Genomic DNA, 144,179 nt, shown 5'->3' with positions numbered 1-144,179 from the left:
TTCAGATCGTTGAGAGATTCATTGACAACCGGGGTTCATCATCTGTAGGAACAATGGGCAGAGAAAGCCGTCATCACAAAATCACAAGCATGTGTGCAAACACATATTTGGGGAGCTGGCTCTTTGCAAAATAATCATTGTCTCTGGGTTTCTAATGCCTAATTTATAATTTCTGTATGGCCATAGCCAGGAGCCGGAGTCACTGTCAGCAGGTCACTGGTAACAGGACTAACAAATAACTGCCACAGGATACCTTGAGGCAAACCAACCCCTGACAGGCTCATCCCTTCTGTTGAAGGTGGCAGGAGACAGACTTGGCCAACAGCTGTGTCCTTGCCTTCCCTGCCTAGACCTGACAAAGTCCTGTTCAAAGCTAATGATAAGCCTAAAATAAAATTAAAAAAAAAAAAAAAAAAAGACAGTTCAGCTCAGGTAAGCACTCTGAAACGCAGATGGCTACGTGGGCTGTCCAAGTGGCTTTGGCTGGCCTGTAACAACAGGGACTGCAAAATTAATCTGAAAGTGTCTACTTTTTCTGCTTTTTATCCTGTCAGAAGCCCTGTAAGAACAGTCACTTCTCAGGTGATTTTCCAGCACTGAGACTCACTTGGTTTACAACTCTTCCCCTCCAGTCCTGGTCAGGATCAGGAGAGACATTCAGGAAACAATAATTAAAAGACAAGTACAGAATGCTAGGCAAGGGGTGGCAATGCCCTCAGAGACAGACAAAGCAGGTGGCAGAAGACAGGTCAGGAAGGAAAGTGCAAAAAGTTTCAGTGCTGCATTGGTATATTTGCTTGGATTTTAGGGGTCTTTTTTAGCCAGTGGTTCGTGTTGCTATTTGCCAGAACATTTAGAGCTTCACAACTTTTTGATATCTACTTCATAGCTTGTGTCTGTGTCCAGCAATATAAAAAGACAGCACAGAGAAGGTGCCTGAAGTTAGCCTCTGAAGAGGTCAGAAGGCTTGTACTGCCTTTGTATCAACCAGAAACATCTCTGGGGAAATCAATAATGCAACTTCTTTCCTTTGGATTTAATTAAAGAAACATTTCAGGCTGCAATTTGAAAGCAAACACAAACAAAAAAACTCCTACCAACATTGACTTTCTCTTACAGCTACTATCTCCCCAGTGCACTGGAAAGTGAGGGGGAGGAATCATTCTCACATAACACGTAGAGAACAATTTTTTAATGTCTTAATTATTTCCCATGTGCCTAAAGCATTTCAGTCCTATTGTTTCTTTTCACAATCTGTTTGAGGTCATTGGTAAGCAGATCACTTTGCCCACCCAGAGGACTGTGCAACTCCAGGCAAAGCTAGAGAACTGCACGTATGTTTGCTGGTCCAAGGTTACCACTCCTGATGTTTACAGTGTCCCCCATGTCCTTTGACAAATCAATTAGCAATATACAGCTTGAGTCTAGTTAAAAGCCCAGTCAAGACAACGCAGTTGGTATGAAACTCTACAGCAATGCACATATTATCAAAAATACATCAAGTCTTCCATGATCTTTGGCTTGCTACTGGACAAACATCAAGGGAATTTTCAAGCCTCAGACATTTTCTCAAATTACTGCTCCCCAAAAAATCCAGATTATTGTTTCAACCTCCTAGATAAAGACTGGCAACTCTGAGCCTTGGGCTCCCTGGTTTGTGCTGTTGCAAGACCGAAACTAGACGAAGGAGGGGCTGAGCTCTTGCTCAGCCATGGAAGATAGAGCCAGAACCATCAAAAGCAAGATGGTCCTCTGCTGCCGGGGCACCACGCATCTTGTTGCTGTCCTCTTACCAGCATTACAAAGGAAGAGATCCTTGAGTTTAAAAGCGTACAGCAGACTCAGTTTATTCTAGAACAAACTGCCCATGAGAGATGTTAGTCAGAACCTTAATGCACTCCTGCTTACTTCCATGGAAAGTAAGAGTGGGTAATGCCTGAATTTCTCTGAATTTCAAAGATAAGAATTAAATTTGACTCAACACACTTCTAACGCCAACGCTGCACCATGTAGGTTCAAGCCAATTCTAGTCAAATACTTTGTGCTTGGGAATGTGGAATTCCTTTCCACCTTCCACGGCATTTAACATACTAATTGAGCTGTAGTCATCAAACTCAAATTATTACAATTAACATTCAGTCTGTCTCTGCTGGACAACCTTATATATAAGCTATGTTTGAAGATATTCCAAAGATACATTCTTTCCAAATGGAGGTAAATAAGTGAGTGACACTATGGTGTAGGTGGGATTTGTGAAAAGAGACATCAACTGTGGAATATCTTCTGGAAAAAGAAACGCATATTAATCTTTGAGGTGTTTATTTATAGTATACACACAGAGATATATATATCACCCGGGGTTATTCAATCACATGTAAGTTAACCTCTCTTTCAGTAAAAGACTTTCTCAAGGAACAGAATAAGCAATTGAATACTTCAAAAAATTTCCTGCTGCACTATGCAATGTCTCTTCATTTTCCAGTTTTACTACTTTGACAATTCTGAATTAGCATTTATTCATAGCAATTCCTAAAGTTCACCAAATGAATTCTGCACTGAAAGTCTATGCAAATGAAACTCTGTCCGTGTTACCTCCCACCCCTATTTGCAAACACATTGGGGCAAAGAACTTTCTCCTGATGAAACGTCTGTCAGTCTGGAGCTAGGACAGAGAGCTTGTGCAATGGAGTAGCTTTGTCACATTTCTCACTCCTGCTCCTCAATGACAGGACCCTGAGCACCCAAAGCACTGTGAACACTGAAGCTCAGGATGAACAGTTTGCAGATAGATGTGACAGTGACTCTATTGTGCTTAGGAAGCAGCTGCCTCTGGGGTGGATTGAAGACCAACCATCTTCCATTCTTAGTAGAGAAAGTAGAAATTTCTTTTTTTTTTTTTTTTCCCCTGAGTGAACCACAATAGGAGTTTGGTAGGAAGGCACAATGGATGAACTTAAGAGCTATTTAAATTTTGTTTTCTTCACTGGGGGAAGGAATTTGTCCAGGTATCAGAATTACTCTTGGAGATGAGAACAAGGAAAGCAAAGCTGGGACTTGTAATTGTTAGACATGACACTGCACTCTCTCAGGCAGCATCTGCTTCTGACCTGGCCCAGCTGAGACCTGTGGCCACCCTGGACTTCTGGGTCTCTGGGTCACACGGACTTGTATGACTACACTCAACAGATGTGCCAAGCTTGGTCACTGGTGAACACTGTAAGCTTGGAAGCTCAAACATGAGCTTGTACAGCTATTGCTTAGTCTTACAGGCCAAAGTTTGCACATCTACAAACAAGGGCTGTAAATCACTAGAAGGTCTTACCGGATTTCTTGAGGAAGGCTCAATATATTAATGCAATGGGCATGAGTCAAAACATCTTGCAGTGAACACTCATGGGACCAGGAAAAAAACACCTACTTTTAACGTACTTTGCTTCTAAAATCTTGGTTTCTTTTCTTTCACAGTCAATAAATGCAGGAGGTATCAAGAAAGGCAAATTTCTTGGGCAAGCAGAGACAAAATTTCAAGGGGGTCCTAGGGAATCTAAGCTTTCCTTGTCAATCAAGAAGGCACTTTCTGAAGCTGTGGAGATGACTGCAGCTGTGCATGTTCCTAGGCAGAACGACAAAAAGTTGGATCTTCAGTTTAAGGGTACAAGATGGGGGAGGGGAACAGCATATGGAAAAACTGTCATTCCCTAGCAGTATCATCTAATAAAACAAAATTCCCCTCAAGGATTCTTGGAGTTAGGATTTATAACATGGCAAAACCACGTTTCCTAACCAAAGATAACACAGAAACCTGCTAAGGTATTTGGAAGGTCTTTCCAAACAGCAAAGCTGCACAGAAAAGCTGCAGGCATCACTGGGACAAGAGGGTACAGCTGTTTCAGGCAGAACCGCCAGTAGTTTAAGACAGGGCGAAGAAGGTACTATATTGTTTTGGAACATGTAGAAAGAATGTGAATTTATAAAATCTATACCCATCTGGGAATTTAGCCAGGGCTAAGGAGAGAGTATTATTGACAGCCGCATGCGGTCAGTATTTCAGCCTTATATCTCCTGAAGGCCCAAGCCAATGATCTCTCTGAACAGTTAAATGGACTTTCAGCCTGGCCCTGGGGAGCTCTTCTCTCCCTCATCAGGTGCTTCTGAGATGAGATGCCTCCGCATCGTTTAACCACGTACTGAGTGCATACATCTAACATCCCAACAGCTCCTAGCACACCTGTGCAGCCCGAGGTGACTACATAAAAGAAGCTAATAAAGCAGTGCTTACATTTCATTCATTTTATTCACCGGCTCGAGATTTCAGGGATGGAACGGAGCACAGCTGGCCTTTGGATGTTAAATACGCTTCATAAGCCAACATCGGTTCAGCACACAGGCAGAAGCCTTCTCGTCTTGTGGCTCTCCACAGGCAACAGAAAGGAAGTATGTTGGCACTCTCACAGCTGGCAGTGGGACTGGCACAGGAGAGATGTAAATACTGTGTAGGCATGATGGTGCAAGCTGCCAGGGTGAGAGCGGGTCACCATGCCTCGAGGGGCTCCTGGCCACCCGCAGGAAGGCATGATAAAGAGTGCTTTGCTCTTTTTTAACTGAAGTGAAGGGCAAAAGGTAGGGTGGGTAACTGAGATGTTGAATCACGTCTGGCCTGACAGGGACAGACGTTGCTGGGAGTGGAGATGCATCTCAGGAGACTTTAGGTCTTTGCTATGTCACTGGAGCAAGGAGCTGCCTGTGGTTGTGACCATGAAAAGCTCCACATTCAGAGGCACAGTCTGGCCTGGAGTTTCTCCCTGCTCTGACAGAAGTACCCCTGAGTACCTGCTGTCCTGTACCTGCTCTTGTGCCTGGTCTACCTACCTATTCACATGGCAAAGAGAATCTTCCATTTCCACCCTATGTCACTTGGGAATATGCACCAGGGTGCATGAGAGTCCCACTGAAAGCCGCATCATCTCTCTATGATTTGGGCAGCTTCTGGAGAGGAAAGGACCACAAGGAAAAGAGCTATGTTCCATCCTTTGACTCTTTCTAATCGGTTTGCAGATCAGAACATACTTTGTTAATTTGTTCTTCTTCCTCAGAGCCAAAGAAATTGAAAAGTGCAGAGGTACGTCTCCTGGGGAAGTAGAGGAAGATGATGTGTGTATCCATGATTCTTGACATGTAATTTGCTCGTTATGACTATGTGCACAGTCCCAGTGAATGTCTGGGTTTATTAAATTATCCAAATTTGGATAAATGTTGAGCTCCAGGGAACTTCCTTTAAACAGCTGTTTCCCAAAGGAGGATGACCACTTGCAGGACACACTCACCTGGGCTGGGTGCCTTCACTGGCGAGGTGTGATAGCATGGGCTACCTGGCTTCCATCAGGTGCGAAAATCAGTGTCAAGATACCCAGACCTATGGCCTGAGTGCAGAGACCTCCCCAAAATCAGCTGTAAACATTGAGAATGGCTGGTGCTGAGCACAACTGAGAGGTGGCAGCCAAAAACTACCAATCCTACTATTGGACCTAAAGTTTCTTTCTCAAAACCTTTTTTCTCCCCAGGCATACCCTCACAATCTCTTCCTGAAGCATGTGAATAGCCGGTCTTCAGACTCAGCATAGAGCCTTTCTTCAGGCAATCCTTACTAAGTGGGGTCCACATGGCAATCCTAAACCAGTTAATATGCCAGGCGGCAGCCACAGTTCACTTAAAGTAACCCCTAGTGTCTTTATTTCTCACCAATAACTATTAAACTTAACGGAACCCTGAATTTCCCTGATGATAGGTGACAGACTGATAGATAAATGAGTAAGATTATATATCCAGCCTCTATAAGCAAACACTGCATCAAGAAAACCCCTAAACGACAACAACAAAAAAGGCACTGCTATTCAAAAGGGCTCCAACTACAGAATTCGTCTCTTTATTTCAAATGCCCCCGAGGCTGTGGATGCTCAGAACTGAGATTTCAGCCTGGCCTCTTGTAAAGCTGGGGACTCACATGAAAAATGTGAAACTGAATTGCTTAAATTCAAGGCTTTTCTCAGCCAAACGTTTCATTTCCTCCTTTTTTTTTCAAAAGGGTAAGGTATGAGCCTTCCCTTAGAGCTTGCATTATCAAATGGCATCCTAATCTCAGTATCACTTCCAGCTCATTAAGTCATGTGTTCACTCCATTTACACACGGACATTGCCCAGTGGTTTAGTACAGTTGTCCATATGGCTGTAGAGGAGCAAATTAGGGTCTAACTTTATGATAAGGAACATTTTTCAGGCAATTATGAAAGTGTTCTCACCTGCTTCTCTTCAGGGTAACCTACTAATATATCTATACCTCAATTTTAGTCTGTCTTCATATACCTGTAAAAGACACCTTAAGAACTTCATCATCTTTAAAAATTATTTTAAAAGCCCTTGATGCCTCCAAGTTCTAACACTACAAGTATTTTCCCCAGGGCACTTGATTACAGTAGAAAATTGTCTTTTTAATTTGCAGAACTCAGAAAAGTCAGAAGATGGCAGCAGTTCATTCATGCATTAAACAATCCCTAAATCTCATGAACAGAACAGCTCTTCCTTAAAGTTATTTGTGTTATGCAACCACCTAAGAATAAAGATTTATAATTTACTAAGCAAAATAATTTTGCTTACCCAGGTTCTACAGTCATCAAAGCTATTATTTCTCATATTCTTTTGCTTCTTTTTTGTTGTCATCAGCGCAGTGGAGAAATTTGCAGGGGGCAGGGGACATTGTCATCGGAAGAGCTTTTAGATGAATACTTTTATTTCCAGACATGTGTTTTCAGGATCCCTCAACTTCCTTGTTTTTTGTTCTACATTACGAATACTAGATAAGGAAAATAAGAAAGATGGGTTTTATATTTACAAATTACATTAATGCTAAAAGGAATTGGTTTTTTTTTCCTGCTTTTACAGTTGAATGTTTTTATCCTACTTTATGTTAATCTACATTTTATCCTACTTTATGTTGATCTACCTCATGATTTTCACACCATCAGCAGTGGGCTCTCTTCTCTCCAAAGATTTAATAGTGTTAATGTTGCAGTAATGACCTATATTACTAAATTTTCTCTACCTTGAGAAAATATATCGTAGTACATTTAAAGTATGACATAAAGGGTTAGCATAAATAATTAAACTAAATTACAGCCATCAAAAAACAAGGCAGGCCAGATCCAAGCTGCCTCAGAAGAAATCTAGTGTAACTCCATTGCTGTCAGTAGAGTTACTCCCAACTGCCAGTGGCTTAAGGGATGCAGAATCTGGCATCCTAGCTTTTGTAACACAACCTCCTTGTCATTGTGTGTTCACTTATTCACTTAATTCATAAAATTCAATCAATCGCAATGGGCCACCCAGCCACTAGAGTGAAGAAAAGAAAATCTATTGTATATGATATTTCTTTGATCAGCTACGTCTGAAAGTGCATTCCCCCCCTCCTGCCCCCCAGCAAAAGAATGAATGCATCAGAGACCAGGGCTGACATTGTGGTGCCGGGAGCTGATATTTCCCTCCAGCCTCATTTGTATTGCTTTATTGACATGTTAATGATAAAGTGCTTCCCAGGTCCTATGAAGTACAGAACAAGTCAGAGAAATTAGAATAATACCTAGTCCTAATTAGAAGCCAGGTATTTGCCTGACATGCTCTCTTGTTGTATTTAGCAGCTTCAGATACTTGTACCTTGATTGATTGCCTGCTTGCTTGATTGATTGATAGAGATGCTCCTCCGAGCTCATAGACACACACATGAAGGGAAGCTTTTGATGTCAATATGAACAAAGATAATGATAGTCTTACAAACAATGCCAAATGCTGAGTCTGTGTATTAAGCACAACGCCAACAGAAAATGCGCTCGGCACTGTTCTAAGAGCAAAGAGACTAGAAGGAAGATGTGTTGTGTACGACTGAACCTCATAGCTACAGGCAAAACCGTACTGCCAGGAAGATTTGCAGGTGATGTTTCTGATTGCCTGAAGATCTCTGCACATAACCAGGGCAACAGAAACGAATCCAAATCCTTCCTTTGCAACATCACAAACACTGTTTTGGAGATGGGCTTCTAGAGCTGGCCTGCTCTGGAACACAAAGGTTTACCGGAAGACAAAGGTTTACCGAGAAAGGAATCAGATTGATTTTCTGTATGTGAAGATCATGAATGTACTTCTACACGGGCACCAGGGCATTAAGAAGGCTCGGTGTGCAAAGGACAGAAATGATCAGCAAAACAGAACTAAAGGGCTACAGATTTCTCTCAGCATTTCTCCCCTCTCCCCATCCACTCCTGAATGAAAATATTTAACAACAAATAGAAAAACGCAAAAACTTTAAGGGGCACCTTGATCCTGGGATGCTGCTGAGCCCATCTTTCTCTGCCGCCTTTGATCTGTACTCCCCTCCTCTGTTCTGCACAGTGACAAATACACTGCGCACAGGGCACAGAGTGCAGCACAGCAGGACAGATCCTTTTAGCTAGAGCTCTGCAAAATGTTCATAGCAGAGCCCCAAATCACAAGAAACTTGCCTGGCTTCAGGTTTCATCGCGAGCTTGGAACTCAGACCACGTTTGTCAAAAGGTTACTGAGATTTGCTAGCCCTTTGAAAAATTTCTCTCTTTCTTTCCCTTGCGCCCTCCTTTTCTCCTCTTCTCTCTCTAATCTGCCTGAATTTCTAAAACTATTTCCACAGTCTTTAGGAGCTAGGAGGACTCACAGGTTTGGATTAAAAAACCTGCCAAAAGTACTTTCTCATGGTGTCGATTCAAAACCAGGTGGAAGTAGGTGATTCATTCCAAGAAAAAGAAAAAACAAAACCAAAAACCAACCAACTAACATTCTCTTAGTTCTCACAAATGTGTGAGCCATAGACTCAGTTCATCAAGGACTTGAACATCTTCTTTGAAAATGTCTCAGTAATCCCACCGATTGTCACAGGGTAAGGTCTAAGTTGGATTCTTTGAACCCCAAAAGTCAAAACGAAACATGAGTGTGTAATTCCTTTGCAGACCAAAGTCAAATGAATCCCTGTGAAATGAAATAATAATTTCACACAGCTTTTTTTTTCAGTACTGTGTTCAGAGACACCATGAATCAGCAAAAATTTGTATCACCTTGCTCTTACACCATCCCTCACTCTAAGATCTCACATCACTTAGCAAAAATTATCTGAATAATTAATTGACATGTGGTCAAACAGAAAGTCAGTGCTAAGGTTTGAACCCGGTTCTTCTCAGAGCTTTAAACTCAAGTTCATCTGCCTTGCTGGCAGAAACACTGTCGAGTTCTGTTTGCGTCGATGACATTTCATGATTCAGTTTGCATATTTAAAGAATAGGTGAGTGATCTCTCTCTGGACATACCTTATGTGCTCTGGTGCACATAATATCAAGTGGCATATGAATTCAGCACAGTGATATGCTCTTTTTCAGAGCTTTTTGCGCAGTATCTGAAGTATCTACCCTTTCAGTACCTAACAAAGAGGCTGGAACTTATGCACAGACTTAATTAGCATCTTCAGTTCAAACCAGACTTTTAAGCAATGTGTGAAGTTACCACACAGTGATAGGGGATGCTTTTGGTTTTGACTGACCAGACTCATGAATTTCAGAGAACCTAACGCTTTCACAGATGCTCCATGAACAAGATCACTATTAAGCTAACACCTCCTGTGTCCTGATACAGATGTCAAGCTTGCTTTACACGCTTGGAGGGACATTTAAAACAAAAGAAGAGAAAATAGTGCCTTAAGCTACTGCAGGTTCAGTTGAGTCATTATGTTTTAATGCCCAACCCTTGTTTGTTTTCTATTTCTCTTTGGAGATCTTTTGCCATGGAAGGTTAAAGATTACTGAGATAACTAACAATAAATGTGTCTAGTGTTGTGACTTTTGACCAATAATTATAACTTGAGTTGACTGAAGTGAATCTGTATCCAATTTTATTGTACATCCTACTGCAACAAAATCGACAAGGGTGTGAATTAAAACCTTAGCCCTGTTGATTTATATCAAAATGGGGATAGCCATTTCTTTGAGCTTTGACAACAACCTGACCCCTTCTCTTTTATCAGCAGTGTGGACTGCAGTGCTGCAGTAATTGCTTAACTGCTCCTTTGCCCGTTAGGACTCAAATGACTTGGCTTTGGAGTGGACTTGAGAAACGACTCAGAGTTTCAACAGACACACCCAGTCACTGGCTTTGTAGTACACTAAATGCTTTCCAATATAACATATTTTTAAACTAAAGGCTGTGTATTGCACTCCGTAGATGTAAGGGCATATATGCAGTCACAACATAGGTACAGGTTGAATGATAACCGTGCAAACTGCTGTCTCACACCCTGCCGGCCTGCTTGAGTCTTATTCTGAAAGGATGCCTGGTGGGAGCTCCTGGTGGGAGCTCCTCTCTGTAAGCCCCAGCCTGACTGCTGCAGCTATTAGGGTTAGCAACAGAGATGCTTACGCAGGAGGTAGCACCTTTGTGTCCTGTGTACATTTAGAGGTTGCAGCTGCAGGTGGCCATCAGCACACTTCCTGGTGCAGAGACCAAGATTGAGGTGAGATTTGCATAAGTGGTCAGTCATTAACAGTAGTCATAGCTTTACTGGTCTACACTGGTAATAAGCACCTTACAGCCATACTAGTTTGTGGAGCTTTATCTAAGCCAATTCTAGAGTTGGTAGTGTCTGAGGTAGATAGCAATCAGTTTATTAAGAGCAGTCATTAGAGGTGGGCAGTTACAAACCAGGGCTCTGTTGGAACCCATAACTGAGGCAAAAAGCATCAGTAACGCTCATTGCTGAAGCATCCTGTCACCCAAGCTACATAATCTTCACTATCCGGCCCACGAGCTAACACCCTGGTCCACCCTGGTCAAAGGCATAATGCAAAAATAAACATAAATTCTTGAATTTATGCTTTCTGCCATTCACAAATCATCAAACAATAGAGTCTGACAAAAATAAATTAACTTCATTTCCAAAAGTTCTTAGACATCCCCTGTTGTTCTTTGTTTTTAATACAGATTAGGTGATTCTTCGACGAGAAAAGCTTTAGAAGCACTGTCTTCCACAATCAAACATGTTTATTAAACAGATTATTATCTTTCCTGCTTTAAGTAGTTTCTAGCATTTTGGTGCCACAGAGGAAGAACAGCAGCAGGTTTAGTTATTAATAATATGTTGTCATGACAATTTTTTTTGCAATGTTGGAAAAATGCTCTCAGTAGCATTCTAGGTACAGCCAACTTTCAAGGTAGTTACAATGGCTGATTTCTTTGGGGAAGGCTGATAAGGGGTTAGGACTTGTCCTCTGTTGAAGTTCGAAAGATTTTCTAGGGGATAAACTGTGGTCTCCTTGCTTGCATTCGTAATTGTCCACTCATGTAAGCGATCCCATGAGACTTTCTAAGATTATTGGGTATGAAGGAGAGCACAGCATTCATGATACAGTTGAGATTTTCAAGTCCACAAATGCAGAGCAATTTCGGAAAGGTCTTTGAGAACTTCTTTTTGTGCCAACCTTGGATTCAAAATTCAGCGGCAGAAATTCTCAGACAAAACCCCTGCAATTCCCTGGAAAAAGATCTGTGTCAGTACCTAAAAAGTGCTAGAAATTTCTCTGTTTTGAAGAGAGGCTTTATCTAAGACAAGAGAGATAAAGAGGTGGTTGTAGGTTTGGGTTTTCATCATCCCTAAGCTCCATGTCATTTTAAGGAAAAAGATTGGATAGTAGCCAATGTGACTTCAGTCCCATCAGAGGATTAAACTTTACATTAGAGGAAGTCCTTTCAGAGGAGCAAAGTTACATTTGAAGCTACTTAGATGCCCACTGTATTTGTGCCTAAGGAGACTGCGAAGACATACAGGTATCCCATTTTACCCCATGGCAACCACACCATTTAAAATGGAAAGTGGAGACCAGCTTTTAAAATCTTTACCTGCTCACTGCTCGTCACCTCAGCATCATGCTCTGCCCCCAGGTAATCAGATACTCTGGTCTTCCATTTAGCCTACTTTATATGAAAAACAAATATCCATTGACCAGGAGGAGGAGAGCACTTGTGCAGGTGTGAGAGGGAGAGAGACTTGCTCTGATGGCGGAGATCAGCGCACCAATGTGAAATAAGGAAGACAGAGGTCCAAGTCTCTGGGCAAATAAATATCTTATTATCTACAACAAGTGGAAGGGCTTCCGCAAGAGATGTCTTGCTGCTGAAAACAGTGTACAGTGGATTGGGCCTCTTCTCCGGGAAACCTGGCCTTGAGCTCAGGCAGGATGGTAAAGGGAAAGTAAGCCTCCTCTTCTGTGTTGGGTCTCTATCCAGGGGTTACGGGAGGAGATTTTTTCTTCCCTCCACACGGTTTTTATGAGAAAAGGCTGACCTGCTCCCAGTTTCAAACAGAGATGGGTCCTTATCTGCTTTTGTGGGGCAGGAGTTAGATCCGTTTTCTTTTCTCAGCAGAAATAATTGTTTTCAGAAAAAATAACCCACCATATCACAAATCACTCCCAGCAGCCAAGAGCTGGGCATGGATGTGGCAATAAGCAGTGAGTGAACCCTCCCTAAGCAAAACTGACCCCAATGGGCATCTCATGTTCCCACCACCCAGAGCAGGAGAGGCAGGAACAGGAGCAGGATCAAGAGGCACTTTTACCTCCGAAACACTTGTGCCAACCGCCATCCAACCCTGCTAAGGGTTTGACAGCAGCAAGGTGCCACAACAGAGCACCCTGGGCACACTGCATTGTTTTTGTTATTGTCCAGATCAATATTTCATTTATTTTTAAGCCAGTCTGGCAGTTTTTATCTGATCTAAGTGAACAGCTGGTATTCCATGTACATTTTGGTGTAAAGTGGTGTGCCACCTCCCTACTTCTGAAGACCTGGGGAGGTTGCTTTGGTTTCTAAACTTTTTTTTTCTAAACTTTGGTTTTCTTTGTTTGCATGGGTGAATACCCCCAGGAAGGACAGTACTGGGCTACAGCCTCACTTGAGCCTGGGGAGACACAGAATCTCTACATAGGGGAGAGATATGGGGGCAAATAGCAGCAAAGAGGTGCTGGTAACCTGCCCAGGAAGATTTGGTGCTTAGGACCACTGTGTAGGTCTGACTCATGGCTTTTGCTGAAAAGGGCTCTTATCCCTCTGGTTATCTCATAGATGAAGGAGGAAAACTTCTTAGCATGGGACTTGGGAAAAATGTTTCTTTGGGAGCGACAAAAATATTTTTCTAAATCTTCAGGATGTTTGTGGGTGAAGAGGACAGGCTTTTGTACTTTTATGTGAGGAATGGTATTTATATTTTATAGTAGGGCCCTGTAGGATTGTGCTTTCTGGGTATATGGGAAGGGGAGACAGAGGTCTTGCTTATATCCTTCCTATCTGGAGGAGAACAATGCTCTACTGTCTTGGGAGAAGAGAGCACTACTGTTAGATATGAGGGTAGGGTTTATGAGTACTGATAAGGTAGCTCAGTTCAACCTGACTAGACGAAGCTGTTGTATGTTAAGACTATTTTGGTTTTAGCTCTGAGTAGTATGTGTGCAGATGGCCATGCACATTTCTTGCCACCCTAGGAAACAGCTGCCTGTGGCAGTACTGCCCAGATACGCAGAGATGGATATGGACTGGCTTAGAAGCTCCTCAGACTAGCCCTGAAACATCTCTCTCACAGGAGTTTGGAGACCTCAGCATCCAGCCATAGCCACACAAACTATGGCAGCAGCAATATTCACCATACCCCTACACTGTGATGGCTGGTATCCCCTTGGGAAGGGAAGAGCTTCTCCCACCAGAAACCAAATCCTGAGTTGTGAAGAAATTGTAGATCACAGCTGTGATCTTGGCCCATGTCAGAAGGAAGAGATGATGGAAAGTTCTCTGGCAAACATGGTCTGAAATGGCTCCAGAAGGGCTAGGTCTCTACACCTAGGAAAAACTTGACATGGGAATTGCATCCCATGTTTTTGCCTCTCCAATCTTGGGAAGAGGAGTGGCAGCAAGGAGGATGTTTTCACATGTGAGTGGTGGATACCTGAGTAATGGATGGCTGAGAGCATGCGTGGCGGATGGGCGCGATACATACAATGAAGTCAGGTGGCGTGTAGGGTGCACGACGTGTAAGGCGTGCTGAAGAGTTCCAGTCTGTGTAGCACAAAGAGCTGTGGGACAGGCGTTACAACAAAGGGTACTCCACCTGCGATGTGGTTGCGGGTTCTGGTAGCATCTGAAAACCCGGAATGCCCATGGTGAATGCAGCCCAGGGAGTCTCTAATCTGATTTTTCTGCCACAATCATTTCAGGATGGCGGAGGTCCTGGCAGCAGTGCCGACAGGCGTTTCTGTCGGGAAGATCAGGTTGCAGCCACTGTAGCAGCTGACGCACAGAGAAGATGGCTGAGATCAGCCTGTGTTCCCATAACATATGGTTGGGCCATGAAGGATTGCAAACACAATCTCTACTGCACAGAGCAACTGTAGACATTTAAACCACTATTGAACTTTTATTGCAGGGTGTTTTTACTGTTTTCCCAAGCCATACTAGCATATGTATATGTATATTGGGGGATTAAAGCATACCTTGGGTACTTGAACGCTACGTGTCATCTTGTGGCTACGGTGTGAAGAAATAACCAGGACATACGATTTTTACAAGGGCGTGTAGTGATAGGACAAGGGGCAATTGCTTTAAACTGAAATAAGGTAGATTTTGATTAGATCTAAGGAAGAAATTTTTCACAATGAGAGTGGTGAAATACTGGAACAGGTTGCCAAAAGAAGTGTGGATGCCCCATCCCTGTAGGTGTTCAAGGCCAGGTTGGATGAGGCTTTGAGCTACCTGATCTAGTGGAAGGCGTCCCTGCCTGTTGCGGAATGGAACTGGGTTGGAACTAGATGATCTTTAAGGTCCCTTCCAACCCAAAACATTCTATGATTCTATGATTAACTCTATTCATGAATAACACTTAAGGCTCTTACACCTACCTGTGCTGTGGCTAACCATGCATCAGATGACATGAGATTTGTAAGGATGAGTCATATTTTTATTAGAAAGTTGATAGACTTGGAAAGAAATGGACAACCACCCAGGCACACAACTCCTTCCTCCAGGCAGAAGCAAGAGTAACAAACAATAAGCCTATCCCTTAAATCACACCATTTCCTTCAATGAAAGATTTTAGCTCTCCCTGCACAGCTTTCCTTTCTTGTATTTTTTTTTTTCAGGGATGCAAAACTACACAATCCAGTTTGCTACTGCTGTGATGTAATGGGATGGCCTTTGCAAGCACAGCAGGAACCCCAAACAGGAGGTGTCTCTATGTCCCCAGATGCACTGTTCCTGGCATCCTTACGGGCAGAGCTGCCTCAGAAAGGCTGCCCATCGCTGAAAGAGTTAAGAACATCTTGTCAAGGATATGCAGTTATCTGGAACTTTTGTTTATACAGAGAGGCAATAAAACATTCAGCGCCTTAGACCAGTGTAAGAAGGGTCAATACAAGCTCCAGCAGTTGTATATAAATTAACCTTTTAAGTATGGCCTAATCCATAATGATTCATTGACAGGAATTATTCCAGGAGGCTGAGCTGCAACAAATTGTAGCAGTTGTAGCTAACTACAGTACCTCACAGCTGCTGAAAGCTCGACTGCCTCTTAAGATGAAGTATCTAAGGGAACATTTTAAAAGGCTTTGACAATGTATTTCCACAATACTTGTTAGAACTAGGACGTTTCCAATGATCTTATGTTCCTAAAGTGGAATAAAAGTATGAGGAATCTGAATATATACATGAAGAATGTTTTGAAAGATTTTTGCTTTTACTGTAGTGCTGACAGAATATGAAAAGGGTGCTTCACTCCTACAAACTGGAGTGGTCACCCGAGAGAGCTCATTTCTTCTCCTCACCAGGGTTTAGCCAGGATAAAGCAACGAGCGTTCGAGCTGAGAAGCCTGCAGCGTATTTGCAATTGTCAGAATTAAAAGTGAAGGAAGACAAAACAACCTCTCCACTCCCACCCTCTGTCAAACATGCCTAATGAATAGCTCTACATGCACTGTATCAGAAACCCCAAACGTTGACGGCGATGCGAGGCACTAATTTGTTAGTTATCATATCTGACAAATTGTCATCATGGTTCCACTCCTTCAGAGGGTGTTGTGCGTGTGACCCGGGGAAGGGCTCTCAGGCTTGAGCTAATGGGTGTATGGCTTGGAACAGAAGATGATGTGCCAAGATGGGAACCACAGAGTGGGCTGCCAAAAAAGCACAGTATAATTATCTGTGCATAATTCACGGCCGGAGAATAAGCTTTCCTCCAAAGTTGTCTGCTGTAGAGCTGTACCAGATTCATGGCTTTTTCAGTGAGTATTCACAAAGTAGTGACAATCTGTGCAGAAATGTTCACTTCTCCAAACTTTTTTTTTCTATTGGACTAAAATAGACATTCCCATAGCACTCTTTGCTCTCAGGACTGGTCTGTTAAGACAAGTGATGACTCACAGATATATATTCTTACTTTCTTGGATAGTTATCTCTCTCCTCACCCCACCTAATCCCTTCACCGATGGGATTTGAAAAAAAATCTCTGCAAGGGAAAGCACTAAAAATGCAAACTATTGCAAGAGTATTGGCTCCCTGAATCTTCAGAGTTGCTGCTATGCTGTGACAACAGTGGTCCTAGTTCTCCAATTCTCAGGACAAACAGACAGCATAAGCCAAAGGAAAATTTCCTTTGATTCTCAAGCACTTTTATGCAATGTAACTTGCCAGTTCAGATTCTGTTCAGCAGATGGCAAGGTAGGAATGTACCTGCAAGAGTGCATATATTTAACCCACTACTCTTTCAGTTCTAATTGGACTGTATAGGGCTTATTTGGTTCTTTTACTCTCATCAGAGATACCACCTTTTCATTACTGTTATGAAAAGATACTGTTATGAGACAGATATTTTGTCTCAGCAAATGAGTAAAAACTAGTTTTCTAAACTGTGTTCATTTTCTTGAAGGAGATTCAGCTTCCAAAAGGAAAAGCTCAGGAAATTTCATAGCTAGTAAGTCCTTCTCGAGGAGATCAGGGTGAATGTCCTATAAAGGCTATTCCAAACGGGAGGGAGAAGGCTTCTACAGAAAGGCAAAGGAGATGGAAAATGTTCTCATAATTGCTGGCAAAGAAGATGCAGATTTTGCTTGGGCACATTTCTCTTTGAAAGCTGATCCTGTTTTGTAAGGGTAGACAAGGAAGAGTTGCCAAATTCGTAGGACAGCAAAGTTTGGAAAGCGCTGGCAAAATATGTGGAATTGGATTAAATTTGACAAAATGTCATATTGCTTTAAGGCTCCTCAGGGTCTCCTGAACCATTTTTGCTTCATGTGGTGCAGATTTCCTGTAAAGCTTTGGCACCGCCGCCTCCATCCCGAGCTGCTTGAAAATGTTGCTGTGGCCATGCCGAAGCCGTAGGGATCTCGTCTCACGGGAATCTTCCAAAGAATTGGTGCTCATCTCCCTCTGGTCTATATGTAGGAACCTCCCAGCAAGGAAAGACCTGTTTTTGTAAGGAGCTTGTGGGCACATGGCAGGGGTCTGTGCCATCCAGGGGTGCTTTGACGAAGCTCACTGAGTCCAGCTGGAGGCTGGATGGGGCAGTGCTAAGTGAAAACAAGAGTTTGGATCTGAAAGTGATGTAAAGCGCAAATGTGCTTTCCAGACCCCGACTAGTTGCTTCTGGGGTTGGTTGTGTGGGATGATGCTTGTGCACTTGGGGCGGAAGCCTACCCTGTGTCACTGCCTTGTCTTCCATTACTCTGATAATCTATAATCACAAAATGAAAAATCAAGGCTGAAGAAAGATGTCCTGGTTCTAGCAGAGTGCTTCTGTCAGTGGGATGGTTTATAATTTTAAGCACGTTTAACTGCTTTGCTGGATCGGGGTGCAACTTTCTTGGTAGATACTGCAAGACTTTCACTTTCTGGGAACGCTCTTGGAGGGAGGAAATAAAAACATTTCCTCTGTAAATGTTTGTGGAAAATGAATAAAAATGTGTGACTATACAATGAAAATGAATTTCCACTTCTTTATCATGTTCACCAAACAAGTCTACATAGCAATAAGGACCTAAGCTTACATGAACAGTGAGGAATGAGCTCTGCAGCCTATTAACCTGAGCAAGGAAACTGTGGGGTACGGACATGTCCTGCGGTTTGCACTCATGTAAGTGTCTTTATCAGACTGACCAATAGCCCGGAGGGCATCAAAATGGAGCTGCCTGGGAGGTGTCTCCTGGAAACACCCCAGAGACAGGCTGGTGCCACACCTGAGGCTGCTCTGCTGATAACCAGATGACTTCAGTTTCCAAAGATCTCAACCCGGAGCTTTCATCAGCATTGCACTCACTGAGAGGAAATTACAAAAAAAAAAAAAAAAAAAAAAAAAGTACTGTAAAATCAGGTGCATACATGTAACCAGCCCCAGCATTGATCTAACGTAAATGGAGCACTTATGAGGCAGATAATCCAGCTTCTCATTGATCTTGGCAGTACTAGTAGGGGGCAATATTTACATTTGGTTGAATTGCTCTTGGACAAATTTTCTCCACAGTATTAAATACAAAGAAGCCTTCCATTAACACCAGGAGAGCAGGGCTTTTCATTCATCTATCTTTTTTTCATCTATTTTTAAAAAAATACATGGCCTGGTTCTCTATTCTTTTGCTGGTCTTATACTGGGATAGCTGCACTGAGTAAAGGAAAGTAGCAACTACATCAAAGGCTGCAGCAGAGAAGAGTTGAACCCTGAATATTTGCAGCAAACAGCAGAAAGAGTTTTCTTCTTTTTTAAGTACAAAAGAACAAGGAATTATTATCCTTCTTCTTCCAGCAAAACAGAGTAAAATCAATATTCTTCCCTGAGTCATTTCTCTAACCTTCCTTCTTTCCCAAATACTCTCACCTTATGCTGTCTCCATTCTGGAGATATTCTGCTCCTTTGACGAAGGAAGGAGGGAAACAAGCATTTTTGGGGAAGTAGTTCTTTGGATGCGTTTTAGGCTGAGATGAATTACACCGTAAAGTGCTTGTTTCTCTCCAGGTATGATAGAGTACAAACCCTGCAAATGTGTGTGACTGTACAAGTCCTGCCCAATGCATCCAGACAGTCCCGTCATGTCTGGCCAGTTTCATCCTGCTGTCTGGTAAAGATCTTGACCCGTTATTGTGTTCAAGTAGAGAATGAAAAAGCAAAGGAGTCCCTGTTCCTGCATGTCCCACCCCACCACTCTGGCAGCAGTTCAGGGTGCTGTGACTGACAATACCTTGCTGGACGCTTCCAGTTGCCTCCTGGGAACATGACCAGGAGACACAAGCTGCAGGACAGAAGAGTTTATTGGCACCAGGAAGCCAGTGTCTATGACATATCAGCATAAACAAAGAAATTGTCCTAATAGAGAGCCACACCTGGAAGTATTACAGTCCTCTCATGGGATCACACAGCATGTGGTACATGAACCCAGGTAGTGAACTCATAGCAAGCAAGAAAGAGCAAGTTTATAGAGCAGCAGCTAGAAAGAAAGCAAATTAATAAGATGAAGGGAGATTAAAAAACCCATATAGTAGGAGGGAAGCCAGAACCAAGTCTGTATGCAGAGCTGACCATGAGAGATAAAGATGAGAAAACGAAGGTAAAGATTTTTACTGTCTCACTGGGAATTAAAGGACAAGAAGCAAGTGAGATGCTGTTGCCAGGAATAATGCCTGAAACACTGGAATAGCTGATAAAGGTGTTTGATTAGAATCAGGACCCTGCAGACAGAATGAGACTCTGGAGAAATATTGTGTCTTTTACCCCACCCCAAGAAGCAGGAGCTGAGACAGACGCCCGCCTTGCAGAGCTGCAAAATCTATAGCTCTGGAGATGTTAAACACTCCTGAAATGGAGCCAAGATCATCTGTAGGACACATGAGTCCCTCTTACAGAAAAGTATAAAAAGAGGAGATCTAGCCCTGGAGAAACACATCCAGATAGCAAGGGAACAGCTGGCTAGCCCAGGAAAAGCTCAAACCAATACAGTCAAGGGAGGCAGCGAGCGGGAGGGAACAGCCTACCAATAACGTGGGCAGCAGAGGCCAGTGTAGGAGCTCTGTACTGAAACAGCAAGAAAGGCTTTGGCAAGGGCAAAGATGCAAGAGAGGCGGAGAAAAAAAACATTTGCCTCAACCCTGCAACTCCCTGGGGAATTAAAAAGCAGAATGCCTTTTGGATACCCGTAGCGTGGCTTCAACAGGAGGGACGTTGAGGGTCCGCACAGCCGGCGGAGCATAGCCACCAGCCTTCAGGACTCGTGTCTGCCCGTACATCAACAGGCAGGTCAGAGCCAGCTGTGTCATGAAGCTGTGATGCCATTGGAAGAAGTGATAAGCAGCAATTCTAACCTGGAGAAATGTGACCACATCATGGTGATGTACAATAAAACCACCTTGAGGTCAATGGGCAATGCAGGCTGTTGATAATAAATCCATGAAACAAGAGATGTTATCGCTCAGAGTTTATAACAGTTGACATTCAAGATCACCACCCAGGGCAGAGCACCGAGGTAGTTCACGGCCTTCCTCCGGTCACAGTACAAACCCTTGGTACCCTCCACTTGTACAAGAAGACAGACAGTCTCTGTGGGCCACGTCCAGGATTTGAACAGGACTAAAGGGCATAGCTCTGCTGCCTGTGCTGTGTCAGAAAAGATAACATCTCCCAGAGAAGCTGGCCAAGACACTGTCTGCATTGTGATCAGAGACCTCCTGACTGTATGTCCCTGTGCATTGTGTGGAAAGGATAAAGGAGGGATAAAATAGTCTATCCTGACCTGGTAGCTTTGGGCACTCATTTTTGGGCATGTCTGAATGCCTACACAAGCTACCAGACAGAGATGAGTAATGTCCAGAGCTTATGTGTTCCTGTTTCAGAAAGTGCGTAATATACTTTACAATAGATCTTATACTGCTGATTTATATAATCATCAAAAACTATTTCTTCATCTTGTATTTTTAAGAGATCGTGGAATTTGTGGTTTGCCTACTGTGCCAAGAGCCTGGCATGTGGCCACGTGCTTTCACACATCTCCTTGCAGACTATGGGGTTGAACTCTAAAACCAGTGGTGCCATCCTACAGCTGAAGCAATTCCGTCTACATGAGCCCAAGTGCAATCACAGTGGGACCAACTGTCTCTTTGTTTGGCATCAGGTTGTATAAATATCTGACACTTCCTTTGCAGGTATCTATATATTTCAAAGTAACTGACATGCTAGAATTATCAATTAAAAAAGATAACTTACACAATAATCATCACATCCTGACAGTTGAAATTTCAGAGGTATCAGCTCTGCCTTTCTTTTAATGAAAATGAGTAAGAAAACCATACCTATGTGAAGTTTGCCTCTCACTATCAAAATAGCTCAGCTGACCCACGTTAAAGACTGGGTAAGAATCTTTGAGAAATACCAGAAGAGGAACAGGCAAAGATTTTAAGCTGGACATTCTCTCCCATAGATATAAGACAGCTCAGATGACCTAGCTTTAAAATACAGCCTTGTTGAACATCTGCTTTTTTATTCCAACACATACGAGGTAAAGCATAAAACATATATTTAAACGTGTCTTTCTTTTGTAAATACAATTTTTGAAGCACAACTTGAGAGAAGACATCTGTGCAACAACTGTAGATAAAAATACAGCATTTAATTCTCTTTGAAAAATTATGCTTCACAATATTCTTCAATGGGGAATTGTGGATTTTTTGTGCTGGCAAGGTACAAGCAAGATCCAAGAAGATAATCCCTTGCAGAAAGTGCTTACACAGCATAAACCAGTTTCTTGTGTACTGAGGACAGTCACTTCATTCTTTTCTAAGTAATATTTAAGCTAGAATCTAAGGAGAAAAAAATGAAGTTTATTAAGCTGGATGCTGATGCTGATAGTAGTTGTTACTAAGTGCACCTTGCCTCTCGTAAGTCCAAGCCTCATGATCCGGCTGGCAGGATTTTGAAAGGTATATGTGTCCCTTAAAAATGTAATGAATACCTCAGTGAAGTCTTCAAAGGACAGAAGTTCCTGGTTGATACCTGTTTCAACAGAAACAGAAAAATACTGGGCATCCTCTGGTTTGAAGCGAAGTGGAGATAATAACCAAAGGAGAGGCAGGACAAGGGTAAATACAGCAAAACCACCAGGATGGGAGACAGCAGTGATAAGGATATGGGGGTTCTGCAGTGATGTGGCAATTCCCTTAGCCTGTGGAAGAGAGGAATAACTCTCACTGATTAGAGCTAATTAGGGAGGCTGCGACTTGAGCTTTTTTATCCTTCTCAGTAAATCTGGCTTTGATGCAGACTGGTTATAGCACAGCTCTGGTTCTAAAATGGGTGTTGAATGTCCTTCCTTCACTGGTCCATTTAAATAAATACAACAAGCTCTCCAGGTCTGTTATGCACAATAAATCTATTTCAGTTCCTGATGACTGATTTCTTTGGCTCTGCGAACGAGGTGAGAACACCAGTTTTGTTTCTTTTTAGCACTGTAAAGGAAGTCTTGTGTAATTTCGTGAGTGCTGGAAAAAGTTTAGAAAAGAAGTAAGGAGGTGATTTGGATTCTGGATTCTGCACCTTTTATTGAGGGATAACTGATTTATTGGTGAGAAAGTTCGGAAATTTTGTGACCAGAAATTGGAAACAACTGGTATCAGGAAAAGGATTCAGTTCTCTGTCGTAGCACAAACCAGTTAGTGAGATCAGTTGGTTGTCAGCTGAAGCTGGACAAATTCAGGTTGGCAATAAGATGCACTGGCTTTTTAAGAGGGGAAGCAATACGTTACTGAAACAATTCACTTAGGGTTGTTGCGGACTCATCCTGAAGTCAAGGCTGGGAGGCTTTCTACAATTCAAATAGGAGCTGTGGGTTTGGTTGCTCCAAAGCTTGGGTGAGGTTCTGCTGCCTGCATTATGCAAGTGGCCTCTAGCCTTCAAACCAACTAATCCAAGCATTCCAGAGCAATGGGCAGCCCTCAAAAGTTGAAAGGGTTGACTTGCACCTGCCCCAGAGACATGCGATTTGAATACTAAATGTCCCAAATGGCCACAAAATGAGCTTCCTTGGGGAATCCAAACGTTTCACTATATTCATCAGAAAAATTAAGACCTCAAGCATAGAGGAATATGCCTGTGGTGACATACAGTTAAATCTGAGCACTACCCCAGCAACATATAAGCACACGTATGCTGCGTCAGGGAGCAGCAGACACTTGTGCAATGCAAGCGGCTGGAGAAGCCAAAGCCAGGTCAGCCTTGGGCCTCCCGTCTGCTTTCCCGCACCGAAGCTCACCCACTGAACTCTGCGAGGTGAGAGGGGCACAGCTGAAATCTGACCTCTCACACAACCCATCAGGCTTTTACCGCAGCTTCGTTACTGTGCTCTTAATTGCTGTGCCCCAGAAGATGGTTTCTGGTCCGGCAAAGCCTCCAAAATCTGCAGGTTTCTGTCTTGGTGGCTGCTGGCCAGCTGGGGAATGGCTGCAGGGTTCATGCTCTTGAAAGCACATGAAGCCTGAGCAGGTAAAGAGCAAGATGATAACCACCAGCACTCGGAATCCATGAGGTAAGCCTGAGCTCTGCAACCGTGACTGTTTTAGTTCCTTTTATTGTGTTTAGTAAAGTGTCCTTTTTTTCTCTGGAATGCTAAGCCTTTTGGTTGGCACAGTTTGGGCTTTTGGCACTTTCAATGTTTTTTGATTTTTTTTTTCCCTCTGCAGTTAGGAAAAGCTCTTTTTTTAACTGTGAACTTTTTTTTTTGTGAAAAAAATGCCCAAATCTTAATAAAATCTGAAGGTGGCAGCAACAAAACAGTAGCGAGGCTATGGCTACAGCTTCTAGGGCAGGTTTGCCTCATGCAATGGAGAGATCCTCAACCCACTGCCAAGCTGAGTTTGTAAGGTCTCATGACTCGGCAGTTTGGGTCTGGAAGAGTCCGTGGCTGAGTTGGTAAGCCCAGTGTCCAGCCCTTCACTGGGAAAAGCGGTGCTTGCCCACCACCACAGCTGCCTGCAGGCAGCAACCGCCCTCAGCAGCACGTCTCGACGCCCTTCTGCAAACATGAGGACGGTGTGTACAGGGGTGAGAGCATTTGCGGGTTTTGTCTGTGGAAAGTTGATGTGCACAGAAGTTCTTAGGCATGATGGTTTTACTGTGTTCATATTTTATATCCTTTATAACATCAGCAGGATGTATCACGCTGAAACTGTAAATTGATTTGCATGGGTTGGTCATCTCAGAACAATGTCCAGCCTACAGCAAACAGATATGCTGTACTGAGGTTCAGAGATAAGCCGTCTCTTGCTTTGTCAGAGTGGTAAAAGTACTATTAAGGGTGTTGCTGGCCCATAGCTGTGGTCTGGAGCACCCCACCTCCCCTCCTGCTCGTCCTACAGTTCCTCCTTCGACTTTGCCCACAGCAGAAGGGAAGGGTGGAGTTCGACAAGCTTCACCCACCACCACCAAGAACTGCCCGAGCAGCATGGCCGTGATAGAGGGTGATAAAGCAACAGCTATGACCATGAGTGACCAGCATGGGGTTAACCACAGTGAAATCCACCCTGAAGAACATGTCTGTGAGCTTTCATCCTGAAAAAGGGCACAGAACAGTTAAATACCAGAGGGAGCAGTGGCAGAGGAGAGCGGATAGTAGGTCCAAGTGCCTTGTGGAGGCTGTTTGAGATTCCCTTCCAGGTTTCCTGATAAATCGCAGGCATGGCAGCAACGGCAGCCTTGGTGGGGTCTTTGGGAGGGGGACTGAATATCTGTCAACTACCTAACGCTTGCGTCCTCATCCGCAGCGAGTCCAGAAGGCACCCCAGCGCCCCGGCTGCCGTGCTAGCGCCTGACTTCCCCCAATTAGTTGTGTGATGGTCGGTGGGACAGGAGGCTGAGGGGGTGAGCAGGTCTTCCTGGATGGCACAGTGGGGGATGATTAGGCAGGGACTGGCAGTGTGCTCCTGCTGCTGCTACTGCTACCGTACGGTGCTTCACGGAGGGGATGCAGAGGCGTAGCAGGCAAGCAGCAGGAGAGTAGGATGCCACATGGCGAGGAGGAGGAAAAGAAAGAGGTGGAGGAGTAGGCAGAAGGGAGATTCAGTTTAACATGGCATGCCAGGCCTCCACTGCTGCTTCCCTCCCTCAGGCCTGCTCATCATGAATCTAATTTGCGCATGGGGTGAGGGGGATTTTGTTGGCATTGTTTTATCCTTATTCGATGTGCTCCTTTGCATGGCAAACGCTGGTAGCGCGTAGTGCGCTCATCGCTGTGCATACAGGCAAATACTTCAGTCTAAGGCCCTGATTCTGCAAAACATGAATAGTCTAAAAAGCAATAGGACTTAGCAATATACTTAAAACAATGCCTGCTTTTGTCTTCATCACTCTTTCCTTCCCCCTCCCAATATACTTTTGCTTCTGGATAGCTAATTTGAGCTCAGTGTCTCAATTAAAATTTAGTACAGGAAAGATAGTGATTTCTTTTTTTTTAAATCTCAGTTTAGAGGCTGACCTCATCTACATATGTTCAGTAAAACAGATAAAATCCACTTGTGCCCTGTCCCAATTAAGCTTCAATGTAAGACACCTTCTCTAGCAGGAAAGGCTCAGGAAGGGTCAGGCTTCGAACGATGATTGATATGCAAGGCATTGCCATTTGGAAAGATTCGTCTTAATCTGACTCAGAGGAATTTAGGTATGTGCTTCAACACATGTTTGCTTTGCTTATGGGTATTAACTTGATCTCTTAAAAAATATATTTGGGAAAACATCTATTGGTTTTTTGAGCAATTTAGTGGAAGGCAGTGCAATTACCTGTAATTCTGAAGGAGGATCAGAAAATTCCCAATAGTTAGAATGAGCATGTATGTTTTTATATATATATATATATACACACACATACACACACACACATATATGTTTAAAAAGAGATTTCAGAAAACATTCCTGGGCTTTGGTGTGAAGAGTCCGGGCAGCAGCAGACAGCTCCCTCTTCTCAGTAGCTGCAACATCATTACACAAAAATACAGAGACACAGGAGCCACTATTCAAATGTAGCCCCTCAACTTCGTGACCACAAGTGGGTTCTATTTTGGTCCTTGCTTTTGAGGCTGCTTTTGATGAAGGGATCAGAGTTTTTCAGCTCCCTGCCATTACATGTTGCTGTTGACCTCTACCTGCTTCTAGCTTTTAGAACTTTGTTTCCATTTCCATTTCTTTAATGTGAAGGTTGGGGACAGGAATCTGTATTTTTAAAACCGTGGTGCCAACTGCTGTGTTTTGTTGTACTGTGGCTGGCTTCCACCTCCCTTATGCTTCCTCTTGCGTTATTAGATTTGAATTGTCCAAAGAATCTGCTGGAGTACGGCCTCTGGACCAACGTATCCTGGTGACTTGGGACATAAACTGTTGTATGGCAAATCCTGACTTGATGAAATTGGCAACAGAGCTTCAAGAATTAGTTAGGCACCTAATGACCACTCATTTTGGTAGCAGGTAAGTCCCAAACTGAGGCTGTGAATTAGTTTTTCTGTGGCTTTATGTGTCCCCTGCAAAATCAGAGTCTTTCCTAGACCTGCTTTTCCTTCCCTTCCCTTTGAGCAGACCGTGGCTTTTGGATATCGCTGCACTGTTGTTGCATGATCCCTGGACAACATTTCCTATGGTCTGTCATAAATTCTCAGTCCTCTTGTATTTCATGATCTCTTCAGGCAGCCTGGCTTACAGCACGGGCCGTGGTGAAGCCAGCAAGGGAGTGAGACCCTGCAGTCACCGGGCAGCTGCAAATTCACGGGCGTGCAGGGACAGGCGCAAGCCTTGAGTTCAATCGATGTATGACGTTGGGGGAACTTACTCAAACTGACCCTCTTCTTGTACAGCTCAGTAGCCTCATATTGAGTAATAACATGACATTTTAATATTGCTATTGTTGAAAAAGAGAGGTAGTGATGCTATCAGGAGATGGATTTTTAGTAGTTAAGAGAACTGGCCTTTAGCCTTTGTAATCTTGCATTTTTGCTTCTGTCCCACAGCGTGGCTGGGTAACCTTTCAAGGTTATAGGAATACCTTTTATGCCTCCTTTTGCTCATTACTAGAAGTATCTAAATTTTTACCGACCTTTATGAATCACCTCAAGATGTAAGTGAGACATAAATGTAAAAATAATATTATTGGCATTGTATTATTATTTTTCCCAAGGAAATCACTATTTTCCACAAAGCAGAGCACATGATATCTTGGTTATTGTGTAATAATAGCCTGCGTTTTGATGGTAAGTAGGACACAGATACAGCTTTCAGTGATGTATAGTACTCTTTCTTACCTTTAATTAAACACTGTTCCCTTATATTGGAACATATTCTGTGATTACACATGTTTACAGGCTCTTAAGTAACTTTCCATCAAATATACTAATGAAAATCAGTGCCCAAAGTGACGTCTGTCTTTTGTCCTGTACTATCCCACACTTCTCTCATTTTTTATTTTTTTTTATTATTACTTCCAGTTTCCATTTTAAAAAATAAAGGGTTAAATTAAACACTTTTGTATGAATTTCTTCCAACCATCTCTGCTTTTGATCTAGGGACATGTACCTATCCAGCTCTCTGCCCTTCCCCAGAACAGCAACCCCTGGGGATACCATAGAGCATAGAGATGATACAATTTAATAAAGTCACAATAAAACATCCAAGGCCTTTCATACTTTTTCACTTTCTTTAACTCAATTTATTTTTCATTTCATGGACAGAGATTTAGTCCTGGTATTAGTTTATCATTTTGCTGAAAGAATTACCGAACACATACAAAAAGGAAATACTCTTTTTATTATTTATTTTGTGCCATGTATACCATAGGAAAAAAAAAAGAGTTGAAATCACTTCAGTACCGCTGTGTTTTTCATTACAAAGTTATTACATATAGAAATTACTCCAAATTATCTGAAATGAATGGAAATTATGAGGTTTAAATTCCCCAGGTTACTGCAAGCACAGCACTGGAAATTTATTTTGTCATCTTGCTGAACATAATTGCTACAACAAAATTTCTTCCGTTTTACAACCGCAGCATAACTTATTTATACCAGTGTTGTTGTAATTTTACATCAATAAGTTGCATGGGAAGGAGTACACAGGTGGTAATTGAAAACAATAATTTGTAGTGGGGTCCAGGTGGAACAGTTGGCTCAGGAAAGACTTCATTTGCTGCTCCATAAATGCTTCGCATCTCTGTGGCCTTTGGCTAGGGTGCTGTCAAACCTCTGGTCCACTCAGTGCCGAGGTGGCCTGATCATCCTAAATTACCTTTCCAAGTGTCAGCGGAGGTGAGAGGAACAACTGATCTATCATCGTGGCACCGACCTGCAGCTCACAAGCAGAAGTAAAAGAGAGGTGTCCGGGGAGAAGGCGAAGTCAAAACTGGGAAAGCGACAAGCATGATCCCGGAGTCGGGAGCAGCATCCTTGAAAGAACTGAGATAGAAGGAAACGCGAGCCAGGTCTGGAGCGTGCGCGTGTCTGCGCACACGCGTGTGCTCTCAGGGTGTTGGGACCAATACCTGCTGTTGCCCTGGCTTTTCAGCTCCGCTGTCTACAAGGAGCGTGGCGATACATTGTCATTTGTTTGTCACAGGGAATGCTGTTATTTGATCATTTTCAATTAAGATGTGAGTAGTTGCCTGAGACACAAGCAATGACGTTCACAGTCATACTTTGCTCCTCTCTTTATGAACGGGAATGTGTAATTTGGGTGCAATACACAAGCACTCCCAGGCCAGGCATCCGCACTTCTCCGGTCTGTAATTGTCAACAGGAATAATGAAACTGCAGAGGCTGGTACTGAATCCAGAAACTGATGAATTTCCCTGTTTGAGTTCTGCTGCCCAAGTTAAAATAATAAAAATAACAATAATAACAATGCTAATAGGTTACTATGGATATACCCGATTTAAATAAAATAAAGTAGGAAGAACATAGATGAATAAAGACCAAGATCGAATGAGGTGCCGTTCTCTTCTAACGTTCAGATTTGGATTTTCATGTTTCACAAGAGACAGGCTGGGACGTTTCTGTCAGGAGTTCAAGCTGAAGATTTCATTGTCATGTTCAGAGTTTAGAGGCCTTTGTTATTTTAAACAATCCAAAGATTTCAAATCCTCTTAAAATCATCTGAGAAGGGAAAGGGAAGAAATTGCTTGAAACTTGCACTTGAAAGCAGCAGAGAGCTGTATGGATCCCAAATTTCAGGTTGTATGAGTTCTAAGGAGTACCTATGGAGGAGGGATTCGTTGCCCCCTCCACATGCAAACTGAGTTGCACATGAATCTCTAGAGAGAGACAATATTATGCATTTCCATAATGGAGCAAGTTTTAAAAGTACCTCTTCAGAGGAAAGATTTCTAGGAGTTTTTCAGGGATTTTTTTTTTCGCAGCAAAACTAGCGCTGGTTTACAAAACTCGGCTTATTGCACGAAGGAATGATGGCATTTGTTTTCCAAAGACACAAACAATCCTTGGATTGAATTCATTAGGGAATATGTGCCAGATTTCTTTTAAAAAGTCTCCCCAGCAACAGTGGATTTTGCCCATCTTCCTTAATATTTTTTTTTTTTTTTTTTTTTTTTTTTTTTTATAAATAATAGTCCTAACCCAGGTGTTATGTGGAAGCCTGAATGGCATTCCTAGTAGGATGGAGCATATATAGCAGATGGGATGCTTGACTCTTATTTACCTTGGATGCTTCTAAAGCGTGTTCCCCTCTACCTTTGCCTGTCGGCGTGGGCGCGCAGATGTAGGTGGTCCTTTGCAGGATGAGAAAGGGTGCTGGAGAAAATTTTTATCTGACTTTTAGAGAGACCCTCAAGTTACAAATGCAGGGGCAGGTCTCACTCTCACTGCAGTCCCTGAGGGTCCTGGAAGTGATTTCAGTGGGGACACAACTGAATCTCTACTGTTGGAAAGTCTGAAGCTTAAACAGACCAAGTTCTGCCTTTAGGAATGCACCTTTTAAACTGAAGAAGGAAAACAGAGCCCAATCTTGCTTTTTATCTCATTTTTTAAAAAACACAAACCAATCAGTGTTTTTCTTCTGCTCTTGCTTGCTGGTTCCATGATTATTTTTTTGAGGGTGAGGGGAGAGGTACTGTTTTGGTTTTGTTTATTTTAAAATTTATTTTTATTGAAAAAGGTGTGGGAGGAAACTGGGCCCCAGCATTTGGACTGTTATCGAGTAGGTTTTAACACTTGGAAAGAGTTGGAAAAATGAGGGACTCTGCAAGAAAAAATAAACCTACTAAAACCCATAAAGGACCCCACAGACCATTGACTAAGCAGGGGACTTCAGGGAAGGTTTGGAATATAAATGTTGCGGAAATCTTATTCTCTGAATTCACTCCTGGAAACATCAGCAAGTGACGGCCACCAAAAGTTAGGGGACACCAAATGTCTTGTAAGCACAGAAAAATCTGCATCACTTTTGCCTCTCTCCAAAAAGTCTTGGGAATGGGGCAGGGGATAATACATTATCCTCTTAAGCCTTCATTTCACTGCATCCTCAAATATACCAGTGTTATGGAAAAGAAAATCAAGTGAATAAATGTTGCAATTTATATATATTTGAATAGATAACAAGAACAATTTTACTATTTGCCATAAATGAAAAACTCCACCAAATCATTCCTCTGATTGAGGTTCTGAAGCTCTGTTTATGGCTGCAAAGTGATTTGATACAAAAAAATTTACACATTTTGAGTTATTATATCACCCAGAAATTTGATGCCACTTAACTATGTAATTTTCAGAAATGATATAAAACCACTGCAGAAAATATTCAGGGAAGCCCCAAAGACCTCTTTTTATCTTTTTTATGGGTCTAAAATGGGAACTCACAGAGATCCTTGCACTGTATGTGAAGGCTGAACTGCCACCTCGGGAGCTTTATTAATATGTATGTAAATATGATCTGGTTAGATCCTGTGTTTCTGTGTCTTTTCACAAGGTGGAGCGGCTAACGAAGCTGATCAGATCAACGCCCTCTGTTTATTCTTTTTTTTTCCTTCCCAAGCAGCAACATTTAAAGATTCAAAGAGAATGAGGACAGCAGCCTCATTTATGACAAGATTGTTTCAAACCTCCCTTCCTTCCTTCCTTCCTTTCCTTCCTTTCTTCCTTCTTTCCTTTCCTTCCTTCCATTTCTTCCCTCTCCTTTCACCCCCCGCCCCCAACTCCCAGATCTGTATCAAAAACAATTTACTTCTAACTTAGCACAAGCTTTCTCAGTAAAGACTGAGAAGAAACTAAAATCACATCACAAAAAATCTGCAGCTCCAATTTTTCTTCCACTGAAAAGTTATTTGAACAAATGGGCAGAAAGTGGAAATGCATTCGAAATGTGTTCAAGTGACACATCAAGCTTATCCTCTGCGAGGATATTGGGACTTCCTCTTCACACTGAAGCCACTGTTATTTATGTATCTATATCCGTGCCAAATTTTAGCTAAAGACGTTGCACGATTTGAAAAAGAAAAGAAAGAGAAACCCAGAAGCTGAACATGTGTGTGCGGAGAGTTCTTGACTCAGCATGCCTTGTTGTATATAGGACAAAATGGAATATTTAACATCGTATTAGTTTCTTTTCCCTTACGATAAGGACAGTGTTTCTAGATGAGAACTCCTCAAATCCCTGGTTTATTATGAAGACAGAAAAGACGATTACCTTAATACAAGATATTTAGTGCATAAGAGTGCTTTCTCCCCCTAATTTAAAACAAGGGACTATAGCAACTTTAGAGCTAGCAAAATGCCTGTTCTTTTCTTGCAGGTTATGCTCCCGTTTTGCCTGTTTTTTTTCTTCTTTCTTTGAGGGATTTCGCTTTTGGGTTCTTGTGGTGGTTTTCCCTTGTTATGGGGAGCTGCGGGTTTGCGGGACGGCGGCGGGCAGCCGGCGCTGTGCCGCACCCCAAGACGGCGGAGCGAGGGGCCGGGGGACACAGGCCCCTTCCCCGCTTTCCCGGGCCGCGCAGCTCGGGACGAAGCGGGGCGATGTCGGGGCCGCAGCCGCCGCCCGGGGCAGCCCCCCGGGACCCCCGGCCCCTCTCGCGGGGCTGCTGCCACCGGCTGCGGCGGGAGGGGCGGGGGGGGTGGGGGCAGACACAAGCGCGGGGCCAGCTGCAGATGGAGGCGGGTCGAGGGGTAGGTCAAGGTTAGAAAGAGGCTGCTATTGATCTGGCTTTGAACGCGAGACAGGGAGAGCAGAGAGACTAAAGGGGGAGCTGTGAGACAAGACATTAACAGCTTTCAGTGCTAATGATCACAAGTGCCAGACAGGGGAGGAAAGAGGAGACTGAGAAATCACTTTGGAATTTTTTTTTTTTTTCCCCCTATTGGGAAGTATTTTCGGAAGAGGAGGAGGAGGAGGAGGCAGGCTGGGGGCTCACCCCCCGCAGCCCTGCCCGGCGAAGCGGTGCGGGCGGGAGGGGCGGAGAGGGGGGCTCCGGCGGCTCCGCCGCCCCAGGCGACCGGGGCACCCGCCTGGTCAATCATTGCCGGCCCTTATCTCCTGCTCTCAGTGCCCACTGGAAGACACTGGTTAATCAACAGATGATGCCCAGTAACTTCCCGATAAGCTGCGCTCCGAAGGGGTGCAGCTTCCTGCAGCTCGCCGAGAAGCGGCCGCAGCCGCTGCGAGCCGGACTTTGCACCCCCGAGGGTGGAAAGTGGCACCCCCCCTCTACACCCCCCACCCCCACTCCCCCCCCCGTGTTCGCGGCCACAGCCCCGCCGAGCGGCCCCCGGGCCGGGCTGCGCTGTGCGCGGCAGGCACAGCCACACAAAGCCTCTCGGCCTCGCCAGCCGGGCGGAGAGGAAGATCAAAGGGGGGAGAGGAGTGAGGGCAGCCCCCAGCCCCGCTGACCTGCCCGTGTACCCCTTCCCCGCGGATGCGGAGGCCAGCGCGGGGGAGCCCCTTCCCTCCGCACCCCCGGAGAGTGCCGCATCCCGGCCCCCGCAGGCTCGGACAAGGCTGCCCCGCAGGGCCGGCCCCGGCGGCACCTCCACGGGCCCGGAGGCCGCGGCTCCTGTCCCTCCCCTGCCCGGCGGCGCGGAGCCACTGCTACCGCCACGCTCGTTTTTTCTTTGCAGGACCCTGCAAAACAAACCAAAGCACACACGGCGAAGAATATAACAGCTTCAGGGCCGTTAAATGTGTTTTACGTGTTCGCCGTGCGTTAAGAGAGGCGGAGGGCTGAGCCGGGCACTTGCGAGGCTGGCCCGGTGCCCACCGCCCGGCCTGAGAGCTGCGGGGACCCGGCTGCCCTCGGCGTGCCGTCGGGCCGGGCTCCGGGGGACCGGGGGCTGGAAGCGGCGAAATGCGAGCTGTGAGCGGGCGGGCGGGTGTGGGGAGGAAAAGGCAGATTTGCTGGAGGAGGCGAGAGCGATGCTGTTTAGCCAAATTCTACTCAAAGCTGATTAAGGGCACCGAGATGAATTCTGGTCCCCTCAAGGCTCTCATGCGATTTAGTACAAAAAAATTATATTCATTTAACGCGGAAAGTAATTGACACGAGTGCAGAGTGGCTCTCCTGGCGTGCTCCGGGTGGAGGCTGGCTTTCTTGGGTTTCTGCTCCATCTGCCTTCAAGCCCCCAGCCCTCCTCCTCTCCCCGTTCCCTTCGCCCTGTCCAGACCTGGTGCTGAAAAGCTGTTTGCACCGAACAATTTCCTTGTCTGAGGGGAGAGAGAGAGAGGGGGGAAAAAATAACGGCAGGAGATGAGCTGGGAGAGCGGAGGCAGAGGGGAAAAAGTTGGTTGCCAAGAATCTCCCAAGTTAGAAGCGCACGCAGTTGTGGGCATTTACCTGCGTGTGAGAAAGGAGGAAAAGTGCACTGAGATGCGGTCCCTGGGAACTCGGCGTCTCTTGATTCGTGGCTGAGACTTAATTCTTCCAAGGAAAAATAATCTCTGCCAGGATTCTAAGTGAAGGGGGGGTGGGAGAAGAAGGTCGGAGCGTGTGTGCGGATCGGGAGTGTGCGCGCGCGTGTCCCGCTACCATCACACTTCGAATAGGGAGAAGGAAAAAAAAAAAGAAAACACCAACCCTCTCCCCAACCCACACAGATATTTGTGTTGTTGTAAAACTGTTCGAAAGAAAGGCAGGGGGAACGTGCTCGCCGCCGAGGAGCTACGGCGGCGCCTGGAGGGAAGAGCAGCCCGAGACCCCCCGGGATCCGCCGCTCCTGGGCGCGAACGGCAACGGCGGGGAGCGCGACCCAGCGCCGAGCCCGGCCGGCGGAGACCGGCCGCCGCGATGAGTAACGGCGAGGCGGCGGCACCGGCGGGCAGCGCGCCCCGCTCTGCCGCCCGCGCCTCCCAGTGCCGCCGGCCGCGGAGCCCGGCGCGGCGCAGCGGCCCCCGGGAGCCGCCCCCACCCCGAGCGCGGCCGGGCCGCCCCGCCACCCCCGCACCAGCCGCCCCCGCCGCGGCCGGCGCCGGGCTCGGGGAAGTTTGGCCGTGCGTGAGGATGCGGATTTATTCCTCCCCCCCCCCCTTTTTCCTTCGCTGCCGGCACTCCGCGTACCCGAGAAAGCAGCGCTGCACAAAGCCCGGAGCGGCTCCCGATCCCGGCATGTGCTTTAGTTTGTGTGCGAGTGTGTGTGTGTGTGTGTGTGTGTGTGTGTGTGCGTGTGCGTGTGTGTGTGCGTGTGTGCGAGTGGCGTTTCTTGTTCTCTTGGAGGGTACAATGTTAAAAAGCCACCACTAGTCGCCCCCAGTGCTCCTACTCTCTGGGTCTTTTTGTCTCTAGTGCAGATTAAACGTCACGTCCGCACTTGAACTTGAATTTTATCCCATTGTACAGAGGCAGCCCCAGCCATAGAGAGACAGAGCGCTCCCAGAGAACCAGGACTCCGCCATCTTCACATTGCAATATATAATAGTAATAGCCAGCACCAGCCCAGCTGCACTGGGGGCTTCCTTCCTTCCAGTCCCGGTGCCAGGCGAGGGGAAAAGAGTGCAAAGTGGTGCAGGAGCACTGGCAATCCAAAAGCACCCGGGCAGAGCAGTGCCACTTGAACTGGGAAAGAGGAGACACAGTTTTGGCTACCCCTTTTCAAAAAAATTCTCTCTGTATAGCTACCCAGCAAGGGTCAATCTCTGAAAAACATTTTTTTTTTTTGGCAATTTTTTTTTTTTGTGTGGGCAATCCCAATTCTAGTACTTTTTTTTTTTTTTAATATATTCCTGCGCTTTTTTGCTTTTTGAAAAAATTTTAATTTTTTTTTTCTTCTTTTTTTTACCCTCCTGGTGGAAAAGCGCACTTGCCAATTTGCCAAGCACTCTGGAAAGAGGGAAAGAGAAAAGTGTCACTGGCGGTGCATATCCTCCTAAGTTCAAGAAGAGATCTGGAAGTCCAAGTGGCAGAAGCAGTGGAGAAAAGACAGAGTGTGTGAAAGAGAGAGAAAAAAAAAAGAGCGAGAAAGAGCTTTTCCTGATGATGATGATGATTTTTAATTGAGAGGGGATCCCATCCAGTGCACCACAGCAGCGACAAAAAGGAGCCTTTTTCTTTCTTTTTTTTTTTTTTGAAAGAAGAACTCGATAAAGAAGAAGAAGAGGAAAAAAAAAAGAGGAGGAGAATCGCCCCCCCAACACATCCCCCCAGACCAGTGCAGCTCTCCAGGCGATGCCAGTGTAAATGCCAGGGCAATGTCCCGTCGCAAGCAGGGAAACCCGCAGCACTTGTCACAAAGAGAGATTATCACACGTAAGTTTGAACTTGGAACCAGATCGAGCCGAAATCGAGGAGCAAAATTAGGGAAGGAGAGGAAGCGGTTGGGGGGGGGGGGGGGGGGGGGGGGGAGAGACTCCAGGAGCAACCAAAGCTGGTAAATGACTTCAGAGAGAGGGAGAGGAGCAGGGAATTAAAGAGGGGAGGGGGGCGTGCGGCTGGGGGGGATGGGCTGGGGGTGGAGGGGGGGAGAAGCCCGAAGTTTGCTGTGCGTTTTTGCAGCGGTGCGGAGGTGAGGCGGGCAGGCAGGCGGCGTGGAGCGGGGAAGGCGCTGCCGGCGGGGCGAGCGCGGCGCGGGGCGGCGCGGGGCTCCCCCGGGGAGCGGCTGCGTGTGCGGGGGGCGGCGGAGCGGGGCGCGCCGCGCCGGGCCGGGCCGCCTCGCCGGGGCTCCGCCGCTCGCCCGCGGCCCGGCTCCTCGTTCCTCGCTTCGGGGGCAGCGCGGAGCGGTGGGAAAAGTTGGCCGAGCGCTTTGCCTCGGCGTGACAGCCGGGCCGGGGCGGGGGAGGGAAGGGGGGGGATCAAGGTGGGCAGCGAGGGGGGAAGAAGCAGAGCGGGGGGGGGGGGGGGACGACGACTTAACGAGAAGCACATGGAGGCGATGGGCCGGCCCGGGCAGCGCGGGCCGGCGGCAGCGGGCGCCGAGAACTCCCGGCGCGGGGACGCGGAGCAGGTAGATGGGCAGGCTGCACCCTGCCCGCCCCAGGTGCATCGCCGGCGGGGGGAGATAACTCTCCTCCAGATGCGGAGAGGGGAAGGCTGGCTCAGCTCGGCTCGGGCTAGAGGCAGGGCAGGGGCTGCAGAGGGGCCGGGGGCGGGCGGAGGTGTCTGGCGGTAGCGGGGGGCGCGGGGAGAGCCGAGGCGGGGGACGGGGACTGCAGGACACGAAATGCAGGCCGGGCAGTGGCACTGGCTCCGGCTCGGGTGCCGGGGCAGGAGTGAAGGCTGCACTTTGCCGAAGCTCCCATTGTGAAATGAAAACACACACATACCCCCCCCCCAAAAAAAAAAAAAAAAGAGAGAAGGAAAAGATAAGGCGGGGGGAGGGAAGGAGGCGCACTCCCCCCTCCTCCGGCTCCAGCATCCCCCCTCCTCCCCGTTCCCACCCCTGGAGCCCCGGGAGAGGGGCGAGCGCCTGCAAGCAGAGCCGGGGGCAGGTCCCCGCGCCGGGCGCCTCGCTCCGCTGCTCCGCCGCTCCCGTCCCCGCGGGGCTTGTGCCACGGAGGGGTATAGGGGGGGCACCTCCCGGGGCGCGGGGCCCCCAGCACTCCCCGCTGCTCCTCTGCTACCGGGGCACGGAGGGAGAGGCTGGAGGGTCCCTATTTCCCTCCTAAAGCATCGGACCCGTTCGGGGGGGCTAGGACAAAATGCCCGGCGCGCCGTGGGGAGGTTTGGGGGAGGCGGAGGCCGGGATGGGGTCCCGTACCCCGCCGGCAAGGCCGGCCGGACACCCCCCCCCCCACCCCGCCGACGAGTCTGCAAGTTGCTGTGCTGCGGGGGGCGGCGGCGCGCACGGAGCCAGCCCGGGGCTGAGCCTGAGCCGCGGCGGATCCGAATATTTATGTTGAGATTTTAAAGAATTTAAATAAATAAATAAAATATTCCCCCGGCTTCTCTCCCCTCCCCTGAAAGCCAAGAATAGGAGCCATCTGCCAGGAGCATTTGGTGCTTGCGAGCTCCTCTCTTTCTTTGTTACCGGTGATAAATTTCTGTTTGTAAGATTTCCTTGGGAATCGAGATATATATGTGTATATATTTTTTCCACCTCCTGTGAGTTCTTTTTTTCTTTTTGTAGCGGAGGGTTAGGGGGCGACGGTTTGGGTTCCGAAATTTCAATTTCTTTCGCCCTGTCTTTTTTTTTTTCTTCGTGTGCGCCTTTATTTTTTAACCCGTTCCTCCTCCCCCCCCTTCCCCCCCCAGCCCATCAGCTGGTGGAACACAAATGAAGATGCATCTGGTATTCAGCTCTTTCTGGGGGGTTTGTTTTTAATTCATTGTTATTTTGGAGCCAGATTTGCATCACCATAAAAGGTGGATTCCCCCCCCACACACCCCCCGCAACTCCCTCCCCTTCGTTAATTGCATTTTTGTTTTTAACCATCCGGTTTGGAAAATGCGTTTCCCTTTTTGTTGGTGGCTTCTTAATTTTTTTCCTTTTTTTTTTTTTTTTTTTAAGAAAAACCATCAGCAACCTGACCCCTCTAAATCGCCCTGTGCAATTTCTCCCACTTCTTTTCTGTCTCAGTTGCGAGGAGATGTGGGGTGTTGAAAGGGGATGTGCGGAAAATCTGGTTCGTTGCGCACGTCTGAATTTGTTTAAAGGGGTGAAACATTTCTTTTTTCGCTGCTGTTGCTGCTGGGGGGGGGGAGGTGGGGTGGAGAAGACAGCCAGGTAGGTTTGTTCTTCCAATTTGATCTCCTTTTCTGATCGCTTTACTTGAAAGTAAATAATGAGGCCGGAGAGCATTAAAAGGTGCCGAGGAGCTGCGTGTACAATGGGTTTAGCGGGGAGGCTGGGGAGGAATGGAGAGCAGAGCGGTACGCAGCTTCCCTCCCTCCCCTCTTTATTTATCTATCTCTCCATCCTGAGGAGCTGGCGGAGAAATCAGGCTGCATACTGAACAGTGGCAGAAAAACCCGAAGGTATCCAGGGGAGGAGGGGGTGGGAGCCGGGGGGAAGCTGGGGTTGGGGCTGGGGGGAGCAGGAAGCGCAGGCATTTGAGCGCTCAGGCGCTGAGCCTCAGCTGCAGGCTTGCAGGAGGGGGGTGGGGGGGAGTTCACAATCCCCGCACTCCGCGGGAAGGTGTCATTCGTGGGGGAAAAGCAGCCAGGGAGACTGTGCTCTGCGAGGGGGAGTTTGGAAAGTAGCGGGCGATGGAATGGGAAACCAAAACACTCAAACCAAAATAAAGCCAACCTCAAGCCAAGCCCCCAAAACCGGGATGAATTGATACTGTTTTCCGAAATCTTGCATTTCTGTCATGTTTAGCTTGAGCTTCCCCCCCCCCCCCCCCCCCCGCCTCCCTTTTTGGCATCTGTCAGGAGAGTTGCATTTCAGGATGGATTGGAGGTCTCTGCCAGGCAAGGAAAGAGAGATTGGGAGAGAGATGGAGAGGGAGAGAGAGAGAGAAGGGTTTTCTGACACAGCTCAGCTGGAGTTTATTGGGTTTCATGCTCTTGGTGTTCAGAGAAATGTTTAGATCTTGAGCGTAAGACAAACAAACAAACAAACACAAAAAGCAGAGAGGCTGCAATGTAGTTGTGCTCCAGAGTTGCAGCGTCTCATTAACACAGTGGTCTTCAAGACTGCAAAGCAGAGTGGCCTGTTTGTCCTTGGCAGGCTCACCCAGGCAGCCTTGTAGTGGATGCATGTGCGGGACAAAAAGAGGGGAAACAAACACATGGAGAGACAAGAGCAGCTCTGGACCTTTCTTCAGCGGTGGTGGATGGAACAAACTTGGTAGTTGAGTTCACTTAAATGGGTGGACAAAGCACAAGAGGCAATTATGTAGAGAAGAGGAGTCTGAGCTGTTGAGATGCTCTGTTCGAAGAGAAAATGTTATTTTGGTTTGATTCAAATTGCTGATTTTCCAGCTTAAGATCTTTTTTTTTTTTAACTTGAGAAATCTGTTTTCAAACTAGCCCTGCATTTTGCATTTGAAGGAAATGCGAAAGGCAAGAGCATGTGAAAAGCTCGCTGAGAGCAGTTTTGCAAAAGGCGGCAAAGCAAGAATATTTCTGTAGAGCAGCAGCAAAGATTGAGAGAGAAAGGCACAGTAAAATCATACAGTTCCAGGTAGAGAGCCAGGTTTCCCAAGGAGGCTCTTCAGTACCTGGTCAACAGGTTCCCTAGGAAGAGTAATAATTTCCTTTATTGCTTTGTATTTGTACGTAGTCATTAAAAATAATAATATCCCCCCCAATTTTTTGCATGTCAAAGTTTTGCAAATTGCTTCAAGAAGCCTGTCTTAAAATGCGTTCACATTTAGTGCAATTAATGCACACAGAAAAAGCCCCACACCAATGTAATCAATCTACTGTAAAGAGAATGTGAGCTGTGACTGAAGAATTAGAGGGGAAATTATTATTAGTTTGGAGGTGGCTGACTTTGTCATAATACCTGCGTAGTTGTGCACAGAAAAGCTTAATGTGCTTTCAAAGATGTTACATGTTTTGGCTTTAAATAGGACAGGAAAAAAAAAAAAAAAAGATTTTATGCTGTTGACTTCCAGGTTACCTTCTATCTGAATATATTTGTAGTGGACCTACAAGGTTAAAAAAAAAAATAGTGGCACATTTTCACAGTTTCTGGTCTTTTAAAATATTTTTCTAAAAACTGGTGCAGAATAACTAGATTGTGGATCTTGGTTGTTCCGTCCTTTTTGGTTGATGTGCTCAGTGGCTTCAACAGATATACAGCGGGTGAGAAACCATTTTGCATTTTTTTGCTGGTCGGCAGATGCAGAGCGTATTTTGTCAGGCACATTTAAATATTGAGAAATAAAAGCGTTCAAGATTTTACAACCCGGCTGCCTTTAACAGGGATGGTAGGAGCCCTTGTCTTGCGCAAAACGTATGTTTCTCTGCAGAACAAAGAGTTGTCTTGTGGCATATTTGCCAATAATTATGACTTAGAGGAGTGCGCACTCGGAGAAGTAGTACAAATAATTATTGATACCGGTTACCGACTTCCGTTGACACCTCTTCGGCGGCTCTCTCCAGGGCTGAGCTCGCTGCCAGCCAACCTCTGCGCTTAAAAATCGCCTCGCACAAGACTTTCCCTTCTCTTCCACGTTTCCTACCTGGATCGCTCCGCGCTCCGTTGTTGGTTGTTGACGGAAAATACACGCCAAAATAAACTTTTGCTGGCTTTTTCACTTGCCTCGCCAGGCTTCTCGGTACCCCGGGCTGCAAGTGACGGGTGCTGACGACTAGGGGGAGCTCATAGCCTGCGTCATGGCCGCGCCGGCTCCGGCCCCGCCGGCGCCGCTGCCGCTGCCGCTGCCGCGCGGGATGCGCTGCCCGGGGAAATAACAGCCCCGGCTCCGGCAGCTGACGTTGCTGCAAAATGTTTTCACTGTCAAGTTGTAGTATTGATTTTCATGCGAAGATCTACGTAGCGCTGGCTGAGAGGGGCTGCGAGCGAGACAAATCTATTTTTAGCTAAATCGCGGCTGATTAATTGACTCGGGCGGGCAGGAGTTTTTAATTAAAATTAGTTTGTAACAATGCCTTTTATTGTCAACGTGCGATGGTTAAATTCTCAATTTGTTGTCAGCTAGCGATCGGGGTAATGATACCTGCACATGAGCCAGTCTCTGTGCGTGGGGGGAAAAAAAACCCGCGTAGATCCGTTTGTTTGTTCCAGTGGATGTAAAAACAGGGAGAGAGGAAGCCGGAGTTCTAGGAGAAGGTGTGTACAGCGATAAAGCAGACATACATGTACATAATTTGGCGTTGATTACATGTCAGAAAGCCACACGTACTCTTGCTGAGAGGGTTTGATATTAGATAGTTTACCGTACTTTGATCCTCAGGTCCTTATAGCAAAAAATCTGCAATTGAAAATAAGCATTTTCTTTCTAGAGAAATAAATACAAAATCACATCTGTCATGTAGAAGTTGCTGCTGAGCAGCTCACAGGCTGCTCTGCTAGGCTTGTGCTGTTCTCTGCTGCAGCCGGCTTGCGTGTCGTCGATGGACTTTAGCGGGACGCTTTCTTGCCCAAACGTATAATTTCGTGGCGTACACACGGGAAGCTTTGATCAGTGGATGTTTATTTTACCCAACCTGAGAAATTCATCAAGTTATGGTATTGTTAACATCGCATGAGAGTCGTCTTATTTTTAGGGCGAAATATGTGGATGGAGGCTATCCCGTGACAGGAAAGCATGCTTTATTCTAACCTGAAAGAGAAGTAAATTAGGTCAGACAAAAGATCAGGGCTGTCATCAGCTGTACAAAAACCCTTCACTCTTGGGTAGAGAGGGCCAGCAATTTATCTGATGATTTCTCTACTTCATTTAATGTTTGAATTGGGCTAGTTGGAAGCATATAGACAGCAGCCAGCTCATTTGACAGACCGGTAAGCTGAAGAGCGCAGTGCTCGGGCCGCTGCAGACGCTAGTGTTCCCCAGCCATGGGGAAAACCTTCTCTTCTCCCCTCCCTAAACCTCAGACTGCGCCGACTGTGGCTTTCCTTCCATTCCACAACTGTTAACTTTTACCAAGAGAAACAACGATCCCCCTCCCCATCGCCTCTGCCCACCCAGCGCACGCACACCCATGCTCACCTTCCTCCCGCTTCCTCCTCTGCCTCCCACCCGTCCCACTCCCTCAGGTCAAAGCGTGGTGGAGAAGTCTCCCTGCAGAGACCTGGTATCCCAAAATGGCTCTCCGCCTCCTTGCCGAAGCATTTCCTTCTGTTCGGTTGCAGTTTGGTTTCTCCAGGGTTGTGTTGCAGTTGTCGGTTGAATTTGGTCTCCCCTCAGTAACCTCCGGAGAAAGCACACGGAAAAATAAATGGAGGTTGGGGCTTACTGCTTGCTCTAAAGTTAGCGATACCGTAAAAGTGCTTCATGAAGCACCAGCATTGGCTGTAGAAGGATTTATATATATATATATATATATATGTATGTATCTTTTTAATGAGGGAGGGAAAAGGCATCAATAACTGCGTGCACTGATAAACGCATGATTCATTCAGCTGCTCTTACTACAGCACCTTCCTCTTTCATGTTTATTTACTTTCTTAAAATGTATCTGGGCAGGCTGCACACCGTTCCACGGCACCCACGGTTACAGCCTCAGAGGCAGTTGTGTGTTCAGCTCCTGAACATCAGTTAAATTTGCTCGCTCTCTGCCCTCCCTCCCAAAAAGCTGTTGCTTGCTCGGTGCTGGAGGCCCTTGCTGAAGCTTTAAGCAGCAGCTTTTTTTTTTTTCTTTTTTCCAAAGGATATATAAAAAATGCCTAAAGCAGGCTATTCGAAAACAAATTAAAGGAGAGGGACACACTTCATGCGTTGCAGGCACGCGCCAGTAGAAGGGGGGGTAGGAGAATATCATCATTTTACTGGCAAAAGTGACACCAGATCGGGGATTTGATTAATGGTGTTGCATTCACAGGGACTTAGTTCTGTATTTTTGACATATGCAAGTCTTTTGTGTAGTTGCCTCAGTGCAAGAAATTCCGTTGTGTGTTTTTTGTTTTTTTTTTTTTTTTTCCTGGAGCAGCTGATAATTTGTGTGTGTGCTGGATATGCCCAAGGTACTTTCCAAAGACTAAGCACTAGACAGCACAGTATAAAAAAGGAATCCAAAGTTAAGGGAGAGGAAAAAAACACACTGGTTTACTTAACTTTTTTATGACCCCTTTTACTAAGCCACTGGAAGAAGCCATAAATTCGCTGAATGTTATAATGAATATGTTCAATGAAAGAAAAAAGAAAGGCTTAAGAAAATTGTATATGAGCAACAGTGTGCCATACACAATTGAGAAACACAGTGTCTTTTGAGCCTGATATTTAAGAAAAGAACAGAGCTGTTGTGCGTTTAATACATGTTCAAAACTAATTACTTAATTTTGATCATGCCTTTTAAATCCTTGGGTAAGAATCTGTGCTTCCAGTATCCTTTTCTATGCCAGTTAAAAGCCTGTACTCAAATACCGCTCCTTCCCCCTTTGTGGCACCGAGCGCTCCTTTCTCGCTTTGGTTGCCGTTTAGTTTTAAATAAAACAAATGTATTCACTGGGGAACAAAGAATGCTTTTATATCACATCATCACAACCCATTCTATCTGCGGAGATTTACAGCTTCTTCAGTCTATAGAGGAGCCTATGCATTTTACGCTTTCAAAAGCAGTAAATATTTTTTTATGAACGTCTAGCTTGCTTAAGAGGAGCCACGCCACTCCCTTCTTCAACACCGTACATAGTTTCTGATGAAATAACATCTGACAAGTGTTGGAGATTCGTGCGGATCCTTGGCTATCCTTGGCTTTTGTGCCGTTTGGCTCCGGTGCCCTTAGCGTCTCGTTTTCCTCCGTCTTCTCCCTAAGCCCTGACGCGTGTCCCGGCTCTGCGGGGCAGTGCTCGGGCTCGCTCCGTCTCAGGTGCGTGCAGAGGGTTAAACTCCTCTCCGAGACATTCGGGATACTTCTGCTGCTAGAGGTGTCTGGCATACCAGCGGCGCAGGAGGATCCTCCAACTCGCAGCTGTTCGCGGGGCTGGTTAAGGCGTCGGAGCAAAACGGCTTCTTCCACCTCCCCCCGCTCCCCCCCCCGGCCTCCTCCCGTTCCGGGTCCTGCTCCCCTCGCTGCCGGTACCCAGCGGGGGCGGCTCGGCGGGCTGTGCCGTGGCGGTGGGCTCCATCCCGCCGCTGCGGGCAGGTGTTGGCGGCCGGGACCGTCCGTCCGTCCGTCCCTCCGTCCGTGCCGTGCTGCCGTCCGGCACGCGGGGACGCGGCGGGCTGGCGCGCGGCGGCGGCTGACCGGCCGGGGCCGGCGGCGGCTCGCGCAGCTGCGGCGGGGCCACGCGCGGCGCGGCGGAGGTTCGCCGCCGCTCCCGCCGCCTTTGTGCGCTTCGCACATGCCCGAGAGTCGCTCGGGAAGTGAGGCAGGAGGGCTGCGGGACGCTGCCGTGCTGGGGCTGCCCCGTCAAGTTGCCTCTTTTTTGGTCAACTCAGCCTCAGACTTTTATTTATTTATTTATTTATTTATTTATTTATTTATTTATTTTTAAACCCACGAAAAATCCTAGGAACAACTGTTTTTCAGTTCTCAGGAAAAAAAAAAAATTGATGGCAGATAAGCGGTGCCTCGTACCGCTGAAGGTGATGCTGATGCAGTGTGCAGGCATAAGGTCGGCTCTGCACCTCGCGGCTGCAGGGAGCGGTGGGGAGGCTCTGGAAACAGGTTATTGATAAACTTCGACGGCGAGGAGCCGTGTTGCCCGCTTTGAGCAGCGTTAGTCTTTGTGCAGCGAGGACCCTGACACCGATCTCGGCGATAACCCAGCCAGAGAGCGTGTGAGCTGAGCTATTTCCGTTATGCACGTTGATGTTACAGTAAATGTGACATGTGGGTGTTGATTGAAGGGACATCATTTTCAGGCCTGCTTTGGGCCAACACCCTGAAGAGCTAGTCACTTCTTTGTGCTCGTTCCCCAACGAGGCTGAGCTCCTGCTGGATGTGCCTTCAAGACAGCAGTGACTGCTGTGGCACACTTGCGGGCAGCTTCCCGTGCCTGGGCACCAGGAGCCGTGACCCACGGTGGACCCCGGGCAGCCCCAGCTCTTCCCAGAGATGAGTGACCCCTGAGGTAGCCCATGCTTCACCTCCCAGGTGGGCATGAGGACAGGCGGTGGCTGTGGTGGGGTCCTGGGGCAGGCAGGGCACCCACTCACCATCTGTGGCGAAGGCACTGGCAGCGCTCGCCTTAACCCTCCTGTTATCGTTTTGTGCAGAAGCCGACCGCGGAGGGGAGGTTTGACACGCAATGCTGTGTCCCGGCACCAAACTGTTCCCCTTTCTCTGCTCCTTTTGATACTGTGGGACAGAAAAAATACGGATGAGAATGGGTTGGCAGCTTTCAGATCCCTTCTCACCTTGATTCTGCAGTGCAATAAAAATGGGAGAAAAGAGATTGCCGCTGCCTGGACCCAGCCTCACCCAAACCCCGTGAGCAAGCATCCACGGTTTCGTCCTTTGAGGCTTTAGAACTGAATTTCAGTAACGCAGTCTTTTTCATGATTAGTGGGGATGATTTTGAGACATCTGACAGGCAGAAAGTAGTTAGCATGTGCATTCGCTTTAATACTGGGCATGAGAGTATTGTTTGCATGGGGCACATATGCTCTAGTGATGTCACCACGCTGAAGTAGGAGCGCTGGTGGTTTTGCAACAGTGACTTTATGGCATTAAGGAGATTGTCCACTGTATTTTGGTGTGGTAGGCAGCCAGAGAGCTTGGAGATGCTGCTCAGAGTCCAGCCGGCGAGTGTAATGCTTTTCAAAGTAAAGCAAATGATTTAGATTGTCCAGCTGCATTTATTTCAGGAAGCCAGGAAGCCATCAGATAACAGCAGTGTCACTCCTGTCCCCATAGATTGCCCATTGCTGTGCTCCCTTGGCAGGCAATGCCGAGCTCTTCGGAGGAATCTTTGGGTGCAGGGAAAATGCTGGGCACACCTTAACACACCTGGAAGAACCAGGGCACGAGTCCTGGCTGGAAATAGCTCGTTTGCATTTTTTTTTTTTCCTTTTCCCACGTAAGGGAGAGGAGATATTTTTCATTCTCCTTTTTGTGTGGCTTGATTTTTCCTTCTTGAAAAAATAAATAAGTTAATTTTAAATAAATACTCGTGAGGAAACACCCTCCTTCTCCCAAACCAAGCTACCAACAAACAGAAATAAACCCACAGAGTTAAATTCAAATAATGTGAAGCGACTCATTTGAAACCCACAGACACAAGTGGAGTCAGAACTTTAGATTGAGACTAGCCTAAATTGCCCCATCGGTATTAAAGGACTCCTTAAACAGCCTAAGATCTTGGCTGCTGTATTAAGCAGGCATGACCCGATGTGTTATGGGCTGGACTTGCAGGCTTTTTTCTCTTTTCCTTTGTGGGTTTTAAATCTCTCCTGTAATGTTACTTGAATGTAGGTTTTTAATGGCTTAATTGAGTTGTCAATAGGAAGCCTTTTTTTTTTTTTTTTTTACTCCGAGTAAAAAAAAATAAATGTAAATTGACATGGATAAAATGCATTTGAAGATCTATTCAGTATTTTGTTTTTCATTCTTTTTTGTGTGTTTTCCACGTCCCGAACAAGGGGATGTAATATAGCTTCTGCATTGTCAGGTGTAGGGCTAGTCTCATGCTTGATAATTTACTAAGCTCAAATGAGAAATAGAGTTGAGTAAAAAAAATCTTTTGATAGTTTGAAACCCAATTACTACTGATCACGAGGGCTCGGCGTACCAAGAAAACGAAAAGCTGATTTTCGGTAATGTGACGACTGCCAAAATATGAAGGAATACCAGATGTTATTTTAAAAAAGTGCCATTGCAGAGTCCTTGGAAAGAGAGAGTGAGCGAGTGTAAGTGAATAGGCATATGTGGATTTAACTAATATTCAAATGAAGCGTAGAACTGAAAAGAAAGAATTCGCAACAGTTTAGCTGTTTAAACCTCCTTCATGCTTCCACAGACGCCTGGTCAGGACCCTTATCAAATGCAGCAGTTTTGCTACATTTTCCGAAGAGCGCAATTTAAATTGCAGGCAAAAAAATAAATCCTCACATCAAAAGATAATAAAGTTGAGACCTGTGCTTTTATTTTTATTTGTTATATATATATATACATAAATGCCAAAATTCGGCCTTTGTAATTTGAGAGACAGACTTTAATCTCAAGGCTTTGCAGGAACATTAGGTGAAAACAAGCAGCATTTTTGCCCTCTGCCACCTTTTTTCCTTACGACCCTCGGTTCAGTCCCTGTTTTTGTGTTGTCTTTTCCAGCTCTTTGTCCCATCTCCTGCGTGTGTATCTGCGTGCCTGTGTGTGGGTTGGTTTTTTTTTTAATATTTTGACACTCTGCTCCCCCTTGATAGGAATTCTTCATAGAAATAGGGGGCACACATTTCTAAAGGACCCTTTTCACAGTCCTTTTCTTTTGGCTCTAAAATGATGTATATATAATTGGTAATTAAAGGTGCAAGCTCTCTTCAATATAAACAATATTGCTCAATGTTAGATCATTAAAGGGAACCGCAGCACTAAATAATTACCTTTTGCATCGTGACACGCTGTTCGCAGGCATCCACTCCCTTCCCACCAATCCCTGTTCAGCGCAGGGTTATGGTTGCGTTTTCACTAAGGCAAGGAGGCATCATTTCATGATATAAATTGGTGAATTAATTATGTAGCATTGTCTTCAAACACTTTTTAAACTTAGATTAAGGGGAAAAAGGTAATTAATGGTTTTCAGAATGAGCATTGTGCTATGTAGTTGATAAGCTTGGTGTGAGTTAGGGAAATGGAAGCCTTCCCGTGCCCATCGTCTGCTCCAGCACGATGGTCCGTGCTTGGGCACTTCTCTGGGGTCCCAGTTCTTTTCCTGCTGCCACTGCTGCTGCTGCCGCTTCTCTCCGCTTTGCTGTTAGCCAGCTCCGATGCAACTTGTAATACAGCTGGTAGATACACCGATCAATTATTTATTCTGGAAGGTGAAAATGGGGGCGATTCTTTTTCTAAACTGCCTTTTTCAAGGCTCACCAATTTTTGTTGCCAGGTAATGTGTTTCACCTTCTACCTCTTGTCCCTTTCCTGTGTGGTTTTTTTTTTTTGCAATTTGGTGAAGAGTGGGACAAAACTCCTTTTGTTTTCAGCCAGGAGGAGAATCCAGATCTGGATTATAACGTCTGTTTATCTCAGTCTCACTTCTTTGAGATACTTGTGTGATTTGCTTTCCCTTGGAAATCCATAAGCAAAAGGCTCGGGCTAATAGAGAATATTTTCCTCTTATTCCTTCAATTGTGGTTCAATTAGAGGTCTCATTCGCTGATTTACATACTGTTAGTTCCTCTGTTTTGTTCAGCCCAAATCCTATAGTCCTTGCAGAGGCAAAACAGCCTTAGGCAAAAGTCAGCGGAAATTTTGCCCGAGTAAGGACCAAGGTTTGTATGATTTGGCAGTTACACGGCAGAACAAGAGAAAACAAACCAAAACCCACATTTTGCACCAGAAATGGATTGTGATCTGTAATTATTTTATAATGTAAGAATTATCTTCTAAATAGCCATTAAAAACCCACTGTGTTTTATTAATTGTGAAATAAGAAGTTACTTATTTCTTAGAAACTGATGCAGGTTACTCAGAAATGCATTCCCAGGCTTTGGGAGTAAGGGTACGAAATCCATCACATCCGTGGGCAACATTTAAACAAAAAACTTTTATTAACCTATATAGCAACTGCAGGGTTATTTGACATCAGGAAAACATAGTGGAAGATTTCAGGCTCAGCCAATATTCCAGTATGTTAAATAAGTGCCTCATTCTCTTTCCCACTGTACACACTTTTGAAACCCCTTAACTTCTCGTGAGACCGTATCCTGCTTACCTTACTCTTGCAAATAGTTTGCTGGAATTCGTGCTAATGGGTGGTCATTTAACCTTGCCAGTATCTTTTTAATGGGACAAGGTGATACTAATTTTGTATGGCACAGGGAGCCTGATCCTGCTTGTTCGGAGCACCCAAGCACTTCCCTCCCTGCTTTCCCTCTCTCTCTGAAATAGGAGGAGAGGTTCCAGTGTGTAAGATTTGCTGGATGGGGCCTTGGCCATATGGCTGGGAAACGCGGTGGGAATGAGAAGGTGGGATAAAAAGAGAGGAACTATTTCAGAAAGAGGCTTGGGGCTCGAATGTTTGCAAAATGGCTCTTTGCTGATATCCTTGCAGTGCTGGCAGCAGTGGGAAGGAGCTGTCAGGAAAGCTATGCCAGGTCAGCCTTTCCATTTTGTTTCAGGCAGGCTTGGTTGCAAAATATATTGAAATCATTCTGGGAGAGCAGAAAAGCTGAAAAATAAAAGAAAGATCTAATCAGGCTTGGCTTCTTTGGGAGGGTGGGGGAGGCTGGGCCTCTTGTGATGCATCCTTCAGAGTCTGTGAACATTCAAAGCAATCTCTTTCTCTTTCTCCCTCGTCCCTTTCCTCCCTCTTTCTCCTTGTCCATGTAAAGCAGAGGCTGACCATGTGGAACCGGCACTCGCCGACGAGGATGAAAGCCTGGCAATAGCAGAGCCGGGTGGCATCAGCATCGCCGCAGGCGGGACAGACCCCGACTTGCTAACCTGTGGACAGTGTCAGATGAACTTCCCGCTGGGAGACATCTTGGTTTTTATAGAGCACAAGAGAAAACAGTGCAATGGCACTGGTGGTGCCTGCTATGAAAAGAGCATGGATAAGAGCAGTCCTCCCCCCTCCTCACGCGCCGAGCTCAGGAAAGTGTCAGAGCCAGTGGAAATCGGGATCCAAGTCACACCCGATGAAGAAGACCGTCTTCTCACGCCTACAAAAGGAATTTGCCCCAAGCAGGAGAACATTGCAGGTACAGCATGTTTTACACTCAATCAACTGCCTAGGTAATCTTTTAACGAGAGCCCTCTAGAAAGTGCCATGGAACAGAGGCTTCAGTAACAGGTCTTTATAGGAGCCATCCGTCTGGAGGATCCTCATGGCTAGGCAGGGCTCGGCAGGGCTGTCCTCCCACGTTTAATTCACTGTAGCTATCTGTGCAGGGCCAGCTCCCGGAGAGAGAGACCTCTCGGTCCTCTGGGAGAGCCGAGGGGCAGCCTGTACATGTAGGAAAAAGCAGAAAGTTGGGGTCAGAAACCATTTCAGGAGCATCCTTAAGCACGGAGCAGTGGTGAAGGGATAGGGGACTTTGGTGAGATGCTCAGTTCAGTCTAGTTCAGATACCCTTTGTCACATGCAGACCCACTGGGAAGGATCAAACCCTGACCCCACTGAAATCAGTGGAAAAATCCCCTTCCCACTGACTGCAGTGCGAAGAAGATTTGGTAGTGAGGGCTAAAGCTGGGATTCATTAAGTCCTTGCTTGTTCCTTCCACTGGGGTAGATGTCGGCGTCCTGGTCTGCACTGCTGCTGGAGCTGCCTGTCCTGGGTCTCCAGCGGATGGATGGAGTTGGGTAGCCTGACCTGGGCGAGCGAATTTCAGGCGTTTCTTTTTCTAGAACTCTTGATTGTGGTGCAGTTAACATTTACTCAGCAGACCTCCCCGGCTCCGAGGTGGGCAGGCGGGTGATGCTGGGCGAGCTGCCGTGCAGCGGTTTCTGCAGAGCACCCGGCATGGGGCCGCTTCCGTTGCGCAGCGCAGGACGTTTCTCCCCTCTGCAGCAGAGTGTTCCTCTGCAGCGGTGAAAGGAAGGCTCCACTCCTTGCCAGTGGGTGGGAGTTTTATGTTACACAGCAGGATCTCCCCTCAAATGGGCCTTTTTCATTCAAATTGACTATATCCCATACAGAAGACCAGCAGCGATTTGTCTTTGCTGCCTCTATCCTGATTTCTCTAGGAATTGCCCTATGGGATTAGATCTGATGGTTCAGGATCCTGCTTGTAGTACAGATGTTCCCATGAGGGGACCCCTAGAAGACTTGTGAGAGGCTCCACTTGAAGCTTAAGGGTTTCTGGCTTCTAGCATTGCAGGTCTCTCAGTCAATCTCCAGTGTCCCTGATGGGCCTGGCCATCAAATACATGAGGATCTGGGCTTTGAACTGCTGCAGTCTTTAGCCCTCCAGATGATCTGCCTCTTAGGAGAGGGCATATGCCACCAATTGACTACCTTGTCTTCTAGGAAACTTTTATGGGTGCAGTCACCATCTTAGCATGGGGCAGCTGGTGGCTTTGAGGGCATTAGCAGTGTCAGTCTGTGCTGGAGCATTGTAAACAACCCTACTGTAAGACCTGACCCCATCCTTTCGCCATCCTTTTCAGCTTTCCCCCGTCCTTTTGCAGTTGTGAATGCGTTTCTTGGCAGCCATGGCTACCTCATGCTGTAGCAGCTTTGAGGGCTAGATTTCCTTCCCGTTTGGTGGGAGCTGAGGAGAAGCATTCAGGACCTTCCCCAACCGTCTGCTGAAAGTCTCCTGAATGGTGCTGAGCACTCTCAATAGCTGTTGATTTCTGTGCCACCTGATGGTACTCAGCCCTTTGTCAGAGGGTACCCAGAGCTTCGTGAAGTTGCTCCAGGAGACCTGTGTTGCAGTCCAGATTTCAGCTCTTACTAATCTGTGCCCAAGTTCAGTCCATAGTGAAATACCTCAATGGCTGTACTCAGTGCAGAGGGGACCATCTCATCCCAGCTCTGGGGGTCAGCATCAATGTAACAAATGTTTTTGCCACGCAGAAAATCTGCTGGGGGTGGGGGTGAAGGGATGTTTGCATGTGGCAGAGACATAAAAAAATATTTAGAAGCCAATCTGGAGCACCTAATCTCTTTCATACTAAACTGAATATCAAATGAAAATATGTAGGGAAGATTTTGAATTGAGAAAAATAAAAGGGTTTATCATTTGGTTGGCATTTTCTCAGCAGTGCATGGAGATAGGGACATCCACTAAATAGTGCAGTAATAATGCTTTCTCAATTAGGAGCCCAGCTCCGAGATAAAAAGGTGCAGTGTCCTTCCATATTTTTTTTAATAGCAGCGGATAGTTTTCAATAGTAGGATAAAAGCCTCACATTACAGCCATGGAGGGTAGCCATGAAAAACCCACAGAAGTCATTCACTGGAAAGGCTTTAGTGGGATATACCAAACCCCTTATTTATATTTCAATAGAAAGGCTTTCTGCATTAGCCAAGAAATCAGAATCTGCATTTAACATTAAAGGTATTTCCCAGTGAGCGGCTGTAGAGCATTGTTGTTAGATTTGTTAAAAAAAGAGACTAAATACGATTTCATAAAAGGGAAACTTAATCTCTAAGGCAGCTTTCTCCCACCCCACCACCCCCTCCCTTTATTTTTTTATTTTTTTGGTAATAATGCAACAGCCTACAGTATTTTTACTTTATATGTGACGAAAGATATTCTTAGCCTTTCTGTACTGCGACAGGAAGAATGAATTTCTTTATTCCACCAAGAAATATGTAAAATAATCCCTTAGAAGTATGGGGAGATATGTTTGTTCAAAGCATTTAAAATGTTATTTTAATCAAAGGCACAAAACACTCTACATGCTGTGTCAGCTAAAGGAGACCATTACATTTTAACAGCAAATCATGTTCTTTTTCCCCCTCCTAGCCAGCCCCCCCCCACTTTGAAACTAACTTTTTTTTATTAATAAAAAGGCGAAAAAGATTAAAGAATAAAAAAACTTCAGTGGCTCAAATGTATAAAGTAATTTAATATGGTGGAAGCATTAATTATTTTAGCTTAATTGAATTCTGAGGATTGCAGTAGTTGCATTTTTGTAGACAAGCTCTGTTTATTATTTCTTTGTGTAGATTAACAGTAAAGGAAACATAGATAACTTTCAGTTATTTATTGTAAAATAAATGTGTCAATTCATGTGTAAAGCAAGCTGTTCAAAGATAATTGAGTCTTTATATTTGAAGAGGGAAACCAGAAATCACCCACTCGCCGCTCCGGCTCCCTGAAATATGCTGCCACCGCTGCTGCCCTCAAATAGGTTTCAGCTCCCCTCTTTGATCTTGTGTTATTTTTGTAGACCTTCTTATTTGGTCAAAATGATTTGTGCGACCTTCTGCGATGTGACTGAGCCACCAAACCTTACAGCTTCCCATGGCTGAGTGGAGGTCAAGCGCTGAGCTTGGCTCTGCCATTGCACCTCTCTTCCCTCTGGGTGTGAGGATGTTGGGATGCGGTACTTGGCTGAGCGTTCACCCTGATGCAGGGTGCTCCGTAGTCCTGAGGTCTTTCCTCCTCTCTTTGTTTTTGCTTTTCTTTCCACTTTTCTTTCCTTCTTTTTGACTTTTTTTTCTGGTAACTCTGCTTGCTCTGGTCACTGAACGTCTCTTAACCACACAACAGACCTTGTGCTCCTTCGAGGGAGGCAGGTAGAGCTCAGGAGTCTGCAAAAATTTGCATGCACGCAATGCAAATCTCCATTTCTAGGTATCCTTAGAGACAAAGGCAACTTTTATCTCCCCAATCAGCTTTTAAAGACCTTCTGATAATGAAGTCTGTCCTCTTTTCCTGACTGGTAACTTGCAAATCCCAGCTTTTCAAGGCACTTTCATTTAGCTACCACTGTCCGTAAGATGTGTGGTAGCGTGGTTGCTGGCACTGGGAGAATGTGACTTGCTTAGGAGCAGTCTGTCCTGTAAAGTTGTTTTTTTTTTTTTTTCAGATTGGCTGACCTGTTTGAAAATCAGTGCTGCCTCTCATACAGAGGGTGTGATAGTATCGAACAGATGTACCAGATTGTTGCACAGCAAAACACAGCCAGGCCAATGAGTTGGCTAGTAGTTATCAGTCACTGCTTCTTTTACTTCACCGCTGGCAGGTATTTTGGAAAAAATTAGACCACCATTGTATTTTATGCCTCTTTTTATCGTTCATATTTATCAGATCTGGGGCATAACCAGGTGACTTGTCCTGGCTGAAGAAGGCCTTGGGGAGGTGGCTGCTTTGATTGATGGTATCTCATGGCCGTGCTGGGCTCACAGCTCACCAGGCTATTTGTTAGCAGGGCTCTTCGAAACGATCCAGATTAAAGAAAAGTAGCAGTCTGCTTGTTTTTAATGCTGAATGGTTTCAGAGAACCCTGGCAGAGAGGAAGGAGCCTCAGTGGGAGAGGCACCACTTGGACCAGACCTTCTCCAGCTTCACTGGCTAGTCCGTGCATTCAGGACAGCGTACCATCATGGACAGAGAACCACACCAGCAGCAGAGGTTCATTAAAACAGCGTAGTTAATTTCTGCAAAGACGGTACTACGAAAGGGAAGGGAGTTGATTCGAATTCCTCGTTCATCCTGTCCTGGCCACCAGTGCTGGGCTCCATACATTATGTACTTGAACTAGATGTGCATCATGAAAAAAGGCTCCCTGTCAGAGGCAGGATTTAACTGCAACCCCTGCTCCACGAATGTTCATTTCAGGCTTTTGAATGGTAAAACTGCCAGTGAGAGAAACTAAATAACTCGCGTGTGCTGGAAGCCAGAGATAAACACCGCCGCAGGTTGCCATGAAATAGGCTATTTGATATATTTAGAATTGTTATTTTTCTCCAAATTAAGATTAGTTAAATCCATGTGTGTTGTGTGAGTGATTGTTAACTCAATGGCATGGATTATCCTTTTTTCAAATCATGACAGCTAATTATTATTGCTGTCTACCCTGAGACATTCACTTACAATGTACCATTATGGACCCGTGCACCCATATTAACTGTAGGACTCAGGCAGCCATCGTGATGCCTTCACACGTGAGGGGAAGAAAACGCGAGCTGAAACAACCAGAGGCCGGTGGCAGCGATGTTGGGCAGGTTGGGAAGAGGTGTCCTGAGCAGGGCTGAGCCGGGACGGGGAATGAGAGCCATCCCCTTCCCAAGGCCGCCGTGGCGCTGGGTCCTGCCATCAGCACCTCCCCAGGGCGGTGGGTGTTGCAGGAGTGACTTGTCAAAGCCAGGCCAGGAAAAACACTAGGTGAGGAAGAAGAGGCTTCCAGAAGCATGTGGTAACAGTGCCTGAGAAACTCACGTTGTAGCTGCAATTCTTTTCATGAGGCTTTTCCAGGCTTGTTTCTTCCTTCACATCTGCCGGGCTTTCCCTGAGTGCAGAGGAGTTACCTGGCCTCCTCCTCTGCCGCTTCACCAGGTATTTAGCAATGTGTTTTGCTAATTGGTGTGGCTGAGGAGCATGGAGGGGGGAACACACCACACCCACACCCACCCACTCACTCACCCACCCACACGGGAGGTGTCAGCCGCAGCTCCCCTGGGAGCAGGGTTAACAAGCAAGCCTCCTGCCCCAGGGACCTCTGCTGAGGTCCTCGCTTGGGTCTTGGGGAGAAAAACAAGCCAGGTGATGTGCCTGGGGCACATTGGGGAAGCCCGGCTCTCTTCCGGGGACATGGCACCCCCTGCCCTCCACCGGCTCGCCGCGGCTTCGAGCATGACGAGGGGCTGCCAAGACATCGACCGACACCATCTCAGCTTGCCCCCAGCCGTGCCCTGCCCTGGGGTCTGGCCCCACCAGGCACCAACACCTTCCCAGTAGCCCCGAGAGTCAGGTGTGAAATTAATCACACTGAGTTTTAAAAGCAGATTAAAAAAACTGCTGACAAGGAATATGATGTCCTTGATTCTCTCTGCCGGTTTTAGCTTTTTGCTGCGTTCCTCTCACCATCCTGTTTTTCAAAGTTATTTTCTACATCCTGCGTGCGGTTAGTTGGACTCCCATGAGGCCAGGATGGCAGGTGCCAGTGCTGGAGGGGTGGTGGAGGGTCCAGCTCACCCCACTCCGCCCCAGTTTCACCTGGGGTAACTGTCCTGAAACCGGCGGTGCTGTGCCAGATCGGTCGGGCGGCACCAGCACGGACCTGCCCAGCTGCGAAATGGGAGCTCGCTGGTGTTATTTTCTCTCTCTCTGATCTCTCTTAGTTATAGTCATCTCAGGTTTTACGTGTGACAACGGTAGGTAAAACCTTTTCGACAGAAGTGCCATTTTGCAGGCTGATGAGAGGGGATTTAAGAAGGTCATTCAGTACACATGGCCAGAGTCTTCTTGCTCCGGGGTGGACACGTGTTGGGAATCACTCTTTAAGGGCAAAACTTGCTCGTTTGCATCAGATTATCACTACTGTTGCCCTCTTCTAATTCAGTGGAAGGACTCTGGGCTTCCTCAGAGGTAGAGCCCACTCAAAATGTCACGCAACAAAGTGTTTTTTTGCCTTTATTTGGGCCCTCTTGTGAAATTACTTGGGCCATGTGTGGGAGTCCAGAAACGGTGTGTATTTCTCTGATTATTATTAGCATGGAAAGATTGGTAGATTTTTTAGACAACGCTGATGGTAAATAATGAAAAGGCACTGGTCAGCTAGTCATTACTCATTTTTCTTGACAACTTTGTGAGCAACTGTTAGGAGCAAAGTAAAAAGTAGTGCCCAACCATCCTCTAGACATTTGTTTTGATGTGACTAATAGCAATAGGCTTGTGTTGGTGAAGTATTGACTACAAGAAAGGAGTTTCTGTGCATTCACAGGGAAGTTTTGCACTGGGAGCTAGCAGAAGGAAAGCTGATTGCTTGGAAGTACTATAAAGCAGAAGAGCTCCCCTATAAATAGAAAAAGTTGCCTTTCCTCTCCTATGGTGCATAAATACATAAAGGCACAGAAATGATTCCTTTGCTTCAGTAGGACAGAAGTGCTGCTATAACATGAGGCAGCCTCCCTTCAAGTCTTTTCCATAGATTGTTTTTCTTTCTCAGCCCGTGTTTGAACTGTGCTGCCTATACACACAGTGACCAAATCGGCTGTGACATAAAGGTTGAACCTTTCTAGGGTTTTTTGGAGATTGGAACATTTTTCTATCATAACTGGAGAAAAAAAACACCCTGCGAAGTAATCATACTTTTTGTACAAGAAAGGCTTGGATTTCTGTGTCATGTCACATAACTTCAAAGGGCATAGATTTGGGGCTGAGTTTCAGCGCTGGCTGCGGTGGCCGAGTGGGAAGATAGGAGCCCGGAGGGTAAGAAATAGAGGAGAGAGGCCAGGTATAGAAATAAAACTGTGTTTCTCAGCAGAGAACTCTGGAAGCCCAGAGAACCTGAGTGGCTCTCGGCTTGGGAGACACACTCGCTCGCTCTGGCGAGTGCATCCTTTTCAGCATGGTTCCTTCTCTCCGTTCCCTCCCACCCTCCAAATGGTAATTGGTGGGCTGTGCAGTAGAAATGTTATAAAAAAAAAAAAAAGAAGAAAAAGTGGGTGGGTGGGGTATCTAGGGATTTGGTGTCTAAGCTCAGGAGTTAAGCCGGAAATCCCAGAGATGTAATGAAAACAAAACGGACTTTTCACTCGCGCTGTGGCATTCTGGCAGTGAGAACGCTTTCGTGAGCCAATGTTTTCATTGTAGGTTTTCTCGAGAGAAGTAGTGGAAACGAATCATTAACCCCTTAACAGGAACGAATGTGGTTGCTGCAGCGGGGAGAGGAGAGCCGTCTTGGCTCCTAGTTGCCATGTTGGAGAGCTTGGGGGTGTGTGTATGTTTGTGTGTAGTGGGGAAGGTGGGGTAGATACCGCTTGTAAGGAGTTTAATAATCTTAATGGCAGATGTGAAGTGGTTACTTAGTGGTTGTTGTTTTTTCCTCTTTGCATGTATGCCTTTGCAGAAAGATTCGAGCGTGATCAGCACAAACCACTGTTAAGCCCAACAGCTCTTAAACTTGCTCTTTCTTCTGGCATTTGCTAGTGTATTTCTTGAGTGAGAAAAGGGGGACACTGCTCACTGGTCCCTCGGCAGGGTCGTAAAAGCTGCAAATGGAAAAGACCTACCAAGTAGCAGATCCCAATTTTCTTGGAAAGTGGAATTACAGGATGTGTGTCTGTCGCAGGCATGTTACGTATATAGCTTTAAATGTCCAGCAGCCTTGGATGGCATTCAGTTTTAAAGGAGTAAGCCCCTTCATTAAAAACAAGGGAAGTTTGGGGAGGAAGGGAGGTGGAAGCGATTAATCTAATTTACCTTAACAGCCACTTTTGGTGAAGAGATTGTGTATCCCTATCCTCGGTGCACTGATTAGGCTGCATTTTATTTCGATATTTTATTTCACCTTTTGATCACGGCTGGCACTTACTGTGTTTCTCTCCTCACTCTCTCATTAGGGTATTTTATCTGCATGTATTCTTGCAAGCGGTATAGAGCATCAGCCCCCTGCTCTAGCTAAAGAGAATCTCATCTACCCTTTAGCATCTCGGAAGAGCAATTAAAATCATTATACACCTTCTTCCAGCTGCCCTAGATCCTCCGGTCCAGCCCTTGCATGCAGGTTGCGGGACTCTTGGTGCTGTGCAGACTTTGGATGTAATTGCATCGCTGCTGTAAGGGGCTGTGTCTCTGCAGCTGACCTTGCTCAGCGCGTCTGGCCTCTGAATAGATGTTTGCCTTCTTTCTTCCCACTTTGACAGCTCTCCCCCTCCGCACTCCGGCCCCTCGCTCTGCCCCAGCCCACTCCTTGTCTGCTCACACTGGGAAAGCTCGGCGGCGACAAGGTATTTGTGGCTGAAACTGCCTTGGCAATGAGCAGGGGCCGAGGAGAGCGTCGGTTCTCCCGCACGCCCCTGTTTGAAGACGGGAAAAATGAGAAAGGAAGGAGATGCTGCTGAATAAATAATGGTTCTACATGTGTTTTTATACCACGCTGCTTTCATAATGGTCATTTAAACAAGGTGGAGTGGTGGGGGAGGAGGGAACAAGATGAGACTGCAGACAGGGATTAAACAGCCCTCTTCTGCTTTTAAGACATTTATTATTTTCAGAGTCAAACCTGTAGCCAGCTAATGTAACTGGAAAAGTCTCCTTTGAATTATTGGTGAGGCGCTCTGAAGTCTTCTATTATAGCTGATGTACTTGCATGCAGGCAAAATCCAGATTTGAGTTTAGCACCTACTTGTTTTATTTTCTTTATTAAACCAACTCCCGGCTCATTTTTTCCTTTCAATACCCGCTTTTCGTTTCCCGTTTTCTAGAGTGCCCTATTACTAGCTCATAAAAAGAGTTAGAAACTGAAGGGAAGTTTCCTGAGCAAGAAGGAATTTTTTTTTTTTGGTCTTTTCCCTCCCTGCGCCCCCCCCATGGCTTGGCCTGGAGCCAACCTGTCTTTCAACAAGTAGAGAGCCATTCCAAGTTGAAATTTATAGAGCAGAGTCCAGGTTCAAGGGCTGAAGCCCGCCAACAGCTCCAGCCTCTTTGTTACTGATTAATTCTGCAAGCGGTTCAGCTGGTTTGCTCACTTCTGCCTGCTCTTCACAGCACTGCAGTGCTTCCGAGCCGGCTGCCGCTGCTTCCCCCTCCCCTGCTTTTCGGCAAGGCTTTCACCCTTCCCTGTACAGCATCCCTCCCCCTATTCATTTTAACCCCATGCAGTCCAAGCTTTAAGGTAAAATTATAAAAAAATTATAATTTTATATTTTGAGCCAACTTTATGGTAAAATTATAAAAAAAATCCTTTCCCTCTGCTTTTTTTTCTCCTTTTTTCTTTTCTTTTCCCTACAGCTAATTTTAAACTTCTGGAGCTTCCCATTTCATTTCGGCTTATATTAATGATTGCTTCTTGGCACCCTTTGGAACCCAAGTTCCCAGGTTTTAATTAGTTTACTCAAATGCATGCAGCGGGGCAAAATAGTTTCTTTCAGCTTTACCTGCAAAGGATGTTTCCCGTCTCAGCGAGGGGGTTTCCCTCGCAGAGGGATTTGAAAGGCAGAAGTTTTCAAGTGGTCTCAAGATGGGGCCCCACAAAAGTGAGCGTGGGAGGTGAGGGAGAGAAAGAGCAGGAAGAAAAAAAAAAAGAGAAAAAAAAGACCAACAAGAGTTTGGGAAAGTACCTTGAAATGAGGATGGTCCCAATCCTGCAACAAACTGGATGTCAAAGCATAACCTTGTTGACGCCAATGGGGGTTTTGCCATCGGCTTTAGCGAGGGCAGGATTTCATCCTTAGCCTGTGCCGAGATGTAGGTACGCCAACAGTCCTCTCACAGTCAGCGGGATTACTGATGTGCAGAAAGTTAAGCATGTCTGTAAGCGTTGGCAGGATTAAGATCTGTGCTGGTATTTTCAGACCAAGTGAAATGCATGTGGGAGGTTTTTAAAGAAGAAAGTGCATGGGAGTTTTTTAAAAAAAGGAGAGTGTAGCCGAGCCTGCCATTTTTAAGTGCCTTGGGGAAAAACCTGGGTTGCTATTAAAAATATCGGAGGACTAATGTGTTACTAATTGTGACACAATTAACTTCTTAAAAGTATTCGATTGTGAGTCCCAAGAAAATAAAAAGATGGGGATGAATAGCTAGAAATTCAGGCCTGCGCTTCAGTTTAAACATTTCTCTTTTATTAACTAGAAATAAAAGCAAGCCTAGAGGTTCACTTTACTGCTCATCTTGGTTACTTTGCTCCTAGAAGTCTACTTTTGAGTAGGTTATTTAAAAAATTAAAAAAGGACAACAACAAAGAAAAAAAGCTCAAACCCAGTAGCTGTCTGAGACCCCTGTATGTGGCTTTACCACAAAGCTCTTAAATTCTTGTTTAAATGTTTCTCCAGAGTTGTTACTCAGGAAATAAAAATGTGTGCTGTTTGTCTATAGCAGATTAAAAGTTTACCTTTAATGTGACAGCTTCTCAAATCTAGTGTCGGAAACATGCCTCTATTTTATGGTATTATGAAGCAGGTCTGGAGCAGAAACAATATATTTAACTAAGAGAGAACGAGATAGAATTTGTGGGTTTCTTTAATGGTTTATAACCAGAAACCTTTTCCGTGTCTGCCTCTGAAACTTTTGTGCATACAAGTGGCCAGCACATGGAAACCACACTTTGGTATTTAACAGTTAACTTTAAAAAAACTTAAATTCAGCAAAATGGACCTTTTTTTTAGTCCACGGACAGCTCTTTAATGATCTGGCAGAGGAATCTAAAGTTGCTTTTTTTCTCCAAAACATTGGTAATTTCAGCAGTAGAAAACTGAAACACACCCGGGCTCTGAGAAGGCTCTCTCACATCTGCCTCCGCCTGTGTGCCGGTTCCCTGGGGCCCCATTTATAACAATCTAACAAGATAGAGTCTGCCTTTGAGTATCAGTAAATATGGCTAAAGATCACAAAACTGTACTCATAATTGTTCAAGACTAAAAGGCAGAATATAGTGTTTGATTAATGGTCATGGTACAGGGCCTTCTTACAGAAGGAAGTTAAAACAGTAACCCCCAAACCCCCCTAAAAAACTTCTGAGACCCCCCACCCAGCCCCCTCAGACTCCACTGAAGGATACTGTCCTCGTTGTTGCAAAGTTCATCATTTTGAGGTGATGCACCTAATTTTTGATTTTGAAGTTGATCGACGGTAGCCGATCGGAGCTGTTTCTTGAAAGAGACGCACAAGGTAGTTTTCTGTTAGCAGCACTAGTACACAGGAGCGAAGGACACCTTTGCTGGCCACCATAAGCACTCATCCCTCAGGTCACGGGGGCTTCTGACAGTGCATGGTCTTGGACTGGCCTCGTCCTTACCATGTCTGCTCTGTGGATGAGGAAAAACACTCTCAGTCCTCAATGCTCCTTATCTGACAATTAATGTTCGTTAGAAATATTTAAGCAGGGGCAGGTTATGGGTGCAGCGGTGTCTCAGAGACCACTAGCAAAGGCACCTGCTTGTGTTGGAAGGAGTGACAAGCTGGATTGATGAGGTCTCCACTGGGGCTGGAGCATTGCTGATGCTTAGACTAGGGCTTGTGTCGGGCGACCGGCAGCTTGCCGCAGGCGTTACTTAGGTAGGGTGGTGTACCAGCGGGTGCCTTGTCCTCGCTCCCTCCGCGGGAAGCTTGGGAACTGCTATTGTCTTTGCTGTTGGGAGATTTCCCTGCTGTCTGGAAAGGTTTATTTTTTAGAGTGATAGTGGGTGGAGAATGTAATACAGATGGATCTGTTTCTCTTTCATTAGCTCTTTTAAGACGCTTGTTTAAATGTGTTCGCTTTGCTTTTCAAATGATAAATGTCAGTGTTTCAAATATCACTGTTAACAGAAAAAAAAATAATAAAAAAAATAGGTCTTTGAAAAAGCCCAGGCCAGGACTGGTGTAGAATGTCAAAGGTGGCTCTGAATGTGCACAAAGAGGGGAAGATGTAGGGAAGAGTCTGTGCTAGTTGACCTTCAGGGCTGGTCCCTGTTGGAGGCTCCTGCCAGGGCAGAGCCCATAGCAGGTCCTGGGGGGGGACCGCCAGGGCAGGAGAGAGCTGTGGCCGTGCGTTGGGCTGGGTGCTGGCGAGGGGGCCCGGGGGTGTGCAGAGCGGCTGGCTGTGACTTTTGCAGTGAAAAACCTGTGCTTTGGGGAACAGGGTAAGGGTACAAAGAGAAAACCTGAAGGAGCAAATGTGCGTACGCTCCAGTGGAGTTTGTTTCTTATCGAGGAAACTGTGGCCTTTGGGGCAAGACACTGACTGGGGTGTGCAGAGCACTGTGCTAGCAGAAATACCACCCCAGCATGCCGTCATGGTAGAACCTTGACACTTCCGAAATCAGGCTTGAGTACTTCTGTTTCCCACTCTCCTGTCCCTACACTTCTCCCAGCTCTGGCTGTGTGATGGCAGTGCTGAGCAGAGCCTAAACCCCGTCCTTGTAACCCTTGTCTAGGGCAGGTCTGTGTGGCTTGATGGGTAAAGAGCAGGAGACCATCGGCCCTTTCTCCAGCCCTGCAATCCCACCTTTGTTCCCGTGAGTGGAGCAAGTCCAGGAATTTTTAGTGCTCGTTGCTGTTGGTTTTAACCCTCCCATCTCTTTGCCAGCACCAGCTTTAAACCGCCCACAGGAGATATGCTGATAGGCACTCTCATTTTTCAGATGAGGCAGAAAAGATGTGAATGGCTTGATTTTCCAAAGTGCCTGGCTGCGTCCGGCAGGGGCTCGGGGCAGCCTGCCGTGCTCAGCACTCCTCTGGATGAGGCCACAAGCTCTACCGTCCAAAATGACAGCAGGGAGCAGGTGATGGCAGAGGGGCTATCGCTGGGACAGCCTTTCCTCTGGTTCACCGCTCACAGCCCTGCCTTTTTGTGCGCGCATCGATATTTTTGGACGAGCCCAAATCCCTTTGGGTCTTTGTGCTGCTAGCAAGTTCCCCCCCTCCCCAAACTCCTCAGCAAAAGGGTTGGATTAAACAAATGCGAAATCACAGGCAGAGCACCGGGGAGGGCGATGATCGCCTGTCCCCTTTGCAGCCCGTGCACCGCTGGTGAGGTTGGGAGCCTTCGTGGCACTTCCCGGAGCCTCGGCAGTGTTGCCACCGTGGGCATGGAGCCAGAAGATGGCTTCTGCCTCGTAATTGAATAAGGATCTGAGGAAATTTCACTTGTGAGCGTGCAATAGGGCCCTTTCCCGTGCAGGGAGATGGGAGCCCTGGAGCCAGGCGCCTCGGGTGAGATCCCGCTGGAGTTTGGCTGGGTCGGGAAGAGGCCAGGTGCCCTCCTTGCCGCTGCCATGGGTGCCAATTCGAAGAGAAGCTGGGACTCCTCTGCCCTGCTTCCCCACAACTGGGTGCTGAGGAAGAGGAGGAGGCAGGGGGGATAGGCGGTGGAGGGAGAAAAGGAAAGATCTGTGACAAAATCATGCGACACCCACGTAAATATTGTTTGTATGAATTGGGTCCTTCATCTTTTGTTAGCAGCAGCTTGTTAATTAACAGCAGATTAGTGCAGCTTTCTTCTGACACATGAATATATTTTGGGCTAGAAAATACTTGTACTCAATAAAACTGTGTGACTGAACAATTCAGAAAGTACCAGCGGAGCGCCGTAATGGATTCCCTTTTCATCCCCTCCCCCCTGCCTCCTCCTCCTCCTGCTCTAAATGAAAGCAGATTTCTGCAGTCTAGTGCAGAAGAGACATGTTAAACACAGCTAAATAAATCATGTTTACTCTTGGCGTTCTTGGTAGTGAAAAATCTGTTGGCTGTTTTTACTTCCTTATTTCTCAGCATTTGCTTCCTACCTGTTTTTGAGCCTGTGCCCAGAAATAGTAGTTTTGTCAAACGAGTGGATTATGCCAACCAGCAGTTCCCTCTGCCAAGGAAGCTGCTGGATCACAAAACCCGGTGACTTCTTTCTTACAGCGACGCTGAGATTCTCCCCCTTCCTCCCCCCTCCTCCCCTTCATATTAGAATATAAAATAAAAGTATTGAAATCTGGAGAAGGAAAAAATGTAACCAGATCCTAGCAGTTTAAGAGCCCAGATTAAGGAAAGTTGAACTTCTGTTCCAGAAGCCCTCCTTCAAGCTGTTTGTGGAGGTGAAAGCGCTGGAGATGGCAATAATAGGAACCAGACATTTTCTCGTTATCATTCCTTGTCTCGTTACGCCCCACGAATGGGTGTGGATTTTGTTTTGGTGTTGGTTATTTTTTCCCTCGACAGAGAGCATTACAGCTGGGAGGGAGAGCTAACTAAGCCTTTATTTTAACCAAGTAGGCTCACGAGCTCTGCTGTTGCAGGCAGCGGATGAACTCTGGTTACCGGGGCTGAATTCTGCCCCTGATGGAGACCCCGCGCTCCCGGGCAGCCCTATAAACCTCTTGCTTGAGTGAGGGCTGCCAAAGGGGCACCCGGACCTCCCCCCCCACATCAAACCATGACAGCTCCATTGGCAAGGGAGGCTGAATGCAGGTGTCAAAGCAGTGCACAGCTACATGCATGTGCGTGCGTGTATATATATATATGTATGTGTGTGTGTGGCACAACTGCTGTTGTCAGCAGAGCCGTGTTGAGCGGAGGGGAGTGTCGCCCGAAAAGTAACTAAGTCCGTGTTGGTGCAGTCCTGGGTGTTAAGTGCTCCTCTGACCTCAGGTGGCAACTTTTTAGCCTGGACTCCTCCTCCTTGCTGCTGTTAACCTCAGATGTCAGCGATCCCAGATGTGACTGTAACATGGATGACGAGCCTGGTGGACTCTCCTTGTTTGGTTTTAAAATTAGAAAAAAGATCCTTTTTCCCATCAGAGCTTTGCATGTATTTACTCTTTGATCACATTGGAAGGGCCTTATCCTGTCTCCAGAGGAGCTTTAGTTCTGCTTTCAGTGGTAAGAGGGATCTGGCCCGAGCTGAATATTAGCATTTTAATGGCTTACTTAAAACCCCACTGCTGGTACACTCACAGGGCTCCCGGCAGGAGGAAAGTCCAGCTTTGGGGTTTTGCAAAGCGATGTTGCAGGCTGCAGTGCCGGCTGAAAGAGCAGAGCGGAGATGGCTCATTTGTCATAGATTATTAGTATTGTCAATAATAACATGTCTGCAGAAGCCAAATTAATTCCTTCTTCCACTTTACTAAGTCCAAGAAATGCCAGATCAGTTTCAGAACAGGGGAAAAAATAAACAGAATCAAAGTTTGTATGTTAGGATTCCTCTGAATTTCTGGTGGGAATACTCTGCAATAGAAATGATATTTCCACAGAGCCATTGGCTGCCAGTTTGCTTAATTACATTAAATAGTGGTATAAACCTCGGCAGAACAGAAACCTCTGTTACAGCCAGTCGTTAGAATATTGAATCATAAGGAATAATGATACCAGTGCTAACATGTTATAACAGTCTTTATTATATTAGTGATTGAAGTGTTATTTAAAAAATAAGGTTTGTTGTAGTGGTTTAGGTGTGCACGCATACTTTCTCTGATCATCTATTAAGACACTGAAGACTGGATTTGAATTTATTACAGGGAAATAAAAGGCTTGCTTAGAGGAAGAACTATGAGATCGCTGCTTATGATTTTACAATTTGATTCCGCTTGTCCTTAAGGAAGGTTCATAACGCTTGCTTCGGAAATGCCATCTACATCTAGAAAATTAAGGTTAAAAGGACTACTTTGTTGAAACTAATTACAGGCTAGCTCGATTTTTTAGTTGGTGACATTTTACAGATTTTGCTTGTGATGCAAGGGGCTGTAGAAAGATTTGGTTAGGCTGTGATGTACAGCAATAAGCTGCCGTTTGAGTATATTGACGTTCTCATCAGAAACAAAACAAAAACTCACCAGGCTTTATTTTACTGAGGTGATAGTATGAATTTAATATCACTTCCTCATCCCGACTGTGGATGCTTGAAGGAATTCTTTTGCTTCGCCTTGGTTTGTACAGTATCTCTGTTTTGTTCTCATTTATTTTTTTGAATACACTTTCCTCAGTAATCAACTTCAGTTTCCATTTCAAGCAGACCTGATAATAAAAAGCCTTTTTGTGTCTTAGATTCTTATCTTATGGAGGAAGATGCTATTCTGTACAAATAAATGGGTGAATTGGGAGTTATGGGGCAATCTGGTCCAGAAAAAATATACCCAGGAAAGAATGTCCTGTACACGGAATGCTTCTTGCTTTCTCGTAGTTGGCTTTGCTCTTAGTTTTGTGTCATATTGAAAAGAGTAAGGGCTGTTTTTGTATCGTACTTGTGTTTTAATTCTTCTGTATAAGTTTCAGTTATCCTGTCTAATTAGCACTTGTGACTGGCTAAATTCTGCTCATAATCAAGTCTTTGGGTGAAACTTTTCATTGTGGTATTTAGCAGCAGGATTGGGTGCAGGTTCGCAACATGCTTCCTTGTGCTAATGAAATGTCGATTTATTATTTCCCTTTTATAACTTACGTTATAGTCTGAACTAGATTCCTGGTTGCTGGTTTATTTCTCTGCTTTCTTTTGTTAATCAAAAGCAACTTGTTCAGTTAATTTTCTAGCCTCTTTTCCATTCAGAGAGCAGTCTTTATTTACTTAGTGGTGCTGATGTCCACTAAACTCAGGATCGAAGCTTTAGATTCTCAGGGTTCCTCTAGTTTGGTGGATTGTTTTACCATCTCCAGTTGATTGCTCTCCTCGTTTAATCTGACAGTTTCAGTTATCAGACTTGGGCCTCCTTGTACACACGCAGCGGGAATGGTTTTCCCCTGAGAGATCCAAAACTCAAAGGGAATCCTCATTTTAAAAATCTCCATTGCTTTCCCCCACCCCATACGAATTTCTTGCTCTGCTTTACTTGTTTAAATTTGCTCGGTTAGTGAAGGCTCTGCTTAGTGTGAACGTGCTCCCTGCACAAGGAAGAATGTGCAAATTACAAATGTGCATGTTAATGGACCCCCCCAAACACTGTTAAATTACGTGAATATAATGTATGCATTCTCACCAGACAGGTAGACTATTTTTCGTATCGAAACTCAGCACTTACATTGCTTTTGGCAAGAAGAGAGCCAAAAAACCAGGAGCTATGATTTTTTTCCCCAATCTGTGCTTTGCAGAGACATCGGCATCACCTTATGGTCCTCCTTCCCCTTTCCAGCAGTGAAACAGTTAATAGTGCTGCTGCTTAATATATTACTGTTACAGAGTTCTTTTTAGTTTCCAGGACATTTAACGAAATCAGGTGGATGTCAATGAGCTGATTTTCACAGAGGGGGAGACTGAAGCACAGAGGGGCAGGGTGACTTCATCCTCTTCTCTTTCCCCAAGTTCCCTCCCCTTCCAGGAACTGTTTTTGCTACTAGACAGCTGAAAAGCTGCTAAAAAGCTGCTCATCCTGAGTGATTCCACCAGTGATTTTTTTTTTTTTTTTTTTAAAATTCAAAAATACTAGTAGAAGGCAAACTTTAGAGCAAGGAAGAAATACTTACCCGAGCAGCAAATCCTGCTGTTCTCTTTTCCAGAGGCCATATTCTGCCTGAGGATACATGTGTGCAGCACAACGTCTGCCGGTGTGAGCAGGGCTGTCCCAAGTGGCCAAGGCAGAGGAGAAGCTCAGCAGTGTTACTGACTCCTGCCTAGCTGGAGCTCTTCCCTGGCCACTTCACTTCCGTTGTGTTAGCCTCTTGACCATGCTCTTGTGGTCAAACCCTCACATTATTTGTAGTGGTATTTCTCTCTCTAGCTGCCTGTGTATATTATTTTGCCCTTTGGAAACACCTCTTTCCATCCACTGAGTTCCTGTATTAATTCCAGGGCCCATTAAATTCCAGGGCCCATGTAATCATCTGTTGGGGTGGTTCTATGCTTCAATTACATCAGGAATATTTGCTGGTGTAAAGAAATATTCACGGTACAATCAGGACTAAAAATTTTAATCCTCACAAGGTTTTTTACAACCGTTGACACTCCCCAGGACTTAATTACAAGAGTTGGGGAACAAACTCGGGAAAATTGATGAACTGTTTATTGTCAACCCTTTATGCCTTTTGGAAAACAAACTCTGTAAATCAGGGTGATTATTGTTATTTGTTAATTTATTGTGGTAGCTTCTGGACATTGTAGCTCAGATCAGGGCACCATTGTGTTAGGCACTCTGCACCCCCGGAGCAAGAGCCAGGCTCTGCTTGGAAGCGTTTCGGGGCTGAACAGACCAGACAGGCAGAGGGTGGGAAGGGGAAAGCTGAGCTCTGGGAGGGGACATGCAGGAGGGGGAACACATGGCAGCCTGAGTGGCTCATGCCCTGGGGTGTGCACCTCAGCACCCTTCACAGTGTAGAGCTGTGTCTGCAAGACCACCCTTCTGAGATGGGAAAATGCTCTAGTTCCCTATGTTATATCACATCTGTTGATGTGTTGTATTTACTTAACACTTATGATGTTTTTAGGCCCAGTCCTGCCCTTGTCTCCCCTCCTCTCACTCCTGGTTGCTCTCATAGCATAGGGACATTGTCCTCCCAGGGCAAAGCCTTGTGTCAGTGGGGTGGTCAAAGGGCATGGCAGGAGGAAGTGATGAATGCCACCATGGGGTAGGCGAGAGTCCTTTTTCTCATGTATTTAATTGAGGTGAACCAAGATGTTTCAATTGTTCCCTTAACTTCCTGTTCAAAGCACAGACAAGGGCCTGGGGGCAGGTTTGGATGAGCATCAGGTGGGAGGGGGGACGGGTGGTCCTGCACAAGCCCCTGCAGGGACCTGGCTCATAGAGATGCTGCCGATGCTGCCCTGTGGAACCTGGATGCCCCCGCAGGTCTCCCTCCCACCATGGCCTCTGAGCGGGTGCAGCAACAACCCACACCCCCATTTCCTAAAAGATGGGTTTTGACACTGCATAGGACATCTCACAGGCGTAGTATGGGCTACTTCTGGGAATCCACATGTCTCTTAGGTAAGTAAAAATCTCCAAAGCCTGCCCTCGACGTCTGAGCCTCCAAAACACCATGCACAAATATGTGTACAAACTAAAATGTGGATTTTTACGCAGTGAGAGGAGTTGCATGCTCAAAACAGGATATTTAGATATATTAGGATATTTATTAACCACACGGGGTGTTCCAAGCTCAGTTTATTTATCTTTGTAAAGTGCTTCCAGATCTTTGCGTGGAAGGCACTAGAGAAATGAAAGGCGTATTATTATTATTATTGTTATTATTGTTGTTGTTATTATTATTATTACAGCATCTAACTACTGACAGGCAACCACAGCTGCACGCTCGATTCAAGCCACTTAAATTTAGGGGCTGATTTTTACAATATTGACTCTTCATACTCTTTTCCATGAACTCCATATGCAGAAATGTGTGTTCACCTGCCCCGCTCAAGTATCATTATTCTCCAGAAATATGTAAATGGAGTGCTTTTAAAGAAAGGAAGAAAATGTGGCATAAATATTAAGTATTCACATTTTTATGGTAGAACTCAACTGCCATTTAAGAAGGGCTTCAAAGCAACCAACTGTATGAGCTGGTAGTTGCTTCTCTGCCATTAAAAAAAGAAAATGCATTGATTAAAATAAAGCCAAGGAATCTCATAGACAAAGGATAACATTGGCGGTGTTCAAGGGTCTGACACGAGCTCCGAAGAGCCCAGGAAATGGAAAGCTGAGTTTCACAGTGAAGCATTTTAATCAGTACGGTTGTGCACAGCCGCTGCCGCGCGTGTTATGTAATATCACACTTCACCCGCCCACACACACCTAGAGACAACAGGCATCTTTGAAAGGTCTTGGCATTATTCGGAGGAAAGACTCCCAGCAATACCCCTGCATGGTGTTTAACCTTAACTTTACTTATGTTTAGGTGTTGCTTTGTGTTTTTGGTTTTTTTTTTTTTTCCCCCTCCTTACCGTCTCCTTTTTATTTTTCTTTTTCTTTCCTGTGGAACATCAATACTCAGTATTTTTGTATCTTCAAAAATGGAGCAGATTTTTGGGAAAAATCCCATTAGCTCCATGATGTGTTTTCACGACACCTCTGAAGGTTCCAGTCATGGCCGTTTTATGCATTTTGTAGCATTGTCCTCGTGTTGTTGTTGTTGTTATTATTATAATTTTTTAAATAAGTATATTAGAAATGCTACATTCTGAAGACACTAGCTAATTATTAAATTGTAGCTAGACTATGTTTTCTTTAGATTTTAAAATAGGAAATAATTAACCAGAGGTTTTAAAGATCTGCAGAAAAGCCAAACAGGTGAGTCGGTTTTCCAATGCCCTAAGAGTTTGAACACATCCTTACTCTGGCTTTTGAGTAACAGAACGAGCTCAATCACATTTCATTCTGGTATAAGGTAGTCCTGAAGAGAACTGTTTTTCCGAAAAAGATTAAAAAAAAAAAGGCTGTCGCTGACTGCTAATTAGATGTATTTTAACTGCAAAGTCATTTTAGCAGCTAATATTGTTATTATGTGCTTCAGAGTGAATCCTTAGCGAAGCTATTAAACTGTGAGAGCCTGAACTTATCAGACATTTTGTAACGTGGCTGGATTTTTGTGTCCTTGTTCAGAAACCTGTGGGGAGTGGAGGACCTTTCTGGCTCAGACATGGAAAACACATTTCTTACCAACTGATTACTGGGATGGGCAGCTGAGACCTCCTTGCGCCCTCCTTTTGCACTTTTTTTTTTGCTTTTTTTCCCCCTGGCAATAATATTTCTTCTTTCTGTTGCACTCTCTCCCTCCTCTCCCAGATAGCGGTCCAGCCCTGCGGTGCACCCTCTAGCCGAGGAAAGGGATTTAACGGCAGGGACCGGTCTCGGTTATTTCGGGATACTTTCGACTCCTGCCTGTCGTATACAACAAGTTGGCGGTTCTCAGTAGCCGGTAGGCTCTCAGCATGAGGCAGGCTCCTGCTTTTGAAAAGCAATAGCCCACAGCTGACGGTGGACTTAGCCATCATTTTCCTATCGGTTTCTCATCCAGGATTCTTACTTTGTAATTGCTGGGTTGGGTTTCTCAGGGTTTGGATTTTTCCTCCCATCTTATTGCATCGGTTGCTTTTATTCTCCTTTGCACTCTAAAACAAAGTGACTGATACAATATCCAAACTGATGAAAAAGAAAGGGATTTTTTCCCCCTTTATTTGCTCAGATTTGAATTGGGTTATCTGCCTATCTTGTTTATGATATTTTGTGCTGTCTTTTCTGCACAGACTGTGACTCCCAAATCTTCCACAGCTCCATTTCCATATTCCTGCGTGCTTGTTCTTTGTTAATCACTTGGCAAGCGCTTATTTGAATATTAAAAATTTCTTTAATCATCAAAGGCAGGAGCACAGCTTCATGAATATTCATATTTTTTTCCTCCTCAGACTGGATTCTAGTTCATTACCCTGCAGTAAAGCCAAACAGTCATCAATCGCGCTCATTACAGCCGCTGGCGTTTTGATTGGCTGCCTGCTGCTGGTAGCCCGCGTCCCCCATCCTCCCGCTCTCCTCCATGAGCTGTCGTGTACCTGCCAACAACAACAACAAAAAAATATATCAACAATGCAAGAATAAATTTCTCCGGTTGAAAAACAACTTTGCAAACTTGTCAAACAGTCCTCGTCACTTTTTTTTTTTGGTTTTACACCAAAAAATTTAAAAAAAAATTTAGAAGGGAGAAACTTGAGCTTTAGAGATGAATATTTGTCAAGAGAGTTGACGTAAGTTTCATTTGCATAATGACTTTGTACTTCTGCATTAATAAAATTTGCATATGAAGCCATGTTAATTACTCCTGATCATGCTTTTTGCATTCATGCATAGTAATTTTCTCCGACTTGTGAGAATTAATGTCTTGGCATGGGGGGAGGAAGGGGGGGAGTTGGGGTACTGTCAAATTTCCGTGCCAGTGCCCCTCACTCACACTCTTTCTCCTTCTTGCTCACCACGTCGCTGTTCTTGATCTATGACTCATTTATGCATTATCGTTCAAAATTCTTGGGAGAAAGAAATGTATCAATTCAAAGGGAATCCTTGTCTGCCAAAAAAAAAAAAAAAATCCCCGAGCGAAATATAACAAGAAATCCCTTCCCTGCCCTCCTTCTTCTTTCCCCAGTGCAGCCTTTTCGTTTCCAGCTCGAGCAAAGTTTTAATCGTAGCATCGTAAGCTGGTGCAGGGGAACTGCTCCAAAACCGCTGTGTGTGTACTGGGGGCAGAGGTAGAGGCTGGCGTGCAGGTGTGTCTGGCTGAGCGCCGGACCCCATGCGCGAGCACGTGTGATAGCGTGTCTGCCTGCACCACCGGGCCCTTCTGCCATTCCTGGGGGGTGCTGCGTGTGTCCGCCACTTGCAGGCTGTGCACGCGTTGCTCTGCTAGTTGCTGTTGGGATTGTTGGTGCCTCTGTGTCTCTGTACACTCTGTGTGGGTACACATGTGTGCTTGTGCGTGTTTGCTTCATCAGCCCCGTTGTGTCTGTGCCAAAGGATGTGGTGGAAAAGTGGTAGTATCAGGTGGGAACAGTCCACACGAGAGGGCATAATACGAATGAGACAACTTGTTTTAGGAAGAGCTTGGAAAAAAATCTGTTGGAAAGATTAGTGAATAGATCTATCTTTCAATTTTGGATGTGTCTGCTCAAGGCTGCTGCAATGGTACATGTAAAACCCATCTCAAAACATCTGCAGTACTCTCCCTGAACATGACGGGCACAGGGCAGGGCTGAGGCTGCAGCCTGCGCTCTGAATTTGCAGCCATACACTGTCTGAACAGATGTTTTTCTTTTTATTGAAAGAGTTTTTCAATAATAGAACTGAGCTTTAGTCTCTAAGCAGCTATTGATTGATTTTCTATCACCAGACAGGCACAGAGATACACACAGAAGAACTTGGTTCGTGCCCCGTTAAGTGACTTCCACGTCTGCCTGTGCACACACACACCCAGGCACCCACCCAGGCAAGCACACAGCATCCCCAGGGATGCGCCAGCTACACAGCTACGTGTGGCTGCATTTACACGTGATGTGAGACGTAAAGCAAGATCTCTTAAGATTGGGTCCCCTGGTCTGAACCATGCTGAGGTGGGACATTGTGAATGCCGCTTGCGGCTCCATCTTTGTGCTTTGCTCAGGGACTTTTTTGCAGATGTGCCAGAGGAGTGTGGCATTTTACATATACCATATCATACAGCCAGTCATGCCTAGGCTCAGGGAGAGGGATGACAAAAGGATGCAATTTATGCCTTGATTGTGGCTTTTGTCGTGTTCATCTAGGATCTTATGTTCATTTCCATCTTCTGAGGTCATGTCCAATTTACCTTATTTTCTTCTTTGCAAGTTTAAAAATAGCGAAGAGCAAAAAAATTACTCTTAGCAGTGCCTGGGACTCAACAGAGCCTGTGAGCTACTGCCATGTACAGGCACTGAGTGTATGCCCAGCCTGTTTAAAGCGTAAGGACAAAATCCTCCTTTACCATCAGCAATGCAGCTCTTTTATTTACACGGTGACAGTCCCTGAGAGTGTTTCACACTCATGCTACATGCAAAACTCCCCTTCGCATCCATGCAGAATGAATGTGGAATATGTACTTGAGATCTGCAGTGCAAGTGAGTGATTTCCCAGTGCTGACCCAAGAGTAAAATCGAGCCTCACACATCGCGTCAGCGATGTTCAAGCGACATGGAGCTGCATGTGTGTGCCCGCTCAGCCTGGTCGGATCGGATTTTTGCCTCCAAGATTGCAGCACAGTTCTGCTTTCCTTTAATGCTGGTTGTGGCTGTGCCCTTTGTCGCAGTAAGGGGCTCGCAGGAGTGTTTTCTTTTTGAAACCTGTGTGCAACATGATGTGGCCGATCGGCCGTAGAATTCCAGAGACTGGCTCCCCTCCCTTGTCTGGTGCTGTGTGGGCTGAGCAGAAAACTCTCAGCACCAGCTTAGGACACTGTCTATTTATCTACCTACCTATATCTGTGTATCTCTTTTTATCTGTTTGTTCATTTTGTGTTTGTCCTTTGCCTGTAGCAGCTAAGTTGAAAAACAGTAGAGCCCCCATCTTCATTTTCAGCTTTAAGTAGAGCCTTCATGGGGAAAAATCACACAAAAGAGGAGCTGGAGAGGTAAAACATGGGCATGTTCCTAGCAAACACAAGCTGAGCATTTCTGAGCACTACTATTATTCTTTCTATAGCTCTGAAGAGGTATCACGTACCTAATGGTGGAGCGTTCCTTTTTATCATGCCTTTCCTCGAGGCCCGTGGATATGATTTCCATCTTCATGATTTGCCGCTTGATCTGATTCTATAGGACTGTCCTGATTTGTGACAAAGAAGTAAACCCTAAAGTGGTAGCAACGAGGAGGAGGAATCACCTGATCTGACTTTGCTTGTAGGGCTAGGCTCAGCCTCCTCGTCTGTCAGCCCCGCGATCTTTGTCTCTTAGCGCTGGGCTCGGGGCTGGTGGTGGGACTCCCTGAGCATGTGCCAGAATCTCTCTTTGTCTACTCTTCTCCTTTACCAACACTTTCCTTTCTGACACTAGGTTAGCACTTTTTAGATTTCCTTGTATATACATCAAAGGACAGGAAAAGACCTTCTGAGTCACATGTTCAGTTCCATCCATTCACTGGCAACTGGTTCATATAGTCTTTCCCATAAATTTGTTATATACCTTGTTAACGTGGATTGCTGGCTTGCTCCCAGTACCTCTGTTGGAAGGCTCTTACAGGATCTCTTTGCCCAGATGGTTAGAAATCGGTTTGAAACCTTAGTTCCCTTTCCACACCAGAGGACATGTATTGGATAAGAGTAGGGAGGGCCTCCCTATACCCACTTGTTGAGCTCTTAGCATCTTCTCAAACGCCTCAGAGCTGTGTGGATTGTGTCAAATTCATTGCAGATGGACAGGAGGGATCCACCAGCACTAGAGGAGAGGCTGTTGCTCTCAGGGTAGTGTTGTGTGTTGGGACCAATGCACCTCCACATTAAAACCCCATGCGGTTGTGGTTGATGGTGCACTTCGCAGATTTCATATAGTTCCTCTGTGTGATGAGCTCCTTCAAACCCTGTAGTACGGCACCACGATGTGCAGAGGGCTGAGTGACTGCAGGACCTGTGCCTTTAGTCATGGCAGGGCCACAGACATGTCTAGGTGTCACCTGAGATGTAACTGCCCAGTGGTCCTACTCTAAATCCCGATTTCAAGCTCACAGCTTTCCCAGCAAGGATGAGAGCGCTGGCACACAGTCCTGCCCAAAATGCAACGTAGGTATGGTCTGGATAGTAGTTATCATTACCTGCTTGTGTAGTGCTTCTGCGGAGATCAAACAGTTACAAAAGCCAAGCAACTGAGCCCCCAAAAGAAAAAATCTTTCCTCGGCCCACGAGCCACAGAGACGGCTTCTATTTAAAACCAGTCCTCACAAAAGAGCACAAATTTCATCCTTGATGCTTGAAGCTCAAGTATTTACACAGGGAATTTAGACTCTTCACTTGTGGTTTTGGCAAAAGCTTCACACAAATGTTTTGCACTGGTGGTCTCTTAGCCATTTAAGATAAACGACAAAATCAAATGCAGTCCTTGCAGACTGGAGTACTGGATGCTGTGCCAAGGATGAAGTATCCCCGTTTGCCTCACATGTGTAGCTGTCAGATCAACATGCAGGCCTAGTTTCTGAATCGTGACTCTCAAGGTGAAGAGTCTTCCTTAGAAAATGTTGCTTTTTTGGGGTTGGAGGGAGAACTGATAAATATTCTTCCTTGCTGCCACGGTGCACGAGCATGCACAGACAGAATTGCCACTGTGAAAAAAAAAAAGAGCATTTGCCAGAAGTTACCCCACAATTAATGCACATATTTCCTGATCTAAATACGGGGGGAAACTGTGGTTTCTGATCTACCACTGTGTGGTAACTGTTGGCAAATGCCAGCTTTTTAATGGTGACCACTCCACCACATATCTTCATTTAGAGACTGCCCTTGATTAGTAGCTACCCTTTATTTAATAATTAAGTGGCAGGCATAATTTTAAATGAAAGGGGTGGGATTCTCAGTGGATGTAAAGCAGTGCCGTTCACTCAACTTCCCTTTAAACTCTGCTAATTCACGCCATGCGTCTCCTACCTGATTCTGCGTGTGTGTTTGTGCCTATCTGTATTTGTGCAGGTGTATATCGATATTTAAGACTTGTATCTTAGTTTTTCAAAGCCACGGAGCTCAGTTTGGACTAGTGCCAGGAGGAGCGAGCGTTTCCAGCGGAGCAGGAGAAAACTCTTAAATACAGCTTTTAAATGGCAGGTGATTCCTAGAGGGGTTAAAAATAAATAATGCGGTTGGAGGTTACAATATCATCTTTTAGCTAGCACGAAAAAGGTTGCTCCCTTCTCTGCAGGCTCGATAGGGAAGCAGCCTGCATAATCGGGGCGTGCAAAATGCACAACTGGCCGCAGCTCAAGCGGGAAGGCAGCACGGCGGCCGCCAACGCTTCCTTCTGGGAGCTGGGCTCCTGGCACCTCTCTGAAGCCATTTGAGCTCTAAGTCACCGCACTTTGTCCGGGCTGGTGTGTGGAGCCCGCTTCAGCGGCGGCTCAGCAGAAAGCCTGCCCAGTTTTGTGTCGGCTCAATGCATTAACACAGCCGTAAAACAATAATCCCCCTTTTGATTCGGTCCCTGAGCAAGTGCCGGTGGCAACCGCCGCCGCCTCCGGCTCTGCTCCACGCCAGGGCTGGCCAGCCCACCCCACTTCGCCCCTCTCCGTGCACCCCCCAGCCCAGGTTCGTGGGTCTCCCGGGTCTCTTCTTGCTCTTCCCCCGCCCAGCGCGAGCCCACCAGCCTCAGCCGGACGCAGAGCGGGGTTCAGACCAAGCGTGTCGCGCGTTAGGCAGCCAGCCCCCGCCTCGCCTGTTTCCCCTGATGATGCCTCCTCTGTCCCTTCAGACTTAGATCCGACTGACAGTTTTTTCTATTGTTTTTTCTCCAGGGCCGTCCAGGCCTGCAAACCTGCCGGGGGCTCCCATAGCTGCCTCCTCCCACCCTCACACATCCGTGATCACGTCACCTCTCCGCGCACTGGCCTCCCTCCCGCCCTGCCTTAGCCTGCCCTGCTGTGGTGCACGTGCAGTCTCAGTTGGCGGGACTCAGACTGAGATTCAGACTGAGACGTCAGGCACATTTGGATGTCATTGTCAGTTGTCAGGTAATAGAAACTTTTTTTTTTTTTGTTGCTATCTGAAGGTCAGTAGTGCTGCCAAGTGATGTCGTCTTTGCTGTGGGAGAGCTGCCTTCACTGGGTCGCGTGGGGAAGGCAGAGAAAATGCCCTAAATGACTCCCCTCCCCTTCCCCCTTCCCACTCCACCCTGGCGCAGGACTGGGAGCGGGAAAGGGCGAGCGACTCCCTCCACTTCCCCATCCCTCCCCTCCTACCTGCCCACCTTCAGCTGTCACCAGGGCCGCTGCCGGGCCATTCATGCCACGTTGTGAACAAACGTCTGAGACTCCTCACAGAATGTGATATCCTGGTATCAAGATTTCATCTCTCTGGGCTGTTTATTTTAAGCTTAATTGGATAACATTTAACATCTGAGGTCTTTCTCCACACCCCTCCCTCATATTTTCTTCCTCCATCCCCAAATCATTCGTATTAAAGGCTCTCCTCCGCATCCATGTGCACGCAGGATGTACGTGCTCCATGCCGTTTTCTCCCTTGCTTTGAGAAAATGCTCCTTGGTAACTTGCCACGCATCCCTTGCCTCTCCCCTGTCAGCTTTTCTTTTCCTTTATTCCTTTTGGATGCCTGACTTTTGTCACCGCGAGGAGGGGAAAGTGTTGTGGAAATGAGGGTGCACTGAGCTCGCCAAAGAGGACACGGACATATTGTCGCCAGACCCCGTCATTTCAGACCCAGCGATCTCTTTGAAATCAGTGGGTGTTTCTGAGCATGGCTCAGTTGCAAGATCGGGTCTAGGATGAACTGCGGGCTGGAGAGGTGAAAATGAGGAGGGCTTAAAAGAAAATGCAGCTGTGGCAAAATCCGCAAGCGTTTATGGAGTCTCACTGTGGTGGGCCAAGCCCTGCAGCCCTCATTCATGCTAACATGCATGGAGTTTTACTAGGGAGTTCCCAGAATGACGTGTGAGGACCAGAGGATTTAGAGAGACAGCAATGACTGTCATGAGTAAAGCCTTTGGGAAATCGCTCCTCGTGTCCTCCTGAAGCTGGCAAAACTTTGCTGTGCTCAGCTTTTTCCTTCCGCAAGCAGTGGTACCACCTGGCTGCAGTAAGCTTTATCTCATGAGGATGTCCCCGTACGTCTCTGGTGGTTGTGAAAAAGCGAGACAAAAAGTTTTGCAAGAAATTTAAATTTGTATCTTGGAAACCCTCAGTCTTTAAAGACAAAATATTATGGGGAGGATGCTGAGAGCACTCCCCAGGGTCCCATTTTGACCCTGGGTGAAGCTCAGGGCGTGCGAGGGAGGCTCCTGTGCCGCTGGCAGAGGCTCAGCCAGTGCCCAGCCGCTTGTGCCGGGACGCAGGCACTGGGCTTGCAGCAACGCGCTGCGTGGTGCGGTGCAGTCAGCGAATCCGGGGCGTTTGGTCAGACTTCCTATTCCAGGTGCCGTACGCAGCGAGAGGTTTAATCTGCCTCTGCAGGTTGACCAGCTGGCCTGAGATGGGTGTAGAGATGGGCTCTTCCGAATGGTGAGCGCTGGATCAGAAAGTCAGATAGCTCCCCTGCCTCCCCTCTTCCCACCTTCCCGTAAACAGAAACCAAACTGGAACTGGTCTCATGTTTTGCTGTTCTCTCTCTTCACTGGTGCAGTATGCGTGCAGGTGCCTTTGGTAGGCAGGTAGTTGTAACAGTGAACTGGATGCCCTGGTTCCCTGCTGTTTCTGATGCCCACAGCTAGTGGAGAGGGAAGCAAGTGCAACTAAAAATAGAAAAGGAAGGAAGGAGTAACTTATTAGAGAACGTGGGAAGGCGAGGCTTTTGTACTTTGCGTACTTTGAGTTCTCACTTTGGAGTTGTGCGCTGTGAGTTTTCAGAATTGCCTGTTCGCTGGGAGAGCCATGCCAGCGCTGTGGAGAGAGAGACCTGTTATCATGGCTTCCTGTAATTACTGCTGCAGTCTGCGGCACTTAAAGAATAGGTTGTATCAAAGTGCATGCTACATGTTTATGACAGTAGTTGGTCAAGTTCTGCTTGAAAGAAACATTTTCTTCCCTTGGAAAAGGAGATTATGTCTACTTAACCCTTTCTTAGCTCCCGTAGTATTCACTGTATATGAGCCTGGGCAGGTTCGAACCCTGTGGCAAGGGTTACGGGATCTTTCTAGCCCCCAGAATGTTTTGTGGAAATGAAATAAAAGTGAGTGCTTTGTGTTGATTAATAATCTAGTGACGATCCCTGCATTATGCCCTCTTTTTTAATATAGACATTTACAGCAGTCACTTGCTACGGCTTTAGAGATCTGCTTGTCTCTCTGACTTGATTAGCCTTTTATTCTGTCAGAGCTGTTCTTGCTTCTGAGGAATTGTTTCCTTCTTTGAACAAAAGCCATCAACAGTTCCTGCCTCTCCTCCTCCTTCATCATTTCTTACCTTTCCTGTTTTTCAGCATTCATTTAATTCAGGACCTGGAGTTTTTCAATGCAGTTCTCAAGCAGGCTGTGACTCTGAAGGCTTGAAGTTGCAGGTACTCCCAAATCTCTGCTAGGCACTCACAAATTGGGCCCTCAAGAGTCCCAGCAGTTTTGTGCTGGAGAATCCAAATGTCCAGCTGCTGGCAGGATTTGGGGTAAAAGCTGCGTTTAGAATTCTCAGATCTAGATAAGCACAATCACCCGGAATGCTGAGTAGCATTCAGTCATGCACAGGGGAAGTCGTCCTGCCTCATCCAGAGCTGTTTGTGATCTTTAGAAAATGTGCTGCTGATAGTAGTTTCAGTCACAACAAATGATGCTGGGAAGTCCGCTTGGGTATCCACCGTGTCGCTCGGCCGGTGCTGGTTGAAGTCCCCTCTGTCTTTGTTCATTTCTTTGTGTTCAAGGCACCACAGGATGAGGAATTTGTGAGTAAAGGTCTATGTTTTTCTATGTGATTTTAAAAAAATAATCTACCACTGGAACAATCTCTGAGTCTCTTTATTTATTTTTTTGCCTCAGAGGCTTCTGTCTGTTGAATTGGGTTCTCCCGTTTAAATGTTTTTAGTGCCTATTTAATTAGAAGTTGGAATAGAGTCATGAAATTCACAGGGTTGTGTAGCTTGGATCTAAAATATAAATGGGCAAAGCATTCATTTTGCTTTACCCCTTGCCAGATTAGGGTGCTTTTTTGAGCCTGCTTTTTATTTTGTTTCAATGAATTGCAACTGCTCGGAGTAACTGTAAAACGCACGCAGGTTTTTTTGCATAACAGAGACATGCAAATGATCGTTGAGAGACGTAATTATGTAAAGAAAAGTATATGCCCATATGCATGCACACATACACTGCAGTGCTTTTTGTGGGGCTATTTTTTCACAATATATCTTCATAAGGCTCTTTTTATGATGCTGATTTATTAATATTGTACGTTAAGGCTTAAATTGTCAAAGCTGCCTAAGAGATTTGGATGCCCATTTCCCATTAAAGTTAACGAGAAATGAGCTTTGAAAATCTCAGCGCAGAAGTGTGTGGCACTTTATGGTGTGCTCTCCAAAGAAAAAAGTCTCTGCCCTGAAGACCCTACAGTGCAAAAGCCCCAGAAATGGAGTTATAATTGGCATAAGACAAAGTGTATTGTAATGGCACGGATAATAATTTATCTCCTATGCCTGCATCCAGATATATATACCTGATCCAAAATCTTTGGACCTGGGCCCACGAGTGAGGGTTTTATATACCTCCGTAAAGATAATTAGATCTGTCCAATACACATATATTCAGCTAACCAGTGAAACTGCTTCCTTCCCACATGTAGGCTGATGGAAGGAGGTGGAAAACAATTATGATACTTAGTTGCATATATAAAAACAGCAAGTGGGCATGGACAGCAGTGATTAACGGACAGGGCTGTGAAGTTTAAGGTCTAAAATAGAGGAACGCATGGGGCTGTAGCTCAGCAGAGTGGAACAAGCGCCTGTTATTTCAGGGAATCAGCTGTATTAGTCATTAGGACATTCTGAAAATCACACAGTCATCTTGCAAAGTTAATATCAATTTACTTGGCTACTGAAATTCTACTTACTGCATCATTTAACTAGTCTAGTGTTTTCTTGGCAAAGGTTAAGGTGACAGTAAAGATAAAAGAAGTACCTGTAAGTAAATAATAGGTTTTAAAATAATACTTTTCCCTTCTTCAATTATATCACTGTATTCATTTTGTGTTGGTTTTATAACTGGAGTCAGCCAATAGGAAGAGCTAGATTAGACCACCCTGCTGTAAAAAGCTTGATGCAATTAATACAGTCTGTCTAGAAAGCAGTATTATTTCAAAAACTTTTATGTTAATGATATGGTATGTGCTCGGCACATTTCTTACTAGAACAAGAAGCGAGCTTTTGTTCACTCCAGACTGGGTTTTATTAACACAGGAGGATCAATGGAAAACGAAACAGTAATCAAAGCAGAGAATGCAAACTCACCCAGCAAAAACCTCCTAAGTCCTCAAGTCCCAGGATGATGGCTGATACTCAAAAAAAAAAAAAAAAAAGGAGTCTGCTAAAACTTGATTTCTGATCAGCTCTGGATGCTTTTTCAAGAGGAGAAAGAGGAATTGGGCATGTGTCTGAGGGCAGACAAAGACCTATAGTTTCCCCGAGACCCTTTGTAAATGTATCTTTTCATTTTGCTGCATAAATAAGAGGTTTGCGTAAAGTACTAACGTTCAGGAGAGATGTCCCTATTAGTCATGGTTACATGTATTTATTTATTTGAGTGAAATATTTAATGCACGCTGTAGTAGAATTGACTTTGTGGACAGTACTTACAGAGCGCAGGGATGTGTGAGAGATGTATACTCTAAAAAGGGTAATGCATCAGTCTGAGTGTATGCATCCATCTTTTGATCTATCTATCAATCTATGTGCTCATCCATCTATCCAAGTATTAAAATCATATGCGACCTGTCTGTCTATGCAGCTCTCTGTCTCACCAGATATTAAAATCAGATCCAAAGTCAAAATAGATGGATCTAATGGCAAACTTATTTTTTGACTAACGGCGTGTTTGTCAAGAGGCAGCGAAGAGACCCTTAGATGGCGAAGAGGCAGCTAAAATTAGGGTGCTGCATGGGGCAGCGGTGCTGGCAACTTGAGCGTGGCTGAGGCTTTGTTCTAGACAGACGCCTGATCACTATAACTTTCTAAGTCCTAATTATGTCAAGTTAAGCACCAGCAGGAGCAACAGCGATATTTAAAGGTGCTTTAAAGTGGATGCCTGCCATTTCCAGACATCCCAGGAAAAAAGAAAAGCCCTTAATTGCAATATTAACGGGTGGAACTGAATCTGGTAGTCTCGGGACAAAAGGGTGCAAGGCAACATCGCCTGCAGTAAAGACAATGGCTCCAACATTGAGAGAGTTAACTCGATCGCATACCACTACGCTGAGCCCGAGAGTCTGAACTCTTCAAACGCTCCAAATGGAGAGCTAAATCAAAGAATCCTGTTTCAAATCCATCCAAGATGTTGCTGTTTTTCTCCTCTGACAGGAGAAGCATTTGGAAGTGCAGTTTCTTTCTTTTTTTATAGCTGTCTTAAAAAGGAGTTTGGATGTTTAGCACAGCTGGTGCTCATTACATTATGCACTATCAATAAAATAGCATGTGTAATTAATTTTTAATGCAGTGCTGTATGCAGCGCTTTAAAGCAGTTACTGTATGGGGAGAGCCGACACCGGTCACCGACATCAGAAATATTGAAATAGAGGGCTAGATTTTGCATTTTTAAAGGGTGTATGTGTGAGTGGGGGAAGGGTAGTTCCCAGCCAGCAATTCTCTAGCCACAGTCAAGTATAAAAACGTAGGAACAAGATGGATGAAGGTGATTTTATAATTTGCTTATTGGAATGAATGAATTTATTTCCTTTTAGAGTTTGCTGAGCGATGGCTGGGTTAGGAGTAGGTGACTTCAGAGCATAGCTAAGCACCAGGGGACTGCGCAGCAACTGATTCATCTTTGTTAAAGCATGAGCAGGCTTTGGAGCTATCGGGTGGGAGATGAGGCAAAAAGGGAAGTTACGGGAAAGCAAGAGAAGGGCATTTCCCGTCTATTTCATGGATTGAGTTATTTTCTTTTGCAGGGCTCCTTTCTGGTGCCTTGTTGTTCCCATTAGTAGTAAGCCCCATTTTTTCCCCTTGATTCAGTAAATATTTGGGAGTATCAGTGGTTTGGAAGGCAGAGAGTAGCTTGGTTGCAAAGAGGCAACATGGATGGCAAGTTGCCTGCTACCCTGACAGAAGACCCAAACAAATCAGAGAGTCTTCTCCTCTCTTGGCATTTGTGCAGTACTTTCCAGAAGACACCAGTGTAAATAAAGTCTGCTTTAATGGGGCACAGCAGGCAAGGTTTGGGCACCACCAGAGCTTTCAGCGGCCGTTACATCCAGAAACACCTTGGCTGTCTGAGGAAGAAACAGACCTATTTTTGAAGTTGTAGTATGGTCCATGTTCATATTCAGCAAACGGATAGGAATGGCTTTCGTGTTTCCGTGGCAGAGTAACCACCAGGGATGGTTTGCAGGATAGGACCAGACTCTCTTGCTTCCCACCCTCTTCAGGGAGTTGAATGCCTCTTGGTGAACACTTCCTAAAAAGAGAAGAAATCAACTGCAGGAAGAGAAGGAAGGAAGCAATCACCTACAAAGCAACAAAATTAGGGGTAGTGTTTGTCAGGTGTCTTGCCTTTCGGTTGGGTGATACACCAGCTTTCTAAGAGCTGATTTATTTTTTTTTAGACACATGCATGAGGCATAAATGTTTGCAATTATTCTTTCTTTCTCTCAGTAAATTGCCAGTCACTTGTACATAGCATATGCTAAACAGATCACTTGTACAGCCTCACCTGGCATATTCAGGATGGAGCTTTCTTCTGCCCCTTCAGCAGTAGTTTTTTGTCATCACTTTTCTTCTCGCTTTCTGTCAGACATGTGCGGATGTGTTTGTGTGTCTGAGCCAGGAAGTGAATTGGGCTGTTCAGCTTGTGAGAACAGAGATAAATCTCTTGTGCACAAATACAACGCTCAGAGTCAAAGGAAGTAGGATGAGCCGTCGGGTATGGTGTAGGTAGTTTAGATGAGAATCGCTCTTTAGTTCACAAGCCAGAGCAGGAAAGGTGGAGGCAACAGTGATGCACTGTACATTTTGTAGTGAAATAGATTAATTTTTTTTTTTTTTTTGAAGGAATTGGATGACGTATTCCTGGGGTGGCTCAAGTTTAGGCCAGAGAACTGCAAAAAAATTACCCCATGTCCCGCCAGAGCTGCCTAACACGGGGGACCTGGGTTCTTTTTTCTTTTCTGAGTTCTTCATAAAAATAGATGAAAGGAAGAGTTCTGTGCTCAGATGGGATACTTTATGTTCAGAAGGGGATTTGAGTCAAAGAAGCCATGCTGATGCACCTCGCATGTGCCCCACTGGGCTCCTGTGTGCCGCATGTTGGTCCTTCTTTCTGCTGAGCAGTAAACAGCTGAGCAACTGTTAGCAACATACGTTTTTATGCTGTTTGCTTTCTTTTGGACAGGCTTTTTCCAAGCATTTTTGCAGTACGTACAGAAACCTGGTAGGTTAGAGTATGGTATGTGCCTTTTCCTATCTTTATTTCCCTCTTGTTTTTATCTTAATCAAACCATTTCTGTGGGTCCTTGTTCCAGCTAACACAACCTGCCATAGCACAGGCTGGGGAAGCCAGGTTCAATGAGTCAGTAAAACATGCACTTGGAATGAAGCAGGCGAAAATCCCACATAGAGAGGGCTTACATTTTTTATGAATTCATCTGTAAGAGTCAGAGGTCCTGGGACTTCTGGAATGAGGTTAATGTGGGCTCTAAGCAAGACGGTGGAATCACGCCATGAAATGATGCTTCTTAAATTATTGTCTTTGCTATTAACATAAGGCATCTCTGGTTAGAGAGAGGCAAGTTTGCACAACGCACCTGCAGCTTTTATGCTTGTTTAAACGTCACTTGGCTATCTGGAGCCAGTTGTAAATGTATTATTTTCAGTCCATCCCCTGGCAATGCGAGGGGAGCCTCCTATCCTTTCTGTGTCAGACTGTCTCCTTACATGTCCTGTATTGACCTAGATTACTTCACGTGAGACCCAGATCTAAACCTGATCATTACATTTCTTCCATGGCTGCGTGACAAGCGTGGTGCTTCCAGGGCATGCTGTACCACACGAGCAGTCCACTGAGGGATGGGGTAGGGACTGCCTAGAGATGCTTAGCTGAGCATCTTTCTACGAGGTGTTTTTTGACTTCAGTGGTGTTGAACTGTTATGCCAGCTGTGAACACGGCCTATGAAATTCAGGGATATACAGAGATCTAAGTAAGAATCAGAGTATTGTTGGAAAATATGTACTATTTAAAACTGTCCATGGCATTCAGGATGAAAACCAAAAATTTGTGGAACATAGTATGGAACATAACCTCAACATAGCAACAGCACCCTTTGCCTGTGAAGGAACTATTTTTTCAGTTTGCATCTTCTAAAAGAGATTTTGCTTATTTTCTTCTCTCCTCTGATGGAACAGGGAGAGAGTAAGTTCATTTATTAACGGCACAGACAGGCTTATAATGCAAAGTCCATCCAAAAATTAGGTCTGAGTGTTTATGGATTGATTAATCCAAATCCTTTATAAAAATGTGTCAATGGTTGATTAAACTGGGAATAGGATCATTATGGTTTTGCCTATGGTGAGGACAAGATTAGTGAGCAACTTTACCTTTCTGCAAAACCTTACAAAATATAATAATAAAAAAAGAGACTTTTTTTTTTTTTTCTGGTTTCTTCTTAAACTGAACTAATACCTCTATTGTAAAGTCAAGGTAGAATCTTAAAAACTCTATAGCCTACTGAAGCCAAACTCTTCACTATCATTATCAATAGATGCATAGAATAGTTGTAAAATAATCCTGTGAAATTGCTGTAAACTCCCTCCCAATTTCCTTCATACTTTCTCTGCACGTTTTCCACAAGGAGCGGTGTGAAAGCTGCAGTGGTGCTAGCCCCTGCCTCCACCACCACTGTCAACGTTCATTAGTGCAGTTGAGCACACTCATAAACGTCTGAGCTCTTCCCATATTTACAGCCCTCTAGCCAGCAAATCTTCCCTTCTGCTCTCCCTGTTTCTAGGAAAAAACCAATGGTCAGGATTTGAGGCGGGCACGTGAGGTTTTATTTTAATTCTATGGCCTGATATCGTCCAGAGCTGTAAGGGAGAGCGAGGGCATGTGGGAGATTGTACCATCACTGCCTTAAGTAATTAGCTCCTTGCCCTTTCCTGTTAAGTTTGCCAGGCTGTGCCTTGCGGTTATAAGCTGAGATTTCTTAAATTTGTTTTCTCCTTAATAGGTAAAGATGAGTGAATGCTATTTCTCACTTTCTCCTTACCCTTTCCTAGCAGACGTCTTTGCTCTCTGAGGCCGTCTGGCACTGCTGGGGAGGTATTACCCAGGTGATTGCATTGCCCCAGGGTTAGATTTGCCCCTCTCCCTGGCATCATGAGGCTCTATTGCATATAGCTCCTTCCCAGCAAGTCCCAGTGAGTCACTGTCCTGCCTACTGGGCTGTCTGATGGGAACAGTCTGCTCTGTCGGTGGCCATGCCGGCTGTGGAGCTTCTCCCCATCTGCACCTTTCCCTTCCCTTGCTCGGCCCCAAACATTCATACTTCTTTCTTTTTTTAATATGTCATTTCAACTTTACCATCAGGTAGGTCCTTCATTTATTGCTGTCTCTGCCAGTGGTCCCTGCAGTAATAATTACAGCATTTTTATTTATTTTTTTAAAAATCAAGTCCAAAGTGAATTTACTGGTTTTCGTGGCTTTTTTAACTTCACATTTTTTTAAATGGAAATGACTGCTGAAAGTAAACACAGCTTGCAACCTACAGACTTATTGGGCCAGCATGAGTTTCCTTAATAAGCTGGGCTATGTGACTGCATGTGCGCGCGGGCGTGCGTGTGTTTCTTTCCCCTTAAACCTTGGAATAAGAGTGCTGTCTCTTTAAATCCTAACTCAAACTTTACTGGCGATTTTACAGAGCCTGGTTTCATTTATAGTGGAGCCAGACTTGCTGTGTGAGAGCCGTCCGCATGCTGGAATTAGTCTTAAGCTCGCTTCTGTGGCGTTGCCAAATTCCATGTTTGTGTTTTATTTAGAATTCTTTTCACGGCCAGTCGAATCTGTTCAGGCACACATAGGCAGTGTTGCGCCCCATGGAGAAAATAAGCAAGTTTGCGTTTTCTTTGGCATAGGCCACGGCCACAAAAGACTGCGGTCTAAAAAAACATTTTTTAAAAGCTATTTTAACCCATAACAGATGTATAAAGTAGGCACACGCATGCCAGCTTCCTTAGTTTTAATTAAAAAATAATTACAGCTTTAATGGGATGCTAGTGACAAATTTGGATGAATGGTGGGTGACATTATCTCAAGGCTTGCTTCAACTTATAAATTAGTGCATTTCTCTTGGCCAGTGGTACAGATGAAATTAAATGAAGGAGCAGATTAATATTTCTTAAAGTTACATTGAACCAAATGAAAAATCAAATCAAATAAAGGACCAAGGCCCCTTCCTCCCTCTCTCGCTCAGATTCCCGTTTGCATGAGATCACAGAACATGGAGGAAAGGTTCTCTTCCCTGGCTAATAAACTATTTGGCCAATGATAAACTGGGCTTAGCTTTGCAAGGTACCTGTCCCTTTCGTAATTTCACATCGGTAGCCGCATCGCCAAATTATTGTGATTAATGTCAGCAGGCGCTTCTATTTATAACCACATCTAACTAGCTAACACAGTACCTCTGAGCCAGGGAATCTTACATATAAAACCATCTCTACATGCCGCATGTTCCAATGGTTCTCTCTGCATACCTTGGCTAACTGGATGCCTTTTGGGCTGCGATGCCAGCTGTGATTCTTCACATCTTTTGGGCTATTCTCAATTTGGGGCTTTTAAGGCTCACCAGAACTGGGCTAGATGCGCAGGCTCCCACAGGTAACAACAGTTTATATTTATGAAGAAATAAACAACGGAGTAATAAACATGTAACGAGCTAACCCCAGATGGTATCTCTGCTGTTATTACAGTCAGGTGTATGCGGAGCTGGGGAAGGGAGAGGGAAGGATCAGCATGGGGGGCTGTGGATATCGAAGAGCAGAGGTCTGATGGGCTCATTGGAAAAAGTGTCTTCCTCCCTCCCACGCAAGCCTCCATCCCACCCTTGGGTATCCTGAATAGGTGCTGAGAGGAGAGGTGATACAGTAGCCCATTTTTTCATGGCATGCAACAGAACCACATTTCCTCTGGACCTGCTTGTCCCACCCTGGCACTTTCCAGCAAAAGGCAAACCTTACTTGCCATTCTCAGACATGTTCTTTCATGAAACTTCTCATCTGCTTAATGCTTAACCCCTTCTTATAAAAAAACCCTGAAATGCTGCTAATACATGTAATCTTGAAAGTGAGAGCTCTTCTTCACATGGACATTACCAGTTTTATGTAACAAACATGTTACATTGTTTCCTTGTTAAAATATAAAAGCAATTTTTGGAAAAAGCAGTGGAAGGAAAGGTAGAGAAAGAGAACGTCGGGTGTTCGGTGGATAGCTGCGGACCTTCTCCCAGACCAGTCCAGATTTGTCTTGTCATCTACAGATGTTTTGCTACTAATTTCCATGCAAATATGGCAGTGTCCCCCACCTTGCTTGCTGAAAGCTGTCTGCCGTGTTAAGCCAGGGAAACACAGTAAGAGGAAGCTGCTCTGGTTGGTTTGAGCTAGTCTGGAGAATTTGAGCTCCTCAGGGTGATCCGCTTGATCCCTTAGGGAGAGCAATGTCTCTCCTCAGTGTGGAGAATGTCCGTTGCCTGAAGCTGAACCAAGCCAGACTCTCCTAAGATACAATTCTTAGGCTTTGTTTAACTGCAGTGAAAGAGGGAGAGATTTTCCTTTGTCAATTGAATGAGGATTTCTGTGGTAACATTTCCCCTAGCTTGAATTCCTCACGAGTGAAAATGAAGTTCCAGCATTAAAAACATGAGTCACGCAGTGCAGATGAGAGTCATTTTTGCATTCCTGGAATTTTTGGAAGGGGAACATTACATTCACGTTAATCCTTTCAATTATACCTTATTGCTAAAATAATCCATGAGGCATTCTGCAGTAGAGCCCTCTGCTATTTGGTTACAGTTGAGGCTTTGAAAATAGCACCTGAAAGCTTTTAGACTCCTGTGTGTCAGTATCTCAATTTTCTTTTTATGTCGCTGCACACAGGCTGGTCTGGTGTCTTTTATTTACTCCTTAGTATTTTTTTGTTTAATAAATAAAGCTAATTTGATTTGTTCTGATCTGTCTCAAGTATCTAATTGCTGCTGTAGAGAATGATTAATGTCCAGTTGAAAGGATTCCACATCTATAAATGAGAATTGAAAGCAGATGTTAGTTTGATGAACGTGTGCTGCCCATTCCTTGTCTGCACTGGCTCAGAGAGCAGGCTGCTGAGATATCGCTATCTATCAAAAGAGAGATGTTAGATGCTGAATACAGCTCAGTCACACACCTACCATGAACTGAGTGAACAGTTAACAAATAATGCATCTCAGGTAGTTTTTTTCTTTGCTTGTGAAATATCTATGCACAAGACCATGTTATCCTCAAATTGTCAGAAGTACTGGACAAACTCCAGTTCAGGAGAATACACTGTGAATTGATTACAACCAGGAGTTTGTCTCAGTCTTTACTCAGGGAGTAGTGTTGGTATGTTTGAGGGCAGGTAAGTTCAGTTTCCAGTGCTGTTGCACATTCAGTGCTGATTCTGAAGTTCATTCAATCCATTTAGAAAAAAAAAAAAATGAAGCTGATACTGTTCTCTCTTCTCTTTGTGGACTGGCTAGGTGCTCAAACATTTCTGGCAAGGCAGGACAAATGCTTTTCAGAGTTCGCTGGCTTGAGTTCATGCTGATCTGTGGAGACCAGACAGTAAAAGGAGCAAAAGACTGAATTGCCTGGGCACAAGATCAGTTTTTGTAGCGTCCAGCCGACTTTGACGTACACCTGCACACAATAGGTGCAACAGCTTTTTAGATAAAAGCAGGTACAAAGAGGATCTTCTCGCGTGGGCTCTCCGGTTGGTAATGCATGATGCTTTACAGTCCTTTCACAAGCCGTGCTCTCTTGGCCGGCAGAGTACGCCTTCCCAGCCAGTGTGTAACAGCAGGTGAGCAGCCAGTGCGTGTCAGACTGGAGCAGGAGAAATTTTGGGCAGGGGCAGGCATTTCTGATAATGGCAGTAGGATTGTCAGTGTTTTCAAAAAACAGAGCGCTTGCTTTTTAAAACCTCTTTTAAAATCTTTCCTGTACTTTTAAAATGTTTGTCAGTATTACTGTGCACAAAAGAGAAAAAATAGTTAGCTTAACAGATTTAGTCACTTTTTTTTGTTTTGTGAAATAGCCTTTGTGTTTTTATTTTCTGTTAAATCGCTATTCAGGTAATGTCTATGACTAGAAAACGATTTCACAGATGGACAGACGGAGCTGTAAAGATCAACACAAATCTTCCTTGCTTTCTGTAAATCAAGCTGACTTAGGATGTGTGTATGGCGGGAGAGAGTGAAAGACAGAGAGAGAAGGGGAGATGATGGATAAATGGGACAGAGAAAGGACTTGGAGTCATGGAGAAGGACAGGTACTGGCATCTGGCTATATCAGCTTCTGTACTGTAGTCATGTCAAAATTACAGCAAATAAAAGTGGGACCTTCTGTTCCACTGGTGCCTGAATAGGACTCTACATAAAGCAGTCAGATGAGAACAGAGGAGAGACTGGTTTTATATTTAGCTGGCTTTTCCACTTGGGATGTAACTAAAATGACATTAATTTCAAATAAAACAACATGAATATAAAATATAACTATTTCTTAAAATCCTTTGGTTTTGTATCATAGATGGTACTGAACTGAGCAGTGAGACTTTTTCAATTAAAGTAACCGCACTTTACTGGGGTAAAACCTGGCCTTTCAGATTGTTTTTGATAATTTTTCCTTACCTGTATCTACCTGACTGTGCTATAATGTCAACAGTTCCCAACTGATACAATCACAAAGTGACTGGAAATCTGAAAGTGGACCAAAATAAAATAAATGGTAGCTGTCTCCCTGTCAGGTCATACTTTCAAGTTGTTAAAAAATAAAACCTGCTTTCTGTCTTCCTTTACTTATTCTTTCTCCACTCTCCTCTCAGTTTTCTTATAGGGAAGAAATGTAATTCACGCAAACATAACTATCCTAAATTAAGATGGTGAGGTACTCATGTGGCTGATATTGTTACTGGTCAGCCTGTAGTGCATGGTAAACTTCATTTCAGTGGAAGGGAGCCAGGACTGAAGTCAAGAGATGGAGCACAGCTTACAGTGCAGTCAGCAAAATATATTGCAGTTTCTTTTGGTGCAGTCTCCTGACTGGTTGTTCCTACATCCTTAGGTAGGGTAGGAGAAAACATCCTTGAGAAAATGTGTAAAGAAAGCTATCCTTCCTAACATGGTGGCTTTCCTCATTGCAATGAACCCAGCCTGCTGAATGAGCTGTGAATGTGTAATTTTTGCAGGACAGAGCTTGTCCTCGAAGTATTCTGTTGTTTCTGGAAGTGGTCACTTGAGCAAGTACACACGGGCTATGAGTCAGTATTGGTTTGCTCTGCTCTTAGCAGGTTTTCCTATGAATAAAGGTGTGCCTGGCCCTGAGCAAATTGTGGAACTCCCTTGTGTTGGCAGCAGGAAGGTGTAAAGAGGTTGGGAACTTCACGTGGAGAACATAGCTCGACGCACGTCAGAGGCTCAGCATCAGGAACCTCATGTTTGCTCTGCACGGGCAGATACTCTGTTGGCCTTACACAACTCAGGGCATGGCTGTAAGTTTTAATCATGCGTCTAAAATCAAAGGAGAACACCGCACAGGGAGCACTTCTTGGAAAAGTCGGCTTTAGGAGACCAACAACAGGTTGTCTTTATAGCTGGGAGAAAATAAAGCATTTCTGTCCAGGAGTCTCCAATGAGATCATAGAATCACAGAATAATAGAATGGTTTGGGTTGGAAAGGATCTTAAAGATCATCTAGTTCCAACCCCCCTGCCACAGGTAGGGATGCCTTCCGCTAGATCAGGTTGCTCAAAGCCTCATCCAGCCTGGCCTTGAAAACCTCCAAGGATGGGGCATCCACAACAAATATCAATGAAAGGACCCTGTGTCTGCTTAAAAAAAGAAAATCCATATTAAAAAATATTGTGAGTGGATTCGAGAATTCACTACATGCTTTTATTGCTATCTGGTGAAAAGTATTACTAAGAGAAGGAGACTCTTATATCTCATGTCCTATTCCCTACAGTTTGGGAAAGCTAAATCCAAGCCTTATTTCTACATTGAATTTTCCCCGTGATCCTGGAAGTGTCCCTTAATTTCTCCATGGAAACTCTCCCACCAATTCAGTAAGGAATTCGAACTCCTCACTCTCTGATGGGAATATTATGAGTATGAAGATGTGGAAGTTTCTGAGGTGGAAGTTTCTGAGGTGCTACTAAAGTAGTAAAAAGCTACAGAAATTTATAAAATGAATGAGAATAATTCAGGCTAATTTTTGAGGAATTGCTCATCGTGGGTTTTATTGGATGGGATGGAAATGAGTCTGAGGGCCATTGATGGTGATTGATGTTTGTCCAACTGTTACTGTGTTTAAAATACGCACAAGTGTATAAGAGGTACTGCTGTTACTGCTCTCTGTGAAAATGGTGGATCAAGTTGTGCTCTCAGGTACAGCAGCTCAAGACCATTGCAAATTAAGCCATTGGAAATCAATGGGGTTGCACATTTGTAACTGAGATCAGAATTTGGCTTGGCCTTGCCTGGTGCTCTGTGTGTTAATTCTTGCATCTAAACCTGGAAGAAATGGCTTTTTTATTACAGTGCTTGAAGAGACCCCAGGAAAGTAAGGTGTAAATATTAGAGGCTGCCAACAGCTAGTGGCAGTTTCGGCCTAATAAACTGGAAGTAAATAACTTGGTGATTAGCTGGAATTGGCAGGCCACTTAAACACAGCGCTGACTAGGTACATGGTTTTCCCTGTTCGCACCTTAATACTATATAACAGCACGGATAGATGCCTGGAAGATATATGAGTCTCAGCAGAACTTGTTCCGAATCTACCTTGACACTTCTATTTGTGAATAATCTTAATGATAACAACAATAACAACAACAATAGGTACTTAGCTAGAACCTTTCATCCCAAGGAGCCCAGAGCACTTCTAATTTGAAGGGCGAGCAAACAATGAACAATAAAATAGGAGTCATTACAGCAAGGATAGTTTTGCAGCTCAGATGCTGAACTGGGAAGCCAGTGGAATTGGGGTTTCTTGCTGCTGCCCCCACCGCATGGTCCCTCTGTGAACCTGGTCAAGTCTCTTTCCCCTCCGTGTGTCTCTGTAGTGGGGACGTGGAAGGGGTAATAACTGTGAGGCTTAATCTCAGGCAAACAAGTATGCGGATAAAGCAAGCAGTGCAAGAATCTAGACAGGATTATTGTGAATAGAGTTGTATGTTCAGAGAAATTCAACCCTTGGAGATCCACTCTAGGAAGAAATATGATCAAATAGCAAAGGAACAAATGAACTCTTTCAGGGCAGGACATAGACGAAGTCCATGGTAAACCAGAAAAATCAATTGTTATTGATTCAGTGAGCATTAGATCAGATTTCTTGCTCCCTGACTGTCATTTAGCTGTATTTCAGGAGACAACAGTGCATTTTGGCAAGAGTCGTAAGAGAAAGTTTGGCACGATCCACTCATTTTCGCCACTGCCATGCTCCTGTCTCACTTCTCTCTCTTATGTTTGTGCACCGTAAGTAACAAGAGAATATTCTGGTTCAGTTGTCATTTGCTGCCTTTCTGAGGCCCACTTTGAGCTCTAATACACAGACTTGCTTTAACATTTTGTTGTTCCTCTGAATTACTTTACGTTTTCCTTTGCAGCAACGAGGTTCCTGCTGCAAGGAGGAATTTCCGACTCCTATGTAATAAAATGACCAGACTGGGTTGGCATTGTGTTCCCAAAGAGAAAAGGGTATGAAGTACTCAAACAGTGCCAGGTTCTCTGACAGAATTAATACTTCACAGTATCGTGTCACTTCTGTCGGCTCTGCTTTTCAGTTACCCATCCCTCTTAGTAATTTCGTTAGTCATTATTTTTGGCAATGGGCATAGCGATCTGGTTTGATTGGAAAGCACCAGGGTACAGTGGCCAGGATTGTTACTTATGCATAGTGGCTGTCACGTTGACATGTAGGTTCCTAAGAATTTAAACTGTTTAGGGGTCAGAAAGTGTAGTGTTTCTTGACTCCTCTGCACTCTGAAGTGTAGTCTTTTGGTGGTTTAGAAATGGAATGGTAATCCTTAAAGATGCTGCAACTTGCCTGAGATTGTGTAGCATAGTTCATCTTTGTGGTTTCTCCTCATCAGCCCTTACAGGTGAGTATGACTATTTTACAGGCAGGAAAAAAAAAAGGGCTTGGGCACAGACTTGGTTAGTAAGTTAGTTCCCGGCCTCTAGAAATCTGGTCTGGTCACGTCGCTACATGAACAACAGGCATAAAATGAATGTACGGTTGAAAGTGATTTGCTTTGGGTTTAGATTAGGCCTGTAATCCAGGTTAGCAGTTATCAAATTATCTTGCAGAAGATAAGAGTGTTTTGCCCCAAGGTAGTCAGAATTGAAATGCATGACAAAAATACATCTAAAATTCCTGCTTAGGAGGGCTAAAACTTATATATGGAGATACTGGAGTATTTCTGTTCAAATAATGGAATTTGCTTGGCTTTTAACTTTTACTGTAACAGAGAACACGTAAAATAAATAGTAAAAAAAAAGGGGACCTGAAAGATCTACATACAACTAATTTTATCTTGTTGAGATCAAGTGCTTGATACCTAGAGACCGCTAGGAAAGCAAACCAGGGTTGGCTCTACGGTGTGAATCTCCAGGTCTTGAAGAAGCCAAGAATCCAGAATGGCTGCTTTATGTGGGATTTCTTCATTTCTTCACCTTCTTGAGCGAAAGTCAGAGCTGTGTGAAGGTAGGTGCGTGTGGTATTTTGCAAGCAGACACGAGCTTGTTCTGCCCGTGCTTCGAGCCAACTGGACAGAAGCCAGCCCTGCACCGGAAGCCGTACAGCTGTGTGAGCGAGGATGTTGAGCCCCAGCCCCGTCTCTCTGCAGGGCTTGTTAGCTCGGGTTTGGGGTTGTACTAACCACAGCTACATGTCCTCTGCATTGGTGCTGCCTTGCGTCTGGCCAGGTTGGAGCGCAGGCAGGGTGAGCCTTTGTCAGCCTGCCAGATACCATGTAGACATACCCTTCCTCACCCTAGGTAGCAGTTTCTCAGGCACTTAATTTTCGTTGTAGTCAGCATGAGCAAACGTTAGTCATCTTGAGTAACGGTTGCCAAAGAAGGTCCTTTGTGTAATGCATAGATTTAGCAATCTAGGCATTGACTTTGCATTACTAATGTTTGGTCTGCTTTCTCCCAGGCCTTTCCGCTCTCTTGGTCACTGTCAATCCCCTTTCCTGCTAGCTGCTTCAGTCCATAATTGCATCTGACTGCAGTGATACAGTTGTCAGCCCTGGAGAAGTCTCTAGACTTTATCGCTACCCTTCCTCAGGCGAGGCAGTTTGCCACCAGCCCTGAGAGGCTGGTTTGGAGTCTCTTGAAATTGTTGGGATCTCGATAGTGCATTATGGTGATATTGCCCTTTCTCTTCACCTTGAAGAAGGGAGTGGCAATCCAGCCATAAGAGAAGGACTGACTTTAGCAAGCTGGTGTTTCTTCCCTAGGGAGTACAATTAAGACTTCACCCTAGAGGGTACAAACTATACAGAGTAAAACAAAAAGTGAAAAAGAAGTTGTCATTGGCTCATGTTTCCAAGTTGTCTGAGCTGTGATTGCTTGCTGTAATTCAACGAATTGTAGAAGTACATTTTATGTTTCTTTTCATTGTCTGTTACTAATGCACTAGTATTCCTTCCTACTTGGATTCTTGCTGAGGAAACTTGAACTTTATAGCGATATAAAAGCTTGAAATTGCCCAGAAAAATTCAACTTCCTTCATTTTTTCATGTGCTGGCACTGGTGTTCTGAAAAAAACATCCACATGATATAGGTGTGAAACTGTGGTCTGTTCAACCTACTAGAAACTTCATGGTGACTTCTGTCAGGTTTCTCACAAAAATTTGCATCCTAAGAATTGAGAAGAATAACAAATGTTCACTTTGCATCAATTATTAAAGTTTCCGATTGTGCTTTTTTTTCTGCTGAACGAAACCCAAACTTAAAGATTTCTGAGAAATGGAATTTTGTTTCCATTTTTTTTAGGCAAAACCATGATATTTTGGTTCAAGCCTGATGGCTTCTGGGTCATTATGAATGTTGTTTCAGCATCTTTCTGCCAGATTGCTTGCAGTCTGACAAAAGGCGTTGAATATGGGTCTTATGACTACCAGGGCAGGTCTCTGACCCCTAGGCAACTCTCTCTCTTCCACAGTGTTTCTGATGAAACTTCACTGAAACTCAGCTCTTAACACAGGTCATCTTAGCTGTCAAGAATCTTTGGTAAAAGTGTTCTGAGCAGCTCTAGCCCATAGCCTTCAAACTCATTTGAACTTTCACCACGTAAGTCAAATCTGTAAGATCAGACCTGTGGTGTCCTGTGAAAAGGAATGGACTTAAAACATCGATTACATAGCTTGGCTGGTACAGTTATCCTCCAAGAGTTTTTTTAATGTGATAGACATAAGAAAAGCCTTCCAATTGTCCCTTCCATGCTCTGTGTATCCCAGCTAGATTCCAAATAGGATTTGAAAGTCCAGACACAGGTCACTCAGCCCTCCCAGGTCTATGAATGCCCTCTTAGACCTGGGAGGAAAGCAGTGGAAACATACCTTGTAGAGTGGACACACTTCACAGTTGGAGAGATGTAACCTAATTTGTCAGCTATCACAAACCACTCATTTCCATTGCTACAGTTTTGGCTAGAACTGTTCAAGCCTTGCAGGGTTCAGTTCACAAGGTTGTATTCAGGTTGAGGAAGGGTGAATGAAGAATTAAACCTTTTAAGTTTGCTTAGAGGGATGAATCTGAGAAATTCACACCTTCAGAACTCCTCATCCTCTTTCTCTACTCACACAGGCACTGAGTTCTTTAGTACTCTTTACTTACGACTTCCTAGTGATCCTGGTAATACTTTCTCTCTATTTGTGCTTCTGGCTTTCTCTGCTGAGTCACCCAAAGCACTCTCCTTCGGGGCTCTGGGTGCTGCCACTAATTAGCTATTGCATGGTTCCGGATCTGCTCCACGCTGTAGGTTACCTTGTTGCAGATTTGATCTTCTCTTGGTAGTTCCCATGTGGAATCCATCTCTCTACCCAAGTTCATGAGAAGTGTGGTTTATAATTTGCAGAAAATACGATAGGTATACAGTCTGCTCAAGCTACTGAGAACAAATACCAATGCAATACTGTGGCTCATTAAGGCTATTTACAGCAGGATCTACACCCAAAAAACCCCAACCCAAAATCCAGTAGGCAAAATTATATTTATGTTCCACAGCCTTGATGTGGCATGTGCAAGGACTCGATGGCATTTTTAATTCATAGTTGTGTCCCTATCAGCGTCCCCTTCTTGAACATTCATGTTAAGCCCTACTCTGTTTCAGTGTGTTGGCAGTGCTCTGTTCTTGCTTACACCTGGTTGATTACCAGGAATTAAATACTTGTAGTGGCAAAACATGTTAAAGATGAGATAATAAAAGAACAAGATTTTGTGTAAGCTCCCAATCACCTTAATGAGTAGATATATTTTTACTTTGGCTGTAGAGACATTTTAATGTGGGTCCTCAACTTGGCACAAAATAACTCCCTTTCTTACTACTATCAGTAGGTGTCCTAAGAAGAAATAATTCAAGTCTGCAAGTGATTTAGCTGCATGGTCCTCCTCCCTTGTCTCACAGTGACAGTATCATTTCTCCGTTTAAGTGCAGTACAGGACATGTGGCTTTGAACATGTGGATTTTGGTGGAAGACAGATTCCCTCTCCCCTTGATGCTAGAAATAGCAATAGCACTGAGCAGTCAAAATATTTCAGTCTCTCATTCTAACTGTATTTGAGTGTGTCTGTGTTTCATGTCCTGTTATCATTGCAGGAAAGAATCCCCCATCCTTGATAGCTTTTTTTGGTGCTTTTTGCAAACATGAGAATGAAGAAGTAAGGGGGAGCTCTTCCACAACAAATATCGCCGCATGCTCTGGGATCTTTTGGAAACAAACCTTTTAAAAAAAATTCTCTTCCAACAGTCCTTATTATTAAGATATTCGTTCTTATAAAGGGATGTTAAATAATTAAGCCCATGGAAGGGGTAACATCAACAAATGCAGGAATATATTTAAATAATGAAGAACATCTTTAATTTGTACATGTAAAATAATTGTGGGCCGATGGCAGGTTAAGCATTCATATTTATTAAAATGTACTTGCCTCTTCTTTAGAGGAAGAAGGTTGTCGTTTCCTATACTCTGCCTCAGCCTGAGCCACTTCAAGGCTTCCTTTTCTTCAGTCAAAAAGAATCAATTATGCCTTGCGGTTGCTTTCCCCCAAAATACTTTGATTGCCTCATTTTGTTTTAGCTGAGAGCGCTCAAGTAATTCCTTTTTATACAGGAGGGAAGAGGGGTGTAGAAATTATCCAGTCTGTAACCAAATAACCTGGCCTTTAGCGCGGATTCCTAGTGATTCAGAATATTGACAGCAGTCAGGAGTCTCAGGCTGTTGAAACTTCCCCTCTAATTGAACTGGGAAAGGTAAACCAGTTTCAGTGCTCCGCACGCTGTAATTGCAATAATTTAATTTAGCTATTTAACCTGTAATTCAGTGGTATTTATTAAAGAGCATAGGAGAAAATGAGGCCATTAGGAGCCAGAGATGAATACATTGAAATGAAAATGAACACTTCTAACTGCTAGTTGACCTTCGTTTTGTAGCAGTTTTTATTAGGCTGGTCATGGTAATTACTGGGACGTGAATCATGGAGAAAAGTGAATAATTCTGTAATGAACATTTTTATTCATTATCTCACATTTTCAGGAACCAGAAAAGTATCATGTAAAAGTATCTCCCGTGTTCTCCTTTTGTTTGTTTTTCGACAAGTAATGGTTTGTGGACAATAGCCCGGTGCAAAACATCACTCTGCTGTGAGAATACGCGTCACGCTGAATTGATGGGCTCGTGGTGCTCCGCATGCAGCGTGCCGGGCTGCGGGGCTTGCTCAGGGAGATGAGCAGTTTGTAAATGGGGCAGGAATCGTAACAGTAGAAGTAGGACATGCCGGTCACCTGTGTTCAAACTTAGGAGGGCACATTTTGGGACAAAAGCTGGGATGCTGAAAGTTTCAAGCTGGTCATGCTGGGCCCTCTGGGTTCGAGTCCTTTCACCCTGCCAGGGAACAGTTTGTTTGCAAATAGCTCTTCCTGAAGATCAGTGCGATGTTTCGGGGAGCAGACAGCATCCATGGAGGCTTCTGAATGGTTTTCCTAAGGGAAGAGTGAGATGTCTCCCAACACCAATGTGCGAGCGTAGAGCGTCCTCCATTCCTCTCTCACTTCAGCTCACATCAGCATTTCCAAGGCCAGCTGAGCTCTGGAGCACGGGAGCAGGAGCTGCATCCCTGGGGTCTGCTCCAGAAGAGAAGGGGTGGAGGGAGCAGGAGTGGGCGGACTGGTGGCTCTGCCTCTTGCACGGCTGCTCGGGGACTGCCATCTCAGGGACTGCCATCTCGCTGGGGAGCAGAGGGAAGGGTCAGCGCCCTGGGAGGAGGTGGGAGCCCGTGCACTGCCCTGTACCGCTGCCTGCGTGCCACATTGCACGGTCTGCCGGGCATCCTGCCACCGCAACCCTTCCGGCCACGTTGTTTCATTAAATCTGCTCCTTTGCTGCAGCAAATTGTTCGGGGTTAGTGTCTCGGCAAGGAGGAGAACAGGCAGCGTTTTGGCAGTTGCTCTGTGATTGATATTCTGTTCGCTGCTCTGAAACACTCTGATCGTTCTTTTTACCGCTCTTGTTTCCTTACTAGTGTTATTAAACCAGCCAGACTCTACAGGGACCTGGCCTCCTGCACTCCCACAGTTCACAAGATCTGGAGGGGTTTTTCTTTTGGCGTCACAATTTTTTTAAATCTTTTTTTTTTTCAGTCTTTTTTGGTTTTGTTAATTACGGCCCAATACAATGAGATGTAAATTCACTGAGAGCAGTGCAGTGGGGAGGGTTACTCCCTAAATCCCTCCAGCATATTTGCACTATATTTGTGGCCACAGTAATCCTAATATGGATGAAGAGGGTGAATTTATTGATTGTAATTATTCACCCTGAAGAGGATGCTAAAAGTTTCAGGTTTGAAGCTCTGCACACTGGAGATGATCTTTCCTAGACATTCTTTTCTCTACTTAAAAGTGGCCAATAAACCTTCACTAAGCAGCAGTGATGAAAAACTCCAGCTGCACTAACCTCTTCATTTACCGAGGTGTGTGTTTTCTTACTTGAAGCTCTTTGATTTTCAGCCTGACTTTGAAAAGGAACATAGGTCTTATTTAGCTTTAAACTGTCCCAGTGATGCATATTCCCAAGGTAATTTTCCTAATTTCTTTCACTGTCTGCACTTTGAGGCACATCTCAGTCCCACTGGCAAATCTCTCACTGGGCTAACATCGTCTCGAGGCTTGGTATTCAAATGGCTGAGGTTGTATACTGTGGGTTTAAGGTGGTGAAAAACAAATGGAGTTGTAAATGGTAAGGTGCGAACACTTTCAGCATGCACCTGGGGCCAGAAATTGGGTGTAATTTAAAAACTGAGAATGGAGGGGTGTGCTTATGGAAAGGCACCAAGGAGCTGGGCTGAAGAAAGGGTATGTGATATTTTCCAGTTGACTGATTTTCCTGCCATATTGCCTTACCTGCAAGCTACCTCTTACTGTGCAGTCTAGAATGCCAGCCTGGTAAAGATGCCACTGTTTGCAGTAATTTTCTCTACCTGATACTGATTTAACCTCTATCTCACTGAAGAGTATAACCTGAATGCTTCTTGAGGGTTGGAAAGCACTCACCGCTCTTTGGAATTTGGCAGCATGATCTCAGGGTGGCTTGCCAAGTCTTTTGTGGGGGGTTTAGTTACCTATGACTAGTTTTCTTTAGAATACTGTCACATTCTTCTGGGCCCCTGTTGCTAAATGGAGATGTCCAAGTGCATGTCTGACCACCTCCATTCAGTAATGAGCCAGAAAACTTAATCTTGGGTCAACTTAATAGGGTCGAGTTTTATTACTAATAAGTTTCACCTGCAGTGGCTAGTTAACAATTATGGATGATATAGGAATGCTGATTCAATATTGCCAGGATAGTCAAGGATTTGAGAAGGCTTAGTACAGCTTAGAATTTAAAAACAAGTGGCAGATTCTAGGCTGCATTTCTTTTAAAGACATTTATTTATCTTGTTTGTTCCAATGGGTGGAAATGAATGTCCTTACTATAGACATTCTTTTTGCAATGCAAGAATTAAAAATCCTTGCTGTATATTTTTCTACATCTACATCAAAGGTACTGTAGTCGTGAGAGTTACAGACATATCTGTACAAATAGATATACATTCAACATACTTCTTTTATATTCAATATATATTTCGTACACACGCATGTATCCACATATATAGGTGGATAGGCAATAAACATAATTTTACCATTAAATTTTTGTTTGGAGACAAATGTCAGCCTGTGATAATGGTATACTTTTCCTAGCATAGAATCTTTTTAAGCCATAGACTCTGCCACTGGGGACTGTACTATGAGATAATTGACCTCCACGTGAGTTATGTGTCCTGAGTCTAAAGCAAGGGCGCACGTGGTGGCATCAAAATCAATTATTTCACAATTCATGCCCCAGTGGAAAGGGCTACTGCAGTTAGGCCCATGAAAAATATTTAGATATTTTAAAATGTTTTCAGTGACTTAATTCTTATAAATAATGTTGTTGCATTATGCAAAGATATAGAATAATGGTGGTGGATTAAACTGTGCTAAGTGTACCTACTGATGGACTCTGTATGAGCACTCACTAGCTGGGGATGAAATCTCATCGAGGTATCACTGATGGTGTATCACCAAGGCTGTATTAACTGGGCTGCCTCCATTGCTGCCATGCAAGTGACTGTCAGGTAGATGCATCTTCATTTCCTCTGTGGTCATCATCCTCTCGCGTGTGTCAGGGAGCAGCAGAAGTAATGGACAGAGCTGCTAAGCTCCGAGGACAAAATTTTACCTCTGCCTGCCCTTGCAAACCCTTGCCAGGGTAAAATTGTTTAGAGATTGCAAAGGTATTTAACTAAGAATATAGGGATGGCGTCTCCAGTCAGAGCCTGATCACCCAAATGATCATAGCTAAACTATCACGTACTGGAACTTCGAAACTCTTCAGTTGCCCAGTTGCTTGGTTACAGGATCATTTGTCATCTATTCTGGTAGCAGGGTGAGAGGTGGGGAACTGGAGGGAAGAGGGGAGAAGATTACATGTGCTGTTGAAAATGCAATGAGCACATTCGATCATATCTAATTCCCATTTATATTACTGTGGACATCCCTACTGCCCAGCTGCCCCTTCAAAGACTCAGAGCTATGGGATTTTTTGATGCATGAATGAAGACTGGGAAGAGGGCCAGCATGCTGCTCATAGGCTTCTTCATCATTTATTACCTTCTAGTTTTAATTGTTTTCCTGCTTCTCTTGAGATATTCATCTAGGAGGAATTGTACTGTGCAATGCAGACACGCGAGGTGGCAACTGAAGATTGCTTGTTAGCTCAGTGCACCATACAATAGATGGGTCTTAATAAAATAGAGAAGACTATTTACATTAATAGAAGAGGCCCATTTGTAAACCTTTTATTACTTCAGTGCACAAGTTTGACTCCTGTTTGTCCATTATAGAGGTGTGGGTTATACAATAATCACCACATAACTGCATTGTCTGTATTCTTATAGTAACGAAAATCAGATCTCTCCATATGCCACTCCATTGCGCCCTGTCATGTCTGCAGGGCTACATTTATCTCTGGTAAAAGGCTCTAGTGGATTTACAATAGGGCAAAATTTGGTCTGCTTAGTTTCCGACTGGTACTTCAGCAGTGGAAAAATTAAACAAAAGTCACCAGAAAAGAGCTTGATGATAGGAGGTAAAACAAAGGGGAAGTTGGCAAAGGAGGAAAGGATAATTAGTGAGGAAAAGATAGGAACGGAGTGTGCGTATCACAGAGTGAGATTTGAAGGGAGGAATTCAGATCTCTAGTTCTGTGTAGCTTCAATGGAGCTCCACGGTCCTCTCTGTGAGCAGCTTTCAGATGTCACCCTTGCTGCGATTTGGATTCCCTTGCCCGAGTCCTGTGGCTTTGTCGCAGGCAGTACCTCTGGTTACCTTTCATGGTCCTCACGCTGCTTCCCAGCCCTGCCCCATCCTGCTGAAATTGCACGTGCCACGGCCACAGCCTTCCCTCCTTGCAGAGCTGGCGATGGCTGTGAGGGGGGCAGCGCATGGCCAAGGTGCAGAGGAACTCGGTTTGCATTCGGTCAGCCTCCAGCTCCAAAAGCTGGCGCAAACACACCGGTGTACCCAGGGGAGGGAGCACTGGCAGTATGGAGCCGGGTGAAATACGGCTCCAGCCTTTGCCAGTCAGTTCTTTGTGTTTTCAGAGCACCCCACACTGTGCAGGAGATGTGACAAATCGCTCTGAATCTCCGAGGAAGGTCAGACCCGTAGGCTGAAGCAGGAGTGACCACTTTGATTTAAGTCCTCTTTGATTTGAAGAATAAAAAGATGCAAGTCCCTTTTCATGCTTTGAGGGCTAGAGAATTAGGGGAGCTTTCATGCCTCTGTCCCATTTTAGTCTTCAGGAAGGCAAGGTTTATGCATTACTCCAATTTCTTTTTTTCAAACACAGAGTGCAGTTGAGAACAATTGTGCGTGCGTTGGGGCTTGGAAGAATTGAAAGCCACTAAATGTAGGGGATCTTCCTCAGTGGAGGATGTGGCTCTAGAAACAGGCATTTTGAATTGATATCTGGAAAATTATTTTATTATTTCTCCCAACACTTCAATGACCATACGTGTTTATCTCACCTCTTGAGGGAGTGGATAGGGCTGCTCATTTTGTCATCATGAAAGTTCATGTTATGCACCGAAGCAGTCAGGGCTTTTCTGTTCGTCTGGTACCTGGCATTCACTGTTAGTTAATTGGGAGAGTATTTGTTGACTTTGATGGGTCTGCTGAGCAGAGTCCATGTTGCCAAGTTCAGTAGACAAAGCATATACACCAGATTTATCCATTCCTCATCCATCTTGACAAAGGGATAAATATTGACTCAAGTGTTCAATCTCATTTCCCTCCCATCCCCCCTCCCAGCAAAACCCAAAGAACATGTTTTATGGATGGAGCCAAATGACCAAGCTTAGATAAAAATACCTTGTGCTTGTAGATACGAAATGAAATCAATTAGTCTGAGTAACAACAGGTCATCTTGCCTGAGAAAGCATACATCATTAAGTCTAAAAAGAGATGATAATATGTAATTTATAAATATATATCATATATATTTCCTAGTGAGTTAGGAAGAAACCTTTTACCATTGTATATTTTTATTTGTATAACGAACATTAAAGTATGTGAATCAGCTTGATTTAAAAATACAAAAGAGCTGAAGTACCCTAATAATAAATCCGTAGGTGTCTGTTGGGAAAGAGACGCATTTCGCGTGACTGATGAGATATTAACAGTTTTGACCTGATCTCTCAGTGACTGATATTGATAACACTCATTTCTAGAGCGCACTGAAGCTCCCATACGGCACGGCCTCCGTTGAGGTCGGAGGGGGTGTGTGCAGCTCACACTGAGTCCGGTGTTTCTAAATGGGGTACTTGGAGCAACCCAATTCATTTTTGTGAATCATAGCCGTAAATTTAGAAAGCAGAAAATGCCTGTTTCATGATGCTACCCTGGCTCTGGCAAGGCAACATTATTTTTGTTGTGTACTCTCTAGTGCTCCTCCTCATCTGAGACGCCACCGGCTTGGGGCTTCTTTTAAGGATTTGCTGGCCTCAGAGTTAGAAATCATTTTCCTGATGATCGGCCCACACCATCACTAGCCCAATTAAATCCCATTGCTTCTTGTTATACCCCATTGGGATCGTCCAAACAATTCCTTGGCATCCTCACTGTCTGTCCCCTGTCAGATACTCATGGATGCTTATCTGGAGCCTCCCGCGAAACTCCGGCTATAAATCAGCCTGACTACTGTCTGCTCTGTGCATGTCCGGGGCCCTTCTTGCTGCTTTGCATCTCACATCCCTCAATTGCATTTTTTTGTAAATCAGGCATGCCATGATGTTTTGGTTAGAAAACAACTTCTCTGCAGAGTTAAGCATCTGCCTGAGATTGATATAGGCAAAACGGTCTGGACCAATGGTTGTCATTTAATTCCTCCATCACCCAGCGTTATCTGCTGTCTCGGGGGTCATAGAGGAGGGAAGACTCCTGATCATTGCTTGAACCATGGACAATGACACCGAGACTTCTCGATTTGTACACTTCAGTCAGCCTTTATTATGCACATGGGCCAAATTCAGACCTCAGTTTCACCATCTGAGGGTGTTCTTGAAGTCAGAATCTGATACACGGCAAGACTAAATCGGAAACTATTTTTCCACAGAACAATGACCTGAGACTGTGTATAATTCTATGCACCTTACTAATTGGAAGGTGTTGTCAAATTGGAGGTAATTCAGAGAAGAATGACAAAAGTGATTAAAATGTTGGCAGGATCATTTCATAGGAAAAGATGAAAAGAACTAAAAATATATGAGCAAGTTAAATAAGGAGCAGGTAGAGGGAATACAATTCAAGTAAAAAGAAACATTGGGGCTGACTCAGTAGTGTGGCACCCCTTCCAGCTCCCACTTTCCAGAAGGCTTGGAGTTACGAAGTCCATGAAGCCAATGGGCCTTCAGCATCTGCTTGATGCTACGCACCAGGTGCATTTTCAGAATGAGAGCTACAGCCATGAATAATAGGTAAACTGAATTACGTGTAAAATGAGCATTAGGAAAGAATTCCAGACCATGACTGATTTTCAGGTCGTAGAGTGTTCTTAAGAGGTGGAAAAATGCCAAGTTTCAGCAAAGTACTCATAAACCCATCTCCCAGCATTTGATGAATACATCTCCTTTGTTTGAGACAGTTAAACCTAGATTTGACGTTAAACACTGACTAGGAACAGAACAAGAAACTATTGAGTCCATCAGAAATCAAGAGGAAACAAACTGAAGGAAGGATGGTTTGGGAAGGAGCTGCCATATCTGATTTGTGCCCAGTCCTGAAGTTTTCCATTGGCTGTTAGTTAGAAGACCATATGCCATGGAATCAGTAAGGATTTGGCTGAAGTAAGAATTGTGTGAAAGCAGAGTCTGATTTTGCTGTCTGTATCACTAGGGGAGATGGCAGCACTGGTCTGCTGCCATGACACACTCAGGTTGCACTCGGCAGTGCGAGTGTCCCCGTTAAGTGCCCCATGAGTCAGGCAGCAGATCTACAGCAGACAGATAGTTTCTCGCTCACAGCGAACCAAGCTGTGGAACTCATTGCCACAGGACATCGCAGGGGCTAAAAGTAACAAACAGGTTCAGAAAAGAATTAAGCAAAATCAGGGCTGTAGGTTGGGGAGTGGTGAATAAAAATGCCAGTCTGGTCTGGATCAACCATTGGCACTGAATGACTCTAAGTCATTGATTGCTAGAAGCTGGGAGATCTGGATAAGGTCTAGTTGTGAACTTGAATTTTCAACCTCAGTTCACACGCTCTTTGCCTAAACTTCTGCTGATGGCCGTGATTGAAAACGAGGTGCTGCATATGGGCCTGACCCAGGGCTTTTATGTTCTTATATGAGCAAGAACAGTAGCGTCTGGCTGATGGGAGTGATTTCAGTCTGTCCTGAGAGAGACCTTGAGGTTCCGGTCCAGGATGCCATCATTTCTCTTACAAGCTTCCTGTGTGAGGTCAGTGCAGCACTTGGGGCTGGCCTGAACACCTTCTTCCACTAGTTCAGACAGAGAATCCAGAATACTTGAGAGTATAGATTGTTTTAACTGATTGCCACCCCAGTTTAGCTGACCTGTTTTAGCATACATACATAAATTTACAGTGAGAAATTTCCTGATATAGGCAATTTTAAGCTGACAGAAATAGAGGCTACACCGGGGTTTGTACTGGTTAAAGTGAGTCCTTTTGATTAAACTGGTGCCAAATTCTGTGTGGACAAATCCTCATATTGTAGGAAACCCACAGATCCTCCCTTTCCTCTGACAATCATATCAGGCTGGTGAGTCCTATGGACCCAATCTAATAGAAATGGAATTTTTACCATGCAAATCTTATTACCTAAAGTGCCAATGAAACTAATGGGATTTTGGATAGTAAAAAATACTCTGTATGTGATACATAGTTTGGAATATAAATTCATTGGGGGGGTGGGGGGGGAAATGTAAGGAAAAGGAGCTGTTCTGGCATGTGATCCTTTGTGACTTTTGAGGACCTGTTCCTCCCAACACCCCGTAGCTCCCCCCTTGATTTCAGTGGGACCAAAGCAGTGTTTAGCATCCTGCTGAAATGCTGAGCTCCTTGCAGAATTTGGTTTTCAAAATACACAACTAAATGTCTGTTTGCTTCAGAATTCATTCAAGGGAGGGAAACAGAACTAAAACATCCCAAATGTTCCACTGCAAAGACAGGCATCTAGAGGAATATGTATTTTTCCAAAGGGAACCATTTTGGTTGTGGAGGTCAGCTGAATGTGTCAAGAACACAGGGAGCATTTGGACATACTTTGACAATCCCTGGATAAAAAAAAAAAGGCTGAATCTATTTAGAGAACATTTTAATTTACGCCCCCCTCCCCCCCCCCCCCATCAGGTACACACACATATATATGGTGTATGTTATAGATATGCTAGTGTCCTCAGGCTGCCAACCTGTGTGGCATCTCTCAGGCTGAGGACAGTGTCAGTAGATAGATCCAAAGTTAATAACTGAAGTGCTGCAAACGCTACAACCTTTAAAACTGTCTCCCATAGTTGCTATATGTTGTGATAAAACAGCACAGCTTGCAGTGGGTTCAACACCCCTTGTGATGGCTTGAGCAGAATTCCTACCGACTTTTCTGAGAGCTTAGTTTATGTGTACGTTCAGGCCAAAAATATTTTAAAGTAAAATCTTTTTAATAACCTACAGCATTGTGCCATTTCGATGGTGATGCTGATTACTTGGTTTCCTGTCACCTTGGAAGCAAAGATGCAATAAACAATACCTTTATTTTGGTATTTATTTTAACGAAACACACATAAAAGGCACTTTAGAAAAGTGGAGGAAAGAGGAGGAGGTCAGATAAAAACAACTGCAGTCTGATGTTCGTTTTTGTGGCGTTGATAGTTATTATTCCCTAAGAAAATAATGTCCTTCTTTATTTGCTTTTAACATTTCGCCCTTGGCATCTGTTCCATCCATTGTGGACTAACCTAGACTCTGTTCTCTGACGATGGGTTAAAGCGAGCACTTACTGAAAAGCATTCTCTACTTAATTACTTTTCCTTCTTCTGGAAGCTATTTTTTTTTATAGTCACATGTTAATTGTGTATTAGTAGGCCTTTCTGATTAGTTGAAAACATAATGAAACCTTTGTAAACAACAGGGAGAAAGAAGGAGAGGGAGGGAGGGAGTGGGAAGGGGGGAGAAAGGGACAGGGAGAAAGAGAGGTGTGAAGCAGGGGCTGGACCGGTGGGGGGGAGGTCGGCGAATTTTGAAAGGCAGAAATAATGCCAGTGGAAATTTCTGTGTTTTTTTGAATGACAACTTCCCTCGCCCAAATTAATCAACTTACTTAACGAGAAATGAGATGCATGGAGATGCAAATTGCTGTCGATCTCCAAAAGCAGGGTGGCAAAGGCAGCAAGTTGGAATGGCGTGGAGGGGGGCTGAGCCGCAGCTGTCCACTAACAAGTCAGTCCTATTTGTAAAGGGCACGGAGCTGAATAACGGTTTTGTTATTGGCTTTCTCTCTCTCTCTCTCTCAGCCGTAGGTAGAAACGCTGCGTTTGTTTCCTGCGACTATTTCAGCGAGATAGATGTCCTCCTCTTTCATCTCGCCTGCCCGTTTGATTCCCACACTGGAGCCCTGTGTTCCCCCTGCACCCCAGCCTCCCCCTGACGGGACGGAAAATTGGGATGCACGAGGAACACAGGCTCAGGTGCCGGGGTCTCAAACACGCAAGATAACACCAGGAATTATTACGTTATCCGCACACCCCTCAGAAGGGGAGGAAAAAATTAAAAAAAGAAAATGAGCGGTACTTAGGACCCAATTTAGTGACGCTCGGAGCCCAGCCAGCGCAGATCAGATTCGGTGAATCAGCTGAATCAGGCCCTCTTCTCGAAGATGTTTTTTTCTTTTCCTGGAAAGCTGCTCCTTAAACACAATTCACATTGGTTGTTTTTTAAAAGGACTATCCTCTGTTCGCAGCACTGGATTTTGAACGGGCAGAGCCTTCCCCCCCCTCCGTCTTCCGCCCCCACCCCCTTCTGTTGCTGCTTTAAAGAGCCGTGCTTATAGGGATTTTGCAGCTCTCCGTGTGTTATTAGAAAACGTGTGGCTGGGACGGTTAAAATGGGAGTGCTACTGTATGCAAGAGCAATGTTCACTGTAAGCAATCCAAGGAAATCCTGCCAAGGCAGTATATGAACAGCAGCCAAACAAAACACAGGCGCCTTTCCAGTGAAAACCAGCACACTTCTGCAAATAGAGGAAAAATTGACTTTCTGATTTGGAGTGTTTCTACAACTAAGAAGAATTACTACAGCGATTGTTCTAAAAATATTTTTCGGCAGCACATTCTCAAAGGGGTTGGGATGCTTAGCATTGTTTAATTATGCTTCTCTTAGGTGATCAATCTGGATTGCATAGCAATAAAATAGGAAGTTTTTAGGATCTTCTTTTAAGCCAACATTGGCATTATTTTCTGCAGTGTTATAGTGGCATAAACCACCACCTATTTAAGGAGCAGAAATTGTATTTTTATCTTTGCACTTCAGGAAGTATGATTGGAGATTCATCTTTCACAACTTTGTAGTCATAGATTGCAATTTAACTGCTTAATCTAGAGCAGCCCCCAGGATCCCTGCTTCCGTAACTGATGGGTTTTATTTTTTGTCTCAGATATTTCATACCCTCCTCCTTCCCTTGTTCCCCCCCTTGCCCTCTGTATTTAGACTTTTAATGCTTCTGCTCGTTTTGCTGCTTTGTTCACCCAGTCTGGGAATTTGCTTTACAGGACTTTTGAGTCCTGTAGGAACCCTTTAGTGTGAGACGTGTCTGCAGACATGCTAGCATTCAAAAAATTTCCATAATGATGAAAATTGAATGGGATTCCACAAATTTGTTTATTGCCAAGAATAAATATGTTATTAAAAAAATGGTTTTGCTAGCCTCAGCTACAACTTTTTCAAAGAATTCTTAATAACAGAATTTAAGAATGCAGTCAATTTATTTAAAGTGAGCTAAAGAAATAGGATAGATCTACAGAGAACTATTATTATCCTTTTTTACTTCCAAAAATCAACATAATATCAGTGTAAGAAAAAGCAACAGAATTGTGAAGGATTAATTTCAGTTTATGTATTTCTCCTATTTCAACTGTTTTTCTTTTAACTAAAGATACAAAAGATACTTTACTAGATATGTCTCTATTATTTATTCCTCGAAAATATTTACAGTTGAGTTCTTTAGGCTTAAAGATGCTGTGAACTCAGTTCTCTTCTTTTTTTTAACTACACCACCACAAACCAAATTTATCCCTACATTGAAGACAGTGCCTTGAGACTAACAAATCCCAATGTGGAAGGAGACCCTCATCCAAAGCCCATTGAAGGCAGTGGAAAAATTCATATTGACTTTAGTGGGCTTTGTGTTGGGATATTAAACATTCGTTTCCTCTTCTTCATTTGAATTTAACTACTCATTTTCCGAGTGAGATACTCTACTTTAAACAAATCTTAAAGTTGCCATAATTTGTTAATTTAGCTTGTGCCATATTTACCATTCAGGCAAAACTTCCAGTAGGGTGAAACTGTTGTATACGCTTCTCCCTAGATAGGATTGTGTTTCTGACGGTCTAGTTGGAATAGCTGGGGAGGAATGGACCTCTGCCCTGTACTCAGCCACCTTTCTCCTTTGTGCCTCGTGCTGCATTCATAGCCAGTCTTACAGAGAGCAAATATTGTATGTGTACATATACCTATACACACATACACACATATATATATGCATATATATAAAAATAAAAGAAAGCTTGAAAATGTAAGCATTTCTGCCGTAAATGTGAGGGATATCATCCGCTGTGTTCAAATTAGGACATGGAAGTTGTGGCATATGCCGTGTCAAGGCACAGCAGCACAGTTCTGTATCTTTAAATGTTGATGTATAACAGTGAAACCAGGTGAGATCTGGCCCCAGGTGCTGGCTGCTGCATGCATTGCTGAACAATTTTTAAAGGATGCAGATTGGGTGGTTGGAGGAGGAAAAAGTAGGTCTTTTCCTAAATAGATCTTTTTTTTTTTTTTTTGTGAAATATGTTGTAGTTTTAATGCAATGATTAAAAAAAATGATCGACTTAAGCTTCATACATTCCTCTAATAGCAGCTCGGTATAATCCAGTCCTGACCTGGCTCCCCATGATGTGCAGTGCTAGTTGTCATGGAGCCCCAATTATGCCAAACTGGGGGAAGATTTTGTTGAGACCATGAAACTCATTTCACTGGTGACTGTACATGAAAGCTGAATTAAGAGTCCTTCACGGAATTATTCTGAAGGGAAAGCTTGGATGCTGAAGAGATGCTCCAAGGATCACTTCTGCTTTCCCTGTCTGCACATTTAGAGCTTACACGACTTGAAAAACAGCTCTACAGCAAAGTTTTTTCCTTCATTCCTTTTGATGTAAATCCAGTTTTGAATTCTTGTACCTTCAAGTCCATAGGTTCAAATTCTGTAGTCACCAGAGATGTGGCATCAAGGTAAATTTGCAGATAACTTGGATAGCGGCCCGTGCTGAAGGTGTTTAGGCTTCTAAACCTAATTAGAGGTGTGGTTTGTTGCAGGCAAAAATTATTGATACACAAGGAAGGTTTTATTCGGAGACATCTGTAGGTTGGCAGCTGTGCCAGCCATGGCTGTTCTTCTGAGTAACGGAAGCCACACAGCCGGGCATAGCAGTGTTTTGGTGACAAGTGTTGAAAGTATTGGTTGAAATGCACTATGAAAATATTTTCATTATTTTTGTTATTACTGTTCTGCAAGCAGATTTGAGATGCGTCCTTTCCTGTGTCTGCGCGCACGAGCGGACGAGGTAGAGAGGGAGGGCTGTTATTTTATTTTTTTTTCCAGTCGCACCTCCTTAGCATTTTGTACATATCAGCATTCTAGCTGAGCGATTTTCTAATTGCACTGGAAGACCCACTTTAAATTCAGGAATACTGAAACTTTGAAACTGTAACATTTTGACTGGCGAGAATGACCAGTCTCCTTTTCTCTTTCGCAGTGAGCTAGTTGAAGGAAGCTGGCATTGTCGCAGAGTGAAAGCTCTGCAGAAGTGCCGCAGGTTTTTCATATGGAAATGTGAAATAATGGGGTGATTAAATAGAGCTGTATATTAAAGTACATCTGACATTAGAATTAGCATAATGTGCTCTAGCCCTAGGCTGAGTACTTTATTTGCCATCTGCGTCGGACCAAAATCCCCTGGGGAAGCGCTAAAATATTCTGAATAAACTCAGCCCGAGTTCTTATTGAGAGTAAAATACCATTTGTGGCACGTCGTATTGATTCGTCTTAATTGCGGTGCAGAAAAGAACATTCAGTTGCTGATGACTTTTGTACTCTGTGACAAGTCGGCTGGAGTTATTCTAACACTGCAGTTGGTTAACCTGAACAGACTGTCGTGCTCAGAGAAGGAGAAAACCTTATCTTCAGTAGCATAAACTACAGTATCATCTCCCGGCTTTACTCCTTGCTATCTCAATGCAGCTTCCTTTTTTTTTTTTTAAAAAAAAATATTATTCCCTGAAAACAGCAGCCAACGAACTGAAGGGGAAGTGAGACTTCATTGAATCAGTCTAAGAAAATTCACATTCTTACCTAGTTATTCTCTGCAGTCTCCCTCCACACACTTCCACCCCCACATCTTCTTAAAAAAAAAATCCAGAAACATCTGACCAGCTTTCATCTAAGGGAGTGAAAATCAGTGGAACTTGTCCTTGAGGATCCATCTCCGGAACCATTAGTTCAAGAGATTTATTATGTATATTTTGTAAAAAGCTGTGGCTTCTCCTGTGCATAAGCCCACAGTCTTAGTCAGTTGTAATGGTTTGATTTTTGTCAACTCTTCGCTCAAATAGGTTGCTGAATACCTTTGAAAAAGTGCTTATAACATGCATAAAAGATAAATATTTCATCTGAAGGAAAATACTTTGATGCTCCGTGCAATTCTGTAACATTCATAAGGTCCAGTTTTTACCCTATAATTGCCTATCATTATACACAATTTACATATTCAAACATTCTCTACAAACCTTAGTCTAGCATGTTTTTATTACAAATTCAGATCAAGGGAATAACCTTTAACTTCAGAGACAAATGAGACAAATTTACAAGTGCATGTCTGCTGTTTTCTTGTGTTTTATAAATCCCTGCAGACCCGAACACTTTTGCTATAACGCCACTCAGAACAATATACATATATTACTACTTGTTTGTAGTGCTTCGGTAATGAGTCCCCTTTGTATTAGATAACCTATATAATTCAGCATCTAGGCCCTCCATAACGTCAATTATCTCCTCATAGCTAAATGTACATTCCATTAAAACAAGATTTACAGCCTTTATAATACTTCTTAGGATTGAACGTGGAGATTTTGTGGATTTAAAGAAGCAGAGATGGGAGTTAGCATTTGTTAAAGAAGCAATGAATTAAAACAAAAATGCTATTTCATTTACTAACTATGAATAGGCACCTAATACCCTTAAGAAACAGTTGTAGTAAGACAGACTGAAGTACTCCTGGGGAAAAAAACAAGAAAATTTGTTTTCACCCTTCGGCTTTTCTTATTGTTTCTTAATTTACTCTTTATTTTTCCATTATATGACATGGACAATTTCCTTTATGTATCCTCCTTTAAGTTCCTATTCAGATTACTGAGGGTTCTTGCTTGTAAGATGAAAAAATGGCACCTTAGAAAAGTCTGTGGGAAAAAAAATCCCAGCACTTGCCGGTTTTCAAACAAAACTACTTACAGGAAACTGATTTAAAGGGAAGCTGCTGGCATATTTCATATGTTGTAGAAAAGACTGATATTATTTCAAATGCATTTGAATACCTTATGCAAAGAAAAGGCCTAAAAGTGTCCTTGAGCAGTACAAGGTTTTTTCATGAATGCTGTAAATGGGATCCTATGTATTAAACCACCAGCCATGGGTAGTCCTGTGGTCTTTTCATCTCATGAGTGTGTACATTCCCCACTCCCCCACCCCTCCCCATACTACATTCCCCATTTTCACTGATAGTTTTCACTATTTTATGCAGCAGGTTTGTAAAGCATCCTTTCAGTCTGCTAGCTGATGTCTTAGGTTCCCAGAAACTAACTAAAAGACACAAAGCTGTTTAGATGCTAAAGGTGGAGTCAATTGAAACTGTTGTATCACAAAGGGCTAATTTGAAAGTTAACTCATTCACTATTGATCTTTTAATATCGATTTTCCTGTTTGCTTCTTACTTTTCACACTTCTCCCTTTCTCTGCTTTATAAATTGCCTTTGTATTTTAGAATTTAACACCAATTAGAAGAAGGTGTTCCGAGATGACAAACATGTTTTTTATCTTCCATTTTAATAGTACTTCTAGGTCAAAATCCCTGTGTCGTGAGTGCCATTTTTTGCTATGCATTTTTCTTTCTTTTTCTGCACTAAGTAAAAGCACTTCTTATACTTCTGTAGGCTGAACATTAACTTCCAGTAAGCCACAAGCTCTTTTAAGGAATGAGAAATTGGACATCCAGAAGGAAGTTGCCCAAAATGACTATTGACATTTTATACCTAAAAATATAATATTGCCATTTTGTAATGCACTAGAAATTAAACTGAGCTGTGCATTTGGCTCATTTATGTGAATCTGGCAGTACAGATCTGAGGTATGATTAAGTCTCACAGAAAATGGGACTATTGAACACAAGCTGCTTCTTCAGCCAAAGGTCGCCTGTGTCCATTAAGAAGCAGGAAGCATCTGTTTGTGTTATGCATGGCTGTAGTCTGCCTGCAGTCTCCTTTTTTGTAAGTATAAATGCCAGAGAGGACATATAAAATGCTTCCAGGGAAAGTTTAGTGAAAAAAAAATCACAACTTGGCATATTCATATAGCCTAGTTACGATCCTTGTTTATGATAACCTGGTATAGCTTACCTGGAAAAATTCAAAGTCTACAATGGTGGTCATCAGAACTACTTTGAATTCATGGTAGGGCAATTCAAATCAGAGTTTGGCTAAGAGTATGATTTTAAGGTATCAGGTTGATATCTCTAAGTCTTTCAAGGATTCATGCTCTTTATTCTTGGAATTATGAAAGGATTGGCTGTAGACAGCATGACAGTCTGACTTGATTGTTAATTGTGATTGGTAATTAATCTGTGCGGTTTTCCACTCGTATGATAAAATAGTTCATTTGACAAAAAAGTATTTATTATTACAGGAATGATAAACAGACAATTTGCGGTCCTGCCTAACAGAAAAGGAATACCGTTGAAAAGCACAAATGGCTTCAGAAAATAAAATAGGCTCCCAAAAGTGGGGCAGCATTTAATCCACCAAAGACAGAGTTCGGCACTTGGCTTTAGCATAGAAAGAATTAATAGTGCATTACTAATAGTAGTGTAATATTAATATATTTTAATATTAGTATCAACCAGTGCTATTGTAGATCCTTTTCAACAGGTAGAAAATGCTCTCGAGAATATTCTCATCGTTAATTAAAATCAGTGCAGGGAACGAGAGGGTCTTGTGGGGTTTGTAGGTTCTCTTGCTGTAAAGCTTCTTGCATAATCTCTGTAGAGAACTTGCAGTCTCACTAGTCAAGGTAGAAACAGGGTGGGGAAAGCTGTAAAACACGCAGGCAGTGTGTGGGAGAAGAGTATTGCGTGAAGTCGTGATTTTTCTTCTGTTTGAAGATGGCACCGGAGGAGATAGGCTATTCAGGAGGCAAGGCAGAAAAAGAGAACAGGGCCCAGTATGGGAGGAAACAGGATTCTGTTACTGAGAAGAAACACTTCTTGGTTACTTCTCCTCCTTTCTTCAGACACACTTATTTTTCCATCTACCTCTTAAAAACATTTCGTTTTTGATTCTCTGTCACATTCTTTCCTTTCACTGGCCTTGTCCTGGCATTCCGCATTTCCAGATGATGACAGGCTCTGTGGCCCCTCATGCTTGGCCTTTTGCACCTAAACCTTCGTCTCCTCTTCTTGGCTGGGATGCACTTCAGGTTGGTTGAGCCTTACAAGAGTCAGTGGCTGTTTACCTGAGCGGAGAATTGGAGATGCTTAGGTTGTGAGACCGCAGGTGTCTTGCTAAGTCATAAACCACCAACTTTAGTTGCCAGTTGATGCGTGCGTTACGAATCGTTGGTGATAAGTCCCTGTCACCCTCAGCAGGATGTGCTGCAAGACTCTCTCGAGCCCTTTCTTTAGACAAGGCAGAGTAGGGATGGATGCACTGTGGTAGCTATGGGGGTGGATAGAGGAGTTGCACCTGTTTCACATCTTCAGCTCCTGTTGCCATTAAAACAAAATTAAAATGAAGAGTGGTATAAAGAGAAACGGTTCCTTTGCGTTTGGTGTTTAAAACTAGCGACTGGCACTGGACTGATAGTGGTGATCCTCATCCAGGCTTAGACCCTACTTCACACTTTTGTCTTTTTTATTGAGACTGTCAGTCCCTCTGAAATGGAGGTAGCAGCACTTCCAAACGTCCCAAGGAGCTCAGGGAGGGTAAATCTCTCGACACTGGCTGTGCTCAGAATACGCTTATTCAGTCATAAACAGACGTAAGTAAATGTTCTTACTAACTTGGATAATTTAGAGTGGTAATATGGCTTATAAAACTACTTCAGCAGAAATACCTATATTAGAGATATTTTTTGCATATGCAATCAAGCATTGGGCATGAACCGATACAGTTCACACCCCAGATCCACACTGCAGACACCTGGAAAGTATTTGGCCCTTGTCTAGGTGACCTGTCAAACCATGCATAACCATTTATTTTCTTCACTATGAAACACTAAATCTTTCCAGTATTTAATGCCCTTCTCTTTAATGTCAGCTGGTCTTATAAGGAGACTTGTTAAACTAGTGTTCTCAATTATGGCATTTTAATTTAATAATAATTCAATTAAAGGTGTGTTTTTTATGGAGCATCCACGTTACCTTTATTGGTATTATTAGAGTAACCATCATAATAACAAGGAGTAATTATTTAAATGCTCATTAAAAATCGAGTGGTGAAGAAGAGAGTAACATTGGTGGAAAGATTGTATGAACCTGATTCATGTCTGTTCCTGAGCACTACAATAAAAGGTGTCCTTTCTTTAAAGCTTGCAAGTTTCTACTTTTCCTGAACTTCTAAAGGTGCAGTAAAGCAGCATTAAAATTCCTTAACATTTTTATTGCTGCTGTTGTAACTTTGTAAAGGGAACCAGAAACATTATCTGGAAAGCATTGCTAGAGGTAAAGAATGGCAGTGGTTATGTGGACCTGACTGCAGGTCCTCACCGCAGTCCTGGCAGGGGTTATGGGTGGGTGATTAAAAAGGGAGGGAGTTCGTTCTCTGTTACAGCTAATGGAATTATTCAGGCATGCTGAGAGGAGGATTTGTGAGGCACTGGATGTCACTGTAGCCCAGCAGAAAATAATGAATTCTCAACAGTTCTTATCTCACACTGATTATTGTTTGATGGTATCCTGAATAACTGAGGATATTTTGAGGGAAATTTATCTCCAGGGCAAAGGCGCTCAGCATTCGGGGTATATAGAGAGTCACGTACCAACTGGGCAAGGAAGATCTGCGTATCACTAAATGGTACAAGCCAGACTGCAGAGGACAGATAAGTCAGAGGATTCGGGCTGCCTGGTGCAGTGGGACGAAGGTCCACAGACCCAGGCTACTCTTGTTCTAGGCTGGGCAAATCAACCTGTCTTTTCTCAGTGCCCCCCTGTAAGGGCAGAATTTGGAAGACAGGATCTGAATTTAGCTTTGTTTTGTGCTGTTCGCGAAAGAGAAAAAAACTCATTATTGCTTTGACATTTTGAAGGGAACATAATCTGTCATGCAGTAATGGAGGAAACACATTTTAATATTTCTGGAAAAGACCATCTTTTGTCCTAATACACAGAAAGGCAAGAGTGTTCAATAAGTTCATAATTACCTGCTTAGGGAGACGATACTAGAGAGATTTTTAATTTATCAGATAAAAATATAACAAGATCTAATGGTTGGCAGTTGAACTCAGCAATTCAAATTGGAAAGAAGGCAGTTTTTTTAATACTGAAGATAAGTCAACCATTGCCACAGACTACTGCAATACATAGTGAGTTCTCTCTCACGTGGCATTTCCAAATCAAGTTGGGAGAAAGGGGTGCTAAAAGACATGAAGTGATTCAACTGCAAATCACTGGGCTGGATGATATCTGTATGTGAGGTGCAGACTAAATTGTTTCCTATGTTTTTCATGCACATGTAGGTAGGAAAAAAATATTGTGATCTTAAATTGCAGGAAGAAAGATTAGATTAAGCATTTGGAGAACTTTCATGATGGTAAAGGAGAGAAGGAATGAAGCAGACTTTGGACTTTGGGAAGTTTGTAGAATATCCATCTGGGTGGCCTTCGAAGTGGGATAATGGAACATCTGCCATAGATAGGAACAGATGCATAGATATGGATGTCCCTAGAGTCAGGAATTGGACAAGGGCAACCCTTAAGGTTTATCCCAGTCTTCTCATTCTTTAATTTCATGGTCCTTCCTAGCCTTCAAATCAATATTTCTGAACTTATACACCCGTGTCTCAGCAGGATCCAGCCCTACAAACCTATCTCGTGTCTGAACTCCAGCGGCGGTATTTGTTTGTCTTTAGTGCTGCCTTGAAGCTACTGCTGACTGCTCAGGGCTTGTGGCCCCGATGTCACAACTCAGTACGCACAACATATCTACTAACTCATGTAAAGATAAAAAATTACACTTGAGCCATCAGCCCCCAAAATCCTGCCTAGTTACAGACTGTAGGGTTGAATACATGTGAAATTCATTGAACAGTATTAACGAAGTCTTAGCTTGTGCTTAGCTCTAAGCACGTGAATAATTTCATCACTATCCAACAGAGCACTTCAGCCTATGCTGAAGTTTCACTGATGTTGATTACTCACATGCTCAAAGTCAAGCACATGCTAAAGTGATAAAGACTGCATATGGCAAAGCCTATATAGCTAGTTGTCATAAAGTGGGTATTTAGACAGACTTCAGTGCAGGTGGCAAGGGATTAAGATAGCCATATATCAAAAGTAGCCTTATAACAAAGAGTTTTATAGTGTAGGTGCACTGCATTATTAAATATAAGGATCATTCTTGAGCAATGCGTGGCTGTTTCTGGGCATGTTTAAAATATTTAGCAAGTTTTTGAATATAAAAATGTTCGGAGTGGATCTTCAAAGACTTTTTGACATTGTTCTGTTCTTAAAAGTGAGCATCTACACTGCTCAGGGCAACTTCTAGGCAAGATAACCATGAAGTGATAATATGGAAATGAACATTTTATTTAATTTTTTTCTTTTTTTTTTTAAATGGGGAATCTGGGGAGAGTCTTTGAGGGTTGTGAAAGTTAAAATATATATATATACACAGGCATGCACGCACAAACTCTCGTGAAGCAGAGATTTGTAGCCAGGTAGCCTGCAGTCAATTTTGCCATCGTGTCGGGGTCTCATGAAGAGGAGTGTTAAGGAGCATAAAAGCTAAACAAAGCAAAAAGGAAGAGAAGGCTGTTTTATGACTGCTAGCTTGTAAATCTTAGATCACTAATAGCACTAATTTGCTCTGTTTGAAAGAAAACTAAAAAGGAGGGGGATTTACTTTCCTCACTTGAATTTCACGGAGGTGAAGTTTTGGAGAACAAAACAAAACAAGACATCTCAGTTCCACGTAACATGTAGTAGCAAGCATCCAGCCAGCTGCCATTTTGAGGGTAATTTTTTTAATCAGCCATTTCAGTTTTAGATTGGCCTTGATCCTCAGCCTGCTCTGGAATTTTTCTCCTTACGTACATGCCTTTGCTGAAGTAAATGTGTTGCTGTTGTCGTCGTCGTTGTTGTCTAGTACACAGCTACTTTCTTCCTCCTGTCAGCTCTTGAGCTAAGCAAGGAGAACACACGCACACACACTCACACACTTAATTTTTTTAAAGAAAAAAAGCCTCACAACAAAAAAGAAGGCATGCTGTGACTTTAAAAATGAAAGAATCGAACAGCTGTGGGTAATAAATCGATTAATTAGAGTGGATAAAATGAAGGTGAAGGGTGCAGAGCACTCTTTAATTTGAAGATATATGACCTTGTAAGATGCTGCACTTCATTTGCTATTAGATCACATTTCAGAAGGGGCTTTATTAAAATCTATTCTAGGGTGAGCTGAGGTAAAACATATTGTTAAAAAAAGCTTTAGACAGAGTATGTTATATACTTTAGTCTGCTTCAGTGATTTCTGTCACTTTTTATACTATACATGTAGCCGTGCAAGAAAAGTTAAAGGTCTAGACATTTTCATCATATTTCTGTAAGGAACAGAAATTTAAATATGTGAAGTAATAATGGAAGCATTTACTGTTGCTTTGGCTGCAGAGCTGACATAAAACTCCCTAACTGCCTCCGTGCTGAGTAGATTTTTAAGGGATAATGTATCAGTTCCTTTCTGTGTTTGTATGTGGCTTTCATTAATGTCAATAGCAGTTACGGGCAGTTTTTCCAAGCCGAGCACCGTTCCCAAACTTGTGTTTTTTCCAACAGCCGTTGTCAGAGATTAATCAAAGCAACTGGGTCCGTCCTGTACGACGCAGCATGCAGGGCTGGGGCACGGGGGCCGTGTCAGCCAGGCAGAAACGCCCGCCGTGTTTTGTACAATTTTTCTTGGCTGTGGAGAGCCGGCTTCTCCAAAACTGGGCTCTGAAGCTGCTATCCACAGCAAGAGCCCTACTAAATCAATAGAGGCGTGAGGAGCTGCACCACATTTATCACCTACCTTTGTAAATAAGTCTCAATCTGATAGATGCTCTTTTCTTTACGCTTTTATGGATGTTCATTGGGTGATAAGATTAGATAGACTGGCAGGCTGATAGGTAGGCAGATAATCTTCTAGCCTCCTTGTATAAGGTTTTGTAGGTTTTGTTAGCAGCAGCCGTTCCTGCAACAGCCAGAAGAGGGGAATTCAGTCAGCAGCAATCCTGCTTTGCCTGATGTGCATGTGCCCGAGTTTAATTTTATTCCTTTTTTTTTTTTTTTTTTAATGTGGCTTCTATGAGTCATTCTTCTTTACAGAGGTAGTTTTGACAATACAGTTCTGTGCACCTTATAAACTCTTTCATTTTCAAGCTCAAGCAACAGGCTTTTGTGAATTGCAGTCCCCCCCTCTCTAGAAAGGTGTTGTGTAGTTCAGCTTCGGATCTGAGGTCCTGCGGCAGGGCTGGCATCGGGCTTCATTCCGATCGTTACGCAGATACGGATCAGGCGGGAAGCCTGGTTCAGGTCTTGAACTTTTAGGAAGTTTAGTGCCTTTAGGTGAAGCAGGACCATCACTAGCCAAAATATATGCTTTCATAAACAAACAAACAAACAAACAAACATGAAATTAATTTTAGATTTTCCAAAATGGGTAGTTGTTTTTCCGGAAACCTCCCCTTCATTTGAAAAAAAAACCGAAAAAAAACCAAAACACAAAAACCAACCTAATCCTGGATCATGATTTTCGAGTTGACACATATTTATGAATTTATTGGAGTCTTGCAGAGGCATTGAAAAAAGAGATGGGGGGGTGGGGGGAAAGTGCTTTTTGAAGATAGCACATAGTTTATATTGTGCCCAGGACTGGAATTTTCTAGCTAGCAAAATTATGACTGTAGTTCAGACTTGTCCACACCTGTCCTTTATGTAAAGCTGAATCAAGGTTAAAGGAATTCTTTCCACCTTTATGCAGTCGTTCAAAGAGGCTAGAAAGGCAAACCGAACAATGTTTTTGGCTCTGGTGAGCGTTTCTGCATTGGAGGGCAGGCTCAGGCTCAGAAATTCTCGGGATCCAGTTCAAGCACGGCCCGACATTTGTTACTGTTAATTGCAACTGTGCTGTCGGCTTTGATTACCGGATGTTTCATTTGAGTGGCTTCTTGGTGTTTTGGCAAAAAGAGCGTCAAAGTGGTTTATGTGAGGGTATGTTTTCCAAGCTCCTGTTGACTTGAATAGGACTTGTGCAGCTAAATACCTACGTAGTATTTTAAAAATGGAAGTTCTGGCATGACTGAAGCATGTATAAATTAAATTCGGTAAGATCTCAGGGGACTGCTGTATGAAGTGTATAAAAATGTAAGAGCGAAAATGACACTGAAGCTCCTTGCAGGTGCCTTGTAAAACCTACCACACCGCATTTTCCTTGTTTTTTGTCGGCAGTCATAAATTCCTTGAAACAAATTCCTTTCTGTGGAATAAACACGTGAAAAGATTTGGATCCTTGTGCGTCATAAAGGAAGGTTTTATTTGCAAGTTAGAGGATATAAACGTATATAGCACCAATGCGTATGTGTGATATTTGTCATACATGTTAAGTGAATAAGCGTGGTGAGTAAACGTGGTGTTCAACAATTTATATCAGTCAATACATTGCAATTAAGTCCTTCTTTCAGAAATGCCAAGGAGGAAATGTGTTAGCAAAATAAAGCTCATGCCAACTGTATTTAAATGTTCTCCGCTGTATTATTTTTTGAGTGTTCTTTCTGTTTTTCTTTTATAGGTAAAGATGAGCCTTCAAGCTATATTTGCACAACATGCAAGCAGCCTTTTAATAGCGCTTGGTTCTTGCTTCAACATGCCCAGAACACACATGGATTCCGCATCTACCTGGAAACAAGCCCTTCAAACAGTTCCCTTACTCCACGCATCACCATCCCTCCTCCTCTGGGACCGGAGACAGTTGCACAGTCCCCGCTGATGAATTTCCTTGGAGACAACAACCCTTTCAATCTTTTGCGGATGACAGGACCCATCTTGCGCGAACACCCTGGCTTTGGTGAGGGTCGGCTCCCAAATACGCCTCCGCTGTTCAGCCCACCGCCTCGTCATCATCTGGATCCACATCGCCTTAGTGCCGAAGAAATGGGGTTAGTTGCCCAGCATCCCAGTGCCTTTGACAGAGTTATGCGTTTAAACCCCATGGCAATTGAATCCCCAGCGATGGATTTCTCCAGAAGGCTTCGAGAGCTGGCAGGAAACAGTTCCACCCCTCCGCCAGTCTCGCCCAGTCGCACCAACCCTATGCATCGCCTATTGAATCCTTTCCAGCCGAGTCCTAAATCACCTTTTTTGAGCACCCCACCACTGCCCCCCATGCCCCCCAGCAGCACTACGCCTCCCCAGCCTCAGGCCAAGAGCAAGTCCTGTGAATTTTGTGGGAAAACATTCAAGTTCCAGAGTAACCTTATCGTGCACCGGCGCAGTCACACAGGAGAAAAGCCCTACAAGTGTCAGCTCTGTGACCACGCTTGCTCCCAGGCCAGCAAGCTAAAACGCCACATGAAAACGCATATGCATAAAGCTGGCTCCATGACAGGCAGGTCAGACGATGGACTGTCCACCACTAGTTCCCCGGAGCCGGGCACAAGCGAGCTCACTGGAGAGGGACTGAAATCCAGTGAGGCAGATTTCAGGAACGAGAGCGATCCTTCCCTGGGCCATGACAATGAAGAAGAGGAAGAGGAGGAGGAGGAGGAAGAGGAGCTCGAAAACGAGAGCCGGCCAGAGTCGAGCTTCAGTATGGACTCGGAGCTGAGTCGTAACCGAGAAAATGGCTCCAAGTCGCTGCCGGACGAGAAATCCCTCGTTCTGGGAAAAGTCATCGAGAATGTAAGTCTAGGTGCCATCCAGCAATATAACGACATGCTAGCTGAAAAACAGAAGAGGAGTAGCTTCATGAAAAGGTCTTCTGACCAGCGAGACTTGTGTCCGCGAGACCTCTGTCAGAGAGATCCAGGTGACGAAGACTCTGTGGTAGGAGAGCTGGACCGCACTGAGGAAGGGACGGTCAACGGAAGAAACTTTGGCCCGGGTGAACCCTTCCCAAACTTGTTCCCCCGCAAGCCAACACCTATCACGAGCCCCAGTTTAAACAATTCCTCTAAAAGAATAAAGGTAGAGAAAGATTTGGACTTGCCACCAGCAACGATAATACCTTCTGAAAACGTTTACTCCCAGTGGCTGGTAGGGTACGCAGCATCGCGGCACTTCATGAAGGATCCGTTCCTCGGATTCACAGACTCCCGACAATCCCCCTTTGCGACCTCTTCCGAGCACTCATCGGAGAACGGGAGCCTGCGTTTCTCCACCCCTCCAGGGGACATGCTGGACGGGGGGCTCTCAGGGCGCAGCGGCACGGCGAGCGGAGGCAGCACCCCCCACATCAGCGGTCCGGGCCCCGGGCGACCCAGTTCGAAGGAAGGGCGCAGGAGCGATACATGTGAGTACTGTGGCAAGGTCTTTAAGAACTGCAGCAATTTGACGGTGCACCGTCGGAGCCACACTGGAGAGCGGCCTTACAAATGCGAGCTCTGCAACTATGCATGTGCCCAGAGCAGTAAGCTGACGCGCCATATGAAAACCCATGGCCAGATAGGGAAGGAGGTCTACCGCTGCGACATTTGCCAGATGCCCTTCAGTGTTTACAGCACCCTGGAGAAACACATGAAAAAGTGGCATGGAGAACATTTGCTGACAAATGACGTCAAAATTGAGCAGGCAGAAAGAAGCTAAGGCCCCCCCGCCCTGCCCCCCCTGCCCCCCCACCCCCGCTAGGTTAAATTTCAGGGGTCTAGGTAACATTTTATTTGTACAGTTTAACTATTGCCAACTGAGAAAAGATGACCTAACTTGCCTCCGTAAACATAACTTAGCATAACTATGGTAGGTGCCAGACTTTGGCACTTAAAATATAACCTGTGTCTACAAAGTTCTATTAAACCCGAGGGTTGATTAAGGCAGTAAAAATTGTGGAGCCTTTTAACTGTGCAATAATTTCTGTATTTATTGGGTTTTTGTAATTTTTTGGCATGTGCAGGTACTTTTTTTATTCTTTCTGTTTAAATTTCTTTTAAAATTTTGTTGGGTATCCCTTTTTAATTTTACCCAGTCGTAGCCTGAGATTACTTGCATTGTAGGTGAGAAACATATCTTTTTAAATTATAATTTTTGGGCCGCTGCTTTGTTGAAATTTAAGCTAAGCATGTGTAATTTCTTGTGAAGAAGCCAGCATTTGAACAGAAATCGTTCTCTTTTTTTCCTCTTTTTTTTTCTTTTTTCTTTTTTCCCCTCTCCTCTTCTCAAATAACCTTGAAGATTAGGGGAAACAAAATTGTACAGCGGATAACAATCTTTAAAATTAGCACTTTCTTTTGGAATTGGATGGAATATGTAGCACTGACAATGTCGCTGACGATAGAGGCCTTTTCTAGATGGATTTCATCATTAAAGCTGTGGCAACAAGAAAGACATAGGTGCAGAAGGCAGCTACATTCAAAACCCAGAAATATTCTTAATTGTGCATTACTATTGGATAATTTCTTCTTGTTGTTAAAAACTTTGGCTACATAATGGTGCCATTATGTCACCTTTGGGGGTTTCTTTCCCTCCCTCTTCCCCTCCTGCCACTCTTCCCAGAGACAGTAAAAGTACATCTTCAGTATTGTAATATTCTCTTCAAACCTTGGAGCAGCCAAATGCCATATTTTTTCTTTTTAAATTGCAAAATCAAAAACTGAGTTCAGGACATCTACTTTAGACGAGATTTGCTGTAGTTAAAATAATTACTAGAGGATGGGAAAGTGTGAATTTCTCAATGAAAAGCTTCAACTCATAGGCATTTGTTTTATGAATGGAAATATTAGAACTATCTTATATGATGTACAATGATGTTATTATAGGGAAGGGAAAAATAAATTCTAGTTGGTTTACCTGTCTTGGCAAGATTCTGCTCCTACTGAAGTCGTTAAGAGTTTTCCCCTTGACTTAATTAGGAACAGAATGGAATTGTACTCAGAGAAGAGCATTACGACAGAAAAAAGTAAAGAAAAGAAAAATGCACCTGCTCTACTTTCAAATTCTAAATTTTTTAATGCCTTTTATGACTAATATTAACAAACAGTGGACAATTATGGTTAGAGATTTTAATTATGTTGACCCGCACTTTAAAGCTTTTGTTCGTGGTTAAGAGAGAAATGGCTTCTCAACAAGAAATTACATCATATTCTTCTACTTGGCCCAAAGGTGGGTTAAACTGTAAGGGAACAGCTGAGATTAAGTGTCAGTGTTGCTAAGCATGGCATTCACAATACTGGCACTATAAAGAAAAATAAATAAAAATAATTTATTGGACAGTTTTTCTACTGCCATTCAATTTGACGTGAGTGCCTTGAAAACTGATCTTCCTATTTGAGTCTCTTGAGACAAATGCAAAACGTTTTTGTGAAATGAAAAGACTTTAAAAAAAAAAGTAAAACAAGAAAAGTACATTCTTTAGAAAAAAAGAGCCACATTTACTTAAAAAAAAATTACTGGTTGAAGATAGTGGACATGAAAATGCCATAAGACCCAATCAAATGAAGATGTATACCCAGCACAACTTCGGACATCCATTAGCTGAATTATTCTCAGCCTTTTTTTTTTTTTCAGGACAACGCTGCTTAGGAAATGGAATGGAAATGATTTACTGCTGAATTAAAACTCAAATGACACAAATTACAAGTTGTTATCATTGAATGAGAAAAAACAATTCAGGAACAACGGCTAATTTTTTTTAAAAGTTAAATTTAGTGCACTCTGTCTTAAAATACGTTTACAGTATTGAATACATACAAGGGTAAAAAAGAAATTGTGTGTATGTGTGTTTGAGCAATCTTTTTTTTTTCAAAGTTTGCTTAATAGGTTATTAAAAAAAATGCCATAATGGCCATGTGTATATTGTTTTCTTTTGGTGACGGGGTTTTAGTATATATTATATATATTAAAATTTCTTGATTACTGTAAAAGTGGACCAGTATTTGTAATAATGGAGAATGCCTGGGCATTTTACAAAACCAGAAAGAAAAAAAAAAAACCCTTTTCTTTTTTCCTTGAAAATGTTGCAGTAAAATTTAAATGGTGGGTCTATAAATTTGTTCTTGTCACTGTAACTGTAAAGTCTTGAGTTTTAGTAAATTTTTTTCTGCCTTGGGTGTTGAATTTTTATTTCAAAAATGTATAGAATCTTGTATTCGGGGATTAAAAGGTGATTGCTACACCATGTAGAAAAAGTATGTAGAAAAAAGTGCTTAATATTGTTATTGCTTTGCAGAAAAAAAAATCACGTTTCTGACCTGTACCTATTTTTCTCTTTTTTTCTCCCCTTTCCCCCTTCCCTTCCCCTTCTGGAATGGATATTGATATTGGTTGATTCCTATGATGTAGGCACTTGCTGTATTTTTACTGAAGCTTGTAATTTTTTAACTGTACGCTTGTCCTTTTAAAGGGATTTAATGTACCTTTTTGTTAGTGAATTTGGAAATAAAAATAAAAACAAACAAACAGGCTGCCATAATATATTTTTTTAATTTGGCAGGATAAAATATTGCAAAAATAAAAAAAAATTTGTATGTGAAGTCCTTATTGTACAGGAAAAAAGGGGGTTGTTAGACGACCTTTGAGTAAAAGAAACAAAACAAAATAATTAAGTGCTTTTTTATTTTTAATTTCTTTTGTTGTTGTTGTTCACAGATAATTTTAGTTGTATATATATATTTTTTTTTTGTCAGAAATGGCCTACAAAAAAGTGCTGTTCCCACAGGGCTCTAAATAACTTCAAAGTTGCCTGGACCCCTTGCATCAAGGTTTTACCAGGTATGGTTGAACCAGGCTGGATGGTTATTGCCTATTCCTGTGAAATGAAATTCAGTTCCTGTAAGGTGTCTGGGGTGACATCCCACAGCTTCCCCACAGATTCAAGAGAGAGAGAGAGGAGATTTTTTCCCCCCGCCTTCCTAACGAGAAGATGTCCAACACATCTTCCGTCTCCTGGCCACCCCCTACTCACTGCTCCCTGCACCCTGCCACCGCCCTCTGGAAGAAAGCCGTTTTATAGCAAACAGTGAGAGCTGTTGCATCCACTTTGACATAAAATGGTAAAATGGGCTGCTGTTGGTACAGCTGTAACCAGGTTGAAGTAAAATTGGTCCAGGCACAGCCCTCCTCTTCCCTGTCAGAACAGGACCTTCTCCGTGTACAGGTCTTGCCAGTCCATGTTATTAGCTGCTTTGCTGCTGTTCACTCCTAATTGTACATTCCATAAATTTCTGAATGTTTGAGGGACTGGGATGAAATCCTGTGCCTTTTGATTTCTCTCTTCTTTGCTGTTCTTTCTCTCTCTCTCTCTCTCTCGTGCTCTCCCTTCTGGGTCGAGGGGAAGACAGGTGGCAGAAGAAGCACTGATGCTCTAGCGAAGGGGAGAAGGAGAAAACGCTCACTGCTCTTGCAGGAAATGACGGTAAAACTAAAACACAAACAACAAAAAAAATATTGCCATGCCAAATTCTTCTGCTGCTTTCATTGGTGCAGAACTGCTGGAGCAATTGGAGAGGCATGGGTGTGACAGCAGGGAGAATTTGGTCCAGCTACCTAACAGATAGATATATGTCTTCCTGGCTTGAACAACGTACCCTTAAGACTTCTGGACAAACTCTGGATCTCAATTAAAGTGATGATATAAATCAGGAATTATTCATCGCTTTTAGTCCTGGATTACTCCAGCATAGCTGAGGCTGGAATGTGGTCCCTTAAAGGCACATTTTCACTTTTTGGTGAAAATTCAGATCTCTGGCATTCATGTAAATTCAGAGTCATGTCACAGAACTAAGCAGAATCCCTTGGACATGCATCGGTATAATGAAGATCAGAAGTTAACTGCAGATTTTCAGTCCACAATTCACTGATTTAAGAAAGAATTTTACCTTTCATTTTAGAGTAAGTTGCTTAGGAGCTCTGATCTCCCTGATGTTTTTAATTATCCAGGATAGCTAACACCAGCAGTTGTCTAGTTTTGTGACTTGAATCACTGAAACTAACAATAAGTCACTCAAAAGCACAAGGGTTGTGTTTCCGCAGACTGTAGTGATAAAGAAACGGCTCTCCTTTTCTTCTTGCTTAGAAGAACTGTAGTTTACTAGGCCATAAGCACAATAGAACATAGACGTAAAATAGCTAGAATGCTGCCATAGTTCTCTTCACAATTGAAATAGTTTTTAATTATTATTTTAAGGTTGGATTTATTACTTCCGTTGTGTCTAGTCCTGCTGCCTTTGAAGTCCAGGGCAAAACTCCAGTCGACTCCCTTGGCAACGGGACATGTCCAAGAACCTAGTTGTAGAAAGGAAAATACCAATTTTTAAGGAAAGGGTCAAAAAATCAGCATTTCATCCCAGTCCTATGTAAAAGACAGTCCAAGGTTTTGTTTATCACAGGCAAACTCATTTTTATGGTGCTCTTTGTATTTTAGAACTGCAAAGCAAAGTAACATTGATTTAAGTTGTTTGCATTTGTACCGGCAAGGCAAAATATTTTTATTACCTTTTTCTATTACTTATTGTATGAGCTTTTGTTGTTTACTTGGAGGTTTTGTCTTTTACTACAAGTTTGGAACTATTTATTATTGCTTGGTATTTGTGCTCTGTTTAAAAAACGAGAGCACTTTTTTTTTTATTATGGATAAAATGTTGAGATGGCTGGAGGTCATTTCAATATGGCTTAGTGAAATATTTATTGTTCCTTTTATTCTCTGTACAAGATTTTTGGCCTCTTTTTTTTCCCTTATTGTCACGATGTTGAGTTCAGCATGTGTCTACCATTTCATTTGTACGCTCGTTCAAAACAACGTTTGTTCCAGTTTCAAGTTATAAAAATAAATTGGACATTTGACTTGATCTCCAAATCTTGTCTTTCCTGTTTTTTTGAAATTGAGGGGTGGGAAGGGGGAAAAAAGAAGGGAGTAAGGAGTTGAAGCTTCCGTACAGATAATAGAGCTCGTGCTGTATTTTCTGTCAGCTCTCGTGAGAGTCAATCGGTGGGTAGGACATGTGAGCACCTGTGTGATGCTAAGCAGGTGCTCAAGTCCTGCTTGCATTCTTTGGACTTAGATATGATGTAAAGTATTTCCTGAACAGGGGTCTTGAGAGAAAATGGTAGAATAATGCTTGAAACAGTCAGATTTCTTACATGAAATTATGTGATTTTTGGGGCGATTAGTGCAGTTTTCTGGAGAAGTGCTTTACTCTTGTGTTTCTTTCCATCCCCATAAACTTAACTGCATGCTGTATGCACCTAAGTTTGTTAATGTCTTTGGATGGCAATGCAAATAGGGGGAACACTTACCAATTTAACCAGGAGTTGAATTTGGGCCACAGACTGTGTATTATGTGAGAAGCACCAAAATGTAACTGCAGCTAAACATCTGCTCCTCCTCCTCCTCAGCTAGGGACAAAGGCATGCACAGTTAAAGGCAGAATTTTGCACAATTTGCAGTTCGAGGATAAGAGCTGACAGCTACAGGCAGTTCACTCTCTTCATACTCTTTATCAAGCCAACCTGTTAGCTAATGCATGGAAATCTTAAATGAGAGAATTGTTATTCAAACCATTATTGGAAAGCTCAGGAAAGATTTGGAGTGTCAGAGACCAGATTCTGATTTCCTGGAGGCCCTGGTCCAACAAACCATGTAACAGGCTTGTGATTCAAAGCAGGTGGGTAATTGAAATTCGTTTCAAAGGAACTGCTCCTGGACTTTAAAGTATTTGGCTCAACTCAGAAGTCAGGAGGGGAAGCTAAGTGGTTTGTGCTACAGAAGAGCTCCTACAGATGGTCCCTTCCTGATCTCAGGCTCCCTGAATCTACAATCTAAATTTAGGTATCTGTGTAAGTGCTTTGCTGGATCAAGGCTTCAGAGTGATATAAAAGTTACAGGCTTTGAAAAGTTGCGCTCATGAAAAACCAGTGAAAATGAAATCAGAACCCGACGCTGACAATTATATTGGGCAATAGTTCATGCTGTAATTCCCAAAATGCCACGTTCATTTTGAATGCCTTCTGCAGTGAGCTGTAAAGGCTGTTACATTTACTTCTAAATTTTGTACAGTTTGCATTTGAAAAGGGTGTTTTTGACACCCCATAAACATGACTTCACTCTAGTGGAGCTTTACACTGCTGTGTCATTTTGTCAGCTTTAAAGGCGTTGCAGGCTTTGCAGATGTTGATGTGGTGTTTGAAGATTTAGGAGCAGCAGCTGCTGCTGTGCATCCTGGCCTGTGGCTGGGAGGGTTTGGAGGCACAAGGGCAGTTTTTTCCACCCACTGCTTCTACAACGGGAGGTGGTATCTGTCCAGCAAGGAGAAGCATGGACCTCCTGGAAGTGGCAACGCCTTAACTCATCACTGTTGGATCTGCTAGAGCTTGTCTGTCAGAGCCCTGATTACTCACACACATTGGCATGAGGGAAAAAGTAGGATTGGGCCCTTTTGACAGGGGAAATGTGAGAAATCACACAAACAAGGCTGCAATCAACTAAATCCAAATGAGTCTCTCTGCAGCATCCTTGGGTTGCAAGGATACTCCTGTTTCACACATGCTTGTGTAACCCAAGAAGAAATCTGTTATAATCAGAAAGGAAAAAGGTTTAGATAAATCTTTGTGAAATCTAAATGAAACCAATGGAGTTCAAACTTTGGTACAAAATGAGAGGTACTTTATTTCAGCATTGTAATTATTATCATGAAGAAGTATGTTATAAAGGTGATTTAATTTCTCAAGGGCCTTATTCCTCACACTGATTCTACACCGTATTACTTCTTTGGATTCAATAGATTTACTCCTGATTTACATAAGTGTTCCATGAGACTGAATCTGGCTCAGTGGTTTTACATTCAAAAAATTACACAAAGAAGAACATATAATAGAATAGCTATGGCCATTGCAATCTAACTCCATAACTGGGATGTTTCCACTAGAAAGGGGAGTCAAAGAGTTACATTTACCCTATCAAAGGACAGAAAGATATCGCGTGATCTGTACATCCAGTTAAAACAGCTTGAAAACTGAGCACTCAAAATGAAAGGCTTGTGAACAGACCAATAATTATACACCAAAATCATTCAGGAAATAATTCTGAATAATGAATATATTTGAGAAAATTGTGATCTATTTGCAGACAACTTGTAAGCAAAAAAGAGGCAACATTTGCCTAATAGTTGATTTGCTCTGAATTATTCTCCTAGCTCAGCTAAACACTGACCTTTAGCTACTCAATGACAACACACATTTCACTGTCTGGCAGATGACAGACCTTTCTCTGGGATCACACGTGTTGAAGATGGGAAAGACCTATTCACTTCTTTTGCCCATCTACTACCAATGCAAGATTATTTTTTTTCAGTACGTTTCCTAAACAGGACGTTATGCAGAGCAGAAACAAATGTAATTTTATACCTACTCATTGAAAAAGACTTGGCTGGTAAGAAAAGATCCGTTATCCAGTTTTGTCACTGTCCATTTCCCCATGGGTTTAATCGCAGGATGCAACAATATGGTACTACATTTATTGAGAGCAGACACATACTTCAGGGCTTGGCTGGGCTGTAGTTTGAGGGTGAGGTTAGTTCCAAAAGATGTTCTAATTCTTCTACTTCCCATACTAATCAGGAGCCCATTGTGTTATACAGACAATGTACTGATTTAGAGATTACTTTTTCTGCACAAGAGTTAGATGTAGGTTTCCTTTTATGTCTATCTTTTTATTTATTTTTTATTCTGTCAGAATATCTGTGAAATACCTTCTGTGCAAGCGAAGACTACTTACATATTTTTGTGTCGAGTTGGCAAGTGCCAGTGCTGATTATGAGAGAAGTCATAGGTATCATCGGAGAACATTCAAGATAACGAAAACATGAAGAAAAATCATCATGTTTTAATGATTACTATAATAGTAATAGTAGCAATAGTAATAATAATTATAGGAATTACAATAGTACAAAAAATACACATTGCTCTTCAAAAATATTTCAAGCATAAAGAATGAATGTCCAATGACTAAAAAGTTATATACATACACCTCTGTGTACATAACTTAGATTCAAATTTCAAGTGTACTTGTAGAAAGCTAGAGTATAATACTGATTTCATTTTAATTTCTCCTAATTAACAGACAAATGTAAATGAGCTCATTTTAGTCCACAGCACTATATCCTTAAGATTGCTGGTTACTTTAGGAAAGTTCATTTAAAATGGGTATTACAGTGATAAATGAAGACTCCTTGCTTCCTCTCTAGAAATCACAATTGGAGTAGCCATTGCATGTGGGCAGCATCCATATAACATTCTAGTAGTTACTATTAAAGTCCCTAAGATGCTGTCTTTTACTAGAAACCAATAGATCATAAAGCAAAGTTCAGTGACTAGCTAAACTAATCTGGGACACGTGAAGTTTCCACAGTACCAAAGTACCACTAAGAGGTATGTTTGTAATTCTTTTTCTTACCATATTTATTAATTTATATGAAAAGATGGATATAACTACCTGTGTATTTGGGGGATGTGGGTTTTCACTCGTCGTGGTGCTTGGGTCTTCCCACTGGTGTGAGATGTGGAGAGAGAAGTGAAACTAAGATAAATTACAAAAGCTGAGCAGAGATGGAAACACTCCAGAACAAACTATTATCATTTAACTCTCCATGATGTGACAGTGAGAAGAAATTTGGAGTAAAGGAGGAGGCCAAAGGAATAAAGTCTTCATATGATATACTCCCAATATGAACCACCAGCAAAACCAGGGAAGATTGATACTTACAGCAATAGTAGTTTCTATTCAGGATGCGGCTGCAGCAGTCTAATCAGAAACCAGGCACTTATCATAGAATACTTTGAATTCTTAGCAATGATGTAATATAATGCAGTTTCACTGAGAAAAGCACCATTCCTGCAAAATACCCCCAAATGACTGACAGAACGAAATGATACAATTACAGAATTAGAAGAGGAGAGGGAAAGAGATGTTAAGAGATATAAACAAGAGAGAAAATCATGTTTCACATGGTAATAATGTTCAGATGAAAGGAATGTGTTGGAGGATCATTGATGAATCAAGCCTGTTAGACATTTCAAAATACCTAAGTGAAATGGGAGTTAAAATCCCATTTTAGAGGTAAGTTGAGTTCTAAGATTCACTGATTTTTAACAAGCCTTGCATTTCCAAATGACTTTTGAACACAAGGCAGTGGTCTAAAGTTATTTTAGAAAAAAATCTCCTGTCATAGATACTATTCTGCTCATATTCCGATGGCTTAAATTATTACTTTTGATGTCTGAACATTTTTGAACATAAGAAATAGGAATGCCAGATTCATCCTCTCTCAGTTTGTGGCTTAGCCTCATCTTTACTAAAGAGAGACATAACTCTTAAGCCCCCATATTTCAGGTCTGGACACCCATCACTGTACCCAACAGATAGCACAAATTCAGGGTAAACAGTGCACAGCCAGGACAGTGGTCTAACCATTTCACTAGATATGAAAAACTACAGAGTCATTTCCAGATCAATACGACTTGTAAGAGTTGCAGTAGTCTTATAGAGAAACTCTTGGAATGACACTCTGGTGGAAACCTCTCTACTTGGAGGAGATTCAAATTTAGATCCGTAATTTGCTCATTGCAAGGATTCTTGAAGTAACAGTACAAAATGTTTAGCTACTTCAAGTGCTCAAACTACCTGCAAATAACATGAACTTTCGTGTTGAGGAAAACAGGTTTTGAGTCAAAAGTCATGTCTCTGTATGAAAAATGTTCACTGATGAAAATGTTCCCATGTATATGCTGGTTTTGAAGTTTGATAGGTGAAGTATTTGCAGTTTACTCCTCTGTCATAGTTTACCTTTTCTATGAAACAGTTGCAGGAGAGCTCGCATGGGTGCTCCTCATCCACTGCAGTGCAGTGTCAAGTAGATTAACCAGTTCTCCAATGACAGATCAAGCTAGTCTGAGGACAGGACCTCAGCAATACAATTTCAAATGGCACATCTTGTTCTGCAATGGATGTTTGACCATGGCTGTAGAATGTCCTGTCCATCCATGATGCTACGATACTCCACAGCAGATGTGTGCAGAACAGAGGTAATGACCGATAGAGATGGAGATTTGTCCTGGAAGATGCATTTTCTTCTGAAAGCAGACTTTTTTTTTTTTTTTTTTTTTGAGTAGTAGGTTAGAGGAATGTATTTTCTAATCCTACTTTGTAGGGGAGCAAACCAAAATGGGACATTGCCTGGTATAAATCGACATTGCTCAGTTGTGCCAAAGCAGCTAGGCTGACTTATCACCTGAGAGTTGTTTTCAAATTTGTACTATCCACTCCAGCTTGGTAAATGGTTTTAATATCTGATATATTTTTCAAAAAGACTAAGATGTTCTTCAGATTTTTTAAAGCAAGAAGTATTTTAAACCAAAGTGCCTCAATTGCTTTGTGATACTGAGTTACTTCCTCAGTTAGTCAATCCTCAAAAAGAGTAGTAGGAAGCAGTAGGTCTCGGTAAATTAAGTAGGCTGTGCATGTCAGTAGGAACTTCTGTGATGTATGTGAATGATCAGCCAACAGGATTAAGTATCTTTTTTGTCATTTCAGTCTGACGTAATCTCTCAAGCAATTTTTCCCAGAAATATGTACTTGTCTTGATATGCAGAAACTCTGGCCACAGAGTTCACGTGATTTTCCATACTCAGAGACTGATTCTTTTGTTAGTTGTTATTCAGACATGATTTCATGTTACCGCTTTAGTCTTGGTGATGAGTGATTCCTCAATGTAAAACCAGTACGTTTCTCTTCACCATGCAGTTTTCCCACAGATGAGGTTTTGGTCATTCTTCATCTGGCCAGGCAAGACTGGACATTGACTTCTCCCTAAACTGTTAATGTGAACTGATTTGTAAAGGTAATTGTGCCTCAAGGGAAGTTTCTTGGTTTCTGTGAAACACTTCTGGCCCGGAGGACCGGTGATCTGCTTCTGCAGTTCTCCCACAGGATAGCTGCTTAAGCAAAATAAGAGCTTAAGCAAAAATTAAATCAGATCTTCTGAGCACAAAGGACATAAGAACAAGCTGCATACCTACAAGTAAAGCGTTGTTTGACTTTCCTCTGTGTCTACAAACCAGACCTCATATTTCAGTTTGTTTGAATTCCTACATGCTCCTGATTTTCTCTTCAGGGTGCCTTTTCTATTCAGAGGAGAGAGACGTACAGCCTGAGGGGAACACCGCCATCTTGGATGGAGCCATTCTCCAAATGGATCAGGTTTTAAGGGGCCTGTAGGGGCAGCAGTTCTGTGCAATGTTTCATTAAAACCTTAGATGTTGAGCTGGAGACAACACTTGTATTTGCACACCAAACCAAGTTGGGAGAGATCAAAATTATGTTGAAGGTTGTTAGTGGTGTTCAAAGTGATTTTAATATCCCACTAAGTTCACTAAACAGCTGTTGGTCAGAAAAAAAGGGTGTGAAGGATCACAAGTGACAGGGAGACAACAACATGCTGTTGCAAAAAAAGGCTGATACCACCATGGGATTTTTTGACAAGAGAGTAGCTTGCAAATGACATGATGTACTCTTTTCACTCTGGCCAGCACTGGTGAGGACTTTGGACATTCAGTGGTGGGTTCAGTTCTTACAATTCAAGAAAAAATGTAGGCCAGTTGGAGGGTTGTCCTGAAGGGAGCAAAGGAAATGATCAGAAGTCTACAGTGTATGTTTGGTGAGGAAATATTGAAATAATTAAAGTAGGGAAAAACATGTTGTAAAGATGTTCTCCACCTCCGTGGCTTCATATGCTTCCATGGTACCTGGAAGAAGAAATATCTTCACAAGGAATTTCACCTTACGCAACTCTCAAATCTTTTCCTTGGCAAACTTTTATTTTCCTCGGCAAACGTTTCCTTTCCTCACAAATCACTGGTCATGGTTCCCTTGACTGGCATCTTAAAAGAGCAAATATTTTTTAAAATATTCACTAAACAAGGGAGTTCAATGGCAACACTTGCCTTCACCCAGGATTTATCAAACGTAAGTAGAGACATGTGGGTCAGATTCAGAGCTGGTGTAAGTTAGTGCAACATAACCTTTGAAAGAGTTCCTCCTTCTTCCACTAGACCTGAATTTAGCCCTTAATTTAACTCAGAGAAAAATGTAAATTAGCCTAATTAAACATACAGTTCAAGCAATCAAGATACTGGTTTTATACTATATTGATCTATTTTAAAATATCAACGTAGGACAGTTAAAAGCGAAGGGGGCAATTAATGTCTTTCCCTGGATAGGTGTGAAAGGTACCTGTCAGATTTCATTAAGTGTATTTATTCTTTCCTTTCAAATTGTCTCTCATTTGGGCAGACCACTCTTCTGGGTTAATGGTGACAGAAGACAGCAGCACTGCTGTAAGCATCCTGCACAGCAAATGTAGCCTATTAGTGAAAGATGGGGAATCCTGAAAATGAAATACTTTATTGTTGGTGCCTCTGAAATACCCCATATGCCTATAACTGTCTCAGAAAAGCAAGACTGAAGCTTACTACCTCTGGCTTTGTGAGACAATATCTTTGGGCAGCACATATAAACATTTAGAGAAAAATTTATTATAGTAGCTTTATGATTGAGGATCTGAAGCACAGAAAGGTTAAATTATTTGTTCAAGGTCATACAAAAAACTGTGAAATAACCAGAAGTTTTGTGCAGATCTCCTGAGTCCAGCTCTGGTGGGTTTTGATCTTGTTCCTCAGTCCTAAATGGTGGATGTGTTGTTATGGCAAGCGACATCTGAAGCTGTAAGAGAAGATATTTTTCCATACAAGCTTCACTCAGAGCTTGTTCAAGTCAGTGAAAAATCTCCCATTGCTTTCAATGGGTCAGCTAAAAACTGCAAGGGGCAAGGCCATCCACTGCTTTTGGAGGGACCACAGCACGACTGCCTTGGAACACAAGGGATCAGCCTGACCTCAGCCAACTAACGCACCTGCCCATCACTGGGAGAGCCCGACCTGCCACTGAAAGCGAGAAGGAGCTGGGGGCAGTTTTCCTACTGGACTTGCTGCAGTGGAAGGATGGGGCTAGAGACAAAGGAAGGGAGAAGAGGCGATGGGCAAGGAGAAGAGTCTTAGTGCATTTCCAGGCAAAACCTGCGCTGTGCCTTTTGTGTATTTCTGTGAGTTCCTCTGGAGCGAGTACTGCAGGGCTGTGATCACAGCCGTAAAGTTTGCAAATAACCAACAAATGTGAGCAGCCATAAGTCTCTGAGTTGTGACCTTTGACGGTGGAATAGATTTCCCTCGTGATGCTGAGATTCTTTGACAGCTGAGCCTGACTCCGAGTTTACATGTTTTGTCAGGCCAGCATCTCTCAGGGTTTGTGGTTAGGGTGGCCTTGGTGACAGCCACTGTTTTCAGTTCAGGCTGTGAAAGAGACGCTGGGCCACAGCAGCAATTCTTTGGATATTTCTCCAGCTGAAAATTTGCACATCTCTGGGCCTGACATTTTCTTCTCGGTAGTTTTTAATGTTGTATGGATTTTTAAGAAGTATAATTTATGCCAGTGCCATTTAATGATGCACCTTTAACCAAAGATAAAACACTACCCATGTTGCTTTTGATTTAGCCTTTTTGGCCTGGTTGCTGCAGATCATTTTAGCAAGGGAAAGGTTGTCTGCAGTATGAATCCCCCAACCAGTGAAACTACTTTGTCTTAATTACCTCAGGACGAGCGAGTGCCCCTGAAGCAATCATCTTTGTTTGTTAACACACCCTATCTGCTGCACTACTCCCCATAAATAAAACATGACCAAGATTACAATGTCATGTTCCCGTGGACTCCAGATCCTGGTAACTGCTCAAGTAGAATGCACAAAAACATCCCACAGCAACCCGGTGCGTATTGGAGGGCATATCGAAGGGATGTTTCTCATTCCTAAGCAACCACATGCATACCGGCTTCTAATATTAAACACGATGTTTGCTCGAATGCTAACAGGATGTATAAGACATACATTTTCTTGCCTTTGTCACAGGTAAACAGCAGATCCCAGGCCAGATCTGTAGCTGCTAAAAATCAGCAGAAGCTCCAAGATCTGGCCCGAGTGTTTACCCTCTGCAGATTGCCTAATTGGAGCCCGTACCCACAGTGTTAGCAATTACCGTGGAGTTTGTGGGAAAGGCTTGTAGGTGTTGTTAAAGAAGATTTAAGGATTTGCAGGCATTTTGTCTTGGTTTTCTCATGTTTTTCTCTGTATTTGTCCATTAGTGCTCTGCCAGTGTTGCTGCTCCCCAGGCAGGATAGCACTTGATTGCTTAAGCAAGGACAAATGAATACTATAAACTAATTGACTACCTCTCAATATCTGAGGGGGGGAGGTAACAGCTATCAGCTGTGAAACAGTTTCCCAGGCTTTGATTCTTGGAGGCAAAAATGGAGGGTAGGGTCACTCCTGCACTGAAGAGTCAATCTGCAGTTGGTCTCACTAAAATGAAGTGGCACTGTAGGGTTAAAGGTGGTTTAACGGAGGTTAAGATAAGGGCAGTGCAAAATCACCTCCTCTGACAACAATTTAGGGTTAGAGTAAGGGGTGGCATGAAGCTGGCCAGGCAGCTCAGAAATACCCTCCTGCTCATTAGGGAGAAGGCATCTTTTGCTGACATCCTTAAGGAGCTCCATCTTTCGGTGCACTGGCAACCGGGACCGATGTGGTGAGACAGGAAGAAGGGCTAGTCTGAGATCTGGCACCTTCCACCTGTTCTGCTAGGCTGCTTCAGAGACATGTGGCTTCAAAAGGGTCGAGGACAGCTCTTCTGACCTTCTGGTTGTACAGGCCACTTCTGTTACAGAGATGCTGTGTTACACTTGCATTGCGTGTCTACACATGTGTCGGGTTAAAACTGTACTCTCAACTGTGTCTCCTGCCTTCTTTTTCTTAAAGAAACAGTGTTTTCCATTCTGCTCCCTTCTGTCCTTAAAACCCCCCCCTTTAATCCTGATACAAAACTGCCTTCCATTGGTCCAAAGATCAGCTAGAAAGACCACTGGTGGTCCTTGCTTTTTCAGGTGGTTCAGCATGGCTCTTATTCAGAGAAGGTCCACAGGGAAGATCCAAGATATGGAAAGAGGACAATTAAGAAAAGGTCTCTTCAGACTGTGAAAAAGATATCTGAGGTCTGTAACATCATGTGGATAGATAGGGATGGATGAAATGATGCTGTCTGAGGAAGGTCAGGAGTGGTTTTTCACCCTGCATGCAGGTAAGCTGCAGAACTCCTTCTGTATGTTTCTAAAGGTTTACATGCCTTAAAGGGGAGGCTTTGAAAGCTTGCAGAAGAGAATCCTTCTGAGGGTTTCTGAATACACAGAAACCATCTTGGCCTAGGAAGTTTCTGAGCCACGAAGGACTGGAGACTGGAAGACTATTTAGAGAAATGCTATATGTGTTGCCTTGATCTTAGGTGCTTCATGTGCACCTGTATTTGGGCACTGCTGGAGAAAGAAGACGTAGACCTTTATTCTGATCCCACACATTGCTGTTATGGTGGTACTCGGGGGCTGATGGTCAAATCTGCATGAGTGGTGTATGCACTTCGCAGCACCTTTCTAAAATTTTCTGAAACAATCTTCAAAGGCCCTCCTAGTTGGGCGTATCTTGTATGTTTGCAACTGCGATGCTGTATTTGTTCATACAGAATATCTCTGCATCTATGGCCTAAATTATTTAAAAAAAAATATTTCCTCTATGTCCAGTCAGCTCTCAGCATCTCTGCTCAGAGAACCAGTTGTGCCGCCTGCCCTGGTGTATTTCGTGAGAGAGACAAACATCTCCTGCAAGGGGAACCAACAGCTCTTTTTATACAGGACACCAAACAGCCGTCAGAAAGGGCACACTGCTGTCTGACAGGCTGTTCCACAGATTATCAAAGGCAACTGCCTGCCAGTGCCTTGACCTGCTGTACGCTTTGGTCAGGCCACGCATTTCATTCATTTGTGATTTCAGAGGTGCTTTTTGAAGGCAAAATCTCTTTTCTTGGCTAGTTGCTCTAAACGCAGGACTCCAAGTCTCTGTAGAATACTCCAGCCCTTTTAATGATTCGTGCTCTGTCACTTACGGAGTTCTGTCTTTTTCCCAGCACCACAATAGAGGGATATTTCCCTCTCTTGTGCTTTCTTCCTACTGCTGTACTTTCAAGTTTTGTTTTGTTTGTTCAGTGTTGTCTTGACGAAGTCAATATTGTTTTTCCTGGTTTCCTCTCTCATCTTTGTCTTTACATCGTTGTCCTAATTTACAAAAATCTGCTTTATTTCTTGAGCTTAAATCTCTATATCTGCTGTCTTATCTCTTGCAGTTGCCCTGTTTCCTCAGATACATCTCTGGCTTTTATCTGGCATCTCACAGCCTCTCTTGGCAACTTTCTGCTAAGCATCTTCTATTTCTTCATTTGTAGCACCACTATTCAGGTGGGTTTTACTCTGAGGTTTACTGGCTTTCATCAGTCAGGATGGCACACTAGAAGTTATGTAAGCACTGAAACTTTTTATTTAGAAGCTATTAGGTTAAAACATGTGAAAAAAAAGTGGCCAAAGCAATGGAATAATCTCTAGTCAAAGCTTACTGCAGGAGGAATCTGCTGGACAGCAGGTCTGGTTTACAGGGAAACATAGGGGTGGGGTATGGGAAGGGGAAAGAGTGAATCTCCATATTGCATCAAATCAGTGTGGCTCTAAATCTCCCCAGCTGAGGGTTTGGCCCTGGCTGTTAATTCATTTATCTTGCTCAGAGACCTATCATCTGCAGAATATTTCAGTCATTTTGCAGCTGGGGAGAGAAACCTGTTGAGGCAGATTTATGTGTCCGTGCAGAGGAGTAAGGATATTGTGAACCTGCCTGTGCCCAGGTGTGCGGTGCTACGGGTGGAGCTCCTCAGCTGCTTCCCTCTCCCACGGGCAGGTGTGTGGGCAGCGGCTCCGAGGGATGCCTGAACTGTCACAGGCAGGGCTTTAGGCTGCTGGTGGAACAGGCTGGTGGTAGACAGCGCTTTCTGCTCCAAGGAAGGAGCAGGAGGGGGACTGTGTGCTGCTGGGGCTGCCTCTGAGCTGCTCAGCCTCCCAGGGCTGCTCCTGGGCTGAGCCTCCGTCATCACCTGCTGCTGTCCCGAGGCTGCGCCTGGAGGCACGATCTGAGCCATAATTTGTTGATGAAAGGGTCTCATAACGCAGAAAGTCTGAGTTGCTGACCTCTGAGTCCTGTTAATTAAAGGTTGGTAATCCAGGAGGGAGGAGGACTCGAAAAATCACATTTTGTCCTATGTAAATGTTGGTTGTTGGAGGCCACTGCTTTCCCATGCTGACACTGGGGGAGACTCCAGACAGACCAGCCGAGTTAACAGACAGAAACTGGCCTCGTAAATCTGAACTGCCAGTTTTTGCGACAATGAACAAAAATGTAATTGTTTAACCAAATGTATGTGTCATAACTTGGTGACCTCAGTGAATGCGCTTTAATTAAGTCCTTTTGTTGCTTTTCACCCCTTTCCCCTCAAGCAATTCCAAGTTTTTGAAAACAGCCAAACAAAGTCTGTTGTGATTATTATGTATCTGACAGAACTGTGAATGACCCACAACTACAAAAACACAATATACCAGCTCCCGTCTTTGGCTTTTAGGCAGGGCTAGCTGTAGCCGTTACTGGGGTAATGAGAACTTCTCAACTCTCAGTGTGATGTGCTGCACTCGTACCCTAGGGCGAAGCTGTGTATGAGCTGATCAGTTACTCTGAGCCTGCACCCTTCCCCTGAAATCAGGAGAGCCAAGCTGATGCATATCATTTCAGGATTTGGCCCAAAGACATTTGCTTTTTGTCTTGAGAAAGGGACAGTCTGTAACTGTATCATTCAAGTTGGAAATCTGGCCTAAAGGCATGAGGCACAGGAGATTATATGAGCTGCAGGTGGGATGGAGCTGCGGAATTCCTTCAAACAGGTTTGAATAAAGGTTTCGGAAAACCTGGATATTTGGAAGATCTAAAATAGGGGATAGACCAAAAGAAGCAAGGGGAAAATGGGGAATGTACAGGAATGAAATTCAGACTAGAGAAATTGGAGGGCAGTGAAAAAGAGCCAGGCTTTATGA

At 43.9% G+C, this 144,179-nt stretch overlaps 1 protein-coding gene across 4 annotated transcripts; it reads left to right on the top strand.

Moving 5' to 3' along the window:
* The first annotated feature begins 35,782 nt into the window (after positions 1-35,782).
* Positions 35,783-125,725, top strand: BCL11B (BCL11 transcription factor B). Of its 4 annotated transcripts, none has more exons than XM_086613114.1 (4): positions 35,783-35,840; positions 49,601-49,966; positions 77,201-77,416; positions 123,714-125,725. In XM_086613114.1, exons 1-4 carry the CDS (start codon positions 35,783-35,785, stop codon positions 125,723-125,725), a joined length of 2,652 nt encoding a protein of 883 aa, XP_086469240.1. The 4 variants fall into 4 exon arrangements, with proteins under 4 accessions (XP_086469240.1, XP_086469239.1, XP_086469242.1 ...); XM_086613113.1 differs by having other exon boundaries at positions 49,598-49,966; XM_086613116.1 differs by lacking the exon at positions 77,201-77,416.
* Positions 125,726-144,179: the final 18,454 nt, after the last annotated feature.

Source organism: Tauraco erythrolophus, chromosome 6 (assembly GCF_009769465.1).
Source record: "Tauraco erythrolophus isolate bTauEry1 chromosome 6, bTauEry1.pri, whole genome shotgun sequence".
NCBI lineage: Eukaryota > Metazoa > Chordata > Aves > Musophagiformes > Musophagidae > Tauraco > Tauraco erythrolophus.
Note: the sequence above shows the minus strand (reverse complement) of the source record. Positions and strands in the feature narration are given on the sequence as shown.

Coding starts and splice junctions, on each gene's coding strand:
- BCL11B (XM_086613113.1), top strand. CDS start 35,783: ATGTCCCGTCGCAAGCAGGGAAACCCGCAGCACTTGTCACAAAGAGAG. Junction 35,841..49,597: donor ACAAAGAGAGATTATCACAC/GTAAGTTTGAAC, acceptor GTCCATGTAAAG/CAGAGGCTGACCATGTGGAA. Junction 49,967..77,200: donor CAAGCAGGAGAACATTGCAG/GTACAGCATGTT, acceptor TTTTTTCTCCAG/GGCCGTCCAGGCCTGCAAAC.